The following is a 144179-nucleotide window of genomic DNA, read 5'->3' as shown; positions in this document are numbered from 1 at the left end:
GTCAAATTATTTCAATGCGTTTAATGACAGTAGGAACGGATAATCATGTGAAACCCAAACCGAAGAGAACCATTAAACGCCCGAACACAGTAATCAATCGGCAAACCGTTTGGGTTTACCGTTCGTTGATTATATTTTCCGTTTACAATATTGGAAATGGATTCTGTTGGTTTTTCGTTTTATTTATCTTGCTGCAAATTCTGCCTCTGGTTGTATATTGTCTTTCACCTGTGGGCGTTTTACTCGTGGCTAGCTAAAGAGTGGAGTATTTATTATTATTCGCGTGCTTGTTACAGTAAACTGTTGCTCTCGAATCGGACAGGCGTGAAAAGAACCCTGTGCCACGTTAATGAGTCAATTACCATTCCATTGCGCACGTGAAGGGACGAAACACAGATTGGAATTTTGTTAAGGGTGCGCTGTTCATTAAAGACAGAATGAAGTTCAAAGAAGTATCTTAAAATAAAGCGAGTGCAAAATTTCATTGATTAAGCTTTCTGATATCCTTTTCTTGACATCAAGAGCATCACTATTTATATTGAAATTGTATACTAATTGTATACTAATAAAAATTAAACAGTTAAAATTTTGAGAACAATTAATGAGTCTTTTTGAAGTCCAAACATATCGGCCAGGTTCAAATACAAGGGTTAATAATTGTTTTGCTCATGAAACGTTCTTTCAACATCAGCACAAGCATCCAGCAGCAGTTGATAGCTGGAATTTTAGGTCATTACTCTAGAGATGATTTGCTAACACGGGGATGTATGTATCTTGTTTACGTAACCCTGATTTGTTTTGATATTCGATGATAACCGAATGATTATGTTGCTTGATGTATCATTTATGCTTGGTATAGAACCACTCTAAAACAGGAAAAAAGCGTTTGTCTCGGTGGGATTGAGGTAAATAATCTCAACAATACTCTCGCTCAAAGCTGAAAAAGAAACATTCAACCAGATGTCCCTTGGCGATATCATTGATGTGCTTGTCAATATAACACGCGTTTGAAAAAAAAAGGCAAACAAATATTTGCTTGCTCGTTTGTCATTTATGTTTTTTATGTTTGGATAATAAATCATCAATTGAAGGCGAGTCTTTTCAAGTGTCTGTTCGTTTTTATTCGAGCCAACTAAGATTTCGTCTGCGTACTCGGCCGGCTATGATTGAAAAGGACTAGCATTTTCACGTTGCGCCAATTGCCATTGGCTCTGGTATGTTCTTAGAAGTAGCAGGAAATTTACGCTCTCTCGTGGTAAGCAGTGGAAAGTGACATTCTATGTCTGCGCAAACGATTGCGTCATCGCTTTTTTCAATTTCAACGATACAAAAGTTCAAATCAATAGTATTATTCCCAAACAAGAACCCAATAACTCGCTACAAAGATAACAATTTGATAGTAGTCTGAAAAATTCCTTACTTTTTGATTGTGACTTAATCCTTCTTTGAGCGTTCGAGTTCTGCTAAAAGCTTTGAGCAGCATACTGAACAAGACAAATTTCACTCAGCAATTTGATTTTTATTGTTTTGACCTTTTAACGTAAAATGTTGGGAATGAGCGGCCAACAAATAAATATTTCACGTGGTTTTGAATGCTGTGATGCGAAAATCGGCTTTTTGTGTGTGGTTTGTGGTTTGCAAACAATAGTGTGAAAGTGCTGAGAACACATTGACGATAATTGAAATAATGACAACACAGCAAAGGTAGTGGTGTCCTGGACAACATGTATTCGGACGTGAAAATCAGTCAACTGAAGAGTACATATTAACTTTTCGAATCTCGCCAATGCTCAAATGATTGTTGAAACAATCTTTCAGATATTTTTGTTTTTATTATTATTAAAATCCAAGCAATACGGCCTGGTCGTCCTCCATGAATAAAAAAAAACAAAAAATTAAGTCCAATATGAGCCTCGAACATTGGTGAGTAAAAGACCTACCTCTCCAAAGCAGAAGGAAACTGACTGATTGATGTTTACTTTTTTTTGTGGCAGCTCTATTTTCTAAATAAGAAGGATTCTAAGAAGGAAGGAGAAGAAGAAGTTAGGGGATCTTTATATTATTTATTCCCATAATAATATATAGCTTAGAGCCATGAGACACCGACACGTAACTACGCACTTACGCCGGTGCGTATAGCGAAAAGAAACCGCGTCGGACGCGGTCCGTGGACTCGAGCATACTAAAAAAAATAGTGATATATCATATGATAGCATCAGCGACAACGTGTTTCTCCAATCACTAGTAACATTGTCTTTACTTCACTTATTATAAATAAATTTTCATTTTAAATATCGATACAGCAAAATTTTATTGGAGTTAACAGAAGAGTCAACCAGGCAAAGAAGTAGCACATTTGAAAATTAAAAGTGGAACTATACGTAAATATTCTTTACGTCGTGAATATATCAATTTGCACTGGAATAACATGTGTTTGAACGTTTGAATGAGTAGGAATTGTTACCTTCTTTCGATTTTTGTAAACGTCTCTTTGGTCTAGGCTCTTCAAATGTATGATCTTACTATCTCTTTTCATTTCTTTGTTTATATGATGCTTACTGTCTCCTTCTTCTTTGTGAACGTCTCTAATCTAAAACGAGCGCCTCTCTTTGTTGTTATAATGATTCGTCTAACAAGGTACCGGTCTTCCCGCAGCAGGAATGGGCTTCAAATCCCATCTGGACCGTTTCCTTATAGTGAGGACTGACTATCCGACTACTACGTGGTATCGGCAAGTCTAGTTATCCATTTGATGGCCGGCTTGACTTAGAAGGTCGTTAATCCAAGACAAGAAAGAATAATTCATTCCACAATCATCTTAATCAGAGTGTGTGGTAAAAATCCTTTTCTTCTTTTGCTTTATAGCTTCTGCTCTTTATAAAATTCCTTTTCCAAGGTTTTTTTGTTACTAATCTTGCGTATGTAGAGAAGCTCCGAGATTCAATGCCCGATGCCGCCTCTTGAAGACTGGTGTTGCTACCGAATCAACTACCGAATGTTCCTAGTAAACGGAACGCATTTTGTGAAATAGTAAGGCATAAAATGTTGATATAAAAGCATTCCATATTTTAGTACACTGATGGGTAAAGCTTCTACCATACAAAAAAGGAAGCACCTGAGTTCCTGACCAAAGTGGTTCTGATTGACGCATATTATATAGCGCCCAAAACCCAAAGGTAGCTCTTACGTACGGTCACGCAGGGACTTAAAATCCAGCTCGTAAAATAACTTCGGTCAGGTGTGCAGATGTGCACAAAAAAGCACTCTTCTACACATTATGTTGTTTGAAGCGATAATTTTAACAGTCAGTCGAGTACGCGTCATTGGCAGTAAACATAATAAAACCGTCTATTTCAACGCCAAAAATGTTATCAGATATTACACAGTAAAACGATTATTTCAACGCAAGTTTATTCGAACGAGTGATAAGTTAAATATGAATGAATGAAATATGAACAAGTATATAATGTACTGGAGAACATTTTTTGTTTTGCTTAATGTTAAAAATCATTAACAACAACAAGATACCTATCAACCTGTGGTTTCATTTTAACTGAAATAGTCAAATCATTTAAACTTTTTTTGCCTTCTTTTTCAGTATTATAAGATTTCCTAGCTACCCACTAGTATTGTATAATAAACTCCTTACGACTTCTTTTGAACTTCTTAAACAGTTTCTCAAAAAACGTATCGAAAGATGAAAGCAATCATGGTTGAATGAGTAATTTACTTCCTTTCATTCCTCATGCACCACATCCAGGAAGAACTACCGAATGTTGTAACTGACGCCAGTGCTTAAGGCGCGTTGAAATTACGAATCAATATTGGCTTATTGGTTTATTGAAATAAAACATTCTTTCATCTTTCATCATTGCCGATCAATCATCATTCGTTCGGAAACCATTTGCTGCGCTCGAGACGTCTTGAGGAGTCATCCTACCACTTGTCCTTGTCCTTGGTTGCGATAGGGAATCATTTCAAAGGCAGCTTTGGTTTCTTTTGCAGTATTTTTTCGTCTCAATGTTTCAATTCGTCTGTTGGATGCAACGGAACATGATAAGGTCTGTGGTTTGCGTTGTTACGGAGAATGTACTTTTTTTAAACATTTGTTATTACTGAAGCTTCAAATAAATCAGCCAAGCAAACCGGCCATCAAATAGCTTACTAGACATGTTAATGCAGCGTTTTTCGATGGTCGGTCAGCCCTCACTAGTGAGAACGATCCAGATGGGATTTGAATCCCGGTACAGCCGTGTGAATACCGACGTCGTCATCCTATAAAATTCTGTCACAAATATTTGAAAACTGCGTTAATTATTACATTACAAATTTATCTTAAATATTGGGCAGTTCATTTAATTGTACAATTGACACGAAAGGCAACAGCATGTGAATCTTTCGACTGACACCATAAGAATCTTTCGACTAACACCATTGAGCGTGTTTATTTTGAAACATCTATTCTCACAGCTCAAGCACTTCATGTGTCGCACTCTTTGCTGGTACAGCCAACACACAATTTCCTGTGAATAAATATGTTAAACGTCACCCGGCTTGACAGACGGCTAAAAACTCCCAAATTTGGTAAAGCCACATCGCAAGGAACTACTACCGTAGAGGGGAAAGGAAAGTACGTGATAGTGCAAGAGACGTTGAAGGGAAAACTATCGGCAGAGGGCTCGAATCAACCAGCGCCAGCATTTGGCACCACCGTCTGACAGTTTAGTTTCGGAAGGAAATTTATGTGTCAATCTTCATTCGGAATTGCACGAGTTTGGTCGGAGGGCCTATGGGATGTTCTGTTTGAGAAATGGACGATTGCCAGAAGGTTGATGCTGCAAATGCGGGAATGCAGTGTTTTTGCTGTTGAAATCAGTTACATCTTGTTTCTGTAGTTCTATTGACGGATTTACATTCCGTGAACTGTTGTCTCAGGAACATTTGAAAAGGATTCTTTGATTTTATATGTTATGACGACGATTGTGAGTTGTAAATCAGTTGTTTTTAAATGGATTCAAAGTACATCATATAAAACTTTGATAGGTACAATACACTAAAATACATACTTTTGATTCAACCGAATGGATGTGGTCAATGGTTTTAACATAATGATTTGTGTCATCATTCGATTTCATACGATTTTGGTGGTTGAATCTAGAGAAATTGTCTTTGTTTCATTGCTTTTGAAGTTTACCTTCCCAATGATAGAATCTTAACTAAACCGTTCCGGTATATGTTACCTTTTATCGAAATTCGGGGGTTCTGCTCCATTATCTTTGTGGCCAACATTTCAGCAGCCAGAAAAGTTCCTGATACAAACCACCAAATCAAACTGTGCCAGAAAGAAAACGCAGCAAAAGATGTTGCGTTCAAGATTCATTCGCTTTTTTGCATCTCACTCTCAAGACACTCAGCCGTCTGCTAACAGAATTCTTAGGACACAAAAGCCAAACAAGACATGCACCACTCCGGACTCCGGACTCCAGACTGCTTTTAATGACGCGTGGTGATGCTTCTTAATGATGAATACTTGAATGTTTTCGGGAAATAAATAACAAGAAAAAGCAATTATTTTCTAATTTTGCACTAAATGATAATGACGCACAGGTGGGTGGAAGTGGATGACGAGAAACTGACCACGGGCACGGGCATCCCAACAATATACCAGCAAAACTTGAAGACGAAGCCCGTCATTGTCCAATGATGCTACTAATTTCGTAGTCGGGAAGATTGTGTCTTCGCTTTCATATTCCACTGAAAGTCGTTGCGAGGGAAAGCGAAGACCAAAGACAACGATTGCTCCAGGTGCTCGGTAAGGTTGTACGAAGGCGCGATGACAGTGTCAGCAAAAGTGTCAGCTCGACGGTTTCAGTTTAGAGGTGTTGTGTCTTTGTCGTTGTTTTCATCGTCATTTTCCGGATCCGCTTCCAATGTCGCAACAGACAAAAGCGATGTTTATCTACCAAACTTTTTACTTTGGAAAGTTTTGAAGAACATTTGGTCAGAATGTGCATAACTGAAGGCAATTTAGAAGTCGAAGAGCAGTTCATATTTGGCAATACTTTCCTTTCAACCAACTCTGTTGGGTTCCTGGTCCAGGGGTTTTTCCAACCGTTATTGTTGGTACCGTGAAAGGAAAGTTGTAGCTTCAAATTGAACTTGATCCTCTGTGATGAGAGAACAGGTAGGTGCAGTGTAAGAGATGGTTTAATGGTTTACGTTGAATAGCACTCAAAGTGAGTCGAATTTTCATAAGTGGTATGAAGGTTTTGAACAAAATATTCTTCACAAAAATATAGCAAAATTTTATTATCTCCGCAAGCTACTTGTGGTCAAGAAATGGATTTGTTTTCATGAGAAAATCCGTCAAATTTACGTCTACCGAAATCAGTTTTATTTCAGATTCTTTGTCGTTCTCTGGTAAAGGATATATAATTCATTCAAAAGACGAATGAGCTTGATTTTCCATTTCAGACAGCAATGTATTTTTCCTGGTTATGTCAAAGCTTCTAGCGGCCTTATCAGTTTGGACCTTTTCCGTTCCCCACGATTCAGTCAATAAGGAAGAAAGATACGACACACGGGAAACGTTGGAACACACGTGGACATCGAGTGTTCTCTGCATCATCATCATCATCATCATCATATTCGGTGGTGTAATCTCCATCATTTCACCAAGTCAGCGAGAAGGTTGCGTGGAAAATCACACTCGCCCGGTGAAAATCTCCAAGGAATCGAAACTTCTGAGCCGTGCGGAGTCATTTGCTGTTCTGCTAATTATTCGGTCAGCGGTCGTAGCGTATCTCTGGCTCAAGCTTTGCTCCGGCCGTCGTTATCATGTGCGACACGGGCACACGGTGCTTGTACAAACTATCGTTTTATTCGATTCTGGGACGTTGCTCACGCCGTCCACCCGGAGCAAGAAGCTTTATTCTGAAGTGCATTGAAACAACTCCCCGGACAGAGTCCATTTGCGGCTCCAGCGCTTCAGCAAGGGATGGTTGGGATGTTGGTGCATCATGATCTATCGCTTGTCCGAGATTTGATAATTTGATCTACAATACCTCGACGCTCATGCAATCTGGCCGCGAACAGGGTCCACCTATTCTTGCCGAATGCATCAGCTGTTCCCACGGGGCCGGTTTCGTAAAACTTTGTGGTCATCGAACCCATTTTCATGAATCGAACAAATGCAGTATTCGTCGGTTGACTGCACCGGTGGGCAGCTGGTACTGGAAACTCGCAGCGAATGCACCAAGGCTTCTGGGGCGGACGCTAATCCAACGACAACCAAGGCAGCGTAGTAACATGTGCTACACGACAACTCGCGCTCCAATGTTCCATCCACCAACAGTGTTGTCGTTCACGATGGCACAGGTTCACTTGCTCAAACGTCAGGAACGAGCAGAAGGACAAACATCGAGCCGATTGTACCGAGGCCGCCTGTTTTCCCATGTTGTGCGGAAACGAAAACAAATTCCGGCACCTTCTGCTTTGACAGTTGATGACGCAGGAACATTGCTACTGTGTGTTGTCTCGCTTTTTCCGGTATATAGAGGATCCACACAATGTGCAATAGTAAGAGAACGTTAATCCTAGGCTACTCGTAGCTTTGTATACATTTGTATCAAGGCAATGGTCATTTCAAGGCTATGAATGTGTGCAAGAGAGATGGTATTACAGTCGTGTTGGATGAGTAATAAACGATGTAGCTCTAACCGGAAATAATGTGTTGTTTCGGATGAAAATTGGGTAGATTTGAAGTCAGAGCTTTCGATCCTGATCATTTGATTTTCGATCTACAGTTGAGATATGTTTGGATTCCTCTTCGTTATGACTAGTCCGAACTGCGTTGCTAAGATTATTTCTTGGGACCTCCGGCATTTGCAAGACAAGCAAATAATTGTAAAAATACATTGCTATCTGCAGCTATTGCAGTGTAAAATTTGCTTCTAAGCTTTAAATACTCTTAACCTCAAACAAAACACTCACGACTAGTAAAATACTTTCAAAGATTGTAAAATAAGATGATTTGCGAACTGGTGGCCGAGTATATTTGTTGAGTTTGTAGTCAAAAAATTCAATTGTTTGTATCACTTTTGAGATAATTTGTGCTTCAACTCTCATAAACCTGTTAAAAGATAAATACTAGAACTTCATATCATGCAATCGGGTTGCAATTTGACGTGTTCTTAATAAAATCCCTCATTCAAGATCATAGGCACAACCTGAGCATGCGAGAATGCATTCTGAGCATGGGGTGCATCAAGATACCGATCGTTGGCCAGGTAGTGCAAGAGAGTACAGTAAAGATAAAACAGATTCTTTATTTTTGTGGGAAACTTTCTTCTGCAAACTTTCTTTATGAAATTTCTGCTTTCCTGAGTTACAGAACCGAAACCTTCCCCCCTAAGTAAACTTTGTCAGCAACCAAGAGGACGACTGACCGCGTTTCATCATAGTTTCTTTATCAACTTTGGCTTCGCGAGTCCTTTGCTGCACAACTTTCACATTTTGTTTGTTTCTTGGAAAATGTGTAACCCATATTTTCCATGCTGGCGTGGGTCGTTTCAAAGGTGTCATCCGCGTATCCGCTGATTCGCTGGTAGCGTCCACTGCATTGCGCTTGTCTCATGGAAGTTTGCAGTCTATACTTTGGTTTCGAGGCTAACCAACGAACTCATAAGCTGTGACGAAGCGTACAGATGAAACTGCTGATGGAAAGACAAAGACAAAAGTTTTTCGTTAAGTAACGGAAGCGTAAACAACAAAATTGTCTTCACAAATGCGCATTCTGGAGTAGAGCTGATGTGGCGAAGGTTTTGGTAAACTTGAATTATGTAGTGTATCTCGAATTAATTCGGTTGGAAACAGAAAATCATACTTTTCTATGTTCTTTTTGCAATCCAGTTGTTGGTGTCTTAGATGAAGAACATTAGAAAATGATAAAATAAAGAAACACACTTCACGACTCTTGTTTATTGTTATCGATATGTGTTTCTTGTGAATAGAGTGCATACCTTATTGAGCACAAAATTAATATGATAATTGCAACAACAAATACTGCAATTTAAAAAAGCAATAAGCATCATTCACCCTCACTGCCTCCATTATGCCTTTATCCAATTTTTCATTCCTCAACATACAATTTCTCAAAATGCTTCCAAACTAAACAAATGCCCTTAGTCCTCCGCTCACATGCTCTCTCTTTCTGAATCCATGTCGTTGGACAGTGAATTACGGTACCATCAGACACATCGACTTCCATTGGAAGCGAAAAAAAAGCTCTCATTCCTGCAGATAGAACCCAGATACCCGATCAAATGCATCGACAGCATCTAACAAGCGAAAGGGCAGTATCCTGAAGCATCCGTTCGAGCGAATGTAATAAAATTACCAAATGATGCAGTTCCGGTGAGTTTTCCCGAGCGTTTGGTAGTTGACCGAACACATTCGCTTGTTGGAAAAACCGAGGCGCATTTGTCCAGCTTCATTGCACGGCACACAGAAAAATGCAATTAAATTCTACTTTGACTTAACGTTGTCTCGACATTCTCCGAGAACCTGCAGCCAACGTGCGTCTGAACAATTCGCTTTTGAATGTATTGGACTTGGTATGGGTTGAAGTTTGGTCGATCGAAGAGTGAAAGAGCAGTAAAACAAAACAAAAATATTTATTTCATGCAGTCTAATGAAGTGTTCTCAACAGCATTAATTTGATCAGGAACAAATTGTGTTAGGTAATGCAGAAGGAAAAATCATATCAAAATAACCATGCTTCAAACAATTTTTCCAAGTTAATGAGTAAGCTAAGCTTTCCTGCTCTTCGTTATTCGATCATCGAGTGTTTATAAACGAACAGCAGTGGTTTAATTTCGTACCATTTTTGTCACATTGAAATAAAAACACATTTCTCCTTTGAGTTGTTCTGTTCATCGCTATTCAACCGATTCAATACTTGTTCATAAGCAATTTGAGTGTGCTTAATGCAAACGATGTACAGATTTATTTCTATTTCACGCCCAATGGCCGCACGCCCCAATTGATCACTTCAACGCTGCTCAATCGATTGATAAATGTTCCGGTGCTTCAGGTTAAGGGCTTGCCAGCTCAAATGGCATCGATCGATTCATGCCACCCCGAAACAACATCCTCATTTTGCACACCCACATGCATGCATAGAACTACAAACATGCATACACCTTCCACTTCCATGGATTCGCACAAAAACAACAGATAACATATTCCTACTCGATGCTGCTGGAAGATTTATTCGCCTCGAGTCCTTTTTTACAGTTTCACCACAGAGAAAAAGAGTTCTTTCTGTTGCCATTTCACTCTCTCTGTATGTCCTTTGCTGTCGGGTGGCTCTTCTAACATGCGTGTGACCCATCCCACTGCATGGCTTTTCATCATCATATCCTCCGCCACGTTCATGGCTGTTCTGCTGCACTTGGATAAATAATTACTGCAGAATCGTATCATCATAAATTCATATTTCACCATTCGAATAAATTTAACGCCACCTCCATGCTCACACACAAGCTCTAAAGTGCATCCGCTTTTGGGGTGGCAGCTAAGCATATTCAACACACAACCCCCTCTTGCTCGCCATCCATTCGGAGGCTTCAGACTATCCAAACAAGTTAGTTTAGCGGCCTGCAGTTTTTGGGCCTACCCCTGGAATGGGGGACGTGAACGGATTCTACAGGGACTCAAAACTTTTTCCTATTTGTTGCATAAATATTCTTGATGGGTCTCTAGCCGATCAGCCGACAGAGGTGCAGCGGTGTTTTGTTTGGGAGCATCTGCATCAATGGTGCTGTTTGTGCGATAAATTCAAGCAATAATGGAGCACACAAAGGGGTTGCATAAAAATGGTGTTGGTGCGTTGCAATAAACCAACAAGTAGCATGGCAGCATTTCCAAAAAAAAGTGACTTTATGAGTCTGTTGCAATATTGTAGTGCTCGTATTTAGCTATCGTAAATAATGTTTGTTTGTTGTACAAATGATGGTTTGTTGTGTTTTGTTATCCATATGTAAATGAATCCTTGCAACATGAATTGTGATTTTGAGGTAACTTGGAGTCATAGCTTATTGTTTCATTAAACGTTAAACTATCTGACAATGTAAAACTTTAACATGTCTTTTTCTGGTGTGGACTTGAACGATTATGGATGAATTAGAAAACGCTCTATCCACTAGATCTCTTCCAAAATTTAGTTAATCTATAGGTTCAAGATGAAACGACCGATGCTCCCGAGCGATTTGTTTCGCAACCGAGATAATTGCGAAACCCGTCAGACAGTCTCTTGACAGCGTGGATGTAGTCAAGTCAAAGATCAAGCTTGACGAGCTTGTTGCGTAAACACATCGTGTATCAATCACATGCCTGTTTAGTTCCCGGGAATATCCGTCCCCCAATGAGCCCGTGTGTCATTAGTCGATGAAGGATATTAAAACGTCGTGAAGCAATCCTCCTTACATCCTCAGAACGTCGTGCGTAACACGACTAGGCACGTGGAAGATTTATAATCTGGTTCGTATCTTTAAAATTCTTAGCAAGTCTTTTTGTTTGTGACGCTACATGACATGTTTCTTGCTGCTCTGGATGTGAGTAACGCCATTCCCGGCCTAAGACACATAAGTTCGTCTGTAATTTACAAGGAAAACCATTTTGAATGCCAAAGCTACTGACAACAAGTCATCGGATTACCATATCCGCTTCCCAAACAGTCACGAAATCAGTTATTAATTTTCTGAAAAGAATCTCATTCTATGCCAAAAAATCAATCCGGTAACTCGCCATTTGCTACGGGTTCTGGTCGGCTTATTTACTACAAAGTTTTCCACGACATGTCAACGGTCAAAGTTTGGGGCTGATTTATTGATTAAATTAGTGACCTGTTAATGCAATCAAACCTTCCCACGGTTCTCGATATGGTGGGAGCGTTTCATGGTGAGGACATTCCATCGTTCAGCTCATTCGTTTGCCTCCTTACCTTCGTTAATCTGGATTTATTCTTACGTACGGGAGAATATCGTTTTTCTGTGTCGCTTCGATTTACGGCCAAAGTTGGCCCGATCCCAAAACGGAGGTGTTCGTAAAGTTCTGAAACTGGTTAGTTGGTAGTGGTTAGTGTGGTTTGGTACCAATATATTATTTTCCACAGCTTTTTCGAAACCATCTTGCTTCTGATCGTTGCCCAATACAAGACTCAGAAACTCCAATGATGCGATTTGTATCGCTTCTGGGAACTGTTCCGGGAGGATAATGTGGCCAATGAAATGCAAAGCCAAGGCGTTTGTTAGCATTTTCCAAGAGCTGTGATGATGGAGTTTGGGGGATCTGTATGGGAAAGGTGGGTGGAAGTAGGAAAAACACGACCAGACAACAAAATAAGGAACAAATAATTGGATGTAATGATGACTGGTGTGTTTTTATGTGAGTTGAAATGAATCGTGCATGATCAATTGAATGGGAACCGATGGGATAGTTGAGTTTTCCCACCATGTTGGATATTGGCTAATGAAAGAAAACTGTTAGCAAGTCAAACAGCACCAAATTGTTGAGCTACACTTTGAGATTGTTTTCTATCCACATAATTTCGTGCAAAAAACCGTCAATTTCAACAGAATGGGACGTGTTTTCGGTGGATTCATTTGAAATACTTTTGTTGGCCAATAATATACAGTTTCTTGGTTTGTCAAATAATAAGTAGATTCATCGTTGAAGCCTACGATTTCTGCATTATTTAGTGGTATTGTTAGAGAATTATCCCAACACAGGCTAGACAAGTCCAAGGAAGAGATATTTTCTACGACTTCCAAGCAGTATCTGCAGTCAAACATGAACACAAGCGATGTGGCACCAACAACATGCCCTAGAATACGACTCCTTCTTCGTGTTTGTGTAACGTAGCAATGCCTTCGTGCTATCTGGTGTCTCACAAGCCCAGACACGAGCTTTAAGGATAGCTGTTATTAATTTTCATTTGTAGTTTGGTGTATGTTGTGTATGTTGTGTTGCAAACATGCGAAGGCTCCAGTTCCAAACTCCAGCGCCCATGTAGGAAACGAAGGATGTACGACAGTTGCAACTTTGTGGGCATGGAGGCTTTCAGCAAATGAAACTCCTGTCCCCTCCTGTTCCTGTTCGAGTACCGTGGGAAATGCTGGTCGTCGTGACCGTGTGGTAAAGCGGAAATATGCGAGACACTTGAAATAACGGCGCTGGTTGCATCCTTTTTGATAGATGATGGCAAAACACCACAAAAAGGGGAGAAGAGTCCTGAGGGCGAGGTAGCTTAAATAGAAATTAATGGGATGGAACTACATGATGGTACAATTTATCGCATAACTTTAATTTAATTAGAGCTAGATTAGCCGATGCGCATTCTTCCATGTGTGAAGATGTCGGTTCTAGGAAGAAGCGTTGTATGAAATGTATTTGTTTAAGAAGAGATAAACATAACAACAAACCGTTTTAAGTCCACCCAATCGCTTTCAATATGACATGCAGATTTCATGCAGTTCTTACAGAATAGCACAAGAGATTACGTTACATTCAGAAGCAAATGTTTCTAAATATTGAATACAATTACATTTATTGTTATTAGGTTATTGAGTTTTTAGTAGCTCCAGTAGATGTTTGAATAATTTATATTTCTTACAGAAACTCCTGAAACAAATAACAACACAACACGGTGTAAACATCCATAGAAAATGTTATGTTGAGCTATGTTGTTTAGTACTGCATCGCACAAAGTTATGGTCAGAGTCGTATCATATTTATATTTATTCTCGCAATGCAATCACTGCAGGCACACGTAGATCATTGTGTGCAGAGCGGTCAAAGGGCTCTGAGAAAATGAGGCTGTGTGGTAGTTTGATGCCCGGAAAAGAGTTCAGTCTGGGCGTCCATTGATTCGGTGCAAGGTCCTTCCTGCATGTTTCGTACAACGGATACATTCTGGGTGTCCATTTTGCCTTGAAGGTGGTAGCTTCTTACTTCGTCCCTTCCTTAGCACACTAGAGTTATCCTGAAGAGAGAAAGAGCTTCGGCGCGTTTGTAACCGAACGCCATTTTTGGTTGTACGGTAGCTCCTTTTCTAGCGATAGCGGTGGAGATGGAGAACGAAAGACGATAAAACTTTATCCATTATGCACAACTTGTATGGCCGAGACGGGCGATGAACGGATGCGAAGCAGAAAATGTTGCCCCATTGGCCACCTATGCGAGATTCCTGGCGGGCAAATATAGGAAGCTGATTCGGGTGCAGTTGATGGCAGAAATTCAAAACAAAAGCCCCGAGAGAGTGGGATAGCCGGGAAAACTCGAGAAATAAAGAGCCACATGTTCGTGGTCCGTGGTCTCTGTCCGCAGGGTATTTCGGCTGGCCTAAGTGCTTTCACCACCAGGAGAGGAAACTGCGTCCCAAGAAAGGATGTGGGATGCGCACATGTAAGTCTGTGAGTGTTTGTGTGTGTGTGAAGGGACCAGGCTGAACCAGCAAATGAGAGGACAACACCAAAGACAGGGTCTCAGAATTTTCAATGAAAATAGTTTGTTTAGCACTTACTTGCTCGTTCAAAGAAAAGTGTTTATTTATGGGATAATTATCATGGTGATGTTGGCCTTGATGAACGAAGCTTCAACGTAGTCTTGAGGCAAGATGAAGAACTTCATGGAATTCTTCAGCAAATCCCGTTAGTTTGGGAGCAATATAGCTCCCATAACCGTCAGATACTTCTGAAGTGTAGTTAATTGTGTGAAAGCAGAAGAAAATGTGTGATGGAATGGATTCACTGGATTATGTCATCTGCCATCATGTGAAATATTGTAAATGATCTTAGTTCATGTTGTGAAATGAACGATCGTGCAAACATATTGAAAACGGGATTAAGTTTGAAACATAATTTATTTTGACCAGCGTGATTGAACTGTCTGGTTGGAAAATCCTCGTAGTAATGAGGTTTCCTTTGATTGTTGTTTTATTATTTTAATTGTATTTGAGAAGTGGGTGGGTGTGAAATGTATCTTGGTTTTCCATTTGGCTAGAATGCTTCAAAGCGAATGGAAATTTTATTGAAAATTGATGAAATCTAAAAATTATTTTTTACCAGATTCTATGCCCTACACGGAAGGAAACAAAAGATTTCCGAAGTTTCATTAAATCAACAAAACAAGGCCGTTCTCTGATCTTAAATGACTCATGGCTAATGAAACAATGTTCTGTTATATTTCAGATTACTATGAGCGGTTAAAAATTATTTGAAATAAAACATTGACGTAAGAGAATTTATGGTTGTTTTCAAAACTATTAAAAGTAAGTACTTCCTTAGCTGTACAAGGATTTATGGTAATTTAAATTTACAATGAGGAAGAAAAGTTTGCGAGACACATATTTAATTGCATCTTATCATCTTGTTTTCATTTTCACACTGCTCAACATTAAAAACTCCTCAAAAAACGGGCCAAACAACAGAATGTTTAAAATTACATACATTACCACTGTAATGCTGCGTGTTTGGGAGACAATATTAACATTCCCGGCTTTAGCTTCGGCTTCGAATGTACGTCGAAGGCAATTTGCTGCTACTCCCCAACCCCTGCATGGCACTCGGCAAGTGTTGGGCTTGTTGTAAAATGGTACGCCATGCTGTGCCTTCCGGTACTGAGTCAGAATAATATTGCGCCCGTGCAGGACGACGCCGCCGGTGGTATCATTTAAAATCTCCTATCGCGTCGACTTTACAAAGCATCATTCCTCTGAATGCTTCAACCAGTTCTATGATGCACGATGGTGGTGTACACTGGTGTTGGATTCTTGTTGGTAGTTGTACTGCATTGGTACTATGGCTCAGCGGGTGGTTTTTCATCCAGCATGTTCTGTGTGAAAATATATTTCTGTAACATTTTCCACGCAGTTTGTGTGTTTAAAAATATGAAAAAATCAGGTTATTCGTTAAATATCTTCCACATAGGCATGGATATCATGGCGCAATTGAAAGAGCAAACGGAATGTTTTCTCAGATAACAAGATATTCTCGTTATCGATGTAAAATAATCCTTTATCTATACGTCAGGCTGCAACAATCAGCTACCAATCGATGAGTTTGAATGAATTTCGGGGTCAGATTTCCCAAATACAACCAATTTATCGCAGGATGTGCCCCGAAGCTGCTGGCAACGGATGCACACAACAATTGGATGAATATTGTTTGAAGAGCTATGCCGTTCTGTGCAGAGTCATGGAAATGGGCGCAAACCGAACATTCTACGAATACACAATCAGATGGTCTGTTTGCATGGAAATTTACGCGCAGCAATTAACTGACCTTCTGATCCTTTGCGTAGAGCAATGGGTTTTAGTGGTGGGCGGTTGGACTCATCGCTTACCTAGAGAACCGGAAATTGAAACAAATGTACCAGCAACAGCAACAAAACGAGAACACGATCAGTATCATGCTCAGTGAGTCTGACTGCCTGACTGACTGACACAACATGGACACAAACAAATATCGCTGCGGATAGGTACTCACCATCATTGACCGGATGTAAAACATTGGACGCAGAGGCCATCATCCGGGCTGGAACGTTCAGTGGAAGGTGGTACATCCTGTTCGTGTGACTTGCCGACGGCCTTCGATGCAGTAGGACGAAGTGAGAATCGCTTTTGTTGGATGCCTCTATCGTGTAAAATGATTACAGCTTGGTTTGAGGTAGCCCCGTGCACCTGATGGTGGTGACTCTTAAATATGTGTTTGCTTTAATAAACTTAACAAATAATATTATGTAAACGAAAAAAAAAATTAATGATTTAATATACTTTTTTATGACTGAGACTTTTGAAAGTAAAGCTTTGTGTTGGTAGACGGTGGCAAAGACAGCATTATCTATGTATTTATGGTATAATAAAGAACCTACAATCATTCTTCGCAGCTATCTTTACCAACCGAAAAACAAAAGACATTTCCTCATGAATGATCGTCAAAGATAAAACAGTACCTCCAAAAGCATGCAGCGCCTTGGCAACTCTTTCCTCTGTGAGACACTGTTTATTTGTAAAACACCTTCAACTCAGGTTGGTGATGTAATTTTAACCCTAAACGAGACAAAAAGACACAAGCAATGCAGACGATGGGTTTTGTCACCAGCAACAGAAGCATCTCTCATCTATGGAAAGTGTTCATGCAAGAGAATCCGTTGAATAACAGCAACGCTTTCACGGTTGAACGGCAAATGCTATTTCGTCCATGTATCCCATTAAACTTAACGTAATTACGGCGATAATTGATGTAACACAAAGTTTCGTCAATTGCTTCGAAGGAATGTGCCATACATTAGCACGTCATGTTTGTGTGTGTATGTGTGTTGGGAAGAATAAATAAACTTTTACGTGACATGCGAGCAGCTGAGCTGTCGTGCGGAATAAGCAGCTCAGCATCGAACGAGAATGGATAAGTGACAAATGTTTGAAATTTTTGGATACTCGAGCAAGTGTTTGTGATAACGCTGATTTAACGTTCTTGTTATACAATTTGAGGAAATAATCAACTAGAGTGGAGCAGCATCGTCTTCAATTGTTGGAAGATTGTTGGAAGAATTGAATTGTAATCACTCAAATATACGACCTTAAAATATCTGTAATGTACATCTGAAGAAAATTCTAGAGAACAGTTTTCTTTTAGTTATGGAAGTATGCATTCGATATAATCGAATTGTTCTGGGAAAAAGTTTGCTGCTTTAAAAAGGAAGCTTTTACCATTTTTCCTTCAGAACTTTGCAGGTGAGTTTTATCTATTTTGCTCTAGGTACAGCCTGACACAAAGAAAAGAAATATGCTGGCGTACCTGTTACTCAGAGAACATTCTGAGCTTTAGCATCTTCCATGAGAGAGTGTACTGAAATCAGCTGTTCGGACCTGACTTCCACCATCTTCAAGCATACATCGCTTGTCGACACAGCTCAGTCAAGCCACAAGAAATGGAGATTTATTCGTCGCTCACGATGTGTCAGCAATAATTCATCGACCCAATACAAAGAAATCTATCAGTTCGCTGTCTGCGCCAGTTCAATGTCAAATGGTCCACATTGACCTTAAATTCCTTAATAGGTTCAGGTTCGGTCAGAAAATCTTGCAAGAGTGTGACTAAGCTAAGCGTTCGTTTACTGTTGGGATTTAGAGTGGTCAGCAAGGATCAGGTTTTATGTTGTGGATAAATTATTCATGATCCATGGGATGGATTGGTCGGAAGGATTCAGTTTCGTAAATGATTTATATCCTGGGGTGTCTTGCCTTTTAGAAAACATTTTATGTGATATTCCAACATCAGAGTTTTTCCCTGATTATTTAATGAATTGATTCATTTTGGGAGCAAACTAGTATTCGGTTTGGTTTGTTTTTCTACAACTGAGTATAAGAAAAGAATAGAGCGATTTGGCTGAACGTGAGTTATCTGGTTGGTGTCTTGAAACATGTCTGGAAATATTTCAAGCTAAAATTTTCCTGTGAGAAACTCCCGTCGGAGACTTAAGCAAATAAAAGATTGAGAAATAACAATTTGATAACACACAAGGAAATATATTAATCACAAGGATTAAACTGATTCAGAGAGAGTATACCTGAGTAGACATACAAGTCAATTTTCATGAAATGTCCATGTTTCATGATCTCATATAATTTTTTCCGAATGCAACCGATTTCATTTGTTTTCGGACTGAGGTTCGTCGATGATTCCTGTCAACGTATTTGATAAGGTTTGCCTAATATTGATAGGAAAATGGATTGAATTATGTTTGTCAATATTAAAACATTCGCCTAGGTTTTCTTCGTTCCAGTAGCCTTCTTGGAAGGAACTGCAGGGAAATGGCAAAGATTAAGCTAATGATGTTATACCTTTAAATCAGCTGAGTGTAGTTTTCCTTTGGTAATGCTTATTAACTGTAAGCACTAACGATCGATCGATTTGAAGTTATGTTTGTTGAACACGATAACGAAACCTGATAAAATGATGTAAAATAAGCTGCAATATTACAGCGAGAATCAACATCCTTAACTGATCTAAATTGTTAAACCGTCCGATGTACGCAAATTTTAACACCCTTGCTTCAAAGCCCAACCATTTGAACGTACGTTTATGGTCTCATCCATCAAACAAGTCGAGCCAAAGGTTAAGCAAATGACTGACTTGTGACGAAACTGTACCACAGAACCACCAATGGCCGCAGATGCGCAGCGACAGTGACACATGACGAGGATGATGGATTATTGCCTTGACGATAGATTGGAGTATTGTGGTCGACGGTTTCGTTGGTCGCAAATAATTGGCCCTGCTAGAAAATGATACATCTCGTAGGAGAAGAAATTTTAGAACACACAGTTATGGGCGATAGAGTCAAGTTTACTTCAGCTCGATGGGTTTAAAGGGAATTTGTTCAATATTTTCCATTTGCAAGAGTTCTGTAGCAATGTAGCGTTTTATTAAATATTATAAAATTTCTGAAAGGACTATCATTCAATACACCTTATGCCTATTTTATAAACACCGTCCACCAACAACACGCTCAAGACAACACTTTGCGCTACATACAAAGAGATGACTTTTGCATAAGCAAAGTTTACGAAATTGAATTTCTCACGCCAATTTCCCAGAGACAGAAGCCACCAGCCATCAGATTCTTAATTGTGCCGAATCCAGATCGTACAGATTGCGGAAGAAAAACTCCGTCGAACCATCCAAGCCACACCACGGTCATGTCAACTGCTCTGCATTGCTGATTCGGTTGTGTTGCTTTCCGTTGTGACCCACCATTTCTAGATTATCGAGATTCTGAACGGGAATGAGAAAAGTTAAGGAAAATTGAATTAATTTTAAGACGACTTCCATCAAACTTTACGTTGAATCGGCAAGACGGAAACGAAATGTGAAGAATGAAGCGAGAAATTACAATACAAGCAGTAACATAAGGGACCTTAGTTTCGATATTGAATCGCTCAAGAAGCATTTGAGGTTTGTCCAATTAGAACATCGACTACGGGAATCACAAGTCCTGAACGTATTGTACACTTCAGAATCAAGCATGTTGTTTAAGTTTTTTTGAATTTGACTAAGCAATAGGATGTTATTTAAAGTATGATGAATGTCACGAAAAGAACAATATCAGCCAGCATTTCCATATTTCCTTTTGTTGATGTCCAATTGTTCAGAACGTTCTCAAATTATCGTACACAATTGTGTCCTTCCACAGTACAGATCCTTACATTTAGTAGACAGAACTGAACAAAAAGACTTACAAAAGGTGTCCTTAGCTTACAAGGATTGAGTTAAATGGATTGTTGATTTGGGTGTCTCAAAAATGGACACTATCTAGCTGTTCGATGTTGGGTTAGAACAGGAATCATTTCGAAAGATATGTCTTGAATTATGAAATTTCAAATGGTTATTTGAAGATCTCTGCAAAACACGGTCAAAAGAAAATCGAACCCACTAGACTCGAGGATTAGTAGCGTCGTGTCTCAGAGCTTTTGTGTTGATCCCAAATATTGTCTATAATGAAATCTTGTTCTGTACCTTCTCCATAAAAAGGTTCATTTCGCACATTAACAATGTTCAATGTAACTTTTCATCGTCCAGCAGCCTTTGTTCCCGCAGTCTCTAAGCTACTGTGAGCTAAGGGTATAATAATCAGTTGCTTACTTGGAGAAGGATTCGTGTTTGTTTTTGAATGATTTCAAAGAAACTATCAGCGAGTGAATTATTCGCAAAAGCTGTCAAACGTGTTAAATGCATTGACGAGATTCTAAATGGCTGGTAGGAATAGTCACGAAAAGCTTGAAGATGCTGAAAGTAAGGTTGCTGGAAGGATTATTTGAACGTTACACGAAACAATGCTATTAAATGACGGATTCATATTTTTTGGTATTTTTCAAAGAATTCTTATGTAACGTGCTGAAAATCATAGGCCGCTTCTTCAACATGTCTTCAGAACGTTACCCCAAACAAGAGAATCCTTTTAATCAATACAATGAGCTTCCTTCGCAATAAATCAACAAAAACTATTGGAGCTCTTCTTCTCATGATTTCATGTAGTAAAAAATGAAGCAAGCGAGAAGTTCATCATTTTTGCGCTACATCACGCAAGTTTCCTCTGACTCCGTGCTTCGTTATCTAAGGTGTAGAACATAGAACATGATTTAGAGCTTGTATTGAAACAGCACACTGTAACGAACATTAATCAACACAAATGGGACAATCTTTAAGCACTAAACATGATTCATATCTGAACCAACAATGAGCATCAAAAGATTTATAAACAGCGCTTTCTCCACGGATAATTACTACAAAAATCCACTTGTTACAACAGCATCTGACCAGTGGCGGGATATTTTCTTCCAATTTTTACTCCAACAAATAAAACTCGGTCAGTATCACGATCGTTCCTCATGAATAAAACTCGGTCAGTATTGTTTTTTTTACTCTCTGAAGCACATTCTTCCGTCCGAACGAGCAGCATTTCACGGCTGGCCTCTAGGGTGTTGTGCGTTGTACCCTCAAATTATCATATAAATTACATCCCACATGAAGTTCGTGCTGCGTACCAGTAGTCAAGTGTGCGAACCCTTGCAAATGTTTATGTTTCAACAACATCACCAGCAATCACGCACACTATCCAGCATCGACAGCCTGTAGGAATGATTTATGGGATGGAGAATCAATAGCAACCGTGCCAGATGAAATGTTCCGATCGAACGCTTCTCATTGAGTCATTTAAGGCAATAACGAATGCTGTCCTTACAGCATGCAATCGGACAATCTAACTTCAGCCGGAGAAAAGATAGTGTCCGAGAGCAATAAGTAGTTCTTTCGAATGGAAATCATAACTATGATCATAAAACTAATATGAGTACCAGGTTCGATTAATATTCATTGGAGCAACATGAAACGATGGTCAATATGACAAGACTTATGAAGGACAATATGGCAATTAGTATGCCTGTTAAAGCAATAAAGTGGTCAAATACAATGCATCACTGAACGACCAGTGTTTAGAGTAAAAATACCCTTATTTGATGCTTCACTGTTTACATAAATAAATCCATCCATATCATTCTATTCGAACTTCAAACACGAACTAGCACAATCAATAATACAAACAGCCGAAGACAAGACTCAGAAAACATTTAAAAACATTCAACTTCATCAAAGATTCTAAATGTTATAAGCTACAAATCATTGAATGTCGCATATTCGATGTGACTGCTGATATCGCTTCAAGATCAGTTCTAATAAGCATTCCATAGACCGATATCACCTTATTGCACAAAAGACTTCCTTGGATCAGACAGTCCCAGTGAATGAATCGCTCAGTGTGTCTGGTTGATGGTACCTATTTAATTGAAGCATATACAGCTGAGCTTTGATTATATCATGCATAGAGTAGGCCTCCCCATTGTCACATTATTGTTCTCCGCATCAAAGGTGTTTGGGATTGAGCTTTGGAAGTAATTGAAAGTCACCTGAACGAAGCAAGAACTCGCACATATTGCCAATCAAATGCTGAGGTTCGATTGATGAACTAAAGCTAGACGATTCTGTAGTCAAAGAGTTTGCAATCCGAAACATTGTGCCCATACTCTTTTTGACGTTATCTGTACGGTAAGTTCGATTTTCGCAATGCGGTAGTACTTTCAATAACTGATTTTATTAAGTGAAAACTGTGTTTTTTGGATCTCACACGCATATTCAGCCATTGGTTGGTGTGAAAAAGTAATCCACCGTTAATGTTTTCAATCAATTCGAACGCATTACATACGAAGCAAAGACGTTACGTGACACAATTGTTAATTTGTTTCATGTAGGTCATGGCCCGAAAGCTTATTTTTCCTATCGCTTGTTTTAGTTGATAATTTATAGAATGTAGATGACAATCAGCTATTTGAGCTATAGTAACATTCTATTTATTCAGTTAAAAAAACCATCAAAAGTAAAATGACATCAAATTTAAGCACATCATATAAAATGCGTGTATTAGAAGGCAGGCTGAAGACTCTTTGCACATAAATGACAAAATGTTGTTAAAATTTAAACTGGATGCATGGACTGCGGTAAAGCACCTCCCACCCAACGGGTAGGAAAGGCCAGGAAATAGTTGTTTGGATTACATTTCGGACCACATTTCCCAATCTCACTACAGCCTTGGAAAGCGATTTCCCAGCACAAAGCACGGCGAAAAGGGAAACAAAAGTCGCACAAGTGGTTTGTTTCGCTTTGAAACTAACTTCAGTGTATTTGATTTGTTGTCGGAGTGGCTTTTGTCATGCTCGCGGAATCCCTCGTCCAAGCGTTTGTTCACCAGCGCTAGCAGGCATTTGACCACAGAAATGACAAAACGAAAATCTTCTACTGGCGCTTGTTCCTTCCCAAATCCTTCTGGAGTACAATCCGTTGTTGGTGACAGTTTTCTGCAAAGCGAAGCATTCAAACGAAAAATATGCTTTTGAAGTGGTGATTCTCGGTTCTCTTTTGGTAGTTGTTTCCGTCCAGTGTAGTTATTCTCACCTTTAGCGATAGTTTTATTTTTCCGGGAAGGTTTTCCTAACAGTTGTGAGTATGAGTAGTTGGAGCACTTTGCCATATCTTACCGGAATGGTTTTTAATGTTCCAACAGGACACACTTGCTTTACACTCTGCAAGAAACAATGGACGACTGTTCTTTTTCAAGTGTGTTGGTGGGAAATATGTGTACACTTCAAGCATTTTTTAGCATTTTTAAAACTTCATCAACGAAACTCGAACTTGCTGCAAAAGCTCTTCAATTCATTCCAAAATCTGCATTCAGCGTTTGTAGAAGTAAAATTTAAAACATTCACAGCGAGAGGATGAACGGAACAAGCTTCTCCCACTCGGTTGTCAAAAATAGCACGCCACTCCTGTCCTGAAACATTATGGTGAATTGCACCATACTCCATTAGCTTTTCCGAATGCGTTTCCAGCTAATAGTTTGAGATGAACATCATCATCATCATCAGAAATTGCTTGGTGGTCAAAGCTGAGAAGGAACAGAGACAGAAAGAGGCTCACCAAAAGAGACACCACCGATGGCAGTTGTATCGAAACAGCAATGACCATGGAATGTTCTAACGCCATTTTCGGTTCGTTGGAAGGGACAGACGGAAGGAATTGATATTGGTATTCGGACAGAATTCCGGTTGAATTTCCTTTCGCAGCGAACGTGAGGGTGAAACTTTCCCTAAAACGTCTTGCTTCAAGTGTACAGAAGCTTTGAAACAGTTTTACCCGAACCGTGTTTCTTTTTCCCTTGTTCGTCGACTTTATATCCGAGGGTGGGCCTCGGTCATGTTTGGAGAACACAAGTTCGCCTTAATCTACGATCTACGAATCACCCGGGAAGAAGGCGGATGCTGAAGCGCCGAAGTAGAAATGCGGGCGAAATAGGAAATGGATAAAAGCGATACGCCAAAAAGGAAACTTAAAAACCAAGAAAAGGACGGATACAGATAATTTGGCGTAAGAAGTCTTCGCCAGGCAGAAAGGCCAAATCCCACACAACCGTAGACAAGATGAACAAATTGCGGAAAAGCGGTTAATACGACAACGTGATGATTTGAAAGTCATTTTCGGATGCCATTCGTTGGAAGGTCGGTTTGTCAGTGTCGTTGTTGTTGGTGGCACACCATTGCACGGGTGGAATGGCGACACAACACCAGGTAACAAATCACCATAAAAAGAATGGATGTGCTGACGAGAGATGGAACCGCAATCAAACCTGAACTTCCGATACCGAAGCAATTTCCGTTTTTCTTTCTAGTGTTACACCTTCTTGAGGTGTGTTGTTCTAGGGTTGTAAAACATTCCTTCGAAATCATGTGTTTTATGCAACAGAGCTTGGGAGCCGTGTGTCATTCGGACAACAAACACTTTTGGTGTCGAAAAACTTTCAAAAAGCATTCTTTTTAGCCACATTTTGTTGTGGAATATCTTCATTGTTCATCCAGCGCAACCCTCAACACTTGAAATCGTGTTGAGTCTGGTTACAATTATCTACCATCGAAGATGCTCTCTTCTGCAGTTCTGGCGAGGATATTGCTTGTAGTTTTACGAATTTATTGAGTATGCAATGCGGATTTTCACAAACGGACGACCAGCGGCTGATATCTTCGGGTCTGTTGGAGGTGCAATTGTGTTTTCTTGGTCAAGTAGTTTGGCGGAAATTAGAGCACACCTGCAGTAATTAAGCCAGCCTTTTGCAAATTATTAGAGCTACACTTCCGGCAAAATAAGCATTCCTCCGAATGAAGTTGATGCACTTGCTTAATGAACGCGGTTTGTCTGATGTTTCCTGTTTCCCCTTGGTTGAAAAGAATTCATTTTAACCTGAATAATAGAAGTTCTCAATATTTATTTGTAATTGGCGACAGAAGCATTGAGAAAAGTTAAGATGCATTAACGATGTTGGAATGCAGAAAGATTTAAACAGCAATATACGCAGTAATCACATTTGCAGCATTTTCCATCACGATAAGCATTAACTCATTAGCAGGCTTGATCATGGTGTTAAGTTCAAATTATGAATACTTTATAGATTAACCCATTTTGCAAATTGTAATTAATTTATGGCGTTCAATTAAGATTTCTTGGCATAGCATCGGCATCAAATTAACAAAATCAAATTAAACGTATGAGGTAATGTGTTTGTTATTGTTCACTTTATCGATTCATTTTTCAACTAACCACGTTACATTGAAATAAAACTCAATTCAAATTAAAGGTTCTTCCACCAAATGAAATGTTGAACATTCATCGATTTAATGAGAGTTGTTTGATTATCATCGATCATGACAATACTAGCAGTGCAACTTCATTACCTTTATACAAATTTCTCCAAGGTTTAGTTCTTTTCTGTTCGAAGCTTTGTGACGCCAAAATTAAAAAACTTTCCGCGCCATCATTTATTCCGCCACGGCACAATCATTTGCATTTTCGTTTCCAGTGACCGGGAAAGTCGGGAAAATGATTCCACCACGATGCTGCGCTGGGTATGAGCTTACACCTTCATTAAATAGCTTTTCCTAATCCTCCAGTTGGGCTCGTTTTGTTTTCCAGGTCACTGTGGACTGTCCGTGCTCTACCTCAAGATCGGTGTAATTAAATCGTTTTTGTTGGAGGTTGGAAGTTGGGCCCTTATTTCTCACATAGCGTTTTAGGAGCGATCCTGTAACGGAAGTTTAATGTTATTGCTAAAGAATCTACCTTTGCAATTTGGTCTGGTGAGGTAAATTCCAAGTCGAGGTTTTTTCTTCCGAATGCAAACCAAGAAATTACTTTCCCAACATGAGGAAATTACTGCAGAGTATCGAAAAGCCTCACAATTTTGCACTCGATGAAAGACGACAAGTTAAATCAAGTAGAGCATGTGCTAATTTTTATCACCAAAGTTTCGCAGACCCAAAGCGGAAGGAGCGTTCAATATGGTTAAAGTTGTTGTGCACAAATAACAATTTCTGGACCCCAAGCGATCTTACAGGGGACAATTTTCATCACCTTGCTAATTTGGTGCCAGGGAAATGCAGTAAATGGCTTCCTGATCTCCTTTCCATCAATCTTGTGAGGTGCTGCCGTTCAATTTAATGATCCAAAGTCATGCAGGTTAGAATTATCGTTATCGAAGTAAGAAATTAACGTTGCCAATCGACGGACCGCTTGCGTCTTTAAAAGAGAAAAAAGGTTAGTTAAAAAGATAAGTTTTGTGAAGCTTTTTAGGCTCAAGTGAGGAAGTATAACTTTTGCATAACTTAGAATGTAGGGAGAATGGTAAAGCTAGTGGCAATGTGGATACATTTGATAATCAATTATGAATGAGTGATATTTTACATGATTCCTATCCGAAGTCTTCTTCAGAAATGATGAATGGTTCAGAATGGCTTTGAGGTATTTGCAACGTTATTTTGAAAAATAGTCTTTTATATAATTATCATTTTCATTCGTCTATTACAAAGATAGGAATGCCATATGTGAGATTTTTTATGAAAATGACTTAAAATCATTCAAAATCATTTGTGTCGGTTCAATTTGGTGTTGAAGTAAAAAGACAAATCCATACATGGCATACCATACAGCTAATTCAACGTTGACCAGCTACCAAATGAGCATGTTCTATCGCTACACACAACGAATTTCTATAAAAACGTGAATCAAAAGAATCTTTTGCTAAACGGACGTATCCATTTCCTAACCGTATACAACTCGCCAAATTTAACGCTCAAAAATGAGGAATGAAGCATTCATTGGAAAATTAAAAATAGTCCTGGATACGTTCCAACTCTTTTGAAATCAGCACTCTTTGTCTGATCGGTTTCAGTCAATACAGTTGCAGTGTATCAAATGGTGCATGACCCAAATGGACCCAGAAACAAAAAGAAATTCATTCCATACAAACAACGCTATCGCCAAGTCCATGTGAAAAAGAGAATTAATAGACAAACCAAACGAAACTTTTCAAACGAATGGAGTTGAACTGAAGCACAACAGAAAAAAGTCGCATTCTTGGCTTGGTTGAATTATTTTCCGATGAAAGCTTCGCCAATTTTTTCGGCAGGTTGGTTTATTTCTTCTCATCAGTAGAACATCTGCCTGTTATAACATCAGTCTGTTATATCGTCATATTAAAGTTATTCTGTTAAGCGGTATTGTGCACGATATCGAGAATCATGAGTTCCATGGGCAGCACGTAATTTACGTCTAATAAATCGAAACACATTATTGTGAAAAATGGTGGATTTTCAAACACTCTCTCGACAGGGGAGCCATGTGATAAGGGCTTTTTGGAATTATATTTCAGCATATCCATACTCGGTATGTGTTTGTTTTCGTACGGCTATTAACAGCACGTGCATGTGTCCTGATCACTATCTGAGGTTCACCTTGCACCGTCGTATGCGACACAGGACGTGTTTAGTTCCGGCATTCGTGGTGTGATTTTGTCCTGCATCCTGCTAGAGTGCAACAGCATTGGAGTACGTGTAGAAATAGCGTGAACGTGACTAACTTTAATGTGGCTTTTGTGTGACGTTAAAGAGGGGAAAGAATTAACTTTAATTTTTAAACCGCCAGCATTTAAAGTGAGTAACTGAAACAACTCTTATTCATCTAGTTTATCGACTTATCAAACAAGTGGATATTGTATTCTTTTGTCTAAGACGTATTATACTCATAATTTAATAAATCTTAAAAGTGACCTCAACCAGATAAATCTCCTCTTCAGTATTTGTTGCTTGTAGTTCATCCCTTTCAGAAATCAACATTTTTCCAATGATATGATATGAAACTGGAATACATGGGTAGAAGAAACCCTACGTTCTCGTTACGTTATTGTATGGGCACTGATGTCACCGAATGATGATATCAAAGTCCATCGTACCAAGGGAGGTATTTGACGATGGGGACTAGCATAATTATCATATAGATTGCATTTTTCTCCTCTGATATCACTTCTGGTACATTTCTATTTATGATTTGTTCTGCTTCCCACAAACAACTGTCAAAGGCAAACTAGAGTCATGAGTGAAATGTTACGATACGTCGGTGTCACTTTTTCGCTTAACACTATCATGTATTTCATATAATCACTGTGATTTGCTTTTAAAGATACACACAGCCCGAGCGTCCCCGTTTAGTCTGCTTTAAAAATGCAACACAATAAGCCTTTGTCCCCGGACTCTTCTCAACAGAGCGTTTGTCTCCCATCTGTCTGTTCATTTGCATCCAATCGGTCAACATCGATTAAAACAAACGACAAAATTGAAGCGTAAATATCCATCAGTGTATGATAGCAAATAAGGTCTCATTAAATGGTTCCGGGCTGGGAACAATGGCAGCTGCATTTAATCATCGGGATTTACAATCAACCTCATGAATATTTTTTCCCCCTGATTGACACGCCAGAGTTGAACGCGATCGCGAACTCAGTCATTTGCGAAATTTAATCTCCACGACCGATGAAAAACATATGGTAATCAATGTGGTGCGGAGAACAACATTTTTGCACCCGTTTCATGGAGATTTTGGGCGTAATGGCTGACAGTAGCCTGGTTGGAGAATGACATAAACAGATAAAGTGCCAAAAATACGAAGGAAGCTGTTAAAGAGTTTGTAGAGCGTATGACTTGTGTGTCTTTAAATATGATTGTTTGCTTTGGTGAGTAAAGCATATTTCGTTAAGCCGCAAACGTTACTGAAAAACTACAATTACACAAGTACAAAACATTCCACAGCTACTCAGCAATCATTTGAGCCTCAAATCTCAAAACCAGAGTACCAGCATGCAATAACATACCGTCGTAATCCACTGTCAAAACAGCGATTGTGTCTCATCAGATCTGTCCTAAACCATCTTTCGGTCATCACACCTACAGCAAAGTGACAGTCCTTTCACGATGGCGACCGGCAACAAGCTGACCAAACAAAAGCTGCTAACTGATTGAATACCCTTGTCAAAAAATATGAAAGCAACGCTGGAATGCAAATCCAACGTGTCAACAAATGCGCCTATCGGTCAAATCCATCCGAAACTCATGAGGTTCTTCCATTTTAAGGTTTTGTGACTACTGGAGCATTGTTTGTTTGTAATAAAAAAAAAAGTTGAATGTTTCTATAATCCCTCATATTATTTGAAGTTTTCTTATCTTTCACATCATCTCTACGAACAACTGCAATGTAATTGTCAACTCTCCCATAACCGCACGAGATTTGTTTTTGTAAATTGCATCCGTGATTGATTTTCAACTATTTCCGATCGTTAATTATCGACCAGAAACGTGATTGATAGCTCGGCTGCTGTTTGTCCTCATACACTCGCACTTGTGATAGAAATGGAAGGTGAAAATGGTTAAATGGCTGTTCAACGCCCGAAAAGGTGCACAGTCGTGAGGATTTGCGTTTGGTCGCAATATGCAATTTCGACTCTACGTGCTCGGGAGCGATACGTTGGATCATATGCGTTCTTCATTCACGTGTTGGCAATCACGAGTCACACCCCGAAACAGTCAACAAGCGTCGTCTACTCTAAGGTTCGTCCTCTCGTTTGGTTTTTTTAGTACAGTTCCGGTTCAAATTCAATTTCACCCGTAAAAGACAATAAATTATTCTGAGCTCATATCCTTTCTGTGTTGTGGGAATTCATACGACATATGACTTATCCCAGGAAGTGGACGATTGATAACTGGTAACAAGAGCATGGACAGAAGAGAAAAGGGCATAGAAATAAGCGCAAAATGACTGACAATATGGGTCAACTGATAAAATCTGTTGTGACCGATGAAAAATGCGTTTGTCGTAAATAAATTGAAACGAACAACATAACTTATGAACTTAAATGAAGCAGAGAGTGATGTTGCTTCATGATTTAAGTCATTGTGAAAGTTTCATTAAAAAAGCCCAACAAACTCTATGGTGCAATGGGCATATTATCCGTCAACAAATCACTTAATTCGGCTTCAACAATACCTGTTACAATATACCTTCATGAGAACATTTAACAGCATCCATTTGAAATTCAAAACTGTATCTATTTCACTTTTACGAAACATTTGATCCGCGACCAAAGTTCAAACCAAGCAGGGGAACAGATAAACAAAAACTTTGCCCTAAACAATCAGCAAGAGGAATACAAATCGTGAGTCGCTCATCATTTGCCAGCTAGAATCTCGAAAGTGAAAGATGATCTGAAACGTTCTGCATACAATAACAGACGTGGATTATACCCTGGACTCCAATGTTTCTGGCATACGTTATAGAAGGAACGATGATGAAAAAGTTTTACTTTTCCTACCTGCAGGAACCCTGACACGCTCATATACGGTTTCCTATTTTTGTTTAGTTTTCCAGTCCAGTCTGACATTGGATGTAGATCGTCGAAAAATTTTGCCTTCATTGAAACAGTCGGTGTTGCGTTTCCCTGTCTATTAATCGTAGTTTTAAAAAGTTTTTGTCCCAGTCAGCTTTGGACATACTAGTTTGGATGTATGATGTGTTCATGCAATTTGAAATCATTTGTTAAAAAGACAAATCAATGCTTTGTGACAAAGCCAATCCACCTATTGAATGTTCCAGAATAGTATATTCAAGTAATTAGCTAGTAGTGCATGCCCGGGATAAGGCGAAAAACAGGGAGGAAATGCACTTATAAGCTTGTTTATATACACAGTCATTACATGTGGTGTTGACAATACGGCGCAAGCCGTTTTACTTAAAATAAATAAAAATAATTAGCTAGTAGTAGCTTTAAATAGATTTCAAGTGAATCGAAGAATTTCAAATTGAATTATCTTGATCCGTCATGTTCCTGTTCCTGTAGTTTACGCGTTCAATGCAGCTATCGTAAAATATTATGGTTGTCGGATCGAGTTCCCGCGATAAAAACACCTTGCAAGGGATCTTTGAAAGTAAATTGAAAAGTTTTCCGAAATGTCGCATTGCATAAATGAATGTTAACAAGATGCAGCCGCGGTGCAGTGTCTCTTTCAAATGTCTTATGGGAAGCACTGGAACGGCTTAACTTTGTCGTGCAAACGAGTTTAAATCAGTATTTCACCAACAAATTCTTTACGAATCGGGTCATTAATTCTTCTTTGCAATTTGGATATTGTAAAGGCATTTATTTTGCAAAGATTATTTTGGTCCAGTCTGTTTTATTTAAAAAATTATTAACTGTAAAACATGGACCACTTTAAAAGATGCAATGATTTTTTCACAGTAAGTAAAGCTTATCGAGATAATATGAAACATTGGTTTTAAAAACAAATTTTCACATCTTTCCTTTTAATATTTTACCAGCTCATCTGCAGTCGCTCTTGTATAAACTTTTCTGAAACACCTGGAAAATATGATTGAGTTGTGAAAAGCTCATCACCGATCACAACACCATGGAACGCTGACCAGAGTTGAATTTTGATGAGACTTACGTGTAAAAATGAACCAATGGGCGAGATATCAAGGCACAACAGTGAAGACATCGTTCACGTTCGCCTGTTGAGAAGTGATATCCTAAGCAGTAAAAATGTTGCCAGTGATGAAGATGGAACAGTTAAGAACAGGTTTTATTTCCTCACCAACAGGAAAAGAGCGAATGAAAAATGGTATGAATGCTTAAATAGAGGAAATGAGAAAATTTCGTCACGTTTCCATAATCAGTCGATTGTGACGGTAGTACATTCGGGAACTTGAGGAAACAAAGTTGTAGAAAGGAATGGTGTTTGTTTTTTGTATATGTTAGACGAACGCCTTTCAAGTTAAAAACTATGCTTTAAACGTGTTTCATTGCTCGCAATCAAAGAGTTTATTTCACTTGACACAATTTATTGAGGACATTGTTAAAAAAAGATAAATGAAATGGCGCATGGACGAGGTGGATTGTAAGAAATGTTTTTAGAGAAATTTTCTTATTTTTTAAGACGAACATTATTTTTTCCGTTTTTTCTTAACTTGTTTCAATTTGGTTTAACCATCCCAAGAGTTATGAAAAAAACTTTGTTTCAATATGGTTTTTTTTTTTGCAATTTCTAACGCTTTCATCTTAAAACGATCATCAAGTATGGTTTAAGGACAAAGAACAAAAAAGTCTTTGAAATTTTTCTGCATAAAGGTTGTGACATTGGCCTTTCAACCCTTTTTGAAGCATCCACAAGAAATAAACAACCTGAAAGAAAAGGTCAATGTAAACGGTCTGATGTCTTTATGAATTTTGCATCTTGCAGGTGTTGAGATTGTTACCCTTTGCAAATTAGGTCATGATACGTAATTATATTGTTGACACCAATTACATAGCGACAACTTTCACACAATTTGTGACAAAGCATTTCCACTAGTTCAAGAAAACATCACCGTTTATCTCTTGCAATTTTGACTTCGTCAAACAACTATGATGGAGGAGTTCGTTGATGGATGGAACAGCTCATCATTGCAACCGTTTAACTGAACTACCAGGCGTCTCCATCATTGAATCGAACTACCAGGCTTCGATGGCTTTTTTCTTTTATTGCAATAATTTAACTTTTATCAACCATTTCACTGATACCAACGTCGAAAACCAATCTTAAAATAAATCATTCTTTTGTTGGTCTTACATATTGTGTGCCGAGCATTCTGTACCTGCAGCACAAAATATTTATTTCACATGCACAACTCCCGCTTGAAAATAACGGACGTGAAATAGGTGTAAACCCGGCAAAGCTTAGTCCTTGGCTTATGGTGTAAAGTAACTGGGATTATCTGCCAGTTCCACACTCTGGGCGTTGGTAGCTTTCCTGCATATCGCCATGAAAGATGATGCGTCGAGGATAAATTTTCCATGTGACAGGTACATCGGAGCAGCTAACGTGACGCTACGTGGTGTTACCGGTGGGACAAATACGCCATCAGCGGATCAGCATCTTACCTTGCATGTGTTGCCAGCCCTCGAACAGCTGACACCAAATTTGTTCACTCGACTTACAGTCTTTTCGATGGATGGACGATGATGAGGATGGCAAGACGAAGGAAGAAAGGCGAAGATGTCGCTACTAATGATGAAGTACATGGAAGACCAAAGCTGTAGCGTCCTGCTGCAAGAAACAAGAAACATCGCCTGCATCGCACCCTCAAATTTCCTGCGTCAAGTGCATTCCGTGTCAGACGAGTGCATAATGGATTAGATCACATTCTTCGACCATATTTTATATGAACACTTTTTATATGTTATAATACCAGTGTTAAAGAAGCTGTTTTTATGGATGATACCTTCATATCATCACAAAAAATAATGATTAAGTCAATCCTACATGAAACTCTATGAAAGAGAAAGCATACAAGACATATCAATTTCAATCTGATTAAAAAACGTATATAAATTATGAAACAGTGTTGATACACAATATTGTTTGAAGAAAAATGGGACAATATCGTCTTTTTGCTGGAAGCGAAAGCAATCACGAAGCGGTGATGATACAATTTCCTTTTAAATAAAGCCATTATTCTGTTCTTTTTTGAGTGTGAACGTGTGCTGTGCGATGCATACATACCCATATCGTTCATAATTTATTGTCATTTTTATCCAGCGTCACATAATCCATACATGAAAAAAGTAATGACGAGCGGTCGTATGGAAAATTGGAGAAAAATAATGATTTCAACAGCTTTATGTTCGATGAGCAAGAAATGTTCAACTCACGGTTTCAAAGGTAAAATTGGTGTATTTACACTGCTTCTGAATTAAGGCATAGAGACTTCATTGTATTAACAACAATTTAAAAAAAAATCTGCAACTTTCACAATTGTCTAGATTTAAATTTAACGAAAGAAATAATCTAACTTGCTTTACGGTCTTTTGTGTAACGTTAAATGTCTCCAAGTCAGTTCTCCATGAACTACATTGCAAAAGCAGGGTGTGAAAAAAATCTAGAAATCAGGGGACGTTACTTTTACCGAGGGATAGGATACCACCGAAAATTAAGGAAACACGAAAGGTCATCTGCCAGCTCAAAAACAATACGACACTACGGCATAGACGGTAAATTAGCCTAACTTTTCATGAATGGTGAGACACCACTGGAACAAGTAAACTATTTTATTGTAAAACTTATTTTTTCCCTGTTTCTACAAGGTTGACTTGTACTATTTTTTTTTATAAAACATTTATTAGAAAAAAAACATAAAAAACCTTAAATTCTAGTTTACAATTTACAGAAAATAAAAACTGGATATAAGAATCAACTACAAAGGTTAAAATGAACATTTAAGGACTTCTACATCAATAACAGCATTGTTGTTTCCAACAATGTGGATGATGTAGTTAGCAAACAAACGTAGGATTGGGATTCGCTTACTTTTACTAACATTTGTTAGGACAGGTAAGCGGAGGGTTTGGAATGAGGGAGTAAGGGAGGGCTCGACGTTTATACTATTCATTTAGGAGATATTTGGAAACTATTAGAGAACCAACCACTGGAAAGATCTTTATCATGCCGCTAAACTTGAAGAAGACAGTTAAGAATGACAATGACCAACATAGCAAAGGCCAAATTGGCATGGATCTCTTTTCCTTTTGAGGCCCCTAACACTTATGCGGGACCCCCAATACGAGACCCTTACTACGAAGCTACCACTGCTAACGCGGGGCTCCTTTTGTAAGACCCTTTATACCAAGCAGCTGCCGGGGTATAAAGCCGCTTTATACCAAGCAGCCCTAAGCGACCGCCGGCCCACTGTTTGGTAAGCTGCTGATCAAGGGACTCTTCATTTCAATTTGACGCTAGACATGGCTGTCCCAGATTATAAGTCTATAAGTCAATCCTGATCTACGGCGTACGCTAATGGTACAAACATCATTGGTTAAAGACCCTCTTCTGAAGTAGAATTGGGGACCGTTTTGCCTTAGTGTCAAATTATCGACGTGGTATCTTCAATCCTAGTTCTTCTTCTATATAAGTATATGAGACATGAAAGGTGGTGGGCTCAAACTGAGATAGAGTGCTGGTGTTCCGTTAGAAAGGCCGAGGTATTTTATAGGCAGCTGGTGACTCAAAATTGAGGAGGAGGATATCTGCAGAATACCAAGATCGTGAAGCAATTGTATCGCCTGATAAGGAAACAAGGAAGTAAGTAAGTAAGTAAACACTAGTACTTTTATCGAAACTGTCCCAATGATTTCACTTTGTGTTTAATTATAACTATTCTTGTAATATAGCTGGACGCATAAATGTAGACAAAATACAATTTCTGCATGAAGAAATAGTTTTTTTTTATCTTCGAGTATTGCGTATTGCTACGATATGCACCAAATTGTACAGCAAGAATAAAAACCATCCTCATTTGGTCCACACTAAACCCATAATTGACAACGTCGACTTACGGACTTACGTGCCACGATAACAAATGCGGTGTGCCAGTCCGGAAAAATATGATTATGTTTATGTTTGAACAATAATACTATTTTATGCTCAAGCGGTTGAGCATGCCAGTGTAATAGTGGCGGAACTCATAAAACTGAATAGACAAGATGAATGCACTCTTGCCGCGCATCGGCACCGAGCCCGGGTGCCCATTCGCAGACGTTGCACCGTGGCCGTGGTTAATGGTGGAAAATGGGAAAATTTTCACTGCCCTTTCCAACACTTTCCCACGCCGTACAACACCTAGCACCCTGGTCTGATGAGTGTTGCTTTAAGCGAATGTAATAAAGAACAAAAGAAAGAAAAAAACAGAAAATAATCCAATTTCCAATCCCATCCCGTGAGTGTGGTTTTACTTGCGGCACTTCGGGATACCGCAAGCTCCGTGGTGTAAGCCCAACATTGTGTGACCGGGTGGCCGGCTATGTCAATGGGCGATGTTATTGTTGCTTCGGAAGTATTTCCAAGCGTGCCTCCTACTCGCATCCGTACATGTATGGGGTAATCAGAGCGGAACATAAAAAAAGCTCGCTCGCTTGCTGGGAAAGAGGACGTTCGGCAGAAGGATCCGATAAAATGGTGGACCGCTAACTAAAACCACCGCCACCGTCACCAACACCCAGGAGCCATCCGGGACTTCCGGTAGGATCGTGAAGGTGTTACGCTTGGAAAAGATGGTGGGTTTTAGAAGAATAAATGGAACTATTCCCCGAGGCTGTGTGTGCCACCAACAAACCGAAATGTGGAATATGCAATCCAGCAGCGTTATGGTCGTTGCTAAGCAAATAAGAAAATGCATTCAAATGGACATGCAAACATATGGATGGGCGATGGCTTGAATTGAGCTTTAAAGCCTGTCGGTGGAAGGGTTTTAAAATGGAAGCATGAAAAGAACAATTTCTTTTCTTCAAAGAAGGACAAAGAACAATTTTGCATTCTGTAAAAGATGTAAGTCTTTGATATGCTTGCCTAAAAAAAAAGAAGAGCAGTGACTCTTTTCACCATCATTACTTGTACGTTATACATGGTTTTGTTATACATAGTTTGTAGCTATTTAATACCAAATGTTATAGAAAGAAAAACTTTGGTTGTATAGTAGTTTTTAAATTCTTTTTTTTTATAGGAACATTAATTGATGAACAGTTGTGATAATTTTCTGTTAGTATTTATTTATTTAATTATGTTGTATTTATTTGAAGTATGATGGCTTGCACCATTTTGTTAAAACGGCATGTGATGACTATGTAGATAAACAAGATTTACTGTTAATGTAATAATGCAAAAAGAAATTTGAACAGAAAAGCTTCAACTGCCTTACATTTTAGATTTTTTTCAAAATAATTTACGATACTTCCCATTAAATCCTTAGCTTTATACGATTAATCTGGAAAGAGGATTGACTTGACGTACTTATTCACCAAGCGTTGTGTGGTATTTTAAAGGGGCTCTACGGCCTGTCTGATTGCCCGTTTCGGTCTATTTACATTACATCACTAATTCATCGAATTCATCGAAATCCTTTCATACAATCGATGCCAAGAATTCTCTGAGCATCTTGCTCTCCAAGAGGGGTTCGTCAGTTATTGACAGAGTTCATTTTCAAAGGCCTAAGTAAGTACCAGGACAGTAAAAATTGGTTGCCATCCCGCTTATCCTTGCACGTTTCTAACCACAGATAAGTGAAGTGCTAAATGAATTCAAAGGGCTGATCACCTACATATCTGTCATCGATATCATCACTAGTGGTCCTCGTCACTCTCCAGCCTGAGTTGCACTTGCTCTATCTTTTGAAAAAGCTTCTGATTGATTTACCTGAAGCATTCAGCTTCTAATCTCGGATGGTCATCGACAGCGTCATGTTAGGCAACTACTAAAATTGATTTTAAACTAAACCTGACCATCTCAAACTCCCCGATTTCTAGCTCAAACTCAAACTTTTACCTTATCCTTTATGGACATTTTATATTGTTTGTCGAGTCTCCAAAAGGCTTTCTAATTGGTGGACTTACTACAACACACAAAACAAAGATCTATTGCCACACACAAAACCCAATGCTACCACTGTACTTTGCGACCAACTCACCTAAGCTGATCAAATATTGAACGTGATGATTTATGAAAATACGATTTACATACTGATTTATACGCTCAACACGTACACGTTATTGCTTTGCTCTGGAACGCATTGTTATGTACCTGCGAGAGCGAACAAAAGTAAAAAAAAAAGTTTCGTTACAATGTTTACCTTTTTTCTCACTTTTTACTCACACCATTTGCAACAACATTACCTGTTCTTCCAGTCTCAAAAAAAGAAACTTTTGTACTGGTCCACCAGCTAACACCATTCCAGAAGCGCCAAATTTAAACCGATTATGAAGCCATTTTGCATGCATTGTCTGATCGAAGCACACACACACACCAAAAGGCGTGTGAACTTTGTGCACACAAGTTGACTTCTTTTACGGTGCGAGAAAGGAGTCGAAAGCCAATGGTTGGCGTTTCCAGTGGGAAAAGCACCAGCACGTGCACATCGCTTGCCTACGTTTGGATGGGAAATGGGGTGAAAAATAAATTATGGATGAGATATGGGACAGTCGTTGGATGTAGATGTGAATGTGGTGATACAATTTCTCGACCACCCGTGCCTTTACCGCCCCGGCAAGGATCGCAACGTGCCTCAATACAATTTGCAGCCTTTTTTTCACAACAATGTGTTTAAACGATTCTTTACGAGTTACTGCATTACTACGATCGAGTATTACCAACAGCAAGCGTTTATTACATCTTTTTTCCTCCCAAACATGTACAACTTTATTGCGATCACTGCAACTGTAACCATTATTTTTGAAATTGCACAGAATGATGAAAACATCGCATCGAAAGGAACAAAACGTGTAGAATAAAACAGAAAAAAGCGTGTGCATATGCCAGTCATTAAATGTTTCCATCTGAATAGCATTCATTTGAACCGTTCGTTTTCTTTGAACAGGTTGCATTGCCGTTCGCTTTGATTTGAACCATGGAAATGGAAAACAGGGCCGAGTAAATAAAAAAAAAACGAAGCACCAACTACAAATCCGTTTTGCATGACAGCGCATTCGCCACAATGGGACTTCAATATCAACTGAGCCGATGTAAACGAGCCGGTTCACTCCGATAGAACAATTTAAATGAACTCTTTAACTGAACTGCAACAGCGACACAAAAAAAGGGTCTTTCGCACACCCGCACGATGTGAATCTTCTATCAAGCGTTCGTATTGGAACCGTGGAACCGTTTTCCCGTTGCAGGCCGTTTGGTATGAACCATTTCTGTGTGTTTATTTTTCTTAACAACTAAAAAAAAGACCCCCAACCCGTTGCCCATAAATATATTACAGCTGCATGCAGGAAATTTAATCAACAAATGGCAATGATGTGCAATGCCAAGCTGGCAGGATCGTTACATCGTGCGGATGGTTTTAGCGATGCAATCTACTTTGGTTTGGGATTTGCAGCGGAATGATGTGTGGCCAATTGGACAAAAAGCTTCGGTCGGTTGGAGTTTCCCTTTTTTCATATTTTGTTTTGCTGTAACGGAAAAAGCTTCATAGAAAAAGAAACTTGAAAGGATTTGGTTACTAATGATCAAGAGGAAAACAAGAACTGTAATTATTTTAACTCTTTATTTAGTAGAGGACAGGCAAAATTATTCCTTTATCAACCACAGCTATTAAATTAAAGTGAGGCTTCGGTTGATACCTAATCCAACAAGTTTTATGTGTAGCTAGTACTCAATTAACTGTTCAATTTGTACTAAGCCCTTCGGTCAGCATACTTCGCACAAATGTACGCAGTTGTGTCACAATCGAGAGTACACCAATACAATACACCACCAATACAAACAAGTTCCTATTTTTGTCCTAGCTTTAACAGATCTTTATCGCCCAATACGGTCTATTTCCAACCGCTATGGCTGCCCTCTTCTTTTCCATCTTTTGACCACGAAATGTGTAAAGGAACGAGAAGAAAAAAAGGATGGACAGACCAATAAGCAACAGGGTTCTTTGTTAATCAAGCTTAACTGAAAACACTCGCTTCCTATTAAATAGCTCTTAGGATTTGTTTCCGCTTCTGTCACCTGGTGATGATTTCGTTTTGCATTATGAATTTTCCCAACATGTACCATTCCCGTAATAAATGAACGAAATTTCCATCTACTCAGTAAAAACGCTCCCTTCAAATAGCTTATGGACGAATTCTGTACCAAACTCATCATCATCATCGCCGTCGCCATCGTCTTAGTTTTCAAACACCGAGCAGTTCTGCGAGCAAATGAAAAAACTTTCCACGAATCCTTGCCAGAAAGTAGAACGAATTGCGTTGATCTCGGGATCCAATATCGAACCTGAAAAGCTAGGAATGTTTCGCCAAGCTTCGCTCGCTTAGATCACCGGGTGCTGATTCCATAATCTGTTCTAGATTGTGAGAGGTTTTCCATTACCGCTGTCTAGAAGATTACACATTCCGCTGCGATGGCATCAACCCTTTTTTTCTTCTTCAACGGCTTCCACGGAAGCCGGATACGATACCGGAACACGGAACTGCAATGATTATCGCTAGCTTTCCCAAGGCAAAGGGAATAAAAGAAAGGGAACAGAAAGCATTTCCCTGTGTTATGCAAATCCAACAGTTTGAAGTCAGGGATGTTTTTTTTTCAAGAAAACAGCCTTAAAAATCTCCATCACACTTCGAACTGTTTGCTTTTTCGTTCCACATAAAAATGAGCCTACAAACGGTGTTTAACTTCCGCCGTTCAAAGGTTGTTTCCATTTCGGACGGTGTCGAGAGTCGTTGTTTAGCCACCCTTTTGTCTGCACTAATGAAAACTGAAACTAGATTTCCAATCGGAAGCAATTGCTGGCTGGATAATGATTGTTTAGGCAGAGCAGGAGATAAAAAAGCGTTCACTCTGTAGCCCGCAACAAAACGAAAATCTATTCACGTTATCCTGTTCATGTGAAATTTATGCAAAATCAGCCCGGTAAACAGTGGTGCGGCAATGAAAATCTCGGTGGGAAGCTTAACGTTCTCTCAAGTGTAAACCGAGGAAACACGTGTACAAATATTTGTCTTATCGAAAATTGATGTAATGGTATGTTTTGGCAGGCAAAAGTTTCATAGAAAACAACACACAAACAAGCGTGCACACACGGACAGGGTCAATGTACGCGAAAACACACGCCAAGTGAAAATAAACACATTCAGCAGCAATTGAGCAAAGTTTCACGCTGCACAGTATCAATGTTTCTGCTGTAAAAGAAAACCTCTCTAATTTCAAACGACTTTTGCTACATTTTCTTATTGATCAGCTTCACTTGTTCATTAAAAAAGAAATCTTGAAAAGTTCCCGGTATGGCTCAACTTCTGTTTGGCCATATTTTCTGTTTGGAATTTTTTTAATTCTTAATTTGTTGTTCATTCAGCCTCTTTTTCGTTTCGCTCAATTTTCCAATCAATTCGGTTTCCTGTGTTGAAACGGCTTTCTAGAAATGAAAAATCTTGCTAAAAGTTTCTAAGAGGCTATTGGCTTCATTATAAAGACGCAAAGGAACGTAATAAAAGCTTTGATGAGTTCAAATGATTCTAAGGATAACTTGCATGCTTCAATTTAAATAAAACATAAGAAAAAACCTTCATATTAACCTTAAAAGTAGAAAATGGTTTTAAAACAGCAATAAGAAACCATCGTGAACTCTCAGCGATAAATAATTTTTACTTCATTACATTTTGAAAAGTCTTTAATTACTTAAGGTGTCCCTAACTAAAAACGTTTAAAATTCTACCCTTGGGAGCTATATGCGTCATTTAATAGCTAGCAGTTCGTTCATCTTCAACGAATCTTTTATTAATCTCCTTCAACATACGTTTGGTCGTGAGAAAGCGAAAGACGGCACCGAAACACCTACGGTGGCAATTTGTTTCGTACAGCAACCGTACAGAACGGTCGTTCGTTTTTGTGCCAATCATTCGCAGATTTACTCATGCGTTTACACGCAATTGGTTTATTTGTTTCATGCTTTTTTTTATGGAAACAGTGCTCCCCAAACAACAATTACACCACAGTCAACCTATCAACGTTATTGCTTTTTATTAGATCGCTTTGTCGGCGTCTTAAGAAGCCTCAAGTTACGTTACGGTACGATTCAATTGAAGGCCTGAGCGTGTGATGATTCAAAGAGCATGACGGTATAAATTTAATATCCCTAGCTGTGGCCATTTCTTGAGCGAAGCGCAAATAGAGGTCAATTGAATCTGGGCAGAATTAAATACATTAATACATTTTAACATGATAGAAATTCTTTGCTTTAGTGTATTTCTATCTTTGATGATTCTATGCATCTTCTAAAATGTACCCCTACTTTCAAATGGTAAAAATTACAATAACACAATTTACTGAAAAATACTTCAACTATCCTATCTACCATCAGATATCAACTTTACCAACACCGAAAGCTCACATTTACAGAAAGCAGGAAACTAGAACGGAACAACACGGAACACCGACAAAGTTATCCGCATAATATGAATATGAAAATGAAATATCGACAAGATGGAAAGATAAGAAAAAAACAGTGTGGTAGCAGATAAAAATGCAAATGCTTCAACGAGCCAAACGTGCCCTTAGCCATGTCGCCGTGGCGATGCTATAAAGCCGTGCACGTAATTTATATTTCCAATTCCACCTATATGAACTGCGAGGGTGTGTGTGCGTGTGTGTGTGCGGGTATGTCTGTTTGACTGTGGGTTCCATTCGCAATGACACCAAACGCTTCCAAGAACGCCTTTGCTTCGGAAAATATTCGCGTATGATGAAGTTTTTCTTGGCTTTCGGTGTACTATTTTCGGTACGCTCGTCCTTTCTTCCGCGTTTTTTTTTTCTTCTATTTGCTCAAATGTGTAACCAAACAGAAGTACAAATCGTACCGATTGCCGTTCCATATCCTATTCTGTGTATGTGTGTAATTTTTTTTTTTTTTTTTGCCCACTGCCTATCATACGATACCATCTTTTGACGGTAGTGAATTATTCTCTTCGCTTCAGGGAGGTAGACGTTGAGCAAAACAATCTCAAGAAGCCTGGAACCGGCCCTATGTTTCACGTTATGACGGAACAAACGAAAGCAAGGAAAAAGAAAACTTACCACATAGAAAAAAGCTTCGACTGTCATTCGTGATTAAGCTACAAGTGCAATGGAAAACTTTGAGTGATTTTCTTAGCTCTCGGCACGGCACATTCCATCATTTGCAAGCAATCATACATGGCTCGATTAAGATTCTTATTTATACAGTGAAATTTGCACACGAAATCACTGGTGATAGCGATGTGTACCTTGGATTAATAGATGTAGTCGTTCGGTGAGGCTTTGGAAAAATATTCATCAATATATGAGAAAGCTGCTTTCAAGAGACGTCAAAATCATGCATGATCGGTGGAAAAATTATGATTGAAATGGTGAATTCGCGCACGAATTCAATTACACCGAACCTGTCTGGACCAGATAGATCCATCCGAACATAAGTTTGTGAGGGAAAAAAAACCCAATTCGGAAGATAAAACAAAATATAAGAGGAGAGTGTCTACTGCAGACGGTGTTCAGCATTATTGGTGTTATTAAACGCACTTTCAAAAATTACGCTGCTTCTCTAGCGTTTTATGGTAAAAAAAAAAGTCCTCAAGTACTAACTCATGCTCCGTGCTATAAAGTAGTGAGACACATCCTGCCAGTTTCCTCCAAAAAAATGATACTACTACCGCCATCTAGCGGAATCACTAACACACCGATGCAATATTTCACTGTGGTCGTTATCATTGTGACACACATTCATCTTGACCTACAGGCTTCCTTCCGCTGTCCACTGTTTCTCCCCTCACCACCGGGGAAAAACTCCCCCACTGAAGCTGGACCAAAAGATTCACTCTCTCCTTGGTATCCTTGTGAGCAAAATCTCTACTCACTTCATCCTGTGCTCACTTCACTCCATCTAATCGCCCTCTCACTGACAGCTTCTCTCAGCGCATGGATGCTGTGTGAGACCGGTTTTTAGTACAGCACGACGACGAATGTACCATTTGCACAGAGCCCGAATCCGAATCATCCGTCCGACGGCTGGTCAACGCAGTTTGCCTTGGATGCAGCTGCCTCTAGTACTAAAGTAGACGTCAGTCATGATGGGCGTGTAGGCACGGTTTACTGCCGGTCGAGAAAAAGTGGTGTCAAAAGTTTGGCGTTGTGAGTCAGTTCTCCCCCACACCCGCCAGGGTAAAGCAACACACAAAAACACACGTACCACCCACCACAGTGCTGCCTCGTTCCCAAGGACGTGGAAAAGGTTTGTTGCTAGGGGTGCGTTTCGGTTCCAGGCCTCTGTTTCCGGCCTCATACGTTCCAGTAATTGCAGTCGGAATACGGAGCTTACTTTCATCGGTTGTTTTGTGTGTGAGAGAGTGGTTGTGTGCGCTAGTCTCTGTGCGTGTGTGGCCTCAGCATCAGCAAATGGTGTGAAAAAGCTGTTAAAGAGAGCCTGCGTGATAAAAGAGAATGTAAGTGATCATTGCTGTGGTTTTGATACGACCGGAAGCAATGGGAAAGGAGATATCGCCACGAAAACATAGCTAAATCTCCCGGCTATCGGTGTAATGTCAGTGCGTACAAATATGGGCGCCCTGCGGTGTCCTCTGTGGTATGTGTGTATGTATGTGTGAATGAACGCTTCATTCCCCAGTGAAGTAAACAAAATGTAAGTGCAAAAACCTCACTCGATGGTCGAATAAAAGGAAGCTTTAGCGCCGGATGAAGAAGGATCAAACAACCGGTAGTGTCGCTAAAAGTTTACTGTTCATTTTTCATGCAAACCACAAGTGTCAACAGAAAAATCGGATGAAGTAGTAGGAGGTGGTAACTTTCGTCAATCCCTGCCCAGTACACCAACCGCCCCACCTCCCCCATCCTATCGTCCTCTAACCCACAAGCAAATACGTCTAAATCAAGCTGAAAGCATTTGAAAATTGTACGCGGAAAAGGCAATAAATCACTTGCTTGCTTTGGTTTTGGAGGCCTGCCGGAAGAAAAAAAAACCCCAACCTGCACCTACCCTAATGCCTGGCACTGTGTCAACAACCACCGCTGCTCGTCCTTTCCCAGGAAAAAAAAGGATAAAGCTACCGTGTTATGATCGTGTGATTGTGTGATTTTCCTACGGCACCATCTGCCCCGTCCGTCCAGCATTTATCGATGTCCCTGGTGGATATAATATTAAAAAAAGAAAGTGGAGTGAAGTAGCACATCGGACGGGCCTGTGCCAGTGGTTCCCGGGGCAAAAACACGGCGGAAAAGTTTTCACCCACAACAGAGCGAGTGTGTGCGTGTTTGTGTGTGTGTACTTGTGAAGCAACTAAGTTTGGTGATGGTGGGAAAAACTTTTCCACCTGTCCCTGTGTTAATAGGCGAGAAGCACCGATTTGGTGCTGCGTCAAGGGTGATGTTTGCGGCCCTCGGGTTATGGTTTTGATTGCGGGGAAAACATTCCGGTGGATTTCCCATGTGGTGTGCGTGCAGTAAATTGAATTTTATTTAATAAACACTACGAGCGCCTGAATCAACTTCATCCACCTGTGTACAACAAATTATGCTGATGGCGTTATAAGCTTCTAGCATCTACCAGTGAAGCAGTATGATTTAACATTTAACAAAATCATTTATCATTGTCGCCTCGTCACACTTGCAATGGTAAAGGTGGAGGTGAAGAAAAAGCTTTGAAAAAAAATGCAACACAAACACATAAATCAATCGCCGGAAATCGATTTCAAGTGTGTGATAAGGTAAAAAGTCTCCGCAAACCGTTGACAGCAGTATCTTGAGGACGTGAAAATTCGATCGATTTTTCTCGAACCTTCTCCCAATCCCAGTAAAGTGTAAACCAGTAAGACAAACACAAGCAACCCACAGTACGGGCAAGCAACAGTGGTTGCAAAAAGAAAACAGAAAACTGCCCCGTCCTACCCCGCCGAAACCCCACGAGCCGCAGGATCGGAAGTGAAAGCATCGGAATCGTAAAGCAGCTTTACGGTTGAGCGACAAAAAAGGCTTTTCCGCTTTTCGGAAGTTGATCGGTTGCCGCTCGTTCGACACCAACGCACCGAGTTGGGGGTTGCGGCGCAGCGGCGCCGAGCACTCAAAAGTCATCGCCACCTAAGCCACCCGTCAACCGGGTCGGCTCGAAGCATCACACGCAAACACCCGACATTGCCCGGGTGATGGTTTATTCAAATCAATATGTCATGGCGGTAACGATTTATTACGGCGTGCGATGTAATTTATGGTGCGTGCGGGTGAGAAACGGTTCGCTCCGCGTAACGACGTTTTCGGGGTGATAAAATAATAGAATTTTACGATTTCAATTTTTAACAACGGTGAGACAGCGAATGTCACATGGTGCTGGATGTGGCGTCGGAGTGGAGCGGTTTTCTGTGCGATGTTATGCTAAAATGATTTTTCTTTTGTAAGAAACTTTCGTTGTTGCTTTCTTTCCTTAATTTTTTCTTAGTTCTTCAAGTGGCACTATACTTGCAACAAAAATTTTATGTCCTTCTTTCCATCCAAACAGCCCTTTTCAATGGTGTCCTCTAACTGCAACACACTAAATAGTTAAAACCCTCGCACAAGCAGCTGCTAATCTTCGAACGTGTCTGTTGTTGTTAGTGTCCGTGTTGTAACACAACACTCATCCCTGTGTATCTGTGTCCTGTAATTATGCTCACAGCCAGCAGTGAAGCAAACATCGTGAAATCATCACATTTAAATGGTTCACCCTCATCCACGTGCAACCCGTCCCGGTTTATGTTGTGGCCCTCCCGATCGTATTGTGTGATTGCTGCAATTTACTTTTCCAACTAAAGCGTAAAGCCAGCGTAACCAGTTGTGCGAAAAGAAGCAAAATAGTGTCCCAAGTCACCGCAACAAAACAACCAGTCGCGAAGTGCTGTGTGCGGTAGTGTTTTCTGTGTAAATATATGTGTGCACGAGTGCGACCACACCGTAGCCCCCGGGGGAAGTCGAAAGCATAACGGGCGATAATTATGGAATTAATCACTAGCATGAGCACCAACAACAGCAACAACAAGTCCACCAGCGGCGGTGGCGGTTGGCGGTTTCGCAATAATAATGTCCCTTCGTCGGCCGTAGTGCGAAGATCGAAACCAGCCATTATGCAGCCATTAGCTCCCATTGTACTGCTGGTGTTGGTAGCGTTTAGCCACATGCCAAGGCTGGCGATGGCCAACGCACAGCCACCAACCGAGAAGATCCCACTAGGTACGTAGCGGAGGGCGAATTTGGGTTGTGCCGTGTCTAAGCTTACTTTCTTTTCAACAGAGTGTGTTTTTTTGTTTGCTCTCTTGGAGCGGGAATGAGTAAGAAGTCATCTAACTTGGAGCGAAAATTGGTGGGGAAGCATTTATCTGATAGCTGATTTGAATGGGTGATGAATGTCTGGCAGATGTCCTTTTTTGTCGCTTGTAAGAACATAACGTCCCGAGATGGCTAAAGATGAGGATACGGTGGAACTAATGTGTAGCTATCTATCTCGCCATTCTTTGACGCAAAACTAATACTTCTTTGTAGACTTATTAGGGTGCTGATGTGGTCATGTAAAATCCAATGTTTAGTCCTTTGCTTTTAATATCTATTGAATATCTGAATATTTGTTGTACAAGTCATTTGAAAAAATCTCGCTCCTCAACTGTCATCTCGTCATCTCTTTGTTGGCCTACAAAGGCACCTTTCTTATTTATAATATGAAAGATATACTGGTTTGGTATTTAGGTCTGTCTTTCTCACGACACAACCAGTTCTCTAGGGTTTCACAAGTCTCCAGTAGTCTACTATAGTCTTTAAAATGATGTCAGGAACTGCTTCTGTTTGTCTCAGCAAATAAAACAATAATCAGACCATGTGGCGCATCGAAACCTTTGGAGGCCCCAAACAAAAAGGCCCCATGGAATAGAGTGCTAGAGAGTAAATCGGTGTGGTGCTCTTGATGTTCTGCCTTCAATAGAGCAGATCGTTTCCACTTTCGGAGAGATCATCTTACAATGTTCGAGTCCTTCTAAATTCCCAAAGCTTTTATATTCAAACAGCTACTTGCAGGAAGATCCAATAACGTCGGGGCCCCAAGCAACTGTTTGATTTGGTTATACTATGATCCATAAATGAAGCAGACTATTAGTTAGAAATTTTGGAGAAGATATTTGATCTCAGTCAGTCTTTAGTCTTCTCAGTGATACTCAGGTCTTCAAAGAGCCAAGCCGCTTATAAGATCTCATCAGCGCCTTCTCCTCATGCAAAGAACTGACCATCCAAGTACGAATACTTGAGTCAAAGACTGCCAGTGATGGCAGATCAAGCCCTTCCGAGATTTTAAATTGTCAAAGAAGAAGGACCTGATTACTGGATCACACTGTATCTACCAATGGAAGCTTTTCATTGAGTATATTAACAATGTTAAATAATGTTTATATTGATCCAGATATTGAAAATACAAAGTCAGAAAAACTTTGACGAATTCTGAAACACTATTCTCCGATAAACCTTTAATATCACTCCACCACGAATGACCCTACAAAAAAGTCTCCAGCATTTACGTTCATTAAACTCATGTGACCGGTATCTCCTAGATGAAGCTGTCACACTTGGGTGCACCCTTAGCAATGCATTCACGCGCAATGAATTGAAATCATGCTTGCCAGTTTTTTTGCTTAACCTACACACACACGAAACACGAAAAAAAGCTGCCCAAACATCGCTGCGAAAAAATCACATGGTGTGCTTGGTACAGTAACGCCCAACGCCAAAAATCGTCGTTCATCCGTTGTCCTGCAACGTTCTTTTGGCAAAGTTTCATCGTAGGACGCGATAAACATCCGCAAGTGTGGACAGCCACATTTTCTTGCGATTGATTTCCCATCATCACCGCATCATCACCATCCAGAAAGCTGAACTACGGACCCGATACAGCGAGACTGATTGCAGTCAAAAAGCGAATGGCACTGACTGGTCTTTCTTCTGTATGCGAAAATTCCCATCGTCGTTCTAGTGACATTTTGCATTAGGCATGGCTTTGAGGGATCCCTTGCTTTTTTGTGTGTCCGAAAAAAGCACATAACCATGCAACAGCCGGCACATCAAACGCATTAGTATTCCTGTCGAGCATGCCTTCATCACGAGCTGTTTTCTCATTTTTTTTACGGACTTTTAATCTTGCGCCCATGCACTCGTCTCTGCCTCAAGGGTTCATGGTTCCTCTTTACTGTTTAATACGGTCAAACTACAAAACTGTAATTAATTCTTGTGACATTTATCGAACCGAACGGTGTAATTTCGGACGAGAAAAATCATAAAAACTCAACTGCATCCCTGCCTCGATCGAAATACTTCTTTTTTTTCTTACCATCATGAAACTCATCAATGTCAATCGATCCCAAATCTCCCAACCTGGGCCACTTGTCAAGCTTCGTGTCAAGCTGACTGTCTTTTATTCAGCAAGGAATCGATCATTGCATTTGCTGCGTTTTTTTTCTCTCTCCTCTTTCTAATCGTACGTGCACCATCCATCTTCATACTTTTAAAACGAACGTGTGATGTTAGGACACGCCTCAAATTGTAGTTCTGCGCTGCTCTTGTATGCCTTCATCTCTCCCCGATACCCCTTTTTTTGCACCTCGTTCAATCTATTTGAAAGCTCTTCATGCAGTACCGGCCTTTTTTTTTAAGTGTATCACAGTCGAATGCTCAACGGGCATGTTGCTTCGACGGGCATTTTTTTGTTTTGTATGCACTGGGGCTGCATTTTGACTTTGTCGTTCAAACACATTTTCCGATTGCTTTATTTCTTTTGGGAACGTGTGCACTGTGCAATTCGGGCGGTTCTAGAAGGTGTCAAGCGATTTTCTTCGCCACTTGCTTCGTTCCCTCGGATGATGGTGCACAATCGCTCAAGTTAAGTGGAAAATTGATCACGCAATCCAGCATCGAACGGAATGCTTCGCTTTCTCGACGAGAAGAAAAGAAAATGTTTCATCTTTCGTGCACCGTTTGATAGAGTCAATTCAAGTGGAAAGGTTGATACGACACATGCAAAGCGCTTCGGACCGTTTTCCTCGAAAGAGTTTATTGTTGGTGCGGCGAACTTGGTTAAAGCCATTTTAAACACGCCTGCAAAATGTTTTCATCCATCACATTACTATTCAAAGGAAAGTTCTTCCCATTGTTTGTCCACCGCCCACTCGCCCACGGTACCAGGAATTGGTAGATGAAAATGCTTAAAAATCAAAAGATTATGAATGTCATAATACATTTAATTCATTCATAGCTTGATGAGCACAATTGAAAAAGGTCCACCAATAGGTCGAGTTTTTCTTTGCGGTTTTCCTATTCCGTTTCTTTGAAAAGAAAAACTTCTGGGCCTGCTGCTGCAAAGGACAGCTTCACTTAATTATGCAGAGTTAACATTACCAAGGCTTGGGTATCTGGTTTCATGACACTTTTCTTTCCCTAGTGCTTTTGAGAAATGAAAAAAAAGAAAACAATACTTAGATCTTTAACAAACCGGAAGAGACCGATTCTGAATGCTTTTTTTTTTGTCATGACTCAAACACTGTGGTAAGTTGCTCGAATCAGGAACAACTAGTAAAAAATATTTTGAAGAAAAAAACTTTATTTTTGCCGATGGTTTCTTTCTTTCTGTTCTCTTTACCACACGTAGCATAACGTTTGACGTACCGAACCACCACCACACAAACACACAGGAAACTTTGGAGGGTGAAAAAATCTTTGAACGTAAAAATCGAGCTACTTCAAAAAGTCTTTTGTTGATTTGACTGTTTCAAAAACAGCTTTGAATCGATATTTGGTTCGTTCTCTCGTAACAGTTTAAAAAGGATAATGGCGATGTAGGAAAAAAAGCTTTTCTTATTCGAGCAAGTTGCACCCCAAGAAAAAGCTTCACGCGCGCAAAGAGCAAAAAATAATCTGCACCATTCGCTCCATTCGAAAGACGAACAGAAAAGGCAAGAAACGCTTTGGAAAAAAATTCCTGAATGCCAAAAATTTCCAGAAGGATTCAGGCAAAACTTTCTTCGGGGCTTTGCGTTTCTTTTTTCAATTTCTTTTTTAAGACGGATTAATGGTGTCCGTTTAGCCTTGAACGAGAGTAAAGATCGAACCGCACGAAACTTCATCGAAACACAGACTTCGACTCGATCGTGCTGAAAACAAAAGAAAAACGGTAGGTTTGCTTCATCCGTTGAAACAGAATGGGAAAACACGCAACAAAGCCTCCAAATCAGCGGCCTCTAACGTTCGCCATGTTCTTAAGCGTCTTAAATGAAGCGCAACCTTTTACTTTCGCTGGAATTGCTTGTAAAGAAAGTAGGAAAGATCGACACACCGAAAAAAAAGCAATACCTAACACAACTTTTCATCGACACACAAACAGACCACGGGAAGCGGGAGAAAAAGCTGGTGCCCAATAAATTTTGGTTCTGTTCGCTGATTGCCAGGAAATTAAGGAAAGGTTAGCCTGTGTCGCATCCGTAGAATCCTCTTTTACGTACACCCCACCGCTGTGAATCCCGCACACAGTTCAATCATACTTAGCCACATCCTTCCAACGATACGCTGACGAAAGGCGGATATTCGGTTAAGTTCAGCATCTTGATGTGATTAAAAACTTCCTCATTTCACCAGAAGTGGAAGTAATCTTTGCAAAAGCACAACAAGACGCTTGCCACTCGAGCGAAGAAACCGCCAAGATAACGGATAGCAGTGCACGTTTGAATGCTCCCGGCCGTTGGAGGCTGCTGGAGAAGATCAGGTTGTGAATGTAGAATTGATTGTTTATAATTAATTTCCCAGGCGACGTTTCGTACGGCTGTGGGTCGCCTGTCGACGACAGCTGCCTGGGAAATTATTCTACACAACTTAAACAGTTACCGCAGCATCTCGATGTTTTGACGCGTGTCATTTAGCAAAGTGGCAACAAATGTTGCCGTGTTTAATTAGGTGCAATTTATTCCTCAACTTAACCGGGTGTGGTTGGATTTTTGGAAAAAGTTTCGCTCCGCTAGCTGTTTACATTCAGTGGAGGAAGCTTTAGAACTGGTACCGTATTTAATCTGTCCAAATTGATCTTTTATTTGACAAGAATCTAGATGCCTCTTTTGTAATTACAGTTAAATTACAAACGAAGATAGCATTTAATTCAAATTTATACAACATAAAAATATAATAATAATATTTATTTGCCTTCAATCTCCACTCCATCTCCACCATACTTTGCCATGGTCAAAAATAACCTTTCCAACATCAAGCATGATTGGTTTTAATTGAAAATTTCGTATCATAGTCCAATCATAGCCATCGTATTCAGCATATGTTGATACATCAGCAATCTTTTAATTAAATCATACTATTCTGAATCTACGCCTATACGGACGCCTGCACATTAGCTGAACTAGCACTGGCACTATAGAATACGGCTATCGTTCCTGTACGAAAATATATTTTTGTCCCATAGCTGTTCACAATAACTCGGTATATTGTTTACAAGAAGCGGTAGGCTTACGCGGAATCAAATAGAAATAAATTTACTGTAAAAATTTATTCACAAACATTTTTCATTTGCTGCCTTTGAACACTCCAGACACAGAGAAGTACTTTGCATATTGAAGTTTTTTATCTGGTTTAATTTTTCCGAATAAATACACAAGTTCTAGAATTCCATTTTCTAGCAACTAACTGTTTTCCGTGCATTCGTTTAGAGCAATAAGAATTTTAACTAACAGTATGAGAAAATTTCAGTCCTTCCCATCAGCCCATCACCAGTAAACACATTCCATTCGTGCACGGCAAACGCGTTGGCGTGGGAAAAGCGCCCCATAAACTTGCTCCCGAAACGCCCCGTCGGCCTGTCAGCCCAGCCTGTCCTGGGAGTGCTGGGAAAACACGCAAAGCCCGAAAGTTTTCAGCTAGCGATAAAAAGTGCTTATTTACATCTACACCACAAGCCAAACCACGCTTTGCCTGCTGCCCCGTCACAGATTTGTGATACTTTCAACTTTCTAACCGTTTGCCACGCGCGTTGTCCTGGTGTTCGATCCTGGCGTGCCCCCCTCCCCGCACCGGAATTCACAAAAAGTGGCAAAACAACGAAGCTCGAGAGACGTCGGGCTTCTTGTCGTCTTTTTTTTTTTACAACGATACCGAACAAGTGACGCAAATACAAGTGGTTCTCGGCTCGCTTTCTCCCAACCCGAGATAATCATCCATAGCTGGAAAGCGAAAAACTAGATAGCAGTGCTGCCCAGAAATTTCGTTCTCTCGGCAAGGAATCAGGCACCCAGCAAACAGAGCAAAAAGGCAAAAAGGCGTACTGTTTGTAGATTTTTTTGTGTTTACTTCCTCCTGGTACAAGGAATGCACTCAAGAGTGTCACTGAAACACCCTTCAATGCTTTACGCCCTTCATGAGATCAAGTGTGGAGCGGTGGTCTGGGAAGAAACAACAAGCAAATATTCCTCGATCGGACCCCCATATCTGAACTGCTATACTAAAACGGAGGGAGAGAGAGAGAGAAAGTGGGAGGGAGAAAAAAAGAGCTTGAAATTGTGTAGACAAGATAAATATCGCACTAATTAAGATAACAAATAGGGCTGACGTTGGCAGCGCTCGTTTCACAGAGCCGGGGACGGTTGCTACTTTGATAAGAAACTTCTGGCACCGAGCGGTTGAGGCACATTTTAAGGATGAGCCAGTGGCCGATGAGAGGCTAAGGATTCGGGATACCTGCATGCTTTTGCCTGCCAAAGTTAGGCACGAAAATAGTTCAAGCGAATGATGCTGATATAGAAATAGTACAAGGGGCTCCGTTTCCTTCCGGATAAAAAAAAAACTAATTAAGCTTTAAAGTATGTTTTTTTCTTCTTTTGAGTAGCGAGTGAGATGGTTTAATAAAGATCTTTCTCAAATTATTAAATTATGTTCCTGGATTTTAAATTACAAGTGGTGAATCCCTGAAATAAAAGACGCATGGAGCATACATACAAGTCAATACGTTTTGAAAGGAGAATTCCTTTGGACAGTAGGGTCTATTGGTAGATGTGATGAAACTCCTTCAAATCGCGAGCACCTGCAGAAGACTGGAGAACTCGGTACTCGCCCTTAGCATAGGAGGGTCGCTTCATCTATAAATTATATTGGTAGATGAGGTTCCTCCATTGGATTCGCGGTGAAAAAGTCTCTCAAAAAATATCAAACCTTATATCTTGGGGCGGCCTGGTGGTATAGGCGACAGCGGCGCCGATCTTCAAACGACAAGACCAAGGTTCAAATCCCATCCGAACCGACCCTCCGTAGTGGGGACTGACTTTCCAACTACATGGTATTGGCAAGTCTAGCAAGCCATTCGATGGCCGGGTATGACCTAGAAGATCGTTAAGCTAAGAAGATTCTGATATTATGAAACCTTTAGAGGACATTTACACAACTAGATCTCTTGATTTACCCCTCTGAACAATGAGGTTTCCGTAACTCTTTGTCATCCTGTGAATAATATAACAGGGAAAATAAAATCAAACAAATCAAAACGACCGATTAAGTGATTTGAAAAGGCTATTACACATTTTTAAAAAGCAGATAAAACATCCTTGAACATCCCAAAAGAAAAAAATGCACATGAAATACACCAACTCTTTAAGAGCGAAATTCCACACTCAAGCACTTTATGAAGCCATTGTAAAGTGCTTCATCTGGGATGTACGTGATTTATGCTGCAGTAATCGGATTAATTCTCCGTAGTTTTTATTCTCATCCTCAACTTGGCAGTACTTGAAAATCGTACCACGCTCTTCATTCGCAGGATTTCCCAACTGGTAAAAATTACACTATTCGGTATGTTTTCCATTTCACTTCCACCGGCTCGCTGCCCAGACAGCCGGACACAAGCGTACGGAAAACATTTTTCTTTCCTAGACTTACACAAAGCGTAACACGATACACATCAAACACGTGGTAGCTTTTTCCGGTTTAATGTTACGCTCACTTGTGGAGAATGAGTGAGGCTGAGTGTACGGCAAGCGGATCAGTTGCAACTGGACTGGTCTGAACAGGGTATCTACGGAGATATTTTCATACCTTTCCTTATGATAGGGATGTGGGGATAGAAGAAGAGGGGAAGGGATGAGGGGAGAGTAGAATGTAAAATCGAGAAATGTTTTCCGCATTTGTACGAGTTGCAAATAGTTTCCTAGAGTCGGCGGCACTTGCTTTTCGAGTGAATTTATTCGAGTATTCTTTGCTGCTTTGGAGTTTCACACCACAGAGCTATAAATAAAGTTGAGTCAAAGTTTTAAGGGGTTTTTTATCTGAAAAACATTTTCAATAGAAAATAAAGCATAAAATTACATAGTTGCTCATTGTGTTAAACTTAAAAAAATACTAAGAAATAAAATCAGTAACAACTTGCAAAATAATAGCAAAGTAATAGGCAAATTCGTACAGAAATAAGATAAAAAGGGTGTTAGTTTAGACATTTAAATGAAAGAAAAAACGTTTTGAGCAAAGCGTTATACAACTATTATCACAAAATCACTAAACTAAATTATTCAACGCTTATTTCAAGAGACGGTCGTCAGTGTGATAACTTAAAATAAAAAAAAAAAATAACATAAAAAGCAATGGCAACCAACCGTATTGCCTTTACCTCCTGATCATGTAACAGAACAGGAAGCACACACACACACCCTTGTACCACAACCCTGTACGCATTGTTTTATTTTGCCTTTGTAGTGTGATGCTGGAAATAGTATCCGCGCTATTAACGGACAGCTCTCTACAGCTCCTTCGGCTACCCTTTTCCGCCTGGTTCGAGCAAATATTTCCATTTAAACGATTTTTATCACGCCCCTGTGACAAACATCAATCAATTTTGATAAAATTAGCGTTAGCCCGTTAACGTTGAGGTCACACGGTACTCGCAAACCATTGAGCGCTAAATTGATTCGTTGCTATTGTTATGTGTATGTTTTTCTCTGTTTTGTTTCCTCATTTTTATGTTCGTTTTTCTATATTTCTCTTCTCAGTTCGGATTTTTATTGGAGAATGTTGTCCGTTTTTTTCATACCCGGTTTGCTTACATAGACTACGCGTTAGCATGACCACGCTACTGGCTATTGTAACCGTTTTGCATGAGCATTAAGATGGTTCACAAAACTTCAAGGAAACGGACTCTCATTCTAAGGGGATGTGTCTAACGGCCCAGCATAGTTACGGCCTGTTAACGACCGAATAAATCGCTGCCAAACCGGAATCGTATTCACGTCACGGTGTCTGCTTTCGTTTTTCCTTCCGCTGAATAACGTCATCGGTCGGGAATGCTGGCAGGATGACGTTAATGGAGTACGTCTCGCTAACAGCTAACAGCCAAAGAAGCCTGACATTCTCTTGTTAGTGCTACTAAGAGAGTAGAAAAAAAAAACACATGTGCGTAAAGGATTCGAAATCGACATTTGAACACGAGTTTTGTGACATGTTGGAGGAGTATTGTCAACTGCTTTCTTTCGCAGGAAATTCTTCGGGCATTGTTACGAATATCCAACGTTGTCTTCTGGATTTTTTTGCGTACGAATGTGATGTGAAACGATTTTTCAGCAGCAATAAAATTCCTTCAGTGTCAAGCACACGTAAGCTTGTGCGTCACAAGAAAAAGCAAGAAACTCCATGGCAAATACAATTTTGGTTGATTTTCTTCTCCATCATTAGGTCTCAGCCAAGTGCTTAGCCGTGCATATGAGCTCGAAACTAGCGCTACAAAATAACGTCAATGCTCGGTGCGGTTTTTGCACTGATTACCGATCGATCGAGGTGAATTAATTCAATTAAATTTTGCACCTCAGAAAACCCGGCCAGACGACGTTACCGGCACCGCCTCGAGCAAAGGATCAAAATAATGCAATCAATTCAATATTCACCAACCTGCACCCGCAATCCAATCGCTTGCCAAACGAAGCTTAATAAAGCCAACCGACAACGGCAGGCCAGGAACAGCACAGGAACGCTAGGAACGGTTTAATTTTTTATACGAATTCCTTTAATAAACGGGCTGCAATGACGTCGCCTGGTTTAGCGCTCAAAACAAATTCCCAGTGAACGAGCGAAACATAGAGAGGGAAAACCCCTAAACCGGGAAACCGAGCTCAGACGAGCTTTGCCTTCTGCATCATTTACAGACTCACCAGGGCACCGGGGATGGAAATAAATCAAAATGCCATCACAAAGTTTTGCCACCATTCATCGCTATTGCGGGCTTTTCATCCCGAACGGTAAGCACTGTGCAATATCGCAGCCCAACCACAACGCTCGATTCGATTTGTTTTACGAGTGTTGATATTTTGCTTAATTCGTTTTTGTTTCTTCCTGCTTCTTTTTTTGTTCTTAAATTCATTTTGTTGTTTTGTTACGCTGCTGATTTTTATTTCAATTCTTATGAACCGTGGTTTTGTGCCGCGTGATTTTACGTTTCTTTTGCTGCATGCTTTTATTTTTCCATTCCGCTCGAAAACTGCGTCCATATAAATAGACGTCGCCATTTAAATCCCTCCCCACGGGGTAGTGGCCAAACTTTTCTCGTACTCCAAAACCAAGGGGATGGTTTTGTAGCTATAAAATTGAATTTCTTTTATTTATTTCTTTTATTATTCCTTCGATTCAAACCAGCAGACAAGATGTTTGACACGATGCTGCTGCCTGCCGAAACTTTTTCGCAGTCCTAAGCTCAACACGTGTCACGCGATACGTAACGAGAGGACGTCGCGCTTATGGGTGGATGATAAACAGTCCCAGCGAAAAATACTAATTGCGGAACTTTTAATCACTTTTGTTTTCGCAATTACTGTTCAATGCAGATTTAAAAAGCTCACTTCTCCAGTGTTTGAGTGGCGTTATTGCTCGTCTTTAAAAAAAGTTTTCCTTTTATTGGAATTGTTAGGGCGGGACGGAAAATTACTGTTTTTTTTTCTCTGTCCTATTGTAGCAATTGTTGCCAAACGTGCTATTCATGTCAAGGTGATTTCTTACTGGACGATTATTTTGCTTTCCCAGCAACACTCTCAATCAATGTGGTTTTGCTGGCCAGCCAGCTCTCAACAGCGTGCGGCGTCACATTTTTCATTATCTTGAAAGAAAAAGTAAACCGTTTTTATTGGCGCTTTAGTAAGGTTACCATTAATCTTATAACGGACCAACTTTAAAGCTTTCACAATCAAAGGACATTCATCACGAACCTGAAAGCTTTTTACTTACCTTTGGCTAGTGTTGGATTGGTTTTATTGAAAGTTTTTCCTCTGACTGTGCCTTCGACGGGTTTGCTGGTTGAGGAAAATAAATCGCTGTTGGAAACTTTCATGTTTCCAATTGGTGCTTTCAAGCAATGGTTCTTTTGTTGTTGGAAAATTTTCTTCGTTTGATTTTGGGCAGCAGATTTGTGTAAAGGCTCTATTCAATCACTTCATTCGAAATGTAATTTGACGTGATTTCTAAAATCAATTTTACACCTAAAAGGGAATGAATAATAGTTAAGAGCTTAAACAAAGTATAGAAAAATCAAATTTTAAAGGAAGCAAACACTTTTTATTCTATCCTCAATCAGTTTCATTGCCTTTCCCACCTTGCCAGAAGAGTTTCCCACAGCAACGAAGCTTCTTATTTCAGGGTCAACCGTTGAACCTCACTCGCATCAATATTGCTCAAATCGCAACCCATCATCCATAGCAAATCCCACACAAAACAAACCAGCACTCAGCAAATAATCCGGCATTAATCATCCGCCGAGCCCGACGAAAATCATCATCGTCATCCCACACGATTTGGTTTCGATCAGTGAAATGACTTCACATCACTGTGGTCGCATGTGGCTTAACCGCTGCCGTTTCTAGCACCGAAGCCACCATCCTCAGGGCCAACGGGCCAAACGTGTGCAACTAATTAAATATCATCAATCTAAATTAGGAACCAGCTGAGCTTATTTTTCACTGCAATGATAGCAAGCGATCCTGCGACCAAAGCTGGCAGAAGGTGGTGTGTGTAATGATAAAATATTTAGACACCTCCTTGCCAACTCACGAGACAACAATGAGCAAGACCTTTTTTTCTTTTGAGATCTTGCTTGAGCGTGACAAAAGCATATGTGGATAGAGCTGCTTGGTTGTGCGGTACAAGATTTCCTTTGTGTCCACCTGAAAAACGCGTAGCGCGCTGGTACAAAACGCTGGTGCCCCAAGCAAAATATCCTTTAAGTTTGACCCGGGAAACAGACACTCAGTTTTTGTACTCTGTTGGCTACTTAGCCAACATAAACTTTTCGGATAGGGAAGTTAACGAATATTTGGCAAAGAACGGTTTTTGCGGTTTTTAAGCTGGGGCTAAAAATTCGTCCGCTTACCGTATCGTTTGGTTCTTAAGTGCGTGAGCAAACGAGTACGGCAGCTTACGCATTTATTACTTAATTTTATCCCTCTCTCACACGACCTCTCGCTCTCTTTCGGCACGAAGTCGGACGCGTCCACACTAACACCGCTTTTATTGCAGTTACGGCGGGAAGCTGCAATAAACGCTTGTTATTGTGAACACTCCCCCCCGTGCGAAGGTACGTTTGCCTTAGCTCTTTACACTCCGTCCGACGTCCAAGACGACGACTTTAACAGACGGACGTTCCAAACGCGTCCCTTTCGTAGTCTGAATAATTACGCGTCGCACTTCTCCGTCTTTCGATCGTACCGTCTCGATTACTCTTCCGCGTGGCCAACAGTTCCGAGGGCTGTTATCATCTACTATCAAAACGAGATCGCCTATAACAATCGGAGGGGATGGCTCGAACCACTTGGATCGTTTCGTGAGCGTCGGCAAATACTCCTTCAACCACTTCTTCCACAAAATGTTCGCGTATACCTGTGACGCTGCCCATGTGTTACGTAGCGTGGCAGAGGAATCATCAAAGGGAAGGAGGGGCTTCACACCAGACGGTGACCCTAAAAGAAAATGATTTGGGGTTAGTGGTGCGTCTTCACCTCTGTCAATCGGCACATGTGTCAAGGGGCGCATATTAATTATGCTTTCGGTCTCGATGAGCATAGAGTTCAGTATTGCATCGGTCGGGGTTCGTCGAAATGGCATTTTCTCGAGCGTTCGTTTTACCGTTCTTATCATTCTCTCCCATGCACCTCCGAAGTGTGGTGCAGACGGCGGATTAAAGGTCCATTTTGTATCGGGAATATCGATCTCTTCCATGAGTCTTTGCGTGTCGATCCTTCTGGTCGCTTCTACTAACTCTCTGTTAGCTCCGACAAAGTTTGTACCATTGTCGCTGAAGATTTCGTTAGGTGTACCTCTTCGTGCCATAAAGTTTCTCAGCGCCAGTATGCACGCATCTGTGGAGAGAGAATACGCCACTTCTATGTGTATCGCTCGTATTGTCATGCATGTAAACAATACGCCCCACCTTTTTTTCAGATTTTCCGCGACCTGTTGAGACGATCATTGGACCGAAATAATCAATCCCAGTATAGGAAAACGGTTTCAAGTAAGCGGCTAGACGGGCTGGAGGCAGTTGACTCATCATCGGAGAGCGGGTCTTAGTCAGTCTGATTCGACAAAACAAGCAGTTGTTCGTTACGCGACGGCACGCTCTGCGTAGAGCGGGGATATCGTATCTGGATCGTACTTCGTTCAGTACCGTTTCATGATGTCCGTGTCGAAGTTTCCGATGGTAGTCTCCTATAATTAAATCCACGACTGTACCGGACTTGGGAAGTATTATTGGTATTTTAACAGCTGAATCGACGAACAGGCAGGCATCGATTCTCCCCTTAACACGTAAGAGTCCATCTTCATCAAGGTACGGGCTACGCTTGTATAATGAACTGCTTCGCTTAATGCGGACTTGCTGGTTCCTCGTCGACAGTGCTTCCTTTAGGATGTTGTACTCTTCAGGGTAGTTTTCTTGTTGTACAATTCTCAGAATGAGTTTTTCCGCTCGCTGTAGCTCGACGCTGGTGAGTGCTCCGGTGTGTCTTGTCGTCGGTTTTCTGGAGTTGTATATAAAACGCCACATGTAGGCGATCGCTCGAAGCAGCTTCCTCCAACTTGAAAATCGTTCGAAAACGATTACCTGCTCGCTGAGTTGGTGTAATGTCACATGGTGTCGTTTTTCCTCAGTAGTTTCGTAGGCGATAGTTTCTGCTGCTGGCCACACTTGCATCGATTCTTTAAGAAATTCTGGTCCAGTAAACCAACGACTCGAGGTTAAATGTTGCCGGAAATTCGTCCATTTCGTGCATTCGTCTGCCACGTTAAGCTTCGTTGGGATCCATCGCCATTCTTCGGCGTTGGTGTTCTCCAGAATTTCTCCAACCCGATGGCCTACGAAGATGCTGTATTTTCTATGATTCGAATTAATCCAGCACATGACATCTCGCGAGTCTGTCCATAAGAAACGTTGATGTATTGGTACGTCATGTGTTCGTTGTATTGTGTTAGCCAACCTGGATCCTACAACCGCAGCTTGAAGCTCCATTCGAGGAGTAGACATGTATTTTAAGGGAGCCACTTTTGCTTTGCCGCCAATCAGCGAAACTTCCACGTTTTCATCTTGTTGGAATCGAAAGTATGCTACCGCGGCGTACCCGTCGAGACCGGCGTCAACGAACACATGTAACTGGATGCTTGCATTATCGAGTTTTACGGTTTGTCGGTAACAGCGAGGGATGGCGATTTGTTGCACGTAAGGTAGACCCGTCAGCCATATTTTCCATTTCTGCCACATATCTTGAGAAATTTCTTCGTCCCAAGCAGTTCCTGACCTCCAAACTTCTTGTAAGATTGCCTTCAAGTATAAGAGAAATCCAGCGATTAAACCTAAAGGATCATACATACTCATGAGCACACGCAAGATTTGTCGCTTCGTTGGTATCGTTTCTCCATCCAGGATGTCATTGTCGCGTTTGGGATGCATCTTGAAACTGAAGGTATCTGTTTGCTGGTTCCACCACATCCCGAGCACTTTTTGCACGCAGGTCACAGGATCCGAATGGAAGTGTCGTTGCTGTACCACGTTTCCCGAAAACTTTTCTGCGACCTTATTCGAGTTGGAAAGCCAGTTGTGGAGCTGAAAACCGCCTTGACTATGGATGTACTGTATCTCTGTAGCTAGTTGTACGGCATCATCTTCGCATTCAGTACTAACTAGAAGGTCATCTACGTAATGTTGTTCCTTTACGCACCTGACGGCCTGAGGGAGCTTTTCGATGAATCGATCAGCGTTGACGTTCTTTACGTATTGTGCGCTGGCTGGTGAACAAGTTGCGCCGAACGTCATTCTGGTCATCACGAACTCTTCTGGCTCTTGTTCGGCGTCGCCCCATCTCCAAAGGAAGCGCTGACTATGTTCATCCTCCTTGCGTATCACCACCTGATGGTACATTTCTCTAATATCAGCAGCGACAGCGAAACGGTATTCTCGGAAACGATAAAGCACTGATGGTAAAGGTGTCAGCAGATCAGGACCAGATAGTAAGCTCGTGTTTAAAGATGTTCCCTTCACCGCGGCAGCTGCATCCCACACCAGGCGCACCTTCCCGGGTTTATTTGGGTTGATAACGGGAAATATTGGCAGATACCACTTCCTAGGATGGTAACGAGTAGCAGCTAGTTCATCTTTCGATATTCGTCTTACGTACCCTTTTTTCAAGAATTCTTCCAGTTTCTGATTGATCACCGCGGCAAGATTCTTATCTCTCCTCAATCGCTTTTCCAGGCACTCCAGTCTGCGCAAGGCCATGCGTCGGCTGTCTGGTAAGCTTACGTTGTCTGATCGCCACAGCAGCCCGGTTTCGAATCGGCCATCGACGAACTTCGTATGCGCATCCAATAAGGCGTAGGCTCGTTCATGATCTTTGGACAAAACGGAATTGGCGTGACATGTCTCGTGCTTTTCCGAAGAAAATATTTCACGTAACACTGCATCGATATCTTCATCGGATTTAGTGCATGTACATAGATGAACACCGCGCGATTCTGCGTCCTTTTGGCTCGTAAGCTGGTCATGAGGGCCGCAAACGACCCAGCCGAGACGAGTTTTGGTAGCAATTGGTTCCCCGGCAGCTCCTTCGATTGTTTTCAGTGGTCTTGTCAGGAAGAAGTTGTCGACACCAATCAGAATCCGCGGTGCTACCTCGTGATAGCTGCGAGCGTTGAACTTTTGCAAGTGGTCGTACTTTTCTGCTAGCTCTGGTAACGGCAGTGATTGCGTGGGAAGCGCTAACTTGGAGATGGTATGCACTTTTGACATCGTGTACCTTTTTCCATCCTTGTCGTCGCCAGAGATGCAAACGGCAACTGTATGCGAGCGGGTCTCTTCTCTTGTTTGGTTTCCCGTCCAGCTCAGGCAGATGGGACTAAGGGTGCCTTTCAGGTTTAGCTCGTCCAACAACGCGTGGTCCATCAGCGTAACGGGAGAACCATCGTCGAGAAGCGCAAAGGTGTTTACGTTCTTGCCGTTGCCGTAGAGTGTTACTGGAACGTATTTTAGCAAGGACTTTTCCGAAGTGCAGTTGTGAGCGAAAGATGTCATAGAGTCGCGGGCGATAGTCTCCCCGTGCAGCAATTCGTGGTGGAACATGGAACATCCGTTCTTGTTACATGGTGATGCGATGTGGCATCGTCCAGGATGCTTCCAGAGACACCTTCTACATAAGCGATACCGTCGCACGTAGCCCCATCTTTCATTTGTAGAAGACGAAAGCAACTTATCACAGTCGGGCCCGCTTCGACACTCTTCCTTCTGGCATATGAGACATGAAAAGTCATCGCGCGTAGGTGGTCTGTTTGTTCGTGGCTCCGTATGGGTGTTGACGTATTTTGTATCGCTCCTTTTTGTAGATTGCTGTGGTGGCGGTGTGACGGATACGGCCGCATTAGTTATTGTTCTCATCCACGTGCCATATTCCTGTAACGAAGAGGAAATTAGTTTGGACTCTTTATGAATACCCCACATTAGTTTAAGGCACGGTGGAAGGCGATCGACGAGCTCCTTCATAAGTGATGAATTGTGGTTCTGCTCCTCCATCCGGCGTGCTTTGATAGTAGCGCACAGTTCTTCCACCGATACACCGTAGTCGATCAAGGTCTGCATTTTTTCCAGTCTCGGAGGAGGAGCTGAACGGATTTGCTGCATAACTCCATCAACAAGCACTTCAGAGCGTCCAAAATACCTCTCCAGAGTGCTCATTACTTCCTGCACGTTTTCCGGCTCCTGCAATCGTCTCTGCACCATTCTTAATGCACGCCCGGTGAGACACTCTTGCAACCGCAATGCGTTTTCGTCGTCCGTGTACCCGCACATACGTGTAGTCGTGTCAAAACGGCTCTTAAAATTACTCCATTCGTCCGGATTTCCTGAAAAGGTAGGAAGCTTTCCGGTGACCACGTTCCTGGCGGCTAACTGGCTACGGGTCAGTTCGTGTGCGGCTACTGGAGATGAAAAATGCCGCGTCGTTGAATGGGCATCTGGATTCCCTGGACGAAATGTGCGGCATTGATGATCATAGGTGTCTACGTGGCGATGGGACAGTCTACTGATCTCATCCTGCATAGTTTTTCGTTCCTCGTGGAACTGCTTTTGCTGATTAATTAGCTCCAGTCTTAGAGCGTTCATCTCTCGCGTAACCGCGCTTAGTTCCTCGCTATTGTTAGCTAGGTTGGGCCGCGATGGAGGGCGGCACGTGCAGCATTGCCATTTTTTATCCACCATTTGCTTCGTAACATTTACACATACAAAATGGTACCATCGCTTGCAGATAGCGCATGGCAACATTTCGTCATTCAGCGTCTCGTCACACTTTCCACAAGTACGGTCCTGGTAAAGGTGTGAATACAAGCGCGTTAGTTCCGCCTCCATTGCCTCCTTTTCCTGGCGCATCTTCTCTTGACCGTCCTTTAGTTCTTGTCTCAAGGCGATCATTTCACGCGTCACGGCTCCAAACGCATCTTCAGCATTTGAGGATTCACTAGGGGGCAACGGGGGGTGGCAGGAGCGACACCGCCAATCTTCTGCAATGGTTTCAACCGACACATTCGCACACTCGAAGTGAAACCATAATTCGCATCCGTAGCACTGCGCCATATCGTCGTGCGGCGCTCCGCCGCATTCCCCGCACTTATCCTCCTCGGGACAAGGGTTCACGCTGGACGGCTTCATATCGTGCGACAGATGAGCTCGCGATTCACTTGCACTTATTTTTCGATGGTAAAACTTATGCGGTGAAACACGGATTCGTTGTCCTTCTCCTAATCAGCTGTCGTTTTAGTGTGAGGTCGATGAGCCCGGCTTCAGCAGCGAACACGCGGGTTGTTGTATCGATCACTTTGCGATGGCTGATTTTTTCGTCCCGAATCTCAGTTTTAATGCGATATTAAAACCGGCCACGACACGATACGAATTTTTAGAATGTTGGCTACTTAGCCAACATAAACTTTTCGGATAGGGAAGTTAACGAATATTTGGCAAAGAACGGTTTTTGCGGTTTTTAAGCTGGGGCTAAAAATTCGTCCGCTTACCGTATCGTTTGGTTCTTAAGTGCGTGAGCAAACGAGTACGGCAGCTTACGCATTTATTACTTAATTTTATCCCTCTCTCACACGACCTCTCGCTCTCTTTCGGCACGAAGTCGGACGCGTCCACACTAACACCGCTTTTATTGCAGTTACGGCGGGAAGCTGCAATAAACGCTTGTTATTGTGAACATACTCAATGTCAGTGAACGCTACCTCGCGAAGTTCGTTCACGTTCACGCTCTAATACAGAAGGAATATTTTATGAGCCAGCTAGCTCGCCGCCGAAACACTGACGCTATCTCAACAAATCACCTTCAATTAGATGGTGACGCTCCCGCTACACTGGCACACGGTGGTGTATTGTCGAGAGATCGGAAGCTCTGCTGCCAACCAACAACAAAAAACCTTCGGCACGGAAACACACAGCAGAGGAGCCGGAGTGCTCCAAGCATCACAGCATAGCTAATGTGAAATGCGCATCCGTTGGATATAATCGAATAATGTGGTGTCCGTGAGATGCTCCACCGGTTGGGTCTCGTAGCCATAGCGATACGGTGCACGGCGCCACGATACGGTGCAAACACAGGAAGGAAATTTGGTCAGTTGTGACTCATTGGCTCTTCAGCTTCCGGGCTCTGGTACGGGTCGGATCGGGTCGGGTCCACTTTCGCACAAACACTCACACTTTCTCGCTTTGCGGAAGTTCATCGATCCAGGTAGGAAACCCATTTGGGTTGATGTCACACAAATTGGATTTCTACTAGGTAGTAGAACATGGCGGAGAAGTTTCCTAAAATGGGAAACATTATTAATTAAATGAAGCGCAGCACCGGCAGCAAGGGCACCATTGGAAGGTACGAAAAAGGAACGGCTTTGTCACAAAGCGTCCTTCTTTTTGTTGGGAGGGATGAGGGTCAGTTTCCTGCTCTGTTAAGAACAACAAATTGTATCATAAAACAAGAAAAAGCCTTAATTAAAGCAAACAATAATGGAAATATATGTGAACTTTATTGCATGCTTTAAAATCTTTCTTAAAAGTTTGCTACTCTTTGGCCACTGCTCATTAGCTCATCATAGCAATCCATTTGCGAAATACCATAAACTTAACAGCTCAATTGGAATGTCTTTTTGTTCTACGGAAAACTCACCCCTATCTCACTGCATTATATGTCCAGCTTAATGACAGCAACGATCCAACCTCCATCCACCTCCCCAAACGAAAACTTCTCCCAAGTCAAATAGGTCAAAGATGAATATACCTCGAATGACTAAACGCCCTAACAACTACAATAAAACCTTAAGTTGACAAAGACAACACCAGCATCCCAAACTCGCCAGCGCAAAGTCAATGGCAGTCCGGGCAGTCCACCTCAAAGAAATTGTAAAATTAATAGTTATTCAAATTGCAGCTTAAGCGCTTCGTTTGTTTACATTCACCCTTAATAAAAGGTTTATCACTCTAATCCCAAAGCAAATACGGAGGACTCGTACAAATGTGCGCTCGGTGTGTTCTTTTCGAGCTGCCGTCGGAGCAGCAATTCCACGGAACAGCAACTGGTCGCTGGCATCGAAATGATAATGGTAATGGTTTAAGTATTTAGCTGTTTCCCGGTTCATTCTTCGCCCCTTTCCATAAGCTCCAGCTCGTTTATTGCCATTGCGAGGATTCTTAAGTCAAATAGCCGCTTTAAAAATTTCAAAACAACAGCATTTATTCGATTGGAGCGTAAGGGACAGTGGGAAAATAGCTGAACGCACCAAGAACGTAAGCAAAACATTGGGCGAATTTAAGCGTTGTTAAATAATTGTTAATGTTAACGAAAATCCCTTGCAGAATTGAAGCAAACAGTTGACAATTCTCCATCTCATTATGCTTGTTTTCTTCAGCATTGGCCTTTAAAGAGAGATGCTTTTTGGAGCTCCAATTTGTTTCACCCATTGGCATGGGGTTTTTACCACTTTAGGCACCAAATTTGTAGCTCTCCCTTATTTTCCCTTTCATTATCTACATCTTTGCTCATCGATCTACTGATCTTCTGCGAAACCTCTCACTGTCCGGCCTGAAATACATTAATTAAATTCTTATCACGAACCGAGGCAATTCAGTAGCATTAGCGCTTAATGGTGGCCTAATTGCAAAATTATTATTCGACACCGGCACACTTAGTGAACCTGTTTAAATTTTCATAACCAGCTTCGGTTTTCGGGTTTTTCGAACCATCAGACCCTAAAAGGGATACCCATAGCGCATCATGGCTTCCATTTGCTTTGCCTTAGTTATCTAGCGCGTCCACGTCTCCCGGTCACGTGTCACGTCGTTCGACTTTTGCAGCATGGCTAGGCAACCGACTCTGCCTCTGCCGTGATCGCTTGCGCACGGCGGTTGTGCTGCAAAATTCATCATCCACCACCATCAAACACTCGGTTGAATGTTTCATTTCAGCTGGCCAGACCGAGACGAGTATCACCGTGGCTCCTAAATTCTTCATCGCCAAGGTTCGGAGGCGGATAAAATTTTAATTAATTTTTACCCGCTTTTCTTGCAACTCTCGGGGGTCGTTTAAAGCACGAAACGTGCAGGAAAAGAATGTTCTGTGATATTTTCTTTATTCTTTTAGTTTCGCTGTTCGCTTCGCGATGATAGTATCGCTAGCACAGCGAGCACTGATATCTCACCCTGAAAGAGTTCAAGAATTTTTTTTCGAATTATTGCTTCATCTTTTTTAACCGTATCAAACAAGCGGCAGTTTGTGAACGGCTAACTGGTAGGTGTTGACTTTAAATGGTTTGAAGCCCACAACAAGCTCTTTAAAGTACTACCGGGATTGGACGGCATACTTTGGGCTAAGAGCTGTGGGAATCCATCTTTGCTACCCAGGCAAGAGTGTTGATGGTGAAGATTAAACAAATGTGGCTCGCATATTTAGAAGCTAATCAATTATCTAAATAGCTAAGCCTGATCAGCATCGTGATGACTGTTTACACGCACCGAGTGGTTCCTGCCCATCCATCAAAACAACTCGACGAGATGGGACGCCATTACCCCATTACGCGAGCGATGGGGCGCCATAAGCGCGTGAACCTTGTTGAACCTTTTGCCGTTGTAAATTTGTTACACTGATGAAGTAATAATTAACTTATGTTAATAGTGCTCGGGTGGAGATTATTCATAGTGAGTGACTGCCAGGTTGTTTGCAGTTAGGTCAGCTGAAGTTATGGTAAAGGCTGTAGAGTTGAGCTTCATTTTAAAACAACTCGCACAAACTAGTTTATTGGTAATTATGTTAGCATTATATTATATTTATTTTTAAAAATTATTTATGCTCTCTAGACAATTAATTGTGGAAGCTGCATAGCTGGTGCTGTGCAGCTTCCTCGTTCTCGTTCGTCAGCTCGTTCCATTTGGTTAATATGAAGCGTCACGCAATAATTCTTTCTCACGTTAATTACGCAAACCCCAAAAACACCCCAAAAAACCTGGTACAAAAGCGATTGAAGCCATTTATTTGGTGTACCAAATAGTATATCCTGGCTGACTTCACCCAGGATTCGGTGAAGGTTATTTCCTGAATACCACCGCCCGTCCAAATATCGGTGGCCGGAAATTGCTTCCTGCACGGTTCCATCAACCCATGCAAGGTAGACAGAAAAGCAGCAGCTTAACCGTAGCAGATTTGCGTTTTTTTTTTGTGCTCTTTTGTTGTAATTGTTTGGGCGAAGATTTTCCACCCGAGCTGCTAAGCCTTCCTCCAACCTTCCTTCCATTTCGCCGATGCATTGTTTCCGCACTGGCAGGAAATGGGAGTAGGAAATCACAAAGGTTAGAAAGCCATTTTCCGCCAAACGACCAGCAAAGGTACGCAAGCAACAGATACCGATGGAAATGAGTTCACAGATGAGTGAAATCATGCTACCCGACCACATTTTCCACAATTCGCTAACGGAAGCTTGGCATTGCTCGCATTGCTGCCACGCCCGAGTCGGGGTCCGGAGTTGGAAGCACCAACTCAAATTAACTGTCATTCCAATTACAGCATTAACAGGCAAACGAAACGAGCGTTGTTTTGTTACAGCTGACATTTAATCCCACCCATAAACCCACCCCAACCCATAGGAGGCGCAGCACTGTAACACCGGTGGAAGCAATTTCCTTCCTAATTTAGTAGCAAACAACTCATGATCTACGCTTTTCATCGAGCCAATTTTTGTTCGTTTTATTTGTCTGCTATGCTGTCTTGCTTATGACGATGCCACTAATGTTTGATTGTTTTGTGCTTTCTTGTTCTATTTCAGGTGCAATATTTGAGCAGGGTACCGATGAGATACAGTCAGCGTTCAAGTTTGCGATGCTCAATCATAATCTCAACGTTACTGCCCGACGCTTTGAGCTGCAGGCGTACGTCGACGTGATCAACACGGCGGATGCGTTCAAGCTTTCCAAACTGAGTGAGTATATTTGAAGGACATTTTAGGGTATCCAAATATGCCTGCTTTTTGTTGACAAACGTTCCACAAATATCTGACGTTTCGTGCACGATCAATTTTCAAATCAAATTCAAAGTCTACGTTGTGAAATTGTTTAGAAGACAATGAGTCTAATTCAATTTCCTGCGCTACACATTCATTTGCCTGCAAGCTCATCTTCAAGGACTGTCGAAATTGGAACATTTTCCTTTTTTGTTTGTGAATCTTCCATTTGTTTCCTTGTAAAGAAAAGAAAGGCTCCCCGAGCTAAAAACTCGTCTCCGAACTCGAATGTTCTTCCAAGAAAATTTAATTTATTTCCATTTATTTCAAACTCAAACGCGAAACACTCAGAGTGGATAAATAAGGGCTCAAATGGTACAAAATTAAAGAGCAAATTGACATCATCATCTTTCGTTTTATTTTTAAGTCACAAACAACTAACTTAGTTAGGAAACACGTGAAATATCCTCACAACACTCGCGCGCATTTCCGAGTGACAATGAAAGCATCAAACTCCTAACTAATATCGATTGCTACCGACGAAAGCTAACGCAGCGTCTCCGCTGTTCACATTATTCTAATGACGATGAGTGACGGAAAATCAACAACACTAATTTCGTTTGGAGTGATACTGCGAACCGCAATCTAAACAAGATACGATGCTACGCTTGTTTGCTACTACGAAAGCTGGCGGCATGTCACACAATCTCCTTTGTTTCATGCCAACATGCGCTTCATGGACAGCACAGAGCTTCACCACACGGCGTTTAGAATAGGCCTAATAAATGCTTACATACATTTTCTTGCATGCCAAGAAACAGATACACTCTTCTGTGGTGGTTGTCTTGGAGAAGACGGAATGGAGAAGACCGTCGCCCTTGCCGCCGAGCGTACACAAAAATATCATTCAACACCACAGCAACAAAACACTTTCAACCAAACAAAAACAAGAAAAGGGTGGCGATGAATCGAAGGTAAAGCTGTCTCTCTCGAGTGCCGATGTGTTTAAGTTGCTTGACAAACAAAACAATAATATATAATGAAAATGTACGATAAAATGTCTCGAAAAAGGAACGCTTTATACCGCCATCTGCCATCTTCAGCCTACGATGTCATGTGGGTGCAGCACACGTTTTGGAGCGAATGTTTTGCCAAAAGAACGAGGAAATAAATTGATTTTTTGTTTCTCCTTTTTTTGCCCGCGTTCATGTGTTTGTCAAGCAGAACTCGTAAGTTCGTCACCGGAGTAGAAAAAAAAGGAGTAATGCATGGCAATGAAAATATTGGGATACCTTACGAGGATTTCTCTCTACGCCTTTCAGTGCTCAAAGCAAATGAAATTAAATTTAGGCATCTTGTTTTGCATTAATTGAATAACGAGCGTATGAACAAAAGAGTTTCACGAAGCTTGCCCGGGCAAAAGCAATTAAGGGTGTATAATTTATGCGGTTCCCTTTGTTCGCCACTTTGCACGATGCACACAGGCAGCAGATAATAGGTTTCTTGTTTAATTATCAGTCTTCTGGAAGTTATAAATTTCACGGTACAAGAGCGTGCTCAAGCAGTTCGTTTGTTTCTAATTTTGAAGAACGTTAATTTGAGTCTTGGTTTAAGATCGTTTATTAAAAAGTCTTTGAAAGGAACCCATTTGTAGTTTGAAAGATGTTGTGAAGTGACATACACTAAGCCCTAAAATATGGAACTTAGGTATTCATCGTCATTCAAATATTATCTTAACGACATTCCTTCCTCACACCTTCTTAAACATATTTTCTAAATTATGCTCATTGCGTTTAACCTGTGCTACTCTCGAAAGACCCGTCGCTCAAGTCAATTAAGTCCCTCAAATAGCTTCCACACCATCTAACACGCTATCCTTCCAACCAGCTTATCCTGCTAATCAAACTGCCAAATTACGCTCCGCGACAATTCAATAAAATCGATCCCATCGACCCGAACTGATGAAACCTCCGGAGGCATATAATATTGTTTCATCAGTGCGTTATGTGGTGCGAAGTGGGTTTTTGATGTTGCTGCTGACAGTCCCAACAGCATCCAGACCAGCAGCATCCGTAATACGGTAATTCCAAGGCATAAACGGAGAGCGTGAACACGGTAATGGGATTATTTTCTACAGCTTCAGCTCATGTAGCGTGCATCAATATCCTAAGCTCGGTGCGAAGAAAAACATCCCATCGTGTGGGAGTGAAAAACAGCTCATTTGTGGAGGTAGATGTTTGGATAATAATTCAATTTGTCTTACAATATTACCTCCAGCCTACGTCAAAGCACCTGTGTGTCGCAGTTGATGGAAACTTATTTACTCCCAAGCAATTCGGTTCAGTTTTTGTGAGAAACAATTTCGGGTTCGTTTTATGTTTTTCCTCGCTGTTTTCATTTAACCACCCTCCCAGAATTGTACAGCAACTGCTAACTTTTGATCATCCGTCTAACTGTCTCACGTGATGCGAGGTAGTAAATTTATCAAACATTCACTAACACTAACGTCGCACGTATCATTCCTTGTCTCTTTTCTCCGTCGACGCAGTTTGCAATCAATTTTCCCGCGGCGTTTTCGCCATGCTTGGAGCCGTCTCGCCGGATTCCTTCGATACGCTGCACTCGTACAGCAACACCTTCCAGATGCCGTTCGTGACGCCCTGGTTCCCGGAGAAGGTTCTCACACCGTCGTCCGGCTTCCTCGACTTCGCTATCAGCATGCGGCCCGACTACTATCAGGCCATCATCGATACGGTGCGGTACTACGGTTGGGATCGGATCATCTACATGTACGACTCGCACGACGGTAAGTTAGAGTTGTGTTTTTTTTGTTCTTCTTCACTTGCCTAGGGCTTCATGAACTGTACACTATCTCGGCTTGTCTCGTCATCAGTGTCAAGAACACGGTGCTAACGAAGAAGGAGGGATTGGTGTTGTTTCTAGCATGGCATGTCTACACCAACCTCATAAAACAGCGTGCGTTGTGGGTAATGAAATACTCCGGAAAGGAATTTATTAGATTAACAATTTCACGCATACCGCTAAATAGCTAAGAGATAATACTTGACGGAACTAAAATGTCGAGGAACGCGTTAAAATGTGTGCTTTTTCGAAGTTTTAGAGAATATATTTGAATAACTTTTGTTAATAACTCGTTAAGCAAAGCTGCTAAATAATGAGTGAATCTTATCTACTCTAATCCACATGACTTCATTTAAAACATCATGCATCTCATAGCAAGACCAAGAGCGCTTTTTATAAGAACTTGAGAGATGTCGAACACTTTTTCTAACTGCTTCTTCAACTGTTAAGAAGCTGTAGACACTCGAACAAAACGATGTCTGGCTGACAGGATACAAAACCTTCATAGAGAGAGTGACTGGAGATGTTTTTGTTCCAGAGAGTGATTCCTAGGATCGAACCGCATGTCACACACTTTGCATTCTGAACCGTTTTTCTATCGTTTGATGCGATTCCATCGATGTGCTTGATGAACAAAAAACCGATGCATTTGATCCTGTTTTATCCACTTCTTAACGAGTATATGAACCGCAAAGATATTGTCAAGCAAAGGTTGGTGTTTTTAAAGACATAGAATTGAAATTTCATTTAGATAATAAACAAGTTTGTTTAAAAAATGCAGTTAAATGAGTGGCAACTGTTAGAAATATCGTAAAACGTCGTCAATGATAAAAATATAAGCTCTAGGTCTCCACCATCAAATAGTGATGACTTTGAATTTTTTATTTCCATTATTTCATGACCTCGAAATTATCTTCGTGAAACACTGCACACAACAAGATCGCAACAATATTGATGATTAAGCAAGGTTGACGCTCCACAGCATATGGAAATAATATTTTGCTTCAATATCAACCTGCTCATGACGCAATGTGGTTATGTATGATACCGATGTTTCTGTAGATGCTACACAATACCGCACTGACATCTAATTTCATTCCTATCATATGCAGACTGTGTCCAAACTGCAATCGAAAGACGAGCCCAAGCCCAAGCCAGCCCAAGCCAACTATCAAAGCGCTCAATGAAGTTCATCCGACTTTTCCTCGTTCCCATTCCATGCACTGCAACAGTGCAGCAGAACGAAACAATCCCGAGGAACAACTTTCATCGGCCATAAATTGCTACCGAGTGAAGTTTTCTTGCCCTGAAACCACGAAACCCGGTATTGAGGCCTTAAAAATACATGCTCTCAATAAATATTCTCCTTTACCGGCACAAACCGATCAAACTACCGCTGTAGCTTCGGAAGCTACACTCTATAACTTTTACCGACAACCAACAAACCCTCTGGGCACTCTCGCTTCTGTTGCACCTTCACATCAGAAACGGTGCAGTTTATTTTCCCTTTTCTGGGGGAAACCACCCACCGAGAAGGGAATGGGAATTCGAAGGGGTGAACTCCGTTGAGAGAAGTGAATAATTGTTTCATCATTTCATTGCACCAACTCGACTCCGGCTTCCAATCGATCAGCCGTAAAAGCGATCGTAAAGGAAAGCAGTTTTATCGCAAGCAAGCAAGCCGGCAACGAATGGGAGCATGCCGTTGGGGCAATTATTTTCCCATTGAGCTTTTCATGCGGTACGCTTGCATTTTACGACCCAATTTAAGGATCTATTTGCTGATTTGCTCGTGATGCACTTGCGGATAAAAGAAACATTAGAGTTTATTTATTTTGCTCGCGCCGGTCTCGAATGGTGACTGAGATGTTCTCTTTATCTTAATTTGATCCTTTCAGAGAAAATAGCTCTTACCTTGTGCGCTTTGCGTCAGTTTGCAAGATAATTCTTTTGACTGAAATAAAAGTCCTTAAAAAAAGGCATCTCGGTCCGAATTACTTGCAATGTGCTTTAAACGCAACCACTGCGGTGCCTAGTGAAATCGTCTCAACCGTCTAGTCCACAAAAGAAACGCCTGGGAGTGAAAAGTGTACCCGAACCGAAACGGTTATTCTGGTGTCGACAGGGTTCCGAATGCGGATGCATAATTTCCTGCCAAACCCGTTGCCGTTTTTCCTGTTCCCGACCTAGTTAAGCTCCGGAACTGATGCAACAACCGGCCAGGACCATCCTTCCTACAACCTCCAGAATCTTCAACCCTGCCCTTTTTTTGTACTGTGTACACGGATTTAATATTCCATGATTCCCGAGCGCTGGCACTCATCACACGGTTTACTGGCAGAGCGGTACTGCCACTCGGTCCCATCGTCAGCGTCCCTTTGGTGGTTAGAGCTCCTGCTGGTGCGACATAGTGCACCGAAGCTTGCAAAGTCTTCCGTCAGTCGACAAATTTCATTTCCCCAGTCGAAATGAAAGTGCGGAAAAGAGGAAGAGGAGAGAGCCTACCACGCCAACCCGGGAAACTGTTCCCCGGAAGAGGCAGAACGCTTTTTTCCGTAGTTCAGAGCTTCCCACTTCTGTCTTGCTGTGTTGCTGTGTTGCTTCCTGATAAATCACAGCGATGTGCCATGGTGCGTACTGTTTAAGTAGATTGTTTTGCCTTCTTTTGCAGATGAACTTTTGGCTGCTTGATGGTGCAGTAGAAGAAAAAAATTAAAACAGAGGAAAAAGGAGAAAAGCAGTAAGGGACAAGTGTTGGCATATGAAATATGTTTGTGAAGAAAAATACGATGCATTCGTGGTGCGGAATATCAACCAGTTCTTTCCTACTTTTTCTACACGTTATTTTCATTCTTGCAAATGAAAGTTTTTAAGTTTTCAACCCAAAAAACAGTTACTCCCTTTCACACTGCAATGTTTTGAGTTCCTTGAAGCTGTCCCAGGATGATCCACTCTACTGCAGGCAGATCTTTTAGTTTACAGTCCAAAAGTGAAGGAAATTTATTGCTACTGCATCTTCTGCTTCTAGCCCACCCTACTTCTAAACGTGTAAAATCCCAAAAGCCACCCGAAGAAACCATCCCAGACGAGTACAAAAAAACCCGGGTTTAAAACATAAACGCTCCAAGTGCAAAGTATTCCTCATTTGTGCTTCCCTTGCGTTACCCCATTTCCCACACTCGGTCCCACACTGTGAAACCTTCACCGGGTTTGTACCATCCACCTCTAGCAAACCATTACAGCTGTCCATATCCTCGCGTCACTCAAGGACTCGTTGCGTACTTTCCAGTGTAGGATTGTTAGCAGCACCGAGATGAAAAGAAAACACAGACCTAGAATAAATGCAAACATCAAGCGAGTACAAGTACAGTGGGTACGGTTTTCTCAGGCCGTGAAGTTTTGTTCGTAGCAAAAAATGGTGAGGCAGAAAAATATGACCAAACAGGTAGCATCCAGGTACCACCCGATGTGCCCAGATTACATTGCCTTACGATTTGCACCATTCCGACAGCCCCGGTTCAGATGTCCCGGGTGTCCTTTGTGTATCAGCTCAGTAATGCTCTGGCTAACATGCGTAGCAAAAGGCACAGACACACGAAACCTTCTAACGTCAAATGACATTAGCAGCAGAGTTCCCCCTAGATACCGAGCGAGCCGCATTCATCTTCATCAAACGCTCGAATGTGAATGTATGACAGTTTGAAGTAGATGAATAGTAGTCGCTGAATGGTGCTATAGTGTTCCCCCGACACGTACCAAGACACATACCACCCTGCTAGGCGGCAGCTGCGGACAAACCCGTCTTGATTCGTGCTGAGAAGCCCGTACAAAGAGTGATGACTTTTGAAGTGACAGTCGGGCATTGAAGAAACGTTTTACGGTGACATTTGTACGGCAATAGATAGACGCGAAGGGATGGATCCGGTTGTGGTGGATGGTCTTTTCGGGCCCGTGCCTATTAAATGCGCACGATGCTAGTGAAGACTCGTGATTAACACTTAGCAGAAACAATATAAACTTTATCACTACCTACACGCTTATGCTGTGTTGTTATAGGAACGACGACTAGCTGCCATGCAAGGGAAACGGTTCACTCTCAGCATGAAATTAAATCCACCGCAGCGCTCGCTGGGACGAGTTGAGAAAATGAGCTTCTTTCATTAAGATTATTCAAGCCGTTTGTACCTCTTGCGGTTACAATGTATTCTTTAAATTCTATCAACTTCATTATGGTATTCTGGTATAAAGTTGAAGCTCTTGCTTTGAGCCTTACAGTTAGGCAATGCGCATAGTTTAAGTTGATATTTAAGATTAATTCGTTTCGTTTATATTTCCATATTGATCATAAAGTAAGCTAAATAAGAATTTACAATAATACAACGCTAAGAGCGACCAAATTCCGCTTCCGGGCACACATGAATTGCTAATCGGTTTTGTTATATTTTTATGAAACTCAAATTAACATATGACACACCAATCCGATCCAACCATGTCTCTTCGAATAGAGTAACTGACAGTAAAGGATGCTGTTTGAGGACCTGACCCAAGTGCTGGGATTGAAACATTAAGACGCAAAAGCAATACACTATAGATAACACCAGTTGCCTACCAAAGCATTATGTACTAGCTCACTCACACACACACAAAAAAACTCAATACACATAAATCCTCATTCATTCACCCATCCCATCCGCCCTGCATTCCATGCCCGGCACTGGTTGAGTGTGGTGCTGATAGCAAAACCCCACTCCAGGAAATGGCCATCATTTTCCAATATTTATTGTAGTTTTATGTTAAACATATCAGTGCCATGATTTATGTACTGCTTTCACATTCTGCCCCAGCGCACCAGCTATCCCTGTACGCCCTTTCCCGTACTGTTGTGAGCCTCATCTCACGCCATCATCGCGCAGTGCTTTACATACTCCAGCATGACGCATGATGTGTGTTGTTCTTTTTTTAGTCGAATTTACCCTCCAGTCTATTCACCACAATTCGAAAACACACACTGCGAGTGGAGGATTACCGGTGAAAATGAAACGTCGTCGCAGGCTCTGTGCCTCGAAAAGGAGAGACCGAAAAATCGTAGATAATGAAAACACGTTCCCATACTTTGTGACAGATCATCAGCGGTTGATAAAGTCAAATTTCTATAAATTGTGATGGCCTAGTACATGGCACACCTAAACCCTACGTTTGGATGGTAGGAAGAGCTTAATACCATAACTTTTATTGCTTCGGATCTGTCGATAAGACGAGTGCCATCGTTCCTATAGGCATATTCAACCCCAAACAAACACGCATCACTCATGATGCGCGTGTCATGGTAGTTAGGAGTTGCAAAGCCACGGGATGTGTGGTCTTTGCAAAATAGTAGAGCGAGTGGCGCGCTGAAGTCGGAGGTGAAGAATTATGTAAATTTACTACCAGTCTAATCTCGTTCCGTTCATAACTCATGCTTTCAGGCACAAACCAACAGCAAATACGAGAAAAGAAAAAAACGAAACTAGTGAGATAAGATGAAAGCTTTGCATAAACAGTTGCCCGTACTGGCGCCACGTTATCCGTGACATTAGCTGCTAAATAAATCATCGTTAAATTGATTCATCTCTGTTCCGCGTGAGAGCCGGAAAACACAAGGTTGTAGGTTTGAAGTTGTACAAAACGGGCCACGCCTTTATTCGTGTTGTAGGGCTTTCCCGAACAAAACTTCCACCTATGTTATCCCGTTTTATTTAAACAAATTTCCCATCAAAAACGGGTAAACGAAAAGTGGAAAAAATAACATATTTCATCCCGAACTTTGTTTGGGAACTCTTGCGGGAAAGGTTTACAATTTATTTCACCATATAAAGCAACATTCTTCATACGTACATCCTTGACGATGCACTCCTATCACGCATAATGTCGAAAGACTTAACATAGGCTCAGACATAACGGCACAAAAAAAAAACGGTGAGAAAATAAAATGGTGGAGAGTGAGTTGGTACAAATTTTCTTACCCATGTGGTCCTCCGTGTTCGCTGCTCGTGCTTTTCCTGTGGTTTTTAATATTCATTACACATAACGGCTACATGTGCGGCAACCGTACGGTAATGGTATTTAATATCTTTCTCTCTCGTGTGAGGAGGGCCCATTGACAAATACTTTCAGCAAGCTAACGGTGCACGTAATGGGGGACATACTAGGGGGGAACGGAGATGGGCAATGCAGTGCACCGACAACCCCACACTACGCGGTCGAACGCGGGTGGCATTGTGAATGAAGGTAATCAGTAATATAATAATATGAAAACTTTACATCTTTGATGTTGCCCGATACACGCAGGAACGGCGGGAAGGATGAAAGTGAGTAGGCGAGAGGTGAATCATCTACCACATACTTGAGTGAAATTTGCAGCCAAAGACCGTAAGTGTTGGAGAGAACGTTGCAACTGCTACTGCTGCTCTTTACATGAGCTAAGGTGGACCTGTTTGGTATCTGATGTGGTGATCTGGGACGGGCCACTGTAAAACTTATCACAACTGCCACGGAATCGGGCAGCGAGAGAGTGTGGGCGAGTGAGAGTGGAAAGCACGAAGAACAGGATGATTAGACATGGAGCTTTCTGCTTTAACCTCAAACTTTCCTCAAAAACCGCATCCGTCGAAGCGGCAATATTTTCTACCCAATCTTCTTACTCCAACTCCAACGGCCAGGATATGCACAAAGCTGGCCGCAAAGGTGGGCGTGCAAACTTTCCCCATTACCGGTCCCATTTGGCATTCCGGACGGGCGAAGATCAAAACCGGCCCGGCATTTCCGTGTACCTCGGTGGTACCCCGTTCTAACCAACAAAACCCAAGAACCCGCAGCGTCCTAGATAAATCACTGTTCCCGCTTGTAGTACAAGAACGTGTGCAAGTGTTTGTGTCGTTTCGGTCGTCGGTCCCGACGACATGCAACAGTCTCGGAAGAAGACTGGCGAGAATTCCTGTCCAGCAAACGTAAGGGAAGCGTAAGCACACAAAGCCAGAAAGGACCAGATTACGTGTCGATGAATGCGAACGATGTCTTCGTGCTTTGGTCACCTACCTACCGCTGCTGGCACGTGGAACAGCTTTTGATCTTGGTTGCCACAAAAGCGAAGGATTACATACAAAAATTTTGGACCACATTCCAACCAGCACGGCAGCTCTAAATTCCATTGAGTGTGCTGAAATCCGGCGGCAGCATCACCAACACCGGACACACCTTACCCCGGCATGAGCCGGGAATGCCCGTAGGATGGAGGTTGTAAAATCGCTATGCAAATTATGGATCCAGGAATAGAGGAAAGACGCAGGTTTATCGTTCGATGAATGTGAAGTTGTTGAAAAGTTTTAATTAAAGATGCCAAAAAATCTAAACAATTCGGTGCATGCGAATGTCCAGCAGGAAAATATGAACCGCAAAAATTGACCCCTTTCACACGGTAAGCCTTTCAAGCAACCGTAAGATACAAAGCGATCTATGAAAAGGTAACTAAAAAGTATAAACCAAACTCCACTCAAACTGGAAACGAAACCCCCAAAATGTTCTGTTACAAGAATCGTTGACAAATCGTCAAACAAACACAGCCATTTGAACTTTCTAAGTCGAGCTATAAAAGCCCACAAGACTCACCACGTGCCACGTAGAAAGGTTGTGCAGCCTGAGTCGGATGTAGGACGTCCCAAAGGGAAGCGTCGATAACTCAATCCAGTTAAACCAACCAAATCGGCAACCATCCCATTCGCTTTCTCGATGTGACATATGACGGGGACAGGCTGCCCGACTATCTTGTGCATCAAAAACCCCTTTTTTGGCATCGTGTCTTGCCGTTTGTAAACTGTTTATCATGTGTGTTTTATGGAAGACAGCTCGACTCACTCAACTGGATGAAGCCGAGATCACTGCAGCAAAACAATCGTACGAGCTAAGCTGTCGCCGAACGGTTTGCAGCTGATGCATGCACTTTAAAGCTCAGTCGATGGTGTTCGATTTAAGGGAGAGATTTGTGGCTTGATGTTGGAAATCAAGGACTCGAAAAGATAATCGCTCCATCAACAGAGAGGCAACCTGTATCAAATTTTGTTTTTGACAGCATAATAATAGCCAACCGAACATGGACAAGTGTTATTTGGATGTTTGTGACAGTTTTATTATCTGTAGATTTTCTTCGATTTTTAGTTTTCAATTTTATGGTGAAATAAATACAAAATCCTCAAGCATCAGCAAGATCCCCGGCGGTGCCGATGCGCGATATCCTGGGACAGAAGGAATACAAATATGCGCGGATTCTGTTTGACTTTGCCAAAGAGATGGGAATCGTCCCTTGATCCCTTATATCTCTCCCTTCCCGCGGATTGTACGCACTATTGCCCTATTAGCTGATTGTAGTTTGTTATGTTTATTTGTGGTTTATTTGTTTGTTACACGTTTGTAACGGTGGCATCGAAATGCGCCAGTCGCTAATTCGGCCTAAAGAGCGATAAGAATTGGTTTCGAAGATCTAAAATCTTAACTGGCGATCTTGCCGTTGGCGGAATGTCTGGCGGATTCGATTCTGGAGTAACCTTACAAGGTTATAGTGGCTATCGGATCTATGCGTTTTAAAAGCAACAGGGTCGCCAGCAACATCATTGCATCACTGAACAAATTGAATTAGGTTTGGGAGACGTCAAGTTATGACTGGCGGCTTGTCGGAGTTCGTGAGTTAGATGCTACTGTAGCTTCACAAAGTTGTAGTGGTTTGTGCGTTCTGCTGATTGTGTGGCCCCCAGCCACAACATCCAAATGCTGACCACGAAATGGAGTTGCGAACACCAAAAAGTATCCACAACGAAGGGGGTTTTCTTGGGAGCTGAAGCTTAAATGAAATGAGTGTGAAGCTTTCACACTCACAATTCTTTAGACTGGAAAAAAACACAATCACTGCATTCGGGCGTTGAAATTTCTTAGAAATTTCATCTCAGTTCGATGAAATCAATGAAACATATATAATATATTGTTTTCCGAATCGTGTGCTTTTCCCCGAAGGTCAGCAGTGCAGTGTGTACAAGTTGTTATTGCGTTTTAGCAGTGTTCCGGGCGTGTTTTAAAGCAACATACAAAAACAAGAACCCAAGAGCCAACAAAACACATTTACCACCATCACTCGAAAAGCAAATGTTTTTGTATGATTTGTGTTTTATTTTTAAATTGAATGTTCTATTTGAATCAAAGCCATTTTGAAGAAAACGAAACCAAAAGCACAACATCACTACCGTTCGAATTGTGAGGGGTGTGTTCTTGCTTCCGTTTTCATTCCTCTTGCCGTGCTTCTTTTTCCGTTTCTCCGTTCCGAAACACAACAGCAGCAGCTAGTAGAATTGAATGGAAAGGAATTTCATTACTTGCAGCGAAACCTTTCAGGTTCAATTTCCGCTCATTGAGTCGTCCTTTTTTGCCGTCTCTTCTTGTGAAGTCGATCTTAAGCATCCATGCCGGGAAGGTTAGCGCCAATGTCTTCTGCTACCGTGGTCGAGTTGCTCGGACGAGTTGTTCTCTCTTTTGGGGTTCCGTTCCACAAAAAGACCACTCTCGAATGCGCCAGACTCCAGTGACCCAATTGGACGTGAACAGTCCAGACCAAGCGCCAAAAGCATATTCTATACCACCCTTCAAAGGGATCTAATTTAGCCGTTCCTATATTTTCCCACCGACCGACTGCATTAACACCGGCCCTATCTGTGAAACAGCACAACTGATAACTTAATTAAACCCTGACAACAACTAAGCAGAGGACGTTTAGCCCTAGCCCGCTCCAACACTACCACAACATGTCTGTTTCTTTGATCAAACAGAAACCCTTCTCGAGCCCGAACGCGTACCACATCATTCATCGTTCAGGATCGTGCTTCGAGAAAACTTGGCTCCCGCTAGTTACCGACTAGTGGACATGACCGGATTATGCAAGCCATTTTGTTTTATTTTACAGCACAAAAGACAGCTCAACGGAGTAAGTCCCGTCCGTTTGTTGTAACTCGGGATATCCTTCTGATGTACAAGCCGTTGCGAGTTTGATTTTCTACCATTAGAATTGCTCGCAAAACCATCTGCCAGGATGCTAGTATTTGCTCAGAGCACAATGCGCTTCCATTCTGGGACCCTCTAGTGATGGCCAAATAGTGCAGCTAGAAAGCTTTTCACCCTCGAATTTTGTTCTTCTTGCACTGAAATAAGAACTTGTTTAAATGTTGCCTTTATTTACACAAAAACAGCCAACAGTAAGCCCGCTTTCGCCGCGCCAAAAGTGAATATCTGATACCCCGCGGGGGGATAAAAGGGACATGTGAAACCATCACGAACAGTCGTGCCCATGAGTGATGCTTGAGTGTGGATTCTTGTGAGTGTTCTGTCGTATGCAAAGCACCGAACCCGGTTCTCTTTTCTTGACCGATACCACAACATTTACCACACCAAGGTTGGGCGTTCCAAAATGCGTCGTTCGGCATGGCGCGGTGTTTTCTAGATTCCAATTTCGATCCGTTCAGAAAAGTTGTGTTTCGTATATTGTGTGTTCTACAACTTTGGAGCGTTGTTTGGAGCACCGTGCCGGATTCGATTTCCCTCCAAGCATGTAAGTTTGTTTGCACATGCCAACAACCATGACAACACATCACCGAGGACATTTAAAGGCCACCGTGAGAAATGTATATGACGAAGGTTGCTTCATATTGCAACGAAATCCGAGAAAGACCATCGTGACCACCAAGCGGCACACGATGGCACGATGAGTGTTGATTTTATGTTGACATTTGCCGTTTTGCCGGATGCAGTAGGGTTGCCCCCTTTTTTTTTTTTTTTTTTTTTGCTTTCGCTCAACCATTATCCGCGGGCGGGTCAACAGAGTGAAAACAGGCCAGCAACCTTCATAAAATTGTAAGATGAGCACCGATTTTTTCTCTTCGCAAGGAAAAACCTATCGAACAGACAAACAAGCGAAGATGGCTTAAAGGATGTGCACACCAACAAATCGTTAAAAAAGGGCGATTCCATAGCAGGCAGTCTTCATCCCAAAAGCGTTATTACTTTGGCACAAAAAAGGAACACAAACTGGTGATCGGATTACACATATTGCAGAGTGACTGCAGAGAATCTGTGAGCGGAGTGTGATGGGAAAGGGACAAAACGAACCCGCAACAACGTTATAGAAAACCCATCAAGATATCAAATCAAATTTCGATCGTTTACTCAATTTAATGTTCTTTTGTTCAAGGAAAGCCTTTCAGACCGTGTCTGAAGGTACAAGCAACTCGAAGCACGATTGCCAAAGGTTCATCTACCTACGTGGAAGAACCACTGTAACAGTGTGTTGCCCATCCGCTGCCATACACCTCACCAAAGCGTTATCCAAACTTCTCGCACTGCATTATAATTGCGGTTCAAATGAAACAATAACAAGCTCCAAAGCATATTCACAGCACCCAAGGATCGGCATGCAAATTTGTTCCAACGGCTAGAGCTTATGTGCTTAAACTCTCCCCCTTCAAGAATCGTTACGAATCGTGTTTAATCTTTATTCTAGATTTCATTAGAAGGCAGCGCACGCGGGACGCTCCTGAAGCTCCAACCTGTATTTCAAGGGTTTAAACGATAATGATACAGCTTTTTTGATTTATGAGAGAAAATGCTCGTTCACCTTCACCCATCCAACCTACCGGCTTTTCTTCGTAATGGAACAGCGTGTGAGGGTTTAACAAAAATACCCAATGCTATCTTAAGCCAGACAATATGCTGCCGGACATTTGTCGGGTTTTGCTATTGTATTGGAGGTTCTCGGTATTATTTCCTAACCTTTACACTCCACCGTTACTGGTTGTTAGACGTTTAATCAGCTGGGAGTAGAAAAAAAAATCCGACACCCATCCGACTAGCTGATGAGAAAATAGAGCTACAGAAAACGAGCGTAGCAAACCATCACACACACTGAAAAGTTGAGGCTGTGGCTGTGGAGTCACGGTGAAGCTCAACCGCAAGGCACAGAACATAATCTCCGGTCGTTGGCAGTTGGTACTGCGCTCTACCGTTCAGACAGGACCTTTCTATTATCTACGCACCGACACACATACATATACATGCATTTCAACTGGTTCGTACATCATTTCCTTGTTTTATGCACGACAGCACAACGAGATAAGGCAGTGGTCCTGGTAAGCTCCGTCCAATGGTCCAATGGGACATCGGTGCATTATGCAAGGGTGTGCCAATGCTACCCATGTGCATTTGCAACAGTCTAGTCGAAAAGGAACAACTTTTCACACTGGAAACACCATTCACAGACCTAACACACAAACACACGAAGGGACCGATGATCATCCAGCCCATACAGACACAAGACACACCTTGACGCTTCTCGCAACTCCAAGGGAACCGACGGTTGTCGTCGTCAGTTGTTCTGCTTCTACTTCTACTGCTGGTGCGGTGTTTTTCTCGCCTGATGTAATTAGTATGAAAATGTCGTCCAACCGAATAAATAAGCTCTTTTCCGCATTCATCCGTTATTTTCCCGACCATAATCCCACAATTCTTCCACTACTACTCCCTTGCATGCTTTCCAAATTCTAAGCCCTGAGTTACTACGTCGTGAAAGGCAAATTTGCGAACGAAAACTTTGGTCTTTCGTTTTTATCGTGCACTGTGTTTTTTCCTCCTCCTTCTACGCCTGATAGAACTCTCACCGAGCTTACATAGTAGCACATCTCCGCTATATCATTGACACCTCATTCACTGCGTGTGAGTGTAAGAACACTTTGTTCGGGATGGCATGGGTTTTCTCAAACAGCTAGTGTCGAGGTGTTAAGCGAAGTGCTAAAGCTGAAAAAGCCGGATTAGGGGAACGCACAAACCATCGCCCACAAGGATCACGTCAGAAAGGGAGAGTGAGAGTTTCCCAAACTCCTGGGACATGTCAGTGAGGCGATGTTCTCGCTTTCCGCATCGAATCTGGGTTTGTGCGAAGGGATCGAAGTACTCGAAGCTGTAATAGGGAGATTTGTGATTCTTGCACAAGCATGAAACTAGAGGGTCCAAGGAACTGAGACTTGCGAGCTCAAATATTGTGATGTTATTCGATTTGAGGATGTTTCCAGGATTCGATACGACATCGAACTCAAACAGGAGCTCATTGTTCTTGCATCTTGTCTTCCCAGAACGCCACAAGGACGAGTGGTGACGTTTCGAGCATGAAGCATATAGATGATGCTTTCTTTTCGCTGAACACACTAATGCTTTCAAATTAACTTCTGATTAATAAAAGCCTTAGGAAGAATTTTGTCTAAAGCCTATATCCTTCAAGAACGCTTCAAATTCAGTGACCTAGTTATATTGACATTTTGTGAAATTGACAAGGCCCTATTATTAATTGCAAATTCTTGCCCTATTTCTAACCTTCCCGAAACGAACTGAGACAGCCGATGCTTTAACGAAATACTTTCCAGATCATTATCTCGGTGCGATGTGCCAGTTAGGAAAGAATTTCTTAAATTAAATATCTTTAACATGGACTCGTTATTGAAACTCATCAATCATTTCGTCCTTCAAGCTTCAATTAGAAATAATGAAACAAACACGGAAAAGTGAAACGAATCAAGCAGAAGAAGAAACAGTCAAAGCATTCAAGAAATTGAAGAAAAAAAAAGAAACTCTACCAGCCGGTTTTCCAGCGTCAGAAAATTACTGTTTCGTAGAAGACCCAACACAAACACAAACACACTAGCCGATGCAAAATATTCACGCTTAATTTTCGCGCCATCCTTCCGGGAACTTTGCACATCTAAAGCGTCCCTTTTGATGCTTCCCGATTCAATCAATTTCATCTTAATTACTTTGGAAAAAAGGGTTCAAATGGGAGGACTGTGGGGATTCCGGTGGGCTTTACTAAAAGTATTTGTAAGCTATGCTAGTGATTGATATTTTAAACGTGCAGCAGTGCTTTTTTATCTTTTTCAGGAGCGATCACCTAATTAATCGCGAAATAAACCTATGTCACGTGAATTGTTACACCTGCTTGAAACAAAGAATGCTTTTGAAGATTGTTTTTGTAAGGTAGAACTGCGGGAAGTATCATTGTTTGTAATTTCATTTAGAGTTGCGAAAAACACACGTTCACTTGTAGCAAACCTATCGAAACAAGAATTCTCGCAAAAATTACTTAATCCATGGCATCACAAGTCAAAACTCGTAAGAGAGGTGACCACTTTTTTCACTAGAAACGTGTTAAAATCAACACAAACCAACTACCACAAACTGGACCACAAGTTTATTTTTCTCAACATCATCCAACCACGTGGCAGCTTTTAACGGACATTTTTTGTTACCGTATTACATATTCTCATTCGTCTCCTATTCTCTCTGCTACATTTTCTCAATTTCTATCTTCCGCCTGGTTCATGTTTAGCTAAAAGGCACCGCCGGAAAAGGTCACGCGCGCCCCTTTTGTGCCATCGTGCTGAGCAACTTTTAATTCAATTTAATTTAATTTTTTCATTTTGTCATGCACGGATATTACGTATGAATGTTGGTGATACTTCCACTGGAACGCTTTCGAGTTGAAGTTCCGGATGCAGTCATCGTTGTGCTGGGCGGTGAATTTTCATTTTTTGACCTCGAAGAGCGAGCTGTTTTCGCTCCAGATGCTCTCAGGCGGAGAAAATTCTTTATCAACCCTTTTTTCTCTCATGCACCTTTTCATATTCGTTATCGCCACACGATGTCTTTTGCTTCTTTACACGAACATTAGCTTTGTGGATGATGCTGATGCCACTTACAGAAGCATTCCACAAGAAAATTGGGCTCCGTACGAGAAGTTGAACGAAATAAGAAAAAAAAATATTTCCAGCAGTAAGCACAAACGGCCATATTTTCCTAGGGGTTTTCTGTGTCGTATTTTCTCACTTCTATGTGCCTTACCCAGATTCGCACACTCGACCCTGGGAAACCCTTACCCTGGAGAACCTTTGAAATCAGGTATTGTTTTCCGCATGGTGTTTCTACCACGACCACACATTCTCTCCTTCTTGGCAAACTTGGCGTTCATCTTAATAGCGCTGGTGATAATGGCAAGAGCGAAAAAGAACCATCCTCAAGAACGGTTATAGTAGTTTCGCACGGGAAAGGAAACGCCAAACTGGAATTTCATTCGCTCTTAGCTGGCAAAATTCTTCTTACACAATTTTCTAGCATGGCTTCACTAAGCCCTTCCGGGATACGTTTTGTTCCCAAGAGTCACCCGTCAGGAGCTCTATTTTTTCCAAAGAATCCAAAAAGAGATTGGGAGCAGCAAAGACTCAGTGCAAAAGACTTTTTTGCTACCACGAAACCCGGTCTATCAGATCCTGTCGGGTTGTATCTACTTATTCTACCGGTTTTCCAGTTTATCCTTTTACGGTCATGGTGGCAGTCGGCAGAAGAAAACAGTGCCTAAGGCTTTAATTCAATACAATTTATTCTCTGTACGTATGCCAATTTTCATTTGTCACCCTTGAGCCATAAGCTCGATGTGTGTCGGAGCAAAGCCCATTTGTGCCACATTCAGTCCAGCCGAACCTTGTCGAACCGTTGGGGCTAAATGATTGGAAGGATACGCGTCCTAATGGGCCTCATGAAGCCGCCATGGAGAGGACACTTTTACCTTTACACTTGTCAATTAACATCACCTTACGTCCCTGATTCCGACAATACTACCCATCTACGGATGCTTGAATGGGACTTGAGGTGTGAGGCTTATCCCTGAAGCTCCTAAAGTTCTTCCATCGATGGTCGGGACACAGACGACTGTATGTGTATTTTATTGCCCTCTTCTAACATCTTTCTTTTCATCTCGTTTTCTCTCCCTTTTCACAGGCCTACTGCGGCTGCAACAGATCTACCAGGGACTGCGGCCAGGCAACGAAACCTTTCACGTCGAGACGGTCAAGCGGATAGCGAACGTAAGCGATGCGATAGAGTTCCTGCGCACCATCGAGGAGCTGAACCGGTGGTCCCGGAAGCACATCGTCCTCGACTGTAGTACCGAGCTGGCCAAGGACATCGTGGTCAGTCACGTCCGGGACATCACGCTCGGCAAGCGGACCTACCACTATCTGTTGAGTGGGTTGGTAAGTGCTTCGTTCTTCTTTCCTGTTGAAGTGGTTCTTGTCTCTTTCTGCCTTTTTTATGCAACAGCATCACACATCCAGCGAGTAGTAAACATTTACATACAAATCGAACTTTCAGTTTGCCTTCGACTGCGTAGGTCGATGCGGGACACTTTATCCAGTGCCATTGTCTCCTATTTCCAATTCGCATCACTTACTGATTTCGTAGAGTATTAATAATAGAATGCTGTGATTAGTTTTCTCGCCTTTCGCTCTTCCAATATCGTTTGTCTGTTGGCTTAGTACTTGGAATTAATCTCATCTCGAAAGGGTTGTTGTTCGTGGGGAAAACTAGGGCTTCCCACGGGTTCTAACTATTCAGAGATGCAACATTCTCGGTGGTTGGTCGGTGATTGCTCTGTTGCTCTGTTGTGATTCTACATTCAAAGAAATCCCCAACAATCCAGCAATAGTCTTCGTCGACACTTTCAACCCTCACTCCTGGCGTGTAATCAAGGGATCGGGTACTTACACGGGACCTTTTTCTAGCGCTGAGCATTACAAGGGGCAACACAGTGGGCAGTAAAACTAGCATTACTGATTTTATGCCTCTCCACTCATCCGACCTTCATCACCTACACGGCTTAATCGTACGAGTTGTGGATTACTCAAAGGCACCGAACACCCTTCACAAAGATATCCACACGGCACACTTGATAGCACTTTGATACGTCGCACTCTCGTACGAATGCATCCCCTGAAAGTCATCAAAATCAAATTTAATGCCCTTTTCACGCCCGTAGCCAGCGCATTGATGAGAGCTTTTCAGCAGTTTCCCCTTTAATGCGTTTCTTGCTAGTTTCATTGCCAGTTCCACTGATGTTGTAAACCCATCAAGAAGCTTCCGAGTAAGATATTCCCTTTAGTGGAACTATCAAGCTGTGTGATTGCAGGAGGTTGTGTGTTAGTCCAGCCGGCTGTTTAACATTGCATGAAATTACCTCCTATTTCGAGAGAGAGCGAGAGTACGTAAGCCGTGCTTTTGGTTCACCGTGATAGTGCGTTCTGAGGTTAAGAAACAGTTTGGTCCTGGTAAAGCTTGGCGTGCTTACTGACAGTCAGAAATAATTGCCAGCTGTTTCAGATAAAGGTGCATCTGAGCTTTTATGTTACATTCGCGAATTTGCTCTCAGCACGAGCAATGATGATACCAATCACAACAGTTTTGGAAGGTTATTGGCCCTTCCTGTATTGATTGGCCAAGATTTTCATGCAAAAGAAAGTGGTGCCAGTGAATCATTAGGAAATGCGATTTAACATTTTTCATAGACGTACGTCAAGCCCTATCCCTCGTTGTTTGTCTTTGACTATTGAAAACTATATCTTGAAAGAAAAATCAGCCGAAAAACAGATGGCAATTTCTGCTAAGTGTGACTAACGTTGGCTAGATGTTCAGAGGGTTGTGACAATATTCCTTTCACCCTTTCTTGAAGATGAGAAAATTTGTATTATCATCACTACTTTAGGCAATAGTAAGGAAGAACCTTTCGTGATTGCCCTCATGGCCTTTTATTGTCCGGTGGTGAGAGTGCAGGAACAAACAGTACTGAAAACCCAACCACATAGCAATGTTGTTACCTTTTGGTTCGTATCAATTCATTTTGACCACATTACAAGATTTCAAATCACAACATTTCGTCCTCCAAAAGTGTCTCAAGGAAGCCACCTTACCAGGGCATTAAATAAGCATTAACTTTAAATGTATTTAGCATGCAGTAACACAGAAAGTATTTTCCCTAAACAAAAGCATACTCCAGACACGGCAAGCACGAGAAAAGGGATCCAAGCATATTAATACCTCCCGTGGTTTATTTGAAGGTGGTCTTCAATTAAAAGGCTTCATATTACACAACCACAAGAACAGTGTCTGTTTGTGTGTTGATATTGGTGTTGAGCTCAGACTCAACCTCGGGTGGACCTAGGGTAAGACACTTCCCATTATACCGCTCGTTAAATGGTTCAATCATCTGGAAGCGTTCGGTAAAAAGGGACAGGATTAACAACATCCGGTAGAAGTGAGGGGGCTGAAACCGCATTACCCTACTTCTGCTCATTAAAGTAAACGTAATATATTTGCCTTTGTAAGATCCTGTTTGCTCTCTTGCTACTGAATGAGAGAGTATCGATGTGCTTTGTTGTGTACGTACTCAACCACGAGAGTCTTGTTTAGTCAGCTCACATTCCGGCAAGTCGCCACAAGAGGCGATTGCTGTAGTCTGCTTCATATTTAATATTTCAATTAGAGCGCATCATAATTTAGACGAAGGATCGTTTGCACACAAACCACCTCAGCGTGTGCATGAATTATTCGAAAGGAGAAATTTATTTATTGTTTCTCGGAATACATTCTTCGGGAACCTCTCACGATGAGCAGGATCATCCGACTCCGTAAAAGGGTCAGCCGAAAAAATTAACACCATTTGCAGCAAATCTTTTCCATCGTTGACTATGCACGAAACGAACGAAAAGGATTAGTTTCATACCGAATGCTGAGCATGACGTTCAGTTGTCAGTGGCAGCAGCATACTGGTCCCGAAAAATGTATGTTCCAGGAATCGTAATAAGCCAAATTCGGCTCAAAGCATGCCTGCACATTATGTTCGTCCAGCGTATGTCAACATTTCACCTTTCGTACGGCACTGATACGGATGTAGAAGCTGTCTCGAGCTGGTCCTACTGGACCTGTTTTGAAAAAGAATATGGTGTATGTACACTCTGGGAGCTCTCTGTTGCGATGAAGTAGTGGTGACCGGGAACATGTATTGCTCCTACATAAGGCAAGTATCAAGCCATGAACACCGAGATTGAAAACGATGCTTTATACATTAACCAACCAGCAGGTTGTGTTGGCTCGAAAATTTCCCGACAGGAGTTGATGAGCATCGGAGTAGCTGATGTTTTTTCGGAGCTACTCCAAGCAGTCGATCTTTAACTGAAAGAAACACAGCCCATGAGCTACAAAATGAAATTTAACACACAGGGCGCTTTCTGCTGGCCTCTAGCTTGATGAAATTTGAACAAGTTTTGAATGAAAATTTTTGATTATTATGGGATTACAGGCATAATAAAAGCTTTTCAAAAAAACTAGTTCACTTTTTTTGGTGTGAGCACTGTCTAGTTTGAAGTGAATTTCTGCAATATCTTAAGGCATTATAATAACTTAATACATCTTAAATCATTTGATAACTTTGATGATCCAGCCTTTTATCATTATTTGAGTTAAAAATCCTGTTTTTCGTAGTATCACCGGTTTTTTGAGTAATTCTTGAAACTTTGTCGTAGGCAAAAACGCGCAAGCACAAACGAAATTACTTATCCCTTCGTTTCAAGTTAAGCATTGACCGAAGCATGGTATTTGCATTCCCATAACCAATAAATAAATGTACTAAAACGCATACGCTCCAACGCTCAGTTCAACAAAGCATACGAACTATCTCTCTACTATTTTCTTTGTCTCTTTTTCGAAGAAATCAAAGATTGAAAGGACTTTACTACCTCCTAACATCATCTCAATACATACGGATCCTGCATCGTGCCACATCAGTGGTTAAACCGAGCGTGTGCAGAGATGCAAGACGAAAGACACCACACAACTAGCACATGAAACAAATTGAATTTTATTCAACTGAAATTTTCTATTTGCATTCCATTGCGAACGGAGGAAATCGTTGTGGCTCCCTGACCAAAGGAAGGAACATCTGAGCCTTACTAAATTGCAACAAACTGCACAAGAGCTCTGCACAAGTCCAGTACAACAAATATCTGATTTCAGTCTGATACTTCCCCATGCAGTCCATCAGTCTCGTTGTGGCGTTTTCTCATAGTGTCTCTTTCCTGCAACATGGTATGGCGACTATCAAGATCATTCGTTATACGAATACATCTATACAGAAACACAAGTTGTGTACTGATAGTGGTAGCGGTCAGCCATTGTTAGCTTGATGGTCTGCAATCACGTCAACATCTCGAGGGAACGGCCCACATCCTCATCATCATCGTCATCATCATGATCAGCACAGTCATCAGCATCGATAAATAATGTTCGTTTACCTTGCACTCGATGGGGCTTTTCCGAATTGGTTACCGCATCAACGTGTTACGACGCCAGAAACACAGCCGAAAGAGGTTTACCGCAACAAGATTCCCAAAACAAGCCTTCCTTCCTTGAACCGTTCCTTCGTTCCCTGGAAAGGTGCGCGTAGCATATGGCGAGCCAAAATATTCCTTCCGACATCGTAACACAACACACGATCAATGTCGACCGAAACCTAACCGAAGCCGTGTTTCACTCAATCATTCCGTTTAATGCAAGGAATTGGTAGGGCATCGTTCTCTTTCAATGGACAAAACAAAAAGAGTAAGGTCACGTTAAGTTACTCATTTTACCAAAACTGGTTGGATGAAACTAATATCGAGAATGTTTTCATCAATCTTTAGTCTTTGCTCGCCATTTAGTGGTTCATTTTGTACTGCAAATCATGCCGTCATTTCTAGGAAATAATGTTTACAGCAGTACGACCCAAGCTACAGGCAGTCGAATATTCTTCCATCGTAACAACACACCCGTTCCATCACTATCGGAATGTTGCTAATTGCTTCTTGTCGACCACGCTGGCAAACCACAGTCAATGTGACCGAACGACACAACAAAATACTTCAAGTGCTGGTTGGTACCTGTTTTGTTCGTGTATTTGTTCTGCTGATCGTTTTCACACAACTCCAAATAGGACGCTGGTAGACGATCGCTGAACCGAACGCAATTCTCTTTGCCGCTTGAAATAACATTCACGGTACGGTTGTTCCAACCAGTTGACAGCCAATCTATTTAGTTTTGTAATGGCACAGCACAAGTACTATGCAGCATATAGAGCACTTTCAGATGGCCACCAAGGGACTCAATAGGAAATAAAACTCTCACATTCATTTACTGCAATGTGACTCAAAACCACAAACAAGGGATTTCACCAGCGCACTTACATTACAACATACAACACTCCCCCAAGATCGAGTTTATGAGAGACAACCACATGAAAGAGGAAAGTCCCATGCAACCACGCAAAACGTATGAGGCTGTTTGGTGTTTATTTAGATTTTACATTTAGATGGAGACGCCTGGTTGTTCATGCGATAAGAAAGCTTTACAAATAATAATCAATGCTACAAAATATTTTCTGCCAATGCCCACTATTCTGCTTCTCATTGGAAATCATTAAACACAATTTTTTTGTTCTTATGATAAGAAATAAAAATGTGACGATTTTTTAAGCCATTATCCCGTTTTGAATACGAAACGCCTGGGTTTCGTTAGCAACATTCAAAACGGCCATTACATATGCCGTTATGACCTTCGGCCGACCCATCGCGTTGATCATGCACCGTTTATCTTTCATGCTTATTCCATCTATCAGTTACCATCTTATCGAACTTTTACAGATCCTCGCTTGTTATCGCAGTCTCGGTCAGAAGTTCCTCATCCTCAGAAGCTTTCTACCTCCCATCGCTTGTTGTGTTTTCCCAGTATAAAGAACAAGTGATCGATCGGAACTTACTTTGAACGGTTTCTAGCAAAGCATTTCATCTCATTCTTTCGCTATCGTTCTTCTTTTTATTCTAAATTCGTTGGGATTTACTCGAACGGTGTTTGGTATTACATCCGGTAGCCAGCAGCAAAGGGCAAATAACTCTCCCAAACGTACTCACTTTTCCTCTTCTCTTACCAGAGCGTTCGTGTTATTGAAAGCCCAACCGGAACCGAAATCAAAATGCGAATCAGACTGCGTGCAGACATAACCCATGAGCTTCGAAGCTTCTTCCGATGGGCTTACACCAATTCAATAGAATCGACGAGTGAAGCCCAGCATAAACCTCCCCCAGTCAATTTATATGATTTAACATAAATTGACTGCTCTTCCGTATTCGTTGCGTCATCGGTTGTCTCGCCCTTGACGTAGATACTTCTGCTACTGACGCTTGATGGCTGGTCGGGAGGTTCTGCTATTGGGTTGTACAAGTCACATGCGAGCTTTGCTTTATCTATTATCTTTACACTCATGCACATAACGATACCGAAGGCTACATGCATAAACAAGGAATTGATGCTCTTGTAGCTTCAATGCTAGCCAGTGTACCATTTTTCAGTGCTCTCCCTTCTGGAAAAAGCCATTGATAAGGTTGTTTGTTTAGCAAGTTCATGTCCGAGACGTTTTTCGATAGCGTGTTTTGTTCGCCATTGTTCTAAACTTTATTGAATATATTATAACTATTTTACATGCTACACTGCTCGTACTTTAAAACATGTTCACTCACTTGCTGATGCTTCTTGTGCAAAGTCGTACGAGTAAGATGCCTTTGGGTATGATGTTATTGTAACCTGCTCCAGTAAAATTGATGCAATTTAAATCAAAGATCCATCCCAATGTTCTATTCTGCAAAAGTTGCAACATAAAATCATGCCCAGATCGTTTAAATGCGAGATTCGCGGAAGCCATCTTTCTTATGCTGATACCCACAAACCTCCATCTACCAATGGCGTGTTTTGGAACCATTATCTGTGTACCCATCATTCACCGTATCTTCCAATTTCACTTGCTACCTTCTCACACTCTACCAACTTCCTTTCTCGCTCTATGTTCTCGTTGCAGGTGATGGATGATCGCTGGGAGAGCGAAGTTATCGAGTACGGGGCAATCAATATCACCGGCTTCCGAATCGTCGATACGAGCAAAAAGTACGTCAAGGAGTTTCTTGATGGATGGAAGCGATTAGATCCGACCACATCGCAGGGCGCTGGGAAGGAACTGATCTCGGCCCAGGCTGCCCTCATGTACGATGCCGTGTTCGTGCTGGTGGAGGCGTTCTCCAAGATTATGCGCAAAAAACCAGACCAGTTCCGGGCGTACACGATGCGCAATCGAGGCCAACCGTTCAACCTGCCCACCAACGGGACCCGGACGCTGGACTGCAACACATCCAAGGGTTGGGTCACCCCGTGGGAACACGGTGATAAAATTTCACGCTACCTGCGCAAGGTAAGCAAAGAAGCTGTTCTCTTTCACTTAGCTGAATCTAACGTCATGTTCAGATCCTTTTCGAATATTCTGAAAATCAGCTCAATATAAAGATAGTTAGGGTTTTACGACTTGTTGTAAATTCAACATTTTGAAAATATTTTAAACTGCTCTCAGCTGAATCATAGCAACTGTGACTTACTGTGTGTGTCTCTGCGTAATATAGTTTTGCTCAATATCTGCCTAGGTGTGTACCTTAGCCAAAACGAGCTAGGATTTATTAGCCCATGATACATTATTATGGCTACCGGTCTTTATTTATACCATCACTTGCGCTGCGTTTGTTGCGTAGCAATGTTTCCTTTTCTCAACCATAAAATGCAACCCTAGTGCCGGCTACTGCCGGCTTCTTGTGTCGCTCTGTACTATAAAAACCGCTGATTCCCTCTTTTTGCTTATCGTTCCTGCAAACGGCACAACTTTTACACCTTCTCCCGTCTATTGGCATCATCACCGGCTACTACAAACACCACAATTGCACGGTTGGCAATGGGCCACCGACGACAACGCTCCACGACACAACATGTGACTGCTTTACGGTTGGGTTCACCCAAAACCCTCCGGCATCGACCAATTTTACGACTACACTTTCACCGAGAACAGGTGGAAATATCGGGCCTTACCGGTGATATCAGATTCAACGAAGACGGCAAACGCCAGAACTACACACTGCACGTGGTCGAGATGACGGTAAACAGTGCGATGGTGAAGGTGGCCGAATGGTCGGACGAAGGTGGACTGGCGCCGGTCGTCGCCAAGTACACCCGGCTCAAGACAGACATGCATTACGAGCGGAACAAGACCTACATCGTGACGACCATCATCGAGGAACCGTACATCATGCTGCGACAGCCCGAACCGGGCGAGACGCTCGAGACGAACGAGCGTTTCGAGGGATACTGCAAGGATCTGGCCGAGCTGGTGGCGAAAAAACTCGGCATCAACTGTACGTATACAGAGTTCGTTTGCTTATCCCTTAGTTTTCTTTTGCTTTCGCATCCCAATCGCATGTGTCCCTTGTATGTTTGGGCGAAAAGCTATCGAACTGACATAATTTTCGAGCTCTACAGCCTTGAGCTAAGGGGTATAAGGAATGTAAACTTTGAGATCATGTTTTTCTATTAGCTTGACCATGTTTGTAAATCAATTTTAGAGCTCAGCCCTATCATCCTTACCTGCACTTACCAGTTTCTGTTTGAGGGTATGCTTGCAGTAAGCTCCGTTTTCTTCATGTTGGACGCTACGGGCGCTCTGACCCTTCGAAGGATATTTTTTATTATTTCAAAGGTGTGATAATTTTGGAACCTTATCGTAAGCAGCTTGTGTGGATAATATTTATTCTTCAATCATTGATAATTAAATTTACTTTTTCATGTGAAAAACAAACTAAGGAGCTTCAAAAAGTAAAACTAGGACAAATTGCTTTGCCAACCCAACAGGCGATCTCCATCATGTGAAATTACTTCACTACACTACCTTTACAAGCATAGACCCTGCAGTCTCAACAGATTATTTTGTTTTTCTTTCTATACATGATAGCACTTCATATCACATATGCTCTCTAACGTGAAGAGATTCTAGATCTGTGCTCGATGAGCACGAATGCTTCAACAAAGCTGAAAAATTTGAAGTGCAGTTCGCAATGTCGAAAGGCCCTTTAGTAAAAGGCAGAATTTCAATTCGCAATGACTAGCAACACGTCATCATGCAATCAGACTATGGAAATTCATACTTTTTGCCAACACTTGTCTATTAATTCCAGCCTGTTCACTTTATGGAAGCAGTTTTCGTAGATTAATATGATTTTTCTATTGGTATATTTTCACAGAAGTATGAGAAGCAAATGAAATCGTCGTTATGTGAAAATAAGCCATGAAGCACTCGCTTTTCTAGCAAAAACAGTAATCCTCATTTTTTTACCCTGATTTTTTCGCTTCAATAATCACTCTCAATATAACCCATCTGCTCTACTATTTTCATGTATGAAAATTTAAATCTTGCCTTAATGAATTTTCTAAAATGAATCCACCTAGACGAGGGATACATTTGCATTTGCATCCACCAATTTAAGGCATCCTTTTTTCGATGCAAACCCTTTCAAAACAGACCCATGTCTAACACTCGATTATAGTTTTTCCCATGTCTTATAGCTGACCACAATTACACACACCATTAAATGAGTACCCTTTCTCAGCTCTCTAAGTAAGAAAAGGCCTCAACTGAAAACAAAAACTGAAGAAAAGCCCACTTACGGTATCTTCCCACGAAAGTTTATATTTGAAAACTTTCAAATTAGCCCCTCAAGATACGGACACAATCCTCATCTGATGTTTGAAAAGGGTGGATGATCTTTCACAACTTCCTTCTTAATTTTCCGTCCTATTCTTCCTTTTTATTAGACGTTCTGTTTTGTCAGTGTCCTGCACCCGAAGCTGCTTTTACGCTTCTCAACGGGTCATCCAAATTAGATACCACCAACGAAACCCAAGTTCTAATGCAAGTGGCAAAAAACAACAAAGAACTTCAAATTGAATCTTTTTTCCCCCCTTCATCTCTTTCTCTATCTCCCAACACGACTCGCAACAGACGAACTGCGGATAGTGAAGGATGGTCAGTACGGTTCAGAAAATCCCGACGTCAAGGGTGGTTGGGACGGGATGGTGGGTGAGCTTGTACGGAAGGAAGCCGACTTTGCCATCGCACCCATGACCATCACGTCCGAGCGGGAACGCGTCATCGATTTTACCAAACCGTTCATGTCACTCGGCATCTCCATCATGATCAAACGGCCGGTCAAGCAGAAGCCGAGCGTATTTAGCTTCCTCAATCCACTGTCCAAAGAGATCTGGGTAAGTAGCGGGCGTCTGTTTACTAATGAGCGAACTGCGAACATTGTGACCCGACGGCGTCGCTAAACACGATCAGTGGAACACGACGAAATGTCACTGAATGCCTTGTGTTCGAGGTCACGTCCGATGGAACCTGCAGCACAGTTCTCTCGTTTAAATGCGTTATCTAATACTAATGCTGCTTATGTTTGTACTTCACGTGCGTTCTCCAATGCGTCCAGGTCTGCGTTCTGTTCAGTTACGTCGGTGTCAGCATCGTCCTGTACATAGTGTCACGCTTTTCGCCCTTCGAATGGCGACTAGTTAATTATAACGGTAATTAATTTCTCTGTCCAAAGGAACGGACACCATTTCGCCCCTTTTCGGAAGTGTGCCGCCCTGGGGGATGCAGTGAATTTCCACCACCGCTCGTCCAATAACTCCGCCAACCAAAGGCAGAGGTTTATCCGATGGCGCACACGGCACGTTCACCGTTCCACATGAACCATTCGAATGAGTTGTGAACACTTCCGGTGGAAAACACTGCATCTCCCGTATGAGCGCACACAAAAGACGTAACTTATCTCATATGTTTTCCTCTCGTCCTCCCAACTCATTCCACCTGCCATCGTTCGCTCTCTTGTGTGACACCTTTTGTATACCTCGAAACGATGGGTGTTGCTCTTCCCGGATCATCATTGGCTCGGCATGATGGCGACTGCTCCTGCTCGTGATGCTGCTTTGTGACACACTTTATGGCTAATTCGGCTTACGGTGCGTTACTACCGATGGCCGGGCTGCTCTTGCCACGACGACCGGAAATGTCAGGCGAACAACCGGACGCAGTGCCGCAGGCGACGGTAAATGAGTTTAGCATTCTGAACTCATTCTGGTTCGCTCTGGGCGCCTTCATGCAGCAGGGCTGCGACATCTCCCCACGCTCGATCTCGGGCCGGATCGTCGGCTCGGTCTGGTGGTTCTTCACGCTCATCCTAATCTCGTCCTACACGGCGAACCTGGCCGCCTTCCTGACGGTCGAGCGCATGGTCACGCCAATCAACTCCCCGGAGGACCTGGCCTCGCAAACCGAGGTCCAGTACGGCACGTTGATTCATGGCTCGACCTGGGACTTCTTCCGGGTATGTATCGCGCGGTTGCTCTGGCTTCCCGCACAGCAGCTCATTAATTTCAATACCCCTTTCCAACAATCCCTCTCTTCCCCACCTCTTCTCGCTCATGACATGCACGTGTTCCCGGATGGAATAGAAATCACAAATCTCCCTGTACAGCCGCATGTGGGAGTACATGAACTCCCGCAAGAACGTGTTCGTCAAGACGTACGACGAGGGCATCCGGCGGGTGCGTACCTCGAAGGGCAAATACGCGCTACTCATCGAGTCACCGAAGAACGAGTACATCAACGAGCGGGAACCGTGCGACACGATGAAGGTCGGCCGGCATCTAGACGCGAAAGGATTCGGCATTGCCACGCCCTTGGGCTCACCGCTAAGGTAAGAACGCCATGCATGGCGAACCTTACTTTTTTCATAAGAGCTTTTGTGCGCACACCGCAGCATTGCGGTGAGCAACGCTGGCAGTAACGTTGTGTAAACACGTGTACACATTTCTACTCTCTGTGGCTAGATGAAGTGTGGCTGAGGAATGTGTTACGGGGAAGGGGTGCAAAAGTCAAAAAGCATTGCTTGAACACTGTTTTGACAATTGTGCTAGACAACGCCCTCTACAAGGAACGAAAGGAAGCTTAATCCTTGGCTAAAGGATACGAAGAAAGCTCTCGGGAACGAACGAAAAGCTCGCATTATGAAAGCTAGGAATAATCAACAAAACCCTGAAAGTTTCATGATAAGGACATGTTGAAAGCTTTTCAAAACATCCTTACGGAAAGTAACCAGAGGAAAATCAGCAAAAATTTAAAAATTTTAATTTCCCTTCATTGTAGAACAAGGAAATTGAATAATACAATCTCACCGGCAATATTTTATGCAATCTCTTTTAACTTATAAAATTATGGAAATCTCCCACATCTTGTTGAACGATACCAGCGATATTTTCTTGCATGGTTTGATAAAATTAAATATGCTAAACCAACCAAGCTAGGATAACACAACAAGTTCAATACGTTTTACGGGAATTTCAAAATGATCATAACGATCGTCATTCTTTGTTATGCTCCATTCCACTAAAAATTTATTTTATTTTTACATTTATTTATTTAATTTGTATGATAAGGAATAAAATGTTTTTCTTATGTACCTGACGTTCATCATTTTACAGTTTTTTTATTTATTTTTACAAGTTACAACTAAAAAAAAACTAAATGCTTTTTTTATTATGTTAAGTTGAGTCTTACGGCTCGGTACTCCTTCTTCAGCTGGAAAACTCAATTTTACTTAAGGGAAATTTTGAGATAGTAAATTGTTATTTTGATGTATTATTAACCATGACGGTACATCGCCGAATTGTCTTGAAATAATTAATCTTATTCCACAAAATCGGATACAACAAAATGCAGCATTTTGAAACATTTGCTTTTATTCCAATTGTTGCATGACTTCAAACCATTTACCTTATCAGGCGCCACTAGATTCTTTTGCTATGTGAGCTTTTTTCATAAACTCACCTTCATTACTTTGTTTCTAATAGCATGGTGACCATTTTCATCAAACAAATCACCCATTTTCACGAACCAAACATACAACAAAAATGTTCATTGCTGGTGAGCTAATTTGTTCCGTACGAAATGTCACGAATTGACGAATTGTCGCAACGAAATCTAATAAACAAAATACTTTTACATTCACCACAACGTCAACACGCGACACTAATCACATTGGACGTGCAATGGACGGAAAAAAGAAAAAAACAAAGCATGTGCTTTAGACATGCCAAAATATTTACTCATCCCCCTTGGTCGAGTGCATTCATTCCCGACGGCACGAAGTTGAATGCGTTCATGCTTTTATATCCCTCTCTGTAAGAGAACTGTAAGCCGGGCACCGAAGGTCGACAAATTGTACAGCAACAACCGTCGTTACGCTCGCGCATAAAGCTTTCTTGATTTGCTTGCGCTAGCGAACGAACTGCATTCTTCTCGTCCTATGCACTTCAATCCATTTTGAGAAAATCCCTTTTTTTTTTTTGTTTTGAAAGATACAAAAGCGACAAAAAAACATCCAGCTTTTTTTGCGTGAAATTGCCCTAGTGGATTGCCCGGGTGCATAAAACAATAAAAAAAGCCGGCTCACTGCCTTCACCGGTGCTAAATGAATATGCAACTGCACAAAAACAACAGTAAAAATCCGGAAAATGGAAATGCGAAATAATAAAAATTCGAACAGTGCGAGCAATGCCACGAAAGCGAGAAAGAAATGGAACGCCTGGTTGGTGGGAGCTACTCACCAACGACACACAAAAAAATCCTCCCCAAAGAAAGACTTACGGACAGTCAGTCTGGCGCAGTGTGCACCGAACTCAAACAAATCAACCGACCGTGTTCCATTAGTGCCGCACGAAATGCCGTTCCCTCCGCATCATTACTCCATGGTGCGCGTGTGGCCATTGCTTGCTTGGCTGTTTTTGCTTCGTCAGAGTGAAATGTGTATGTGTTTCCACCGTTCCGTGCAGGACAAATAGTACGTGGCTAAGTAAGTAGATGAGAATAGCAACAGAAAAAGGAGAGTTTTTTTCCTCCCCTTGTACAAATAAACTGCAGGCACTCACACTAGAGACAAGGCCCTCCCCCGGGCGGGCAGTCAGTTGGACGGTCCGGGCAAGGCAGTATAATATCTGCTACTAGGTCACCCCAGCGACCCAGTCACGACAGACGGGCAAGATTGAGACTGTGTGACATTATTTTCACTACTGCATAATGAAGTAGCGGCAAGTGGCAAGAGAAGTCATTCATTTTCCTGCCCCAACCCAACGAGACCTTGCTTGCAAAAACGGCACAAACTGTGTTTCGAAACAATTAGCAATCACGCTGCAACGTTGCAGCGAAATGATTCTGCACCCCGCAAGCACGTACGGGAAAGGTACGGGACAGAGAATCTATATCTAGTTTCTTCCATTTTTCACCGTCAATCGTCGGTATTGTGTGTATACACCGACAGAAGAACACTCTGGACACCATCTTCACCCCGAGATCAACTGACTTGTCGCTTCAAAATCTTGCTCCTTCGATTGTATACCAGTCTGAAGTGTACTTCAGCTTCCTCTCTTTGGCAGCACGACACACCACAACCTTGCTGAATCTCTTGCCGCGCAGTGCTGAATGGCATTTACGTGTGTACAGTTCCACCGGCTGGATCGGCTGGTCGTGATCCAACTGCCATGCACGGAAGCCTTTTTTCCCCAGTTTACTCCCTCGAGGCTTGTCTGAACGAGCTTGTAGAGTGTCGAAAGGCGCACGAAAACAGACACCGTCGTTGTAAAGTGTAGAACTCGGAAGACCCAATTCACAGCACAAGTGGACACCCCGGACTAGAGAAACGTGATCAATACTGATGGTTAGACATTTCTGTCACCACGTACGGAAAAACATTCATGCTATGGACACACCACCGACAGCAGGAAAACAAACACAGGACGAAAAGTGGTCCTGAAAGCCCTCCGGGTGGCATATTAAAATACTCAGTTTCACCGTGGTTTCTTTTTTAGCCGTGGTGAGTAGTGTTCGGGTGATGCAGATTGCATACTTTCAGGCATATTTTTAAATCGGAAAACACACCACAATGCTGACTCAATTTGTTTGAATGAGAAGCAATAGAAGAAGGCGTTATTATTTGCGGCAGAATGTTTAACTAATTTGCTAACAATCTTTTGCTCGTTTTGACCCTAATGTGCATTATTAAAATAAGCAATGAAAATATGGTTCTTCAATTAATAAATAATTTTTAAACACAAAAACAAATGCAAAGCAATCAGAGCGAAACAATAATGCAATGCTTCTCTCTCTTTTACAGAGATCCGATCAACCTTGCAGTTCTATCATTAAAAGAGAACGGTGAACTCACAAAACTGGTCAACAAATGGTGGTTCGATAGGACGGAGTGTAAACACTACGATAAACAGGACGCGTCTAGGAACGAACTTTCGCTCAGTAACGTTGCTGGCATCTTCTACATCCTCATAGGCGGATTGCTCGTAGCGCTAGCCGTCGCACTGGTAGAGTTCTGCATGAAAAGCTCGAACCGGTCGAGCAATCGCATACCACTGTCCGACACGATGACCTCTAACTCCAACTCGAAAAACCGGCTAACGATGCCCCCGACGGCACGGGAGTACGACAACGGTCGCATCGGGGTAAGTGGTGGCTACATCCACACACACTGGCGGACAGCAAACGAGCCGTACTAATTGCAGTATCCGTTCTAGTACTACACCCCGGCGACACACACCGACCCGGACCCGATCCATGCCAACTCGCACACGCAGGTTTGATGTAAGGAGCCGCCGGAGCTGCGCCTATGACGTCCACCGTACGCGCCCACCATCCGGCAGATTGTGGCCAACAGCCGCCACGATGCGTCCACGTTGCTGAAGCGCGAAAACGTCCCCGGCGGTGTGACTCCGGTAGTGCATGACAATTCCTGTCTATAAGCGAACACGCTGGTAAAACAAATCCCCTCGCCCAAACTACTTTGTCCTTGCTTGCCTGGTCGACGCTTTGACGGTGGCGTACGTTAGATGTTTCCAAACCCATTTGGAAACGCACCGTCAAAGTGTCGCGCTGGGGAAGATACACATTCTTGGGTTCCCTTGAGCAAAGTGAACCAACAAGCTCAAATATCAATGGAGGAGCTTATGACCGGTTTATAGACCGGTTGCGTGTCAAAAAGAGTTCTTCTTTGAGTTGAAGTCGAGTCGAGAGAGTGGTGCGACGGCACGTGTGTACATAGATTAGGAATTATCAATATCTTAACCCGTTTTTGTTAGAGTGTTCCGCTCAGTTTTGTTTCTTCCAACCCATCCCCTCCGGAGGGAAACGAATGTTAAGTTTTTTCGTTACGAGATAATCAAATTACTAGCTCGTAAGAAAGGTCACAATCATTGCATGGTTTAAACGCAACACTCGGTAAACCCAAATTCTACCGAGCGAATATGATGTGTTTAAATGTGCATAGAGGAAAGTGGCTAGTTTCCAGTAGCAAAGTAAACAAATGGAATTGGAAACACATTCGTGAAGGGGCGAACGTTCGCCCGGTAGTTAAATCATTATATCGATACAAATATCGAAATGGACTGTATGAAAGAGTGTAGGTAAGTTATAAGCATTGCTGCAAGCGATTCGAGGCGCAAGAAATGGTACCTAGGACTGAAAAATGCAAGGAAACCCGAGGTGAAGGTGACTGAAGCCCAGTGCAAATATAAAGCAGCCGGACCGTTGCGCCATCATCACCCACTAGGATAAAAATGTCAAACACTAAACGGAAACTTATGAAACAATCTTAGTTCGTTCCTAATAATCTTGATAATGAAAAACCTTTCCGATCAAACCAAACATACCAAATCAAATCATCTACTAAAACGAGAACGTTGAGATAGAGGAAATCGAACAAGAATCAAATAAAACAGATCAAACTCAGATGAAGAAAAGGATACCTTCCTTGTGGCTTCTAGCATTACAAACATGTGTAAGCAACTACAAAACCAGTTCTCTTTATAACTCTCTGTACTATTCTATTCTAAATACAACAGAAGACTAACGCGACTACAAAAAAAAGTGAACGTAGGACAGCAGCAAGCAAAATACTGGGAAATCCAGCCAAATCAAACACAAATCATCATAGTGGAAGGTCAAAACAGGCCCACACACACACGTGGACGTGTGTGAAGCAGCATGTCACGAACAAAGGACTGTTTTTTTTTCGAATAATCATCCAAAAGTAGCTTATCTCATCCGAACTGGAAGGACGAAAAAATATTTAAAAAAAAACACGTGTAATTGCATTGTTGAGACACGCTGACACAAACACACACAAGCCAGCCACGGCTGCTAAATGAAGGTGAGTGAGATAAACAAACATAAACTTCAAACTTAATAAGCAAAGTGGCCAACAGAACCGAAACGATTGGAATTTAAAGCAACACAACTACCCGTAGATTTAAAACCATCCTAGAAGAGAGTGGGAAGAAGAGAGTGTATAAAAAAAACCCTACAAACACCTACACCATCAAAAATCCCTCCTAAGCCCCATTCATTCCCAGTAAGTGAAACAAAACAAAGCAAAAAAAAACGCAGCGAGTGATCAAAAATCTGTATAGTATAAGGAAGGCTAAGAATATTGACTAAACGTAAGCTATTAAAAGAATGGAATAAACTAACGAAATAAATAAATCACGTCAACCCATGTAACTAGTAACTTATCCTAAAAAACAAACCAAACGGAAACACACTCCAAAAAACATGAAACAAGAACAGAGCAGTCCAACATCACTCATACACAAGACGGGAGCCGGAGGACAGCTAGGGCAGAACAAATGCCATGTTTGTGAGTGCTGTAGGTGAGCAGCACGACTCAATCACTTACATCATTGTGTGTGTAAACGTTAGAAAAATTGCCAAAGCTGGATTGAGACATAGGCGCTACACATAAAAAAACACATACACGATATACATTACTCCTACACGAACACAGCAACAGTGGATAAAAACCAAACAAAAGCTGTTCAATAACTATTGCTAGTCGGTAAGCAGCGATTCGATCTATACAGGAAACCTATTGGTTGAGAGTTTTGCTCTCGTTTTCTTTACAATAATTCAAAAACTCGTTTAAAACATCGGACTGCGGAGAAAAGAAAAAAACAAAACCCCTTAATACGTTCCAAATTTATGTGACTGTTGTGTTAGTTAACAGAAGAACAGACAGAAATACTTACCAAACGAAATCGCAAGCAAGCAACAGTATCGGCCAGCCATGCGGCACAAGTTTGCACATTGCAACTGTTGGTACGGTGTGAACGGTAAACTGAAGAGAAAGAAAATGACAGCAGAAGTGTAAAACAAATCATGCAAAGAAAATTACGAAAATTTGTTGAGATCGTTTGAAAATAAAACCGAATTCCATAAGAAAATAATGGGCTCGTTTCACTTTGGTGTTTAATGTCCTCCCCTCACCCTCCGTCCTCGTCCCCCATTTCACTATTAAACGAATGAAATGAATTATTCAGCGGAGAGTTTCTGTCGTTTGAGATTTTATACTTCTGCACCAAGGCGCGCGCTCGAGGATATTTCCTTCGTCAAAAAGCACAAAAGCATTTTGGAAGATCTGCAAAGGAGTAGCAGCATTCCGTCGTAAAAGGCCAACCATCAAACGGCGTTGACCTTGGGTGATTTTTTGGGACACTTCCGAATCACGAACGGTAACGCACGCAGCCGAACTGCTCAGGCTTTTTGTCCCGTCCAAAAACAAACGTCATAAATAGCCGAATGCGAGGCGTCCTCTTTAATCCTCTTACTATAATTGACCATTAATGTATGACATAGAGTCGGTCGCATCCTTTCAACCCGCCTTCTCTGCTGGAACGACTGTTTTAGCGACGAGCTCTTCAAAGCAATTTCTCCCTGCCGGATCTAATTTGATGGTATGTCGGTTTGCAATAAACTTTCCCTTTTTATGTTTTGATTGTTTTCATTGATATTTGGAATACGTTGAATGAGTTTTTTTTTTTCTCGATAAATTCAAATGCCTCAAAAGCTTTCAGGTCATCATCGACCCTTGCCTGAGCTTTCTAGAAAGTCTAATGCATATATTTCTTTTATGTGCCTTTATTTGAATATAAATTGCTTACCTTACCGGCACCCAGTGCTTTCCATGTTTAGTGCACGATTGCACTTTGTGCATCGTTTATGCATTCTGAAAATATTTAAAATATTTTCAAAGTACATTCGACATTCGATATACGGGACACTATGAGCATCAGCATGAGCCTTTCGTGATAGCATATTCATTGTTTTTGGTTGATAGAATGATGTCAAAATGATGTTTCGCAGTTTTCGTCCATAGAAAAACACGAATCAAAAATCATGAGATGCATTAGATGAACATACTTCCTTAAAAGCTATCAGGCGTCTTCAACATTTGAAAACCACCAGGCGTCTCCATTATTCTTGAATTTACAACTTGTACAGCGTTGTTTTAAAATTTATTTATAAAAGCATGATTGAAAAATTAACTTAAAATTGAAATAGTTAAGAGTGGTTTCGGATCTCGGTTTTTGTATTCTTCTCCACTATAGAAAACGTTTTGAAGCGTCTAAGGTACATATTCCAAAGATTTTCGAAGCAATTATAGTGGCTTTAGTATTGAATAACTATTGATTTACCACAATCACTACCACAGTCACATAATCCAAATGGGGATCCTCTCATCCCACCATAACAGCACCTTAATAAAAAGGATAAATTATATTCTTTCCACCTTAATATAAAGCCCCTCTCTATTGGGACCGAATAGCATCATGAATAAAAATCATTTGATCAATTATAGAACACAACGTTCCCACACAACTGTGGCTCCTGTAACCACCACCGATCGTGCCACGGTCGAGAACTAATATGACACAACGACCTGCATTGAAAAACAGGAATGCTCTCACTCCAGGGCAAGGATGATGAACCAAAAAAAAGCGTCACCAAAAACCTACCCCTTCGAGGGGGAAAAAACATTCAATAAACAGCCTCGTTACCGACCACTCCACCAGTGCAGCACGGCTCAGAACCAATGAAATGGAAAAAAGGGTTTTAACGGTTGGGATTCCACCACGGTGCTTTTGGTCGAACTCCCCGCCCCAAGCGCGGACCATCCCTCGTCAAAGCTTATCTTTCACTTTCACCGAGCCGGTCTAACCGTCCGGCACTAGCAAGCTTTCTTGCCGCTTTTCGTTTTGTTCGATGCAGTCCCTCTCGAAGCAGAAGGAAGCGAAGAAACAAAATAGACAGCAGCCTATAAACAGAAATCTTGCTTCCGTCTGAACCATGTGAAGCTTTGCCTTCTCCTTTATACTGCACTAAAACACCGGCATCCCGGGATCGTATCTTTCCGTTCAGCGGCTTCGCTTTCTTGCCTTCTCTTATTCGGTGTCCATCGTCATTCTCGTCATGTTTTCCTTTGTCATCAGTGACGCGTTTGGATTACGAAACGGCATTGCGGCTTGAAAAAAGGCATCATCAAAAAGCATCCGCTCTGCTAGGGTCGCAAGAACCCAACAAAACCACCACAAAAACGAGCTAACACCATTCTCCGTGTAGTGTGCATCGTGGCCAGTGCGAAGGGAAGCGCTAGCGATAGTTTGAAATTGGAAAATAAATAACTGAAAAGGAAACATAAAGATTATATCTTATCATGGTAGGAATACGTGACGTGAAACGCAATTGTCGCGCATCACAAAACGACCCCACGGTGTGCACGGGTACCATTCACGAGGTACACGAGATGAACAAGTGATACGAGCGCTCGACTTCAAAACAATGCGAATGTGCGATGGGATGGCAAAACCTTCTCCGGTTGTTCGTGGGTTTGCTGTATCTTGTTGGACCACTTGGAAACACGGCGCAAATTGAGATGGCAAACAACAATGGCTAACAAAGGTGTGTGTGCGTGCGTGTTTATATGTGTGTGTGTCTGAGGTGTGTAAAACATGTCAAAGATGTACACAATCAGCAAAAACCCAGTCAAGGTCTAGTCCAGGTTGGTTCGCAACCAATGTACAGACGTTGGACTGATTTCCGGAATTATTCGAAGATGTTTTCCTTTTTATCACATCACACCAGTAGCAAGAATTGGACGCCCACGTGAGAACGGAAATTGTACTTCACTCGGGAATGGCCCCGTGCAGCATTGACACAAAGCCGCGCGGTTTGCCAGTTGTAATCGTTTTATTTTCCCTCCACCGATACTGGGTGCCCTAGGGCGTTGCTTATGCTCGCCCAATGGCTACGAACGAACGGTATCAAACAGTGTCATCGGTGGATCATGTCCGATCGTGCCGTAAGCAAATGGATGGTATACCGCCGGGTGCTAAAATTATCCACCAAAACGCTTTCGATCCCGTGTTTGGTACGTGGTTGAATTAGCGGGCGATGAACAATTTTAGCCAAACGACGAAATCATTATGCTGCTGATGTGGCGAATGAATGGAGGCTGTAAAATGCAATGACTGGTGCTTTTCCTCTTGTGTTTTCCTAGTTTGGAAAACTCCGTTCTGACACCGTTTGAATCGTTTAACTAAGGCCATTTACATTAAATTTACCAATTGAGGTGCGACGAGTAGTGGCGAGCGCTATAGTGGGAATGTAAATAAGCGTTTATCGCTGTGGTGTGCAAATTTTTAATACCACAAACGACTTGAATAAAAATAAAATGATTACTTTAGTTTATTTGCAAATTTTATTTTTTAAAAAATAATCATAAAACCTTCAAAAATCACGCCAAACAATCAAAGTAGTATGTAAAAAGAGACATTTTATCTTCTCCATCATATAAAATAGCAAAAACCACGTGGATCGGAAAAAGATTCAGAATAATCAAAACGTGCTTGCGGTGAAATATGAAGTTCGCTAAAAGCAACGCTTCTTTTCCACAAATGCGTGCGTGCGATTTCCCACGAACGTGTCCTTTCGCTAGCATTACTTGTTTTCTTGTCAACATTTTGCCTTAACCTGAACCATCTCCATAACTTTGCCATTCAACTTCACTTTTTCTTTATATCCTACACGCAGGTTACACCTCCAAGGTGTTACAAAAAAACAAGTCATTGGTCAGTCACACCTTTTTCTTTTCTTTTTTTCTGGAGAATTTATGCTCCGCTTGAGCTTGAGAGGAGCACAAAATGAAGGCTGCAGCAATTATGACAGCTGCTTTGAGGCCCCAAAAAAAAAAAAACTCAAACGTAGAGCGCAAATCCAAGAATGGCGACACAAATCTGTTAGCGAGGAAACCCCCCCCCCCTCGCTTCCTCGCCACACAAACGAGGGCTCTCACCTGCCTTCCGGTGCTATTAGTTTTTGTTAAAATGAAATAATAAACGTTTGTGTCCGCTACCATCACAGCCACGCCACGTTGGAACCGAGATCGTTGGACACATCACACTCTGCCACTGTCAGCTGAGCCGTGAGCTTGGCAGTGTGCGAAAACAAAAAGAAATGGCAACAATACAACAAACCAACGTACCGAGTGCGAAGCGTGTTCCTGTGTGCGTGTTGATAAAACCTACGCACTTCCAAGCCGGATCACATTTTGGGAGAGGCCTCATCCGTAATAGGTTCGTCATCGTCAGCCCAGCCAAAACCATCGTCAGCAGGACTTTAGTGCTCAGGATAAGAAATAAAAAAAAGGTAAATGGTAGAAGAATAAGACGACAACAACCACGATGAAAAGTACACGGTAGCAAAGAAAGTAAAAAAAAACAGACACACACACACACTCACATCACAAGCACGACAAACAAAAATGAATCATTTCTCAAATTGAACCTACTACCCTATCTACCTTCGCCGATTTCCTTTTCTTTCTTCTCCTACCCTTGGTCCCCAAAACCCACATGCCCACAGATTCCCTCACTTGTCCATGATGGATTGTCTACGGGAATGTGATAAATTGGGTTTTAGCAGCGGAGATGATTTGGATTTCTCGAACAATTTCTACTGCCACAATCACGCTTTGCCGATGCGGAATCGACTTACTGCTTTACTATTACGATCCTGCCCCACACAGTTGAAGTTTTGAGAGCACATTCTTCTTCCACGGAATAGAACCACCGTTGTTAGGAATAACAGCGACCACACCACCCTTCCCAAAAGGCTTTTCCCCCGCCGCGAAGAGCTCTCAATCTTCATCATCATCGCTCGAGGGGGGAAGTAAGGTAGCATTAACATCGCTTCTCGTTCGAAACCGTTTCAAACACACAAATCATCAAGCATGAACATAATCGACATGAATAATGTCGATGCCAGTTACGACTGTCGTAAAGATTATACTGGGCCCACCCCTTGGACCACCCGAACACTCGGATGGGGGGTTAAGGTAGAAGCTCGCCCAACAACATGTGTCGAGCCTGGGATAAAAAGATATCGCCTTTCTCAACCATTGATTTGGTGCGAAACGGTTCAGTTATTTTTGCTACTACAATTTGCAAGTAGGAAAGAGTATTAACCGACTGATTGGATGCAGATTATAATTTAGTGTCACGTTTTGGATAGATGGACGATTTCAGTTTTGTTTTTTTCGCTGCTTGGGAACTAGCGAGAAGAAAGAGGTACGTTTGATGCCTCACAAGGATGAAAAATGCCAGTAAGGGGAGAATTTGAAGAAGATTTTTCCGTCCATTTTGAATAAACATAAAGTTTTCACAAAATTCCGCTAGAGGGAGAAAAAATATCTAAAAATCCTACAACAAACAACTTAAATCAAGCAACAAGTAAAGCAAATCATTGAAGCCTCAAAATGCAACACTGCCCTTGTCCATAAAAGCTGCGTCAGAGATCTAGGAGTGCTCCTTGACGATAAGGTGAGCTTCTATGACCAGTTGGAGCACATCGTCGCTAAAGGCAATCAGCTAGTTGGCATTCTGAAGAAGCTTGCACGTGATCTTACAGACCCGATTGCCGTTAAGTTGCTGTAATGCTCCTTAGTTCGGTCTGTGGTGGAATACTCATCCGTGGTGCGGTGGCCCAAATTGGCACGCTCGTTGGCTCGCCTAGAATCCATCCAGCGTAAATTTACACTGTTTGAGCTGCGTGGCCCAAGTAACGTTGCGCGTTACTTGGGCTGGAGTCACTGAAACAACGGAATTGTAACGCGCAGAGACTTTTTTGTCGCAGGTCTACTTGACAATCGAATCGACTCGGCGGCGCTGCTCTCTGCAATCAACATTTACGCCCCGGCTAGATCGCTCCGTGCTAGATCATTTCTTAACATAGGGGAACGTCGTACTCGTTTTGGTGATCGTTTGTGATCGTTTTAAACCAGACCTGTCGCGCACTGCGTTCCTTAATTGTATACGTAAAGTGCCCCAACCCATTAATTGTTGAATGTAAAAATGTAAATTTAAAACGTAAAAAAATCGCTTCAAGGTATGCCACATATGGTACGTTGAATCCAACAAAGTAAAAAAACAAAAATAAAAATGGTTGTCCAAGATCTCTTGAGGTAGGTGAAGTTGAAGAAGGACACCAATCCCTAGGTCAAAGCTTTCATTATTGCACCTTTATAAACTGCTGACGAGTTCTTAGATATCACCAATGCCTTCAACAGTGTGAGCTACAAATTGCTATATTTCTCAAGTTTTATTCTTAGTCCACTAATTAATCCATGGCTACAAGAACTAGAAAATATCCTAATGGCTTCTTTCAATACAAGAAATAGTCTTTAAAAAATAATACATTTACGACCAACGTCTTGTATTTTTGCTTGTTAATCAGTGAAGTACTTACTACTTTTTGGCTTAACGACCTTCTAGGTCACGCCGACCGAATGGGATTTGAACCCCTGCTCTGCCATGTAAAGACTTGCGCCGCTGTTGCCTATACCAGCGGGCCTATACCACCTTATTCAGTGTTATGTAGTCTTAATAGTTGGTAGGTAGAGGTAGAAACAACATCCGCGTCGGTTTACACACGAAAGGATCGGAGGTCATATCCTATCTAGACCGTTCACATCAATAAGTCTTATAAACCATTAAATAGCCACCCTGACCCACTAGGCCGTTAAATCAAGAAGAAGAGGATTAAGATGAGATACCGATAAACTGGTTCATTTCCTCAAATGCATAAACCTTTTTCAGTTCTTTGTATAAATAATATAAAATAAAAATCGGTTTGAGAGTCCATTTCTTGTTCAGAATTCTCATCAATTAGTACGAATCTTTCAATGCCGACACTCACCCGACTCTCCCATCATGAAATGAGTGAATTGTATTCCTCGCAAACATTCACATTATTCATCCAAGCAAAGAAACAACGCTTGTAATGCTAACGGCACCAACGACGGCATTTGCTGCCCTGATTGCTGTCCTGACATTTTCATTCATTTACGTTTTGGGTTCGCTGGAAATTCATTTGATTGAGCGGACAACTTAATTACCGACTAACAACCGCAACTTCCACACCATCACATCCCCCGCCCCACTTGCCATTGACTGTGCATTGACGTTTCGCCAGAAAAGCGCACCACCCAGCGCTGCCTTGACCAGCAGTAGCTATAGACGGCGGTTGACTCTCACTGGGTAATTGGTAATAATTAAATTAACTCATTTAATGCTAACGATTTCCGCGGGCAAACCCCTTATCGCCGTCTTCGGTGATGCCGAATAATGTTTCGTGAAGTAGGTCCTAAATTATAATTCCTCTCGGAAGCTAAAAAGACAAAGGTTCAAATGAGAAAAAGAAGACGCAGCCATCGAAACGAGCCTCGTCTACACGCTGGTGCACCGCTGCGTGATGGATTCACTTCACCCAAAAATCCGTCTCCCCTTACTGTCTGACTGTATGTGTGAAGGCAAATCGGATTGTTTACGCACCATCGACAGCTACCGACCGAATGCTGCATTTGTAAGAAAATTATTCACCCACTCCCCAGGTCGAGTTCACCACGAGCAAGTGGAGGGACCACTTTCACCAGCCGAAATGCGAACATCGGCTGTCGCTTTTTGATGTTCACAAACAAAACGGAGAGAGAAAAAAAAGGCAATCGAAACACGGAACGTGTTGGTGGTGAAGTAAAAAAAAGGGATGGAGGTCACATTTCAGCGCACAAAATGCTTATGCACAAAGCAGTTCAAAAATACGTACCAGGATCGAAATGACGGAACATCTTCGCAATTAACTTCTGGCAGTGATCCAAAACGCCAAACGATCCTTTCCCACCCGAGGCGGATTTAATTGAGAGTGTTTTCCTTTTTTTTGTGTTGGTCTCCCCAAGGTTCATCTAGCCTTCTTTCGTTGCTTAACGAATCCAAAAAGGGAAACATCAAATTTGAACCCATCGGGATGAAAAGCGCACTGTGTGTGTGTGTGTTTCGGTACGGCTTAGCCCTTACAGCTGGAACGGTTCGTTCCATGAGCTCAACTCGTGCGATACAAAGTGCCCTCGATCTCGATCCGGTTCTGTCCTTTGTGGCCACACTCTCTTCTTTGTTTGCGTCATTCAAAAGCGCGCACACACACACACAAAAAGGGAAAACTTAAATGGACATCTTTTCGTCTTGCTTGTTTGGAAATCTTCACAAACGAGCCAGCCAGCTAGAGTTATGGCTGTGTGTCGAGTGCTTGCTTGAAATTCAGCCCGCGTAAGGTGTTGAAAGCTTAAATAAGCTTCTTTTTTTTCGAAACACGGCCGAAAAATTGTAAAGCAGAAGCAACAACAGAAAACTAGCACACTGTAACGGAATAAACCAACAGCCGAGCTTTTCAAAATTAAACCCAATCAATGGTTGACGACGATGACGAGCAGCAGTTTGAAGTAGTCGTTCACACTTCAACGGGCGAACTCTTGATAAAGTATCTTAGGGCCTTCTCTTTATTATTATTTTTTTTTTTTTTGGGAGGTTTCCTTTGGCTTGCTTTCTCTCGCAGCAACCTCCCCTTCAAGTGTCCATTGCACTTGAAAACGATCGTTAAGTTTGTTGCACTTCAGCGAACTTCGATCGTTTCGTAGTGTCAGTTTGTTGCACCTTCGTTTAGCGCGCCCAGGTCTCGTACGGTGCGAACCATTGCGATGACAGTTTACAACCCCATCAACGTTTATGTTTATGGTCCACTTTGCAAACGCTGTGCCATCGACAGAATGACCCAGCACCACGGGTCATAAAACTGTTTACCTCTTTCGGGACAATTTTACTGCACGCGTTCTTTTTAGTTAGTTTTTACTGCTCAGGAAAATTATAGCAAAAAAAAACAGGCCAGCATGATAAATCTACCAACAGACCACCGTGGGACGTGGGACGAGCTGCAATAGATGGATGCCGGATGCCGGACGTAAACAGCAAATCTTATGCAATTTCGAGGATTCAAGTAGCAGTATCAGAAAAACAGAAACTATCCTAAGACATAAATATGTTTTATGGGAAGATTTATCCCCTCATCAGTAATGACCTTTTTTTGGAGGATGAAATTTCCAGTCTATTGAATGATTCGAAGGATAAGCATAAAATGTCGTCAGCAAATACAAAAACTTTCAAACAAATTTCAAATTCATAGCCATATTTGTTTGAAGCAATCGATCGTCACCTCCTCATCATCCAACTTACGCTCCTTGGGGTGAGATAATTTATATCCAGAGAAAATACATCCCCTTTTTTCCTAGCCCAATATTGCATGGCTTCCCTAATACATTGCCCGCCAAAATAGATGCTTTCATCAAACAAAAGTACTTTCTCTGGTGGCTATGCCCTCCCCCTGGGCATAGATTAAATGATCAACTGTTTCTACCGAACGACGAAACGAAAAACGTTTCTCATATGTGCAACCCACCAAAAAAACCTCTCCACAAACCTCCACAACCCCACTCGCACACCCCCTAAATGCACATCTTTCGCCGCCCGAAAAACCAACCCAATTCTTCTACCAATTTGCCGACCGACTTACAACCGACCTTTCGCAATTCGTTTCGCTTGTCACTGGCAGACGCCGTGGCAGATATGATATGCTACCCGTGTTAGCCGCACTCGGCACACACACACACACCGTGGCTGAAGTGATTGGTGGGGAAGGGGGGGTGTTGAGGCGTGTTGGAAAATATGCTTGCCAAGAAGAGACTAGCCAGCGTGGCAGCAAACTTTCAAACCCACACTTCAGCACACTCTAATATACTCTCACAGACACACATCTAAATACACACACATGCGCTAGCGATAATAGGATCACTTGCTTAAAGCATACTTGGAAGTCAGCCGGATGTTATTAATTTATAACATCACCTTTACATGAAGTACAATAATTCAAAACCATGCAACCCTGAAAAGGAAAACCCACCCACCCGGATAGGGGATAAGGGACTTTTGGTCAGGTGCAGTGAACGGGAGAACGCTGGAGGGTGTAAAATTAAATCGCTTTAAAAGGCACAACCTGCATACGAACCTGGGCGTAGACAGGAGAGGCGGGATAGAAGCAACGGGTAGAGATTATGCTAGTATGTTACAGTGAAATGAAATCATTCCTTCCAGAGCCGCACCGGTCACGGTGGGTCACCCCCCCGAGGGGGAGGTGGTTCAGCACGCGTAACACAAAACTCACCTACAGACGGGATGATTGCGGGAGCTTTTCCGGAGCTTTGATCCAGTTTCTCGTTTGTTTTTTTTCTGTTTGCTTTGGGGTGGCAAAACGATAGGATGATTCGCTTTTCTTTTGCTTGCCCTTTCCTTTCTTTTGCCGCTTTAGTGACCGTTGGAGAGTTTGCTTCTAACAAAACCTTGCACCATTTGTTGCCTATTTGTTTGCGAGTGGTTTTTTTTTTTTCGTTGCGTTTTTGCTGCTCAAAATTATCCTCATCATCGCCACCTTGGATGCTTTGTTTTGCTTCAATCAATTCGGTACCATGTGCGCTATACGGCTGTTTTTCTTTTGGGTGGTAAATGTACTACACGCACACTGACACACACACACATCGACTTTGTCTACTTCGATGGTCAGTTGCTTAATCTCATCCATTCGCACACGAATGTGCTTATGTAAGGGCGGCAATGCCGGTCAAGATGCCGTTGCAGTGGCGACGCGTGTGAATGATGTGCAAACAGGACAGTAAACAGTGGACAAGCGTGCGGTAATTTGTGGTCATAATTTTATTTAAACTTTACATTTAAGTTCTTGTATTACTAAGCTGCGATTTTCATTAAAGTATAAAATTGAATGAAAAAAATTAAGAGAAGACAATATGGAAAAGAACGAATTAATCAGCGGTAAAAAAGTAAGAAAATATACAAAATTAGCATAATAAATAAAGGAATATTCTAACACTTGATTATTAAAATAATAACAGTGGAGAAATATTAAAAAACCAACATAAAGTAACACTTGAGTACGCCAAATGAAAAGTGTTTGCATTTTCAAACAAGCCATACCACCAGCTCAGCAAAAAGTAGGAAACAGGTGTCAAGCGTGAAGTGCGCAGACACGAACCCTACGCAGCGACCGTACACACTAAGTGTCTGAATATATTCATGACGAGCACGGGTGACCCTTCACATCAACCGCCCGGAATCTCCCGATCCTTTCCCATCCTGCTGCAAAAACACACCCCACCCAGGGTGTGCAACCACCCGGAGAGTCGACACCATGTTCGGAGGTCCTGAGCATACCTCTCTACCGTACCTGGCGCTGTACACCGGAAACACTACACCGCTCACCGTGCCACGGCGCACGGCTGGATGCTCCAGTAGATACAGTAATTATTAATAACCAACATTAATTATTAACGCTCGCATATGCCTACGCAACGTCACTCTAGGCCAAGCACCGACACCAGCTGTACCATCATCATCAGCAGCATTCGCCCACCATCGTCATCGGCAGCATCCCACATCCGGCGCATATCTCTCCCTGTTGTTTCAACCTTTTCCCAGGGACTCACCGATACAGACAAACACGTACGGACGGACACAACAAAACAAACCAGCACATGCCTAGTCGATTTTTGATCATTCCTATCATCATTCTCCGGACAGCATGGTCTCGCTGTTCCGGGTGCGGGCTCGGGCTACACCGTTGTTGAACCATTCGCATCCTGGGCTTCTTTTCCGAGAAAATCTACTTTAATTTCCATTTTCCTTCCTCCAACAGCAACCAGCCCAATTGAGATTGGGGTACAACAGTATGGATAGATTTAACGATACAGTCGCTCGTTGTGCGTGTTTTCTCTCTCTCTCTCTCTCTCTCTCTCTCTCATCTTTTTCCGCCACTTCTTTTTCAATCTCCAAATTTCCTTAAGGCTCAAGCAAACAGCATTCATCACGCCATCTTGCGCCGTCATGCCGATTGCTTTGCTGCGAATGCCGCTCCGTCGAAAATGATGGGAAACGAGCACTGAATGGAAATGATTTCCGAGAACAAAAAAAAGGCCAAAGTTGAGGATGCTGCTGATGGTACGTTCCTACCGTACCGTGTGCGAATCCGGCCGGGATGCTAGCAATAGTTGGAAACTTTATTAGGCAAATTGATTATATCTACTTACCTGGTTGGCGTGAGTTATGGTGGTTTGTTTCGCACCCGTAAGTACGTGAACGCATTATCAGCGAGGCTTTACATAAACGCACACACACACACACACTCACACACACACACACACACTGAAGTATTTGAAGATCATTTACTGATAGGTGTTATCGGGCTGCTAGTCCAACCTTTGCAACAAGGGTTGTTTTAGGAAGGACCCAAATTGATGCTTTCAATGTTCTACGATTTGAAGCAAGAGCATGCGGTATGAATATTCTAATTACTTAGTACTAATGTTTTTATTCAAATGTAGCTGCTGATGAACAGTCGTTATGGGTGAAAGATAAAAGATAAAGAGATAATATTCAAATGGAAACGCAAAATACAGGAAATGATACGCACATAATTCAGCACCTGTTTAGCTTCTTCTCGGCTTTTTGACCCTCTAGGTAACGGCGGACATCGAATGGCTTATAAGACTTGTTGATTCCACGTAGATGGATAGTCAATCTTCGTTACGGTGAGATGTTGCCTCTTGCATATTTTTAAATATTCTTTACACAGCCAAACCTGGAATAAAATCCTGTCCGTTCTACTCCTCTTTAAAGTTACAGACAAAATAAGTCAAGAAAGCTGAGCTAATGGCAGGATAAGAGGATACAAACTGATACAAACCTGATAAGGATTGATACAAAAGAGGAAGAATCATCACTTAAAGCTTCCTTGCACTTCCCTAATGATTACAAAAGGCATCTAACCATAAACCATGTCTCAAATACTGCAGCGTGCCCAATCCATCCTCCTGGCACACCATGATCCATTCTGTGGGGCCGACAAATCCGTGCCGACAATTTACGGCAGCATTATAATAATTATTCCTTTGCCCACGCCAACATTTTTACGACAAATATGTAAATCCATACGCACCTGAATGAAACCAATAAATCACATGCAAAGCAGAGGCATAATTAATGCATCAAATTTAACATTACTCTTTCGCTACAGTACAGCCGCTACGATCGACGCGCCCATTGATGGCGTTGAAGAGGAGCAAAAAAAAAAGGTGGAACAAAAAACTTCAGTTAAATGGTAACGTGGAGCAAATACACAGACACACACTCTCACGTCCTGTCGTTTGCGAAGAACAACAAGAAATGCAAACACTCACCACGCTTCTGTTTTCGGTTCGGTATTCGAAAAACGTTCCAGAGCCTCGAATCCACCCTGTCAACGGCAGCAAAGCGCGGTGAATATATATATTGGCGCCTACGGTACCTTCCCTGCGCACTCTGACACGCTTGCTGTACGTACCACACATACGACCCCCTAAGGAGGTGGAGAGTGGGAAAAATAGCGGCAACAAACAAACAGAAGAACTCAAAAAAAAAGCAAGCAAACGGACTCGATACCAACCGCACCAGTCGGCGCGGTACAATCTGTTTAAGCATTCATTCCTAAACCCGAAGGCCGGGGTAGTATTGCCGGCGCTTGACTGCGGTTCAATTTCCAATTCATCATGCGCTGCGCGATACGCGGCGCATAATCCCTTCGCAAAGCTTCCCGTCGAATGCTTTTGCCTGGGTTTTGGATGCTTCTTTTACGTGCTGGCGTGGCGTGAGATAAGAAGCGTGCGAAGAAGATGGACCGCTTTTTGCTTTCGCCTATCAGGGTGCAGCATCGCGTGGCCAGACCTCGTACGCGTAACAGTTCAATGTAAAAACATACACCGGCCAGCCCGATGTGCAATGGAAAAAAAAACGCCAAAGGACACGCAAATTGAACGATACACGCACATGGGAACGAACAAAGATGAAACGAATGGGGCTGCTCTTTTGCCCGTTTGCTAGTTAGATATCGCTTCTTCTTCAATGAATGGGTAGGGAAAAACGCTACGTTCTGAGAAGATTCAACACGCAAGCAAAAAACTAAGCACACACAAAACAAGCTGCTCAATGAAATGGTACAGTAATGAAAGGGAAGCTTTCAACTGCAAAACAACAGAACAAAAAAGAGTCAACCCCTAGCAGTAGTCACCCGGGTACCAAACCCCTAAAGCGGCACCATTTTGCGCGTTCTTGCTCGAGCGTTGCTGCTGACGTTGAGCGGTTTCGGTCCTGAACGAATCGAAACGCCTTTGGCAAATGAACCCGATCAAGCCTTAAAACGACTGTGCGCTGTGGAAGGCAAGACATCGAAAACCATCCTCACTCTTTCCACTCACATGCATCAGGCAGCAGCAGCAAAATCAACAAAGCTGCTGCGAAAATAACAAAACCAGCAAAAGAAACAGCAAACTTAAAACAATGAAAAAGGCATCCATCAAGGGACCCCGAGCAGTACAGCACACACCCTACAAATACCATAAACAAACACAAGAAACACACATACGCAAATGCTTTCTCGCTCCCGCGGTGATCTCTCGCTCGCTCGCTCATTAGTACGTCTCAGCCATCTTTGGACGTCCAAAGGAACGAAAAGCTTTTCATCAACAACATATACACACACACACGCTAACACACTGTGATGAAAGCTCTGCCACTCACCCTGGGGGAACTCATGGAGAATGAAAAGGATAAACAAGCCCACAGTTTTCGGTACCGCTCAGCACAAAGTTGGTGTTCGTGTACAGTTTTTGTGTGTGTGTGTGTGTGTGTGTGTGTGTGTGTGTGTGTGTATGTGTGTGTGTATGTGTGTGTGTGTGTGTGAGTGTGTGTGTGTCACACAAAAAGTATAAACACACATACAAACCTCAATCTTTGCAAAACGCACGAAAAAAAAAAACAAGAACTCAACATAAAAAAGCTTCGCAAAAGCTTTCCCATTCTCTCTTCTCGTTCTATTACGCCCTCTCTCTTTTTATTTCTCTCTGTATCTCTCCATCTCGTTCACCTTTTCACTCTCTCTCTCTTTCTTCTCTGTTACTCCCAAGCCCAACGTTACTCAAGGCCTGCTGTTTGTGTGTGTGTTCCTAGGGAAAGATTCCCAGGGTAGCGCAGGCGCGCCATCCTTTTGGTTGCGAGCCAAAACGAGCCAAAGTGTCTACACAGCTGCTACCCTTTTCATTCTATTCCCAGTTCGCACAGGTCTGTGATCCATTTTGGCAGGTGGAATTGAGCAGAAAATAGAATCACAACACACCATAACACACACGCACACGGAGGGAAAAAAACCAACACAACAAGCGCCACAGTACACCAAAGGGGCTACACTAGCTTCAGGGCCGAGGGCGAAATCGGGGCGATTTTCGCACAAGAAAAGCTCCAAGAACTTATTCCGGAGCTTTTCTTTTGACCTATTCACTTGGATGACGACACCCGTACCCGTTGGGGGTTTGAAGTATTTGGGATGGTAGGTGTTGGTATTGTTGTGCTTGTTGTTTTTTTTTCTGTGTTTCTTTTCTTGTTGTGCTGCTTTTCTTACTCTCCAGGGTTGATGCTCTTGAGGGTTTACCGTTGAGATGAGCAAGTCGTGTACGTGTGCGTGTATGCGTATTTTCCCGGTGCCGTTTGGCACCTACGCAGCAGACCGCGGACCAAACCAGCCAGCACCGGGGAACCACGGGCATAAAACGCACACACTTCAGCTGTGTAAGAGCTTTGCTGTAAAGTTACTTTACGACCCATTGCTGAACTACGCGCCAACCATAAACCATCCCTAGCTTGGCGAGCAATAGTATTGGCGGCGTACCAAACGGTTCCACGGATCCGCTGTGTGGTAGGAGAGTTGATTAGCTACAGGAGAGCTGTTACATTTACGGCAGGGTCTCATCTTAGTAGTAAACACGGTACAGGGTACCACAGCAAGTCGTTCAAAAGGCGAGCCGAGACTAGAACGAGTCATTTCCAAGGGAGTGAGCCTCCTACTGCTAGCTGTCAGCCCACGCGTTCACTCTCATCCGTTAAATGGACAGCAAGGGATGTGCTTTTTGGGGAGGCGAGAGGATGGGATCCCTTTCGAACGTCGTGGCCTCAGCGTTGGTAACCAGCCGTCCAAACCGAAGCAAAACGTGGATGTGTCTTCTGGGAACGCATCAACTCTCGGAGTTCAATCGCTAGCCTAAAGTGCCAACCGAAGGTGAACACTGAATGCGTGCGTTGCCTTCTACTCGGTTGGTTTCTGTGAAAGATTCGGTGTTTCGGTACGTGACGAGCGTCGGGGGAAATCTGTGAAAACCCCAAACACTCTTGGGTAGTTGTTGCTCGGCATTTTTTCTTCTTCACCTATGCGTGCCCGGGTTTTTCATTTACAACCCAAACTCGTCGATTTGAAGAAGCAATAAATAACGTCAACGTCACGATCACCTCGCACGAGATGCGGATTAAGGAGCGGACTTTTTTTGAGTTGCAAAACGCAAAATAGGGAACGAAGTAAAAACATATTCAAAATGAAATATCTTGTCTATTCGCAAATAATGTACAGTTTTAAATTTACGCCTAATGTCGGCATTGTCTCATCGTTATCCGCTTCAAATAATACTCCTATCTAGGTCACACCAACTAAAGGAAGTCATCTAAGATCATAAAGGTCTATCTTAGACACCCTTTTGTACAGGTATCTCCTACCATTCACACTCAAACACACTCACACACACACACACTGTCTGTATCTTGCCAAGAAATGCAGGTTCTCGTAAATCGTATCCATAAGCATCGCCCAGGCCCACCGCATTTATCGCTCGGCCTCCAACCAAGCCAGCTCTACCACCAAAACCTTCCGTTCGACTTTGCAGCAATAACGTAATCTACACCATCACCACCATCACCAACAGACACCGCAGAAAAAAAAGCCCATCCTCCGTCCTGGCATGCCCGGGATTGGTGAGGTTGGTTTTTGGGCTCGGTTTTGGGTATTCATTTTATTACGGTATTTTCATTATTGATGCCAAAAAATATGGTTAATAAGGGCAGGATATTAAAAAAGGCATCCCGGGTTCCGATCCACTCCAACCGTGGAAGCTGCTTCCGTGCAAGAAAGAGAGAGAGAGAGAGAGAGAGAGAGAGAGAGAGATGATGTGCCGTATCCACTTAAGTAGAAGCGAGATAGCGCCCTCACGCTGTGCCGAATGATGAAAAGCGGTGTCCAAAACAACAACAACAAAAAAGGCTACAACTACGGGAAATGAGGCAAAGTAATGCCTCAACCACAACACGGTTCAGTGCTTCCACTGAGGTGTGATGTAAATAAAAGGATTTAAGCGAATTTTATGCTCCTCCTGCTGCTGCTGGTGGTGGCGTTTGGTGCTTGATGTTTGCCATTTGCTTTTTCCGGCCTTACCGACCGGCCGCCTTTCCCTTTCGACTTCCGGTTGATTCAGGCAAGATTAAATAAATGTTCGTTACGTCGGATGATCACCATCGATGATGCTTACGAGCTACGCCCAGGTCGTTTTGCTTCGGCGAACGTACATCAATTTCGTACTTTTAACGACGCAAAACCCTGCGCCGACATGATGGAACACTCAAGTGCCGACTTAAACTGTCGCGGTCCCAAAATACTTCAAACACACGCACACACAAACACAACAAAAAATCTGTGTTACTTTGGTTCGCTTTCAAAACACACGCCGCTTACAACAGCAATGAGTGTTAATGATTCATTCGCTGCCACGTGCATTAAACCAGTGTCGCGCTGAAAAACGGTATTTAATTGTACGACAACTTGAAAGATTAATTAAGAGCCAGGAGGAGCTGCCTTTCCACCCAGCACCCCATCACCAACCAGCACACGGATCGATCTGCACTCGGGCGAACAAAGCTGGTAAAAGCTTTTATTATCTTTTTTCAGTGTTTTCTGTTGATGTAAACTTCCTCCCTTGCCCTTTCCTCCCTTTGTTGGAAGTGGCGCGTGACAGAAGCGCGTATTTCAAAGTGTCTCTCCACAAGGGAGCGAAAGTTTAAAAATTGATGAAAACCAAAACCGTTTGCAAATTTATTCCAAAACTTTCAAATGAATCGCTACGCTTAATGACGGTACCGGAGTTTTGCCATCATCGACGCGTTGCTTCCACGATCGAGCCGCCTGGTGGATGGCGTTGCCGATGATGGAGACGCCTGGTGGATGGTGGTGAGTTTGTGATGAAAACGCCTGATTCTTCGTTATGACCTATCTCATCCTAGCACAGCAGTGATGCATCACACACCGGAATCTTTCACTTCGTCATCAAGCAAATTTCGCCCGAAAATGGGTAACTGGCCTGCCATGTCTTTCAAAAAACCGGTAATTCGCAGGAACAACACAAGAACTTTGAGCTTTGTTAAAGATCTATCCAAGGCCCTCAATCCACCTTCCACTGGCCCGGAACCAGGGTACAGCAATCGATCCCTCGCAATCAGGGGCTGGGTTTTACACCATCATCATCATCACCATCACCACTACTACTGCTACTGCTACTACTACCACGATAAAGCTGTCACTGTGTCATCCTGCGCACAAAACATTCAACCGCGGGTAACCTCCAGCCAGCCGAAACGATACGGCGACAACACCGTTGACTAGCAGCGATAATAATTAGCAATAAATTATTATTAATATGATTTATGCTCGGTGGTAAAATTTGAAAGTTATTAAAAGTGCCGTACCTCTTCTGACAACGGCCACCGTACACCCACTCGCCCCTTTTTATGATGGCCTCGAACCAACGGCTACGACGGTTTAAGAAAACTTCATCACCGTTCACCGTTGGCTGCCAGGAGAGAGAGAGAGAGAGAGAGAGTGAGAGAGAGAGCACGCGAGTGTGAAAGGAAAATGGGGGTGAAAGCAAAATCTTTGCAGATTATCTACTGTGATACTCCCGGGCTCAGATAAGACACTGGCAAAGGAAATATATGCGCAGTAACTTTTACGCTATACTCATCAAGCGGCAAGAAATGAAACCCGGCCCGATTGTGCTATAGCACATAAACCATACTTGCCAATTTAATATTGAGAAAATAGCTGATCAAAAAACAAAATCTTATTCAAGAAATGTCTTTAAAATCAATAAAAAATAATGCAATTTGAAGCTATTTAAAAATTCTTAAACCATTCTTTCTGCTTTCAAAGCATGGTTTCTTTCACAACCACCATCACTCGAACCACTCAATACGTGTATCCGTGTGTACCAAACGTTCCATAAAAGATGCCATTCCCTTACACACCACTCCTTTCCAACCAACAATTTCTTGCCTCCTTCCCATGATGCTGTGTTGCAAATGAGCAAAAGAATGAATGAACCGATAAAGCACCACGGCACTTTTGACAGCAATACACACGATATACCAACGCACCAACGCGGCTCGGTCAGGTGAAAGGCTGTGAGCGCATGAAATGAATATTTTACATCGCCTTTACCAACCAAGCTTTGCTTGCTTGTTGTCTGCTACTTTCTTTTGTGTTTTATGTGTGCACTCGCTTTCCCAACTGCTACACAACCTACCTGCCAAAGCGGAAAGGTGTGTACAGCAGCAGCAGCATCCCAGCAACCAGAACCGCTCGAACCGAAACCGATAAGCAATGAGAAACGAGCGACAGGACGACCGTTTGCGCAATGGCTCCGCTCCCGAGCCTCAGTTTCGCCGAATAGCGGAAATGAGTTGTAGTAAGTTGTGCGGTTTACCAGCTTAGAATGCGGAAGCGGATAGAAATGGTCGACCGGCAACTTCGTACCGGTGATCTTCATTGGCGTAAGTCCTGTTTCCATGTTTGCTGCCTGTTTTTTTGCTTCTTTGTGCTTTCTTTATTGGCTTCCTCCATGCTTTCCATGGTTCACTTTATATTGGCAATGCGCAAGTGGGTAAATTTTCACCGCAATGCTTGCCCCACACCACTGCGATACACCCCAATTAGATACAACCGCACCCTTTTTATTTGTGCACGAAGCGTTCCTTTCCTTGATAGAATGATCTTTCATCCGAAGCCTGGAGCAAGGAAAAGGCAAACGCGAACGAATGAGCTGTTTCGCACACAGCAGCTGCACACCGTAGATTCACACCACATTCACACCGAAACACTTGCTACACTTAATGCTTGCTCGCTACGTATTCTACCAACCACCAACCCAACAGACAAGGCTACCCTTTCCCGTGTTTGAACCGAAGCACAAAATTAGTAAATCGATCCCAAGCTCGGGGAAGAAGCGAGCGAAACATGCAGACTTTACGCTTACCAGGATCGAATAAATGTAGAACAGCAAGTGAGAAGGAGCCGGCTGGGAGGCGGGTTTCAATGGGTTCTAATTAAGATTAAGAGAGGTTCGGGTTCTGGGCGGTTTTCCACATCTACACTGCTACGAACCACCAGCGCCACCATCACAAACCCTAACCCATCATCCCGATGAACCCGCGTTCAATAGCTATTGGGTTTATTAAGAAATAATTTTATCCTCACACACACGCACATACCCCAGCGCCAACTCTAATGGGCTTCGAATGATGGTGAGGGAAGAGGGGAGAGTGTGAGTTGGGGTTAGTGAAAGAATCCACCCAAAAAACTCACCCACCAAACCCGCGTGAGTGAGTGAGTAAATTATCTACTACACCCGCGGTTCGTTAAATGTCCCGGGCGGCAGACTGTTTCCCCTTCTCCAGCCCGAGTGCTCCTGGGTGGATAATGAGAAAATATCTTGTATGAATTTACTACTTAATAGCAACCGGCAGGAACCAAAATCTGAGCCCCACCGTACCGTCCCCCGGTTCGCGTGATAAATTAAACTTGCCTAGTGACTCACACAGTCCACAGTAGCAACGCTCACACGGCACGCTACGGGTGGCAAGTTTTGCTTTACAAATTTTCCAATCTCACACACACACCATCTTCTACCACGAGAATTAGCAATTTACGTGACAAAAATTACACCTATTAGCTGCAAAGCGCCAACCCCAGCGCACATGCGGCCGGCCGGGACGGTTGGAAAAGCAAAATAATATCTAAGAAATGAGAAAATTGGCATGTAATTTTGCCAATGCTACCAAACGTCAAGAATGAAAAGGGTGGAAAATATATTTGCTCAAAATCTTAGCCCGTTTTATCTGTTTTTTGTCTTAAGATTTTACCTATCAAAACAAATGTACCGATGGTAAAGTAGGGCTTTTCGTTCGCATGTACGCTACGCTTCAACACCAAGGCGAATACACACACACACACACTCGAGGCACTGGAAGTAAACGGACATTTCTCACGTCGTTTTAATGCGATTAATCAACGAGAAAAGTTTTCGTCCAACTTTCGTTCCGCAAGCGTCAGCCTTTGCTTAGGCCGCGAGGCCCAAGATTTCCATATTCAATCTTCGATCAGCGGGAGCAGTTACTGCTTACGTATTCCGAGCATGTGTGCGTACTAAGCTGCAGACAAGCTGCTTGAACATGGGCACCGAGGCACACTATCGACAACGGTGTTTCCACACCGATGTAGGGATGTGTTCGCTATGGGTATGGAATAATAAATTTATCACTTTAAGTGAACAGCACACGATAGATCGCTTTAAGTTGAGTAGATAGATCGAGGTTGGTTGCTTTTTTTTTTTCGAACCTGTATGTTCGCACTTCCCACAAGTGTGAATTAACACATTAATATCGAATTGATTTTACAGCGAAATAATCAACGCAAAAAAGGAAAAGCAAACAATTCTAAATTCTTCCAGCAGCCGCCGCATTCATGTCCAAGAAAGCGAATAAAAATAGACACAATCGCTTCCCACGTGCAAATACACGCGCACACATTAGCTGGACCCACAGAAAAGCCACAAACAACAGCATGGCGACGAAAAGTTTGTTCTGGGTTTGGCTTACGCTTTGGATCACTTTTTTCTCCATTTCCTCTTCGCTTTGTTTGCTGTGGCCCGGATTTTCTTCCAACTAATCTCGTGATTGACATCGGGAAAATGAATAAACTTTTATGCAGTGTGTATGTGTGTGACGCTTTTCCTTTTTCCCTCACCGCCTCTGTCGCCAGATGGATGCAGTTGGTCTTTTATTTTTCTTATTTTCCGTACCAACAAACAATACAAAAATAACTTTCACCAAGCTCTGTGTCGTTGGCTTCTCTTCTCTATTTGGCCATGTACAAAATCGAAATGTTTCATTTTTTCTTTGGTACAGGTTTGGACCCTACGATCCCCAAACTTTGCCGGGCTATCTTGTTGTATGGGCAGCTTGCGTAAACAACTATCTCAAAATGATCATAAACCTATTGCGAACCAGCCCAAGTGATGAAACGCGTTTGTCACGCGTATATGCGGCATTAAATCAAATCATGCCACAGTGAAACGTGTGGCACTGCAGTGTGCCGAAATAGTTGAACGGTTCACAAAAACTCAACGCCACACAAAGCAAGAGACGAACGGATCGTTTGTGAATCGACATTCCTGCATCCCTAATATGGGCCATCCTTTCCTACCGGATGGATGGGCCTACCGAAACGGCACTCGGAATGCCAGCTGCATACATCTTAATCTGCCCGCTGAAATGATTACGTTACATAAATTAATCTAGGCGAATGAATACTTTATTTTTATTCCTTTCAGCGGGACTATAAATACTTCCGCGTGTGGCCACACGAGCAAACGGCACACAGACAGCGAGCTCCAAGCTCCGAGCAAACCGGGCAACCAGCTCTACTGCACTCTACAGCTGATCCAATGAATTGTGAATACATACCGACCTTACCCGCTACTTGCGCTACTGTCCCGTGCTTACCTTAAGAATCTTAAGGCTATTGCGAAACGATGGGGACACACATCCCCTGCACTACGATGCGATGAAACTTTTCCGAAAGATTTATGCAAGAGTTCAATGTAATTCTAAAACCACCGACGGTCTCCCAACATCCTCCGCATCCCGGTGAAGCCCAAAAAAAAAACTCCGTGTTCTAACCTACATATGTATTTTGGATGCTGCACGGGTTTTGCAAGCGTGTCAAACATATTGCCGCCGAGCAACGCTGGGGGCTGCGGCCGGGGCGCCGAAACCGAAGGCAAATGTCCTCAAGAGCTGTCGTGTCGTGTTGCGGGAGGGTTGGAAGTTTTGGGGGTATGCGTCACTGCCGGTAGAAGGGTAATGTCGTGAGTGCTACATTTTCCGGTTGACTTTGTCCTAGTTTTACATTATTATTATCCAGGGAGGGTTATGTTTTCCTCTTAGTGCGCTTCTTAGCCTTCTTCTGCTTGCTTGTAGTACTCTAAAGTGCCATATAGATAGGACGAGACGGTTTCTACATCATTGCATTTTTACGGATCACCAGCAAGTTTATTGTCCGTAGCACGTGACATGTGTTATGTATGCATCCAAAGATAGCTCGTATTTTGTTTTTCGGGTTTTTTTATTTCTCTTGTTTTCAAAACAAGGTTTTCATAGTTTTTATTATTAAAGCTGCAAAGTAGTTTAAATTTATTTGTTTGCTCATTTGTTTCACAATCGAGTCACGAAGTGCGCATCAATATAAATATTCCTTGTTTTTGCTTCCCAAAACTTACACATAAAAAGGGAAAATTAAAGGGTAATTTTTTTTTCTCCATTAAATTACGCCTCTTACATTTTTAAAACGATAAAAAACATTGCTTCTTTAAATATGTGCCCTTCTTAATATTGGGCTTATAATTATATTCATCATTCGTGACGCTCTATCCCACACATTACAAATAACTTCAATTCATCCTACCTACAGTACCGATACGCAGCAAATCAACTTCAGTTCCACCCATCTACAAGCATATTTTTCTTACTAACTTACATCAAACCGCACTCTCACACACACACACACACAGTCAGAAAACTTGCTATCCCGATCGCTCCCACCCAAAACTGGAAGCGCCCAGTTTAGCAAAGCATCCGATTTTTTGTCCTAACATTCATGTTACAGCGCACATTTTCGTGGTGCTGCTCTGTTGTTTTGGGTCGAGCAGAGTTGCTGCCCGAAATCTTGTGCGAGCCAATTTCGGTGAAGCATCGAGCTATGGCACCCGCTCACGAAACCAGCTACGACAGCAGGACGGAGGGGGGGGGGGGGCACGGTTGATAGAACAAGAAGGAGGCGGAGGTCAGAGGTCGAAGCTATGAATAACCTCACGCGCTAGTGTATTGGTGTAGTTTTTGGTGAGCCTGCTGCATGAAAACGCCTTGAGTAAGGACGAAAATGTTTGCGAGCGTGAGCTCCACCGCGTTGGACGAGTGTGAGAAAGAGAGCAGAAGCTTTTTTGAAGGAAGAAAGAGAGAGAGCGAGAGAGAGAGAGAGTGGAAAAGTGAGAGTACATATGCGACCGCATCGGAGTGAGCAGGAGCGCGGCAAGATGGAAAACGGGAACACAACGCAAGGACCACCCGTGTATCAGGTAGGTCCCGGCTAGGCCTTTGCCAAAACGGCATAGCTCAGTTCGTCGAGGAAAGCTCAAGCAGATGGATCGTACGTTAGGACGAACGGTGGACACTGTTAAATGTGAGTAGCTACACTGTGTGCTGGGAGTGCTTGTGGTTTTGCAATGTTCGCTCGCGGGACTGATCATTACAAGTGAAATTGTGCACAATCTCGGTTAAGTTTTGTGTGTGCTAGTGCTATAAAGAATGCGAGATTAAAAACAGTGTTACCATACACAGAAGGGATTTAAAAAAAAAAGTCCTTCTAAATCAATCGAAGGTGCAAGTTTTCATGGAAACATTCGTAAAAGAAATCAATGAAACATTCCTCGTTGAAGGTAGCAAAAGCAGCCACCGTTGTATTCCGTCCCAGCTAGTTAACGCCCGCAAATATCGCCCTGCCCTATTCCTGCTGATGAAACAAGCAGACGAAGAATACCAAGAGGCTAAAGAATCGAGCAATGATCGAAACACTCTCACACCGTTCAGAGATTTTTCTTCTTGCTTGCCGTGTTGTTGCTATTATTTTGTAGCGAAAATTGTGTCGAATTTTTCGCGAGTAGCCTGTGCCATACCGCGCAGGTGCGCACCACCACACGACATACACACAAACACACACACACACATGCAAATGATGGCTTGGCAGAACGGTCCACACGAGCACACGGTGAACGTGGTGCGAAATCGTGAACATACATTACCGTGCCCGAGAAAAGCACGAAGGTAATCAGCTTCACCCAGCACACAGCCCCCCTCACAGCTTCCGCTCGTGCCTCACAGTGCCTGGAAAGCTCCGAGTAAAAGAGGATCGGTTCGGCAGGAGAGATTCAACATGCACATCTGTGGGCTGTGCACACGATCCTAGTGTGTGCGAAAAGTTGAAGCTTTTAGCACCGGGGAAACCCGTTACTCATCTCCCAGAGAGCTTTCCTTCATTTGCTCACCATAATTTCTGCATGTGTGAGCAGAAGGTAAACAGTGAGAAGCGAATCTCACGACAAACGCTCATTTGCAACGCTCTCACTCACTTGGTAGAATTTGTTTTTACAAATTTCTGTGAGTTGGCGTAAGGTACAGTCCAGGCCATTGAAAATCAGCAACACACCCACACAACAACAACACTGTACGCTTTGACACGCTTTGAAAACGATCAAAGTAAAAGCACCCGCCACAGTACACACATACTTCAAACCGAGCTTTTTCGGAGTGAGAAACCATACCACCAATACACGCACACACGGTTGGTAGTAAGGATGAAAGAGCTTTTCAGGGGGGGGGGGGGGCACACTCAAAACTGCTCCGTCGTTCTTTGCTGGTCGTGGTACAATATGTAGTCCTTTCAAGGGCTTTTCCTGAGTGTGTATTTTTTATGTGTCCCACCCAAAATATGCCAGTCTGAGTTAGGGACCGAAGCAGTACCGACGGAGCTGGCGAGCTTCACGGAGGGAATTGAACAAACGGTGCAAAAACGGTGCCACCCAATCTAGCAGTGTCCAGCAAAAGTGGGCTGTGTAATAGTTATAGCTTTTAAATAGCAAGTTTGTTAATTGAAGCTTATGTGTTTTAAACTGCCTAAAGTTGAAGTTGGAATTGTACAGAGTCTTCGCCTTACTGTTGCAAGTTGTGTTGGAAATACCGTGCAAACGTGACAACTGTCCAAGTAGTCGTTGCACCGTACAAACTGTCCTATAAATTCATTTTTCACTTCTCAAAAAGTGATCCTAGTTCACTGGTGTACCTCATAGTGACGTTTACCAACTAGTCAAAACTTCACTATTTGACCCTTTTGGTACTTTGATGTGGTTAACGTTTCGCGTGTAGGGAGCATGCAGTGTGTTTGTCACGCAATCCTCCATTAAAGTCTTGTTCTTCAAGAAGTCGTGCGTGAATGTTCTGGCAGTCAAGGCGTTATGATTAAGAAGAAGAAAACAACAGTGTCTCAATCATGCAGAATCGCTAGGACGCTTCTCAAAGAACGCCATACTTACGTAGAAACGCATTAATTTTCCCGATTTCAGGTGCCAGTAGGTCAGTGTAATAGACCTGTACGAAAGCTGATGTGAGAGCGTTTCACCAAACATCCTGAACAAATGTATGCGAGCCAGGAGAGATAGAGAGAAAGAAAGAGAGAGAGAGCGTGTGCTTTAGCGAAGGAAGCACGAACAAGTGCAAAAAAAAGAGAGTGAAATTTGTGAGCTATACCGTGATAATACTTCAGTGAAGTGTGTCCGATAGAAGTCGCCAGTGAAGTGATACGAAAGCAGGATAGGCTGCAGGAACAGCTGCAAAGTGAATCGACCAACAACAAACAGCAGCAAACGACACCCAGCCAATCGCGGAATAACAATGTGCTAGTTGTACCGTGGTACGACGTACCGCAACGGTTCCGTTGCTGGTCCGTGGTACGGTTGTGGTGTGCGTGTGTGTGAGCGTCTTGAGCGGGTTGGCTCAAGAGGGATTCGTCGGGCACTCGACGGTTCAACGAAAGATGCCTTCTTTAGGCTTGCGTACCGTGTCCCAGCGTGAAAGGGAAGCTTGCCACGATTGGTCCCTGGCCCGACGGTCCGTGTCGGAGTGCGTCGGTTCCGTACCCGGCGGAACCGGATACCACTGGAAGGTACGGTGAAATGAACACTTGGTGGTACTTCCTCTCTTCCCCCATCCCATTGCAGCACCCGTCTGTTGTAATCGGTCGCTAACTATGCTGCAGGTGTGTGCGGCGATGCTGTGATAAAACAAAAGGAAGCTGGTGAAAGATGTGCTAGTTTGCTAGTGACCTGCAAATCGATGACCGGTAGACGACCTAGAACCTAGAGAAGTGTTGTGGTGTTTGAAGCTGGTGCAGTCGTAACACAGTGGTGAATAGATTGGAAGTGTGTAAGGGTTCGCCAGGGTGTGCGTAGGTTTCGTGCCCTCAGCAACTGCTCATGTTCGCGTGTTCCAACGACTTGCCAAGTCGATGCAAATTATGTGGTGTGTGCGTGCATCGTCAGTGTGTCGCTTGTGTAAGGGAGAATGAATAATGGTTCAGTTGGCACAGGTGTGACATAGACCACGAGCCCATTACGTGAAACTAATATCCTTGTTTCGACGAGGAAATCGAGAGGTACAGGATAGAGAAAGAGAGAGAGAGGGTAGAGAGAGAGAGAGAGAACGTGAGAAAACGCAAGAGGAAAGAGTAAGGTCACATACAAACCCTCATAGCGACGAGGCTCCGACGCATAGCATGTTGAACACGGCCTTCACATAGCACCGGATCCAGATTTTCAATCCTAAGTGCGTGTGTGTCTCCTTCAGCCTTGCGTGGCGAAGATCTCCGGACTCGCGAACGGACAACAAGGTCGATCAACACCAAAACAGAGACTCCAAACACGCATACTCGAGATCGACGGTATCGATATACGCGCGGTGCCGTGTGGCGGTGCAGTGGTCCTGCTGAAGGCAACATCGCCTGGTTGCGGCGAGAGAACGAGAGCGAAAGGACAGAAATCCTGCAGTCATCATTATGTCGCTAACTATCGAAGTTCCGCATGCGAAGAGCCCCTCGCTGGGTGTCCTCATCCTGACACTCAACCTGGCTCTGTTCCTGCCTCAAACTATAAATAGGACGCCACCATATGTGCTAGCGGGGTAAGTGTTTTGCTTCATTTGATGGCCTCCTTCCCATGAGAGAAATCACAGGCAACTCCCATAGCTAGTGACAACTGTGTCACTCTTGTGGCGGTGGGCGTTGGAAGAATCTATTGCACAAGATTGCGTACACTGCATGCGGCGGGTGCGACAACATCCCATCTTTAAATCCAATATTCGATCACTATCTTTACCTCGTGTTCTCTACGACCACAAGACACTTTTGGTTTACATCTCTTCTTCAGTTCAGTCGCCCTTTTTTTGTGCTGCATGCCGCATGGTGCGCATAAGAATAGGTGAAATTTTCTTGGGCGTTGCTAACACAATACCACCAATGGACCGTGAGCGAGAACTTTCAAAAACCCGACCGGAACCGAGCGGTCCGAGCAAACCGAGCGCAAATGAGCAAAACACTACGAGCGTGATTGCGTGAGCGGGTGAGAAACAGTCGTGAACGACCCTGATTTTTCCTCACCTGTTTCCCAACCCGCTCACCCACCAACCGCCGTTGCCTGGATCATCGCTTCTTGGAACTAAAACACCCTTCCACACACACGCACACGTTCTTTGGTTCATCTTGGAGGAAAAGGTTCGATCCTCAAAGTAGTGTCCCGCGTTAAGGCTGTTTTCGCTCCTTTGCCGCTGGGAAATCGTTCCATACTCTCTCTCTCTCTCTCTTTCTCTTTTTCTCACACACTCACACACATACACTCACGGCCCACTCACTCATTCTCACGGATGTGAACTCACGCAATATAAAGTACAGAGGCAAGTTTGGCAACACAGCCTGGTTTGGTGGTTTGGAGGTTTGATTTCCCATTTTTTTAATGCGTGTGCTCAGGGTTCAGGGCTGGATAATGCGAAAAAGCAAATGAAAAAGGTGAGGAGTCCTTGGCAATTCTCACTGATCTTGGCTAGCGGCAAATCCTTGACTCAGAAAGAGGTCAAAGGCGAGTTATTTTGCTCCCGAAAACAATCAAACTATCGCAGACTCGGTACATTTCAATCGATTACTGCCAATCGTTTCTACCGCCCAGTTTGTGCAAAAACATACACACGCACACACGCAAAACATTTGGAGGTCATGAGCTGTCGGAAACGGTCCGTCAGATCAATACGGCCTACCACCTGCCAATTGTCGACAGGCAGCGCTAAAGCGTACAGGACGAAGGGCGTTTCGAAATAAATCTGCTATTTCCAAGCAGAACAGCACATATGGTCCAAACTCCAACCGCAACAAGGATCAATTCTACGCTCAAACAACGTACAAGAAATTGCCTTCCAATGCGCTGGTTTCATCGGCTAACAATACCCAAAGTCCGGTTTTTTTTTCCAAAAACCTCATGCTAGTGCACGAAATTGCACTTCCGATTGCTGGCTGATGGTTTTGATAGGTTGAAATTCATCCAATCAAAGCACCGAACGGTATGAACCGATTGAATGTAAATTGAGGCATATTTCACGCATCAAAAACTTCACAAAGCTTTTTTTATTTCAAACCACAACTTCTACAGTAGCTGTCAATCCAGTGTTAAGACGGGCGTTGGATAGAAATATAGCTTTAATGGTTTATTTCTTTATTTGTGCTTCCAACAGTCTTTATTACAAAATTACCTACAAAATGTGATAGGTTTAATTAGCTATAAGTCGCCAACAGCAATTTTTTACCAAAGTTTCCACCTAATTGTGAAGTAACAATCGAACGTTTTGGATAGAAAATGAACCCCGGTTAGCCTTTTAAAAACCAACCCACTAATGGTTTCTACTAATGGTTCCACCAGACTATCAATAAACTAACGATAAAATATATTTTCCATTTTCACCCAATGAACAAATAACTGCAAATAGTTATTAAAACTACCAACAGAAACGTTACAGTAAACTTCGTGTTTCATTTGATTTAACAAATTTGCATTAAAATTGCTAATCAACCAAAAGCAGCTGCAAACACTACCTTCATCTTTCACAGCCAGATCGAAAACACACAAACACACCGCTGGATATTTAAACTCCCCATTCAATTACACTCACCTTTCGCATTGTGCTCCCTCACCGGGATGATGTGATACCACCCGCAAGCCACTTTTCTGTGCAGCTAAAAACATTCTATGAAAAACCACCATTGTCATGTAGCACGCTGGTCCACACTCAAATGGTAATGACGTCATTCATGCCTGTCTCTGGCGCTTTTTCTTCCATTATCCTCGCCCGTTGCGCTCTCTCTCTCTCTCTCTAACCTCTGAGTCACAGCCTCCTGGTCTTGACGTTTCCACCCTCGCGCACATACACCCAATGAACTGTTGCCACTTTCAGGCGCAAGGTGTTGGCAGCAAATTAGCATGAGGGATCCCGCTTGTCCGACTCCTCTCGAGTGTGGTTTGTATCGACGCACGTCACGGCAAGTCATCGGGTGGGTGAATAAATAGGTCACCGATTTTCAGTGCTGGCTGACGATCCCCAATACACACATTCACACACACATACACGAGTGTCATGTGATGAGGGAAAGTCAAACGAGAAGATGGAAGTTCGGAAAAAAACCCCCTGGCCGGTAAGGAAGATGAATCTGACCCGCACACAAAACGGAGCAGAAAAGTAAGTCCTCCCTTACGGCTGGGTCCAGATCAATAATTGGTTTTGGGCAGGGTGGGAGAAAAGTCATGAATATAATACCATATGAACCGAGCACTCCCAGAGCACTGCCGGCGAGCCGTACCGTGTTTGTGTGTGTCCACATTGCAGGCAAAATATTTCCAAACACCGGGACACACGCTTAGGACAACATCGGCGAGAAGCAATTCAGCAAAAGAACGGAAAGAGCAAATATTCGTATTTGTTTGTCACGTTCTAGCTGCAATGGTCAAACGGTACCGAAACGGCACCGTTTTGCTTCTGGGGACATTCTGGCTCACAACAGCACTTTCATCAGCACAGTTTTCTGTACTGCTGCTCCTGTGGTGACCTAGGTTCGAATTTCACGCGATCTGACCACCACTCTCTGCATTGCTGCATCGGTGTTCGTGTTTACGTCCGTTCCCTGCAAGCACGATGGACGCCAGCTAACTCTAAACCTGTGACTATATTCGTGTGTGTGTGCGTGTGGTGCTCTAAATCGAGCACGGAATTTTCTGAAAGCCTCCTTTTTTGTCACCGGCACGAAATATAATATGCAAAATAGAACCACGGGCGAGAGAAGAAAAAAAAACCGGCTCCATACAATCTATTCTGTCGTCAGGGTTTTAGGCCAACCCGAAAAGGGATCAGCTTCGTTCCCAATGCTCCCGCAAACCAGTGAAGCCAATTTTCCGTTGGATCATTCATTGGGCCGCTTGACTTTCTCGGGTGCCCTCAAGCTTCATTCCACTGCATGAACGATGGTCCCACTAGAGGCCAGGCCGGCAAAGGCTACTTATGCATATGACTACTGCAGTCAATCACGCTACCGTTCAGTCCTGCGTTATTAACTGTAGCCGAAGCGCCACACGGCCACACAGTGCTGCACACTGGCCCACTGGCACACAACTCACCACCCAACAAAGGAGACCCCCGTGCTAAATCAACCGAGCGGTTTGCATGTTTGGCCCCGCACACGGTTAGATTTATAGCCCAGTCAACCTACCAAGCAGGTCCAGTGAGGTCATAAGGACGATCAAACACCAGGTTCCTCTGGTGAGTCCTCGCTGTGATGGAACCACAAAGAATTACCCTAGCCAATTAGGTAGCCAAAACCCATGGGGCAACAACGTTCCCGCCTGGGGCCTGGGGACACAAATGACCTCAAAAGTGTTTGTCCGGCATTGCTTATGGGATGGCGTGTACTTTAATGCTATTTCATGTAGCTGTATGGCGGTTAACTTTGGACCATAGTTCAAGTAAATAACCCGGTTCTGTAAATATAAATCGTGCTCTTTGTACTTTTTTAGCAATTTATGGAAATATCAGTCAGTAAGATTGTGAAAAAAGACTTTGTTAAGCGCAAATTTTATACAACAGTGTCATAAATTACATCCATCAAGGCATACAAACATCTTTAAAAAATTCTAATTACTACCAAATTAAATCAAATTAAATTTAATGTAGACAACTGAAGGGATTAAACTATAAGATTAATTAGAAGAAAGGATACAACTTATCATAATGTATGACAATTAAAATCAAATAAATGAAAGGATACGAAGCGTTGTTTTCCATAATGAAACTAAACTTAACAAGCTAAAAACAAATCTACTCAAACTCAGTTCAGTAGAAGTTTCATCAACATTTTGCTTCTATCATCAGCGGATTGTGTAAAAAATGGTTTGCCATCATGCGAGTACCTCACTGTCCCTTTATTATCCATCCACAAAATAGCTTCTAGCAGTAGCTCCTCTAAATTGTCTGCTATAGCATCCTATCGTATGCGCCTTCCTTTCGCATCGATACTTAAGGGTGATTTTGTTTGCACTCTTTCGATATGTCCCGAGTGGTTCCAAGATAAGGGTTCGTTTTTTCATCGCTCCGTAACGTTCATTACCCATGCATACTTATCGGTTCAAGGAAAGGCCTGTGATCATAGCTAGAAACAACAATGTTATCGTAGATGGTGTGTGCTGGTAACACATTTTCATATAAAATGCCACTTGGCTCAGAGGATGCTTGAGAAAACTCTGTTGAAAATCCCCGTTGAAAAGGCGCTGCTGTAATTACCAGTCAATTTCACATTTGTTTACATCCCCTGATGATTTATCAGATAATTTTTCTCTTTTAAGATTTTTGTTTCATACAATGTGCATGTAATGTGCAATGTTAAAATTGGGTTTGACGTTATTTCTTTAACCTAACTGCCGCACAATTCCTTTGATGGAGACGCCTGGTCGCTCATGACCCACCCTTTGGGAAGCGGTTTGCACAATCTATTAATAACATATTATAAATATACATGCACCTTTGAACACATTACGAGGGAGTTAAAATAAGGGTCCCTAACAACACACCGCACGATGCACAACATCCCTCCATACTATAATGTCAGAGCGAGAAATCTGACACAGCTTCGCATCACCGTACACATCGTTACCAATACGTGCACGTAAGGTACGCTTGAATATCAACCTCGTACTACCGCGTACTATGTGGTTTAAATACGATAAAGAAACCCACCATTCTTTCCATTTCAACAACCATCCAACACCGGTAAGCGCACAGCAGTGTGAAATAATTGTTAAGCCAACGAAGCGTAAAATTCTCATTATATTATGCATATTTGGCTTTTCCCTGGGTTACGCTCCAGCTTGCCAGCGCTGCCCTGACCTACCTCCAAAGCGGTCTTCCCGTAGCGGTATCTTGCGGTAAGAAAAGGGGGAACCGTTAGCGCTGGAAACGCCTTTCCCCGCGCAAACGGGGCTAACTCTCAGCATCCGGCTATACGATAGAGGCGATTTCCGCCGGATGTCAGCCTGGCAAACTGACAGGACTAGGAAACTAGTTTACCTAAAGTCTCCACACTCGCGCTTATGTGACAGCTCAGCGCCAACATGTTAATATACCGTCAGAAGCTGCCAGCCCGATTCCCCAGCGCACGAACGTCCGAACCGAACCCAACAAAAAAAAAGTGTTCGCTCTTCGCCCATCAGCGCAAAATGAAAAGTTTTTGTGTGCGCGCTAAACAATGAGGTGGGATGAAATTTCGTCCCCTCCCAGTGGACCGTCCGACTCGCACTCGTGCGCCATTTATTTTGGCAATTTTCCTCACCTCCCCCCTAGATCCCGGGCCCGGATAAGGAAATATGATGCCCTAGGACCTGAGGTGAAAGTCGAAAATAAGTCAGGTCCGTTAGGATAATTAAAATCTCAAGAGAACTACGTGAAGCACACACCTCGATTAAACGAACCAACCGATGGGCCGATGGTTCCAAATTCCAACCAAGCAGCCAGCTCCCAAGCGGCCCAAAACGTAACTCCAAAATGAAGTTATCGAAAATTCATTTCAACTCAGAGTGTTTCCCCAACCCATCCCGATCGGGGAATTTCACCGAATCGGGAGGGTGGTGTGTGCGGAATGGAAAAGTTTTCCATTCGCTCGTGAAACTATATACAGTCCATGTTTTAGGAGGAAAATTTCATAACCCCAGCGGGAAGCCAGCAGCACTGGAAGGTGATAGCAGCCAGCGTGTTGGTAATCCTCGGTTGAATGTGAATGAGAGTATCATGTTTTCATTCCGTATTCACCTACGCACGTGAACATTCTGTGTGGTACGTTGATCAGCTCTCGGAAAACATTAGCATTCAGTGCATATTCTTCTTTCCGTGTACTATAAGGAGGCGCTGTTCATCATTCTCTTTACACTTTCTTGATTTAAATGGAAATACAAGTGACAGATTCAAGCAATTTTAAGGTTGGAAGCTGTCAATTTTGAGTAGGACTTAAAGTGTCAAACAAATACTTTGAGACTGGGGGCCCAGTGGAGGCTGCAGTGATGCCAGTCTTCGCACGCCAAGAATGGAGTTCCAATCCCATCCGGATCATTCTCCCGTAGTGAAGAATCCCGTAGTGAACAAGTCCATTAAGCAATAAACCATTAAATGGCCGGTGTGAGTTTAGAAAGCCAAGCCAGGAAGACTTATTTCAATGCTGAGTACATTAAACAATGTTGATTTTGAGTAAAAAGAGGCCAACTCTTTTGCCATTGTAAAATGTGTAATATGGTTGCAAGTTCAGTACAATTGCCAGCAGCCAAAATGCCCTTCCAAGGACTGCATCCTGAACTGAATATTTTTCTGGTGCCTAATTCCAAGGTTCATCTGCTTATTTCTTTTAAATTTGCTAAATTATAATGAACGCTGCAACTGCAGAGATGCACGTCAAAGATCAACTTAATCTTACCCTTAAAAATTAAAACAGTCAAATTTAATTAATATGGAGTTAAAAATAATTCATTTTTTAAAAGATGTAGATGATATTTTACTATAATTTCAATCATATTTTCTTTAAAACTATAAAAGCACGCTTCAAACTGAGGTGTTTCGGCTGTTTTATGATTCGAAAATAAAATACCACCTCTATTATATTCTTTCCAAGCTTGTAATCACGACCGTCCCATCGGACGGATTTTTGCTACCGCTAGAAAAGGGTGCTCAGGTGCTTGGGTGCAGTCTAAAAAACCGAAATCCTCATTTTACGTTTTGTCCCAACTTCTTCTCCCCATGAATCCTGTGACGCACTCAGTCAGTTATTTGATGCTTCGTAAGATTGTTCCCTTGGCTCCGTGCTTTCGCGGCTGCCTACCTGTGTCCACAGCGGCTTGAAATCATTCGCTTTGCTGAGCAAAAGTAAAACCCCATTACTTGGTACATCGTGGGTCCTGCTGCACCTTAAAATACCACCCCCGCAGTTCCCGAGTTCCTCCACTACCTCCAGTGCTGCCCGTGCTGTGATTAATGAAAACGGATTTGTCAGCGTTTGCCAGCGAAACGCGATTGGGGATTTATAATCAGAATTAATAGTTTGTTTTCATTGCTTTTCCTACCGTTTTGAGCGACAACCGATTGGGTTCATTTGCTTGGGGACACTAGGTGGTAATGGGTGGGCCGACCAGAACTTTCCATCATTCCTTCGCTACAACGAAGATTGTATTGAGAATGTCTTTCCGTTCGCTTCTTTCACGCTCTCTGTGTCTTTTACTCCATCTCTCTCTCTCTCTCTCTCTCTCTCTCTCTCTCTCTCTTTCGCTCATATATCTCAGTCTTCACTGCGTGCGCATCGTAAATGAGATGGATTTATCCTTCGCGAATCGTTCCCCGTGGAATACCGGAAGAGGATTGAAAAATCCCGTTCCCGTTCCTGTGCGAAACTCTTCCAACCATTCACCCGGCTTCATCCTTCCACTATACATCCTAACCTCCCCCTAGATATTTGCCGTTGGTTTAGCATCGTGCAAAAATGCCTTTGGGGAGGCGTTTCCCTTTTTCCTTGGTGCGATTCATCCCGTGTTCCCTTCACAACTCCTTCCTCTACATCTTCAAAAAGCAGGTCAACTGACTGACTTCAGTTTGACTGGTGGGAAAGCATAATAACACAAAAAAAAGAAACCCTGCTTAAAATGAAAAGCTTTCCATCCTTTTACTCGTTACGACGCGTTTGCTTTAATCTCCCGTGTCTCCGCTGGCGTCACCATCGCCACGTCCTAGCCCATCCTAGCCCTGCTATCTTTCTTGGCAAAGCTGAATAGCATCGCTCCCCAGGGAACCAGTAAAATTGGGTGGAGATATATCCATAAAAAAGCAACCTGCAAGAAAAGCAACATAAATTTGATTACAGTCCCAGGCCAGCCGATCTCACTCACGGACCGGCACTGGGCCACCCACAAAATGCTGAATGAAACAACCCGAGAAAGGAATGTCATGTAACTCGGTCGGTTGTTTATGTTGGATGTGAGGATGTGAGTGAGGATGAACGAGTTTTCATTTTTCTGTGTTATGCCGGGGGAAAAAACTTTGAAAGAAATTGGTGTGCTTGTGTGTGTGTGTGTTGGATGAGAAGATCAACCTCCTTGATGGACATATGATGTGAAATGCAGCGGGTTATTTTATGAGCTAAGAAGGGCGCGATTTCAAATGGAATCGGTAGCCAGGGAGAAGCAAGTTTTATTAAGCATTTGCTTGGGTTAGTAATGTGGACATCATAAAGTGCCGTGTGAAAAAAAAATCTAGAATTATCACACCCTCTTCCAGAGGTGTTTTAACTCGAACTCTGCTTTTGGAAAGCATAAAATGAATCTATACTTATGAAAACCTGTCCAGTTGTGTGCAGAATGGCAGCTAAAAATGTTTACATAAAATTTAATTTGTAAAATACTCCTGTAGCTACCAACTCCTCATTTTTCTTTCTAAATACTACGCTTCGGTACATTTTAAATTAAACCAATGCTAAATTGGATCCACAAAATTGCACACGCACTAATGTTAAATTCTATTTTTAACCCTACACCTTCCATGCAACTTTTCCACTAGCGGGTCATCATTTAGCTATCTAAAT

General features: G+C 42.5%; 2 protein-coding genes across 6 annotated transcripts in view; both read left to right on the top strand.

The window, feature by feature from the left end:
* The first annotated feature begins 47043 nt into the window (after window positions 1-47043).
* LOC126561539 (glutamate receptor 1-like) lies at window positions 47044-104666 on the top strand. 2 transcript variants are annotated; one of them, XM_050217752.1, is made up of 12 exons: window positions 47044-47302; window positions 69941-70093; window positions 72663-72920; window positions 88862-89115; window positions 95796-96182; window positions 96825-97167; window positions 98808-99070; window positions 99292-99385; window positions 99878-100188; window positions 100316-100560; window positions 104032-104371; window positions 104444-104666. In XM_050217752.1, the coding sequence occupies exons 1-12, from the start codon at window positions 47068-47070 to the stop codon at window positions 104507-104509; spliced, it is 2949 nt and encodes a 982-aa protein (XP_050073709.1). In that variant the 5' UTR covers window positions 47044-47067; the 3' UTR covers window positions 104510-104666. The 2 variants fall into 2 exon arrangements, with proteins under 2 accessions (XP_050073709.1, XP_050073710.1); XM_050217753.1 differs by having other exon boundaries at window positions 104432-104666.
* A 30300-nt stretch (window positions 104667-134966) lies between these two features.
* Window positions 134967-144179, top strand: part of LOC126561962 (gamma-aminobutyric acid receptor subunit beta) — a 60017-nt gene continuing 50804 nt past the window's right edge. For 2 of the 4 annotated variants that reach the window (XM_050218358.1, XM_050218357.1), the window contains exon 1: window positions 134967-135166. In XM_050218358.1, the coding sequence (XP_050074315.1) occupies window positions 135042-135166 (125 nt within the window). In that variant the 5' untranslated portion in view covers window positions 134967-135041. The remainder of the gene's footprint in view (window positions 135167-144179) is intronic. The other 2 variants (XM_050218356.1, XM_050218355.1) reach the window with 1 other exon arrangement.

Source organism: Anopheles maculipalpis, chromosome 3RL (genome assembly GCF_943734695.1).
Source record: "Anopheles maculipalpis chromosome 3RL, idAnoMacuDA_375_x, whole genome shotgun sequence".
Classification (NCBI taxonomy): Eukaryota; Metazoa; Arthropoda; class Insecta; order Diptera; family Culicidae; genus Anopheles; species Anopheles maculipalpis.
This window is presented reverse-complemented; position numbering and strand designations above follow the sequence as displayed.

Excerpts from the sequence above, each read along its gene's own strand:
- LOC126561539 (XM_050217752.1), top strand. The coding sequence starts at position 47,068 with ATGGAATTAATCACTAGCATGAGCACCAACAACAGCAACAACAAGTCC. Across the intron at positions 47,303-69,940 it reads AACCGAGAAGATCCCACTAG|GTGCAATATTTGAGCAGGGT; the intron begins GTACGTAGCGGA and ends GTTCTATTTCAG. Across the intron at positions 70,094-72,662 it reads GTTCAAGCTTTCCAAACTGA|TTTGCAATCAATTTTCCCGC; the intron begins GTGAGTATATTT and ends CCGTCGACGCAG.